Source organism: Ambystoma mexicanum, chromosome 1q (genome assembly GCF_040938575.1).
Source record: "Ambystoma mexicanum isolate Mex_15411 chromosome 1q, UKY_AmexF1_1, whole genome shotgun sequence".
Taxonomy (NCBI): domain Eukaryota; kingdom Metazoa; phylum Chordata; class Amphibia; order Caudata; family Ambystomatidae; genus Ambystoma; species Ambystoma mexicanum.
In genome coordinates this window covers 903,341,440-903,485,618 of record NC_090922.1, presented here as the reverse complement: position 1 = coordinate 903,485,618, position 144,179 = coordinate 903,341,440, and positions in this window count along the sequence as shown.

Here is a 144,179-nt window from a genome sequence, read left to right as displayed (position 1 = left end):
CTGTGTCGAGGTCCAGAAGAGACTTGGTGACAGTTCTGATTGTAGCGATTTCGTTATCCTGAAGGTCACACTGGCATTTTTCTGAATGTGTCCTGCAATATCTGGATCTCTCTGTAATAGCGACCATCGTTTGGCCAGAATTTTTTGAATGTCTTTAGCCCCATTGTTGTAAGTTGTGATGAAACGTATATTGTCGGATTTAGTTTCCAGTAGCTTCAATTAATTTTTCTCCTTATTTCTTCTGAAAATATCAGCTTGCATATATATATATATATATATATATATATATGTATATATATATATATATATATATATATATCTTTTTTTCTTCACACTGATGGAATCAGGTAAAACTGAGCAGCACTCTTCATTTAGCCCAAAATGTTAATCCGGACATCCAATTTCACAATTAAAAAGTCATCTTTATTGGTGCCTTGCAGGACGGCACAAACATATTAAAAAGCCATTAATATAAGGCTCCCCCAAAGTGCAAAAAAGAAGTGCGCGTTGGGAACGTTAACGCGTTTCGCCGGTTTCCCTGCTGCTTGGTCACATTATATAAATGGTTGTTGATTTAGCTTTGTGTGTCTCTCTTGAATCCTCTCGCTATCTTTTTCTCAATCTAGTTCTCTCTTTTCCATCTCTCTTTGTGTCTTTCACTATTGTCTCTTTTTCTCATGCATCCTCCCCTCTCTGCATGTCTCGCTTTTATTTGGGCAACTCTCTCTCTCTCTCTGTGTCTCGACCTCACTCCCACACTCTTTAGCAACTCTCTGTATGTATGTCTCTCTATGTATTCTGTGTGTCTTCCTTTGTCTTGCTAATTCTCTCTATTTGTTATCTCTCCGTGGGTTTCCTTGCTCTCTCTAGTACTCTCTGTGTATGTCTCTCTGTCTTACTCTCTCTCTCTCTCTCTCTCTTTGCATGTCTCTCTATCCCTCCATATATCTCTCCCTCTCTCTCTTTTTTCCTTTATCTATGCATCGCCCAAATCGCTCACACACTTACTGTGCCTCTCTCTATAATGTTGTATCACTTTTTATCTTTGTCATTTATCTATTTGTCAATCTCACACTATCGCCCCATCTTAATCTATTCTCTTTATGCCTCCCTCTATGGATCTCTCTCTCTCTCTCTCTCTCTCTCTCTCTCTCTCTCTCTCTCTCTCTCTCTCTATCTCTCCCTCTCCCTCTCCCTCTCTCTCTGTCACATATGTCTCTCTCCTACTCACTCTCCCACTTTCGGTATATGTCTCTCACTGACTCACTCTCTTTTTCCCACCGCCCTGTGTGTTTCGGTCTCTCAGTTTCTCCTTGTGTCTCTCTCTCTTCTTCTCATCTCTGTGTCCGTTTATCTCTCTCTTTTCAATCACTGTTTTGCAATTTTCTCTTTCATCCCTCTGTCTCTGTATCTCTTTTTCTCGCACTCTGTCTCTGACTCTCTCTTTGCCATCTATCTGTCTCTCACACACACTCTCTCCATGTATGTCTCTGTCTCTGTCTCTGTATCACCATCTCATCTCTCTTTGTGGCTGTGTCTCTCTTTCTCTGTCTGTCTCGCTTTTCTCAATTTCATCGCTCGGATTCTATCTCTGTCTGTCTCTCTCTCTCCCTTTCTTTGTATGTCTCTCACTGATTCACTCTTTGTTTTCCAATTTTCTCTGTTTGCGTCTATCGCTCTCCCTCACTCTCTTTCACACTTTCTCTGTATGTCTCTCTCCATGATTCTATCTCACTTTCTCTCTTTGGCATCTCTTTGTGTGTCGATCTTTCAGTTTCTCTCTGTATGTATCTCTCTGTATCAATCTATCTCCTTGTCATTTTTGTTTCTTTGTCTCATTCTGAATATGTCCATCTCAGTATCTCTCTCCCTCTGTGTTAGGCAGAAACCTGTGCAGTTCCCTCTGGGACCACTGCGAAAAGTTTAAGACTACAGGAGTTGGCGGTAAACCCAATTGGTAGCAGTCTGCACCACCCAGATTTACTTGGTAGCTGTGGCTGAGCAGTCAGACTTCTCTCAAGACGAGTTAGGCAGTATTTGGAGTATACAGAATAGGGCAATTCACACAGTAGAACAAGCAGACACGGATCAGAGCTTGGGTGTAAAGATATATAATTATTTATTTAAAAACACATCTATGAAAAACACACTGGCACTAATATGGCAAACAACCCCAATCACAATCACCATAAATATATATCAATCCCCAAACAATATTTCAACAAGTCTAGGTTCAAAAGACACCACTTATTTGCAGACAGAGGTGAGTGCTTTAACCTAGATGGCACTTTAATATTCGTTCGAAAGGGAGAGAAAAAAAGGCAGGGCATGAAACCAACTCAGTACCAACACTTTTACGAAACAATTGCAAGGCAAACAAGGCAGGGTCTGCTGTAGATCAAATTTCAGAGGCCAGGCCCACTCGGAGAGAGGCAAGGTGGTATGTCCCAAAGAATACCACAGTGGAAATGCACTTCAAGTCTTTGTAGCAAAATGTCATAGAAAGGTTGGACCAGTTTAGAACAAAAGTTAAGAAGGTCTGGAGGCGACCCAGTGGAAAGGTAAGGATTTAAGACACCTCACGCTAACCGTCACAAGGGAAGCCAGGCGGACACAGTACCTTGTAAGTGGAGAGACAGCTCTGGCAGGGGCAGTTGTTACTGGTGGTGGATGCAAGTCGGGGCTTTGCCAGAAGATGAGGTGATCTCGCCGTCGAGGAAAGTTGAAGTTCGTTGCACCACCAGGCAAGAGACCAGCCGCGGAGTGCTCAGTCACAAGGCACCACCTTTTGGTCGCGGTACAGTGATTAGTGGCTATCCGGTTCCCGGGGTGCTCAGCACAGGCAATTCGACCACTAGACATCCTGGAAGCGAAGAAAAAGCAAGGGACTGGTTGTTCCCACCAGTCAGGGAAAGAAGACTCTCCAGCAGGGAGATCTCCTCTGTCGTTGGGAAGTGGTGAGTTGGTTCAGCAGGGCTCCACCGGAAGTGTCGTCATTGCAGGTCGGCTCAGCTTTACCCTCGTCGGATTCTTAGGTCCTGTGGCAACTTCTGAAGTTCCAGTCCTAAAAGCCCTGCTTTTATGCAGAAAACCCCCATTCATTCAGCCTCGCTGTCAATCAAACACGCTAAGTGGTGAGCGGGGCGACTCACCACTTGGGCCAATCACACCAGAGTGTGACTTGAGTTGGCAAGGCAACTCAGTCCAGGGTGCCTAAACCCCCTCCCACACCCCCTGTGGTACCCAGACAGAATGGCACCACTCTGGAGGGCTTCTGTGCAGAAGCCTGCCAAAAGTGGAACAAAGGGCTCAACCTTTGGTTCGGAGTTACAGAGGCGAACACATACGCCATTTTAAAAACCGAGTTCTGCCAGAAAATACCAACCGGTGGATTTATTTAAGACAAATAAACCGGCGGTATGTTAGAGACAAATGTGAAAAAGTATTAGCCTCGAACAATGGGAAGAATCCCATAGGAATATATTTGCGGTCGAATAAAAAAAGTAGTTTCCACTGCCACCAGCCAAAACTCGGCGAGGGGGGACGGGACAGTGCCCCCTCGAACAACAGACCCAGGGGTAATCGAATTACCCCTACCAGTACGTCCACAATAGGATGGTTTATACTGGTTCTGTTAGTAAATTTAGGTCTAGTAAAGCCAAAGGTGACTTTACATGCCCTGGGAGACAGTAGTCAGTCCCAGGGTTTGGAGTCTATGGTGGGGGTCACCTAGGACACCCCAGTGTTACGGCACGGAGGATGCTGTGTAACACACATAGCAAAACACATGAGACCCTATGGAGTAAAAGACCCCATAGCCCATCAAACACATTGACATACAAAGAAATCTACCACAAATTATGTCCAAGAGTGGGAGAAAAGAGTCTCACTCTTGGCAGGATGAAAAAAACAAACTCCAGAAATCCAGCAAAGCTGCTGGGGGACTCACTAGGTTAGGAAATTCAGCCTAAAGAGAATTCTCCCTAACACTATGTAAATGTCTCTCTCGCTTTGTTTATCTCTCTGTATGTCGATCTCTCTCCCCCCTCTTTGTCTGTCTTATACTCTCTTTGACATCTCTTTTTCACCTTCTCTCTCTATCTTTCTATGTGCATATAATCTTTTCTGTCTTGCAACCTCAACCTAGATTCACATTGGAACTCATTACAAGTGTGGAGGTCCAGAAATAAGGGTGCTGGTAGCAACATATTGGCAGCCTTCTGGGACCGTCACACAACATGTCTGCCTGCAGGGGCCTTTGTGTCCGGCAGTTCTGACCTGCCAGGTGCAACCGTCCCGGTAGGCAGACTTGTCATGAAAGCACCGTCACTGTTAGTAACGGTGCTGGTGCTTCCATCTTCCCACTCACATGGAGTCCTGTGGGACACCACAGGAATGGGGAACAACATTTTCTGGTGCCTGACTTCCTGATCAGCCGGGACTTGTAATGTAATGGTGGCACTGGGATATCAGGTGCCGGAAAAGTGTTACGAGTCCAGCGGAAACCCGCCGGCAGCACCGGCAGGTTACCGCCAGATTCGTAATGATGCCCATTGTTTATGCTTATACTTAGTTTTCTTTATCGATACTCCACAGTTGGGCTGCCTTACACGACATATGTTTTGGCTGGACTTGAACTATTTCCTACTGTTCCCTCTTTTCAGTTCCACTCTAAACTGGGCAATTCTTGGCTCAAGTATTTGTGTGAAACCATCTCACTTTATTCAATATTCTGAACCCTGAACTGCATACCCTTTACCATACTGTGCTGCATGTATGCTTCTGCTCGTGCAATAAAATGTTTTCGAACAATTTTGTCAGATAGCTGCGTTGCTTTACTTTTTAAAGGTGAGGACCATGGTTCCATACATTCCATTACAGTATGTACTTATTCATTGCATTTATCAGGTGACTGGTACAATGTAAACATAACAAAAACAACATAATGGTACTAACATTCAGGAGAAGGCCATACCTGCTGATTGTGGTTCCATTTTGCTCTATCTCCTTGGCTGTACATTCTTAATTTAGTTCATCATCCTTACACAGGTGCCTCTGGTCAATCTATCAAGTAATAGTTTGTAAAAGTACAAAATGCATTAATAGTTAGTACAGTTTATAGATAAAAGAAAGCAAAACTTGAAAACCATTGTTATTTCAATACATTTTTGGTAAGATATTATATAATAACATTCTCATAAAACCTCTAAAATCATAAAACCATTATACATAACCATGGATATTTTTCAGCACTCGCGTACTACGCTTGTATATTGTGCATGTTCCTTCCGACACAGATAATCTGATTCCTGATATTCAAGGCACCTCTCAAAAAAACCTTTGACAGCCCATGAGGCCATCCAGGCATTATCAGAAAGAAGGAAAATGAAAGCAGATTGGTACTGTCTCAGTTGATTGAGCCAAAGAATTGGTAGCATTAATCACTTTCTCAATGTTTCATATTTTATGCAGTAAAATACTACATGGCATGCAGTTTCAGGGATGCTACAGCAGAAAGGTCAGTAAGAGGCCAATTCACTTACACTTTCTGGGCTCCATCTTGCATATGTAGTATTTCCCGGCAAGCAGTCAAACGTAAGTCTCGTAATTCGAAATCAATCGTAAAGTAGATTACTCTGAGCCAAATATGGTTGGATCCCTGTTGGCTGTGATATTGCCAAAATGACTTGATTCAGTGGTCAATTTAGTGCGATTTCGTCCCTGGTTAATTGCATTTGTAATGTTAACACATGGAGAATTAGTACTTTCTTACTATTCGTTAGGTTAATCGGTAAGGATTCTATTGTTGTTCCCTGCTGTTTGCATCTACATTTTTCAACTACAGTCTTCAAACAGGAAATCAAGGATGCTTTGTGCAATGTTAATAAATTATCCAGCAGCTTCTGGGACAAGTCTGCTTTCCTGTTCATTAAAACATTTAACAATAATGAGAGGGGAGCTAATGCTATATAAACCTCTACATGTGTTGACGGTTTTGTCCAAAATGACGGAATAAAAATACTGAATGCATGATTTGGATGATTTTCGACCATTCGTAAAATCCAATGGCCGAAATGTTCCACCAAATCACTCATTTGGTGCTGGGGGTTACGGTCGTGTCCCCCGCACCCTTGCTCACTATATTGTGAGCAGGGTTTGCGTGGGACACCCCTGCAGCTGTCCTAAAAATAAAACATTTTTAATAAAAGTAAAAGACCCTGCGGCACCGGTTCCCTATTGTTAGACGGAAACCTGTGCAGTTCCCTCTGGGACCACTGAAAAAGATTTAGGACTACAGGTGTTTGGCAGTAAACCCACTTGGTTGCAGTCTGTACCACACAGATTCACTTGGTAGCTGTGGCTGAGCAGTCAGACCTCTCTCAAGAAGAGTTAAGCAGTATGTGGAGTATACAATATAGGGCAATTCTTCACAGTAAGACAAGCAAACATGCAACGAGGCTTCAGTGTAAAGATATTAAGGTATTTATTTATAACGGAACATCTATAGAAAACACTATGGCACTATCACGGCAAACACTTCAATTACAATTACTCTACAAAGAAGAAACGATCAATCCCCCTAATAATATTTCGACAAGTCTAGGTTCTACCAGCATCACTTATTTTCAGACAGAGGTATATGCCTCAACCTTGATGGCACTCTAATGTTAGTTAGGATGGGAGAGAAAAATAAGGCAGGTTACGAAATCAACACAGTTCAATACTTCACGGGACAAATGCAAGGCAAGAAGGCAAGAACCACAATAGATTGTAAAGTTCAGAGGCCAGGCCCACTCGGAGAGAGGCAAGGCGATATGTCCCAAAAAGTCTCTAGTGGAAATGCGTTCGAGTCTTTGTAGCAAATTGTTATCGGCAGATTGAACCAGTTCAGAACAATACGCTAGAGAAAGCTTGGAGGCGACCCAACGGAAAGGTGAGGATTAAGACACCTCACTCGAACCGATCGAAAGGGAAGCCAGGCGGACACAGTACCTTGTTTGTGGAGAGACAGCTCCAGCGGGGGCAGTTGTTCCTGGTGGTGGATGCACGTCGGGTCTTTGCCAAGAGGAGAGATGATCTCGTCGTCGAAGAAAAGTGAAGTCCGGTGCACCACCAGGGAAGAGACCAGCCGTGGAGTGCTCCGTCACAAGGCACCACCTTTTGGTCACGGTACAGGGGTAGTGGCTATCCGGTTGCCGGGGTGCTCTGCACGGGCAATTCGACCACTGCGTCCTGAGGCGAAGAAAAAGCAAAGGGGACTGGTTGTTCCCACCAGTCAGGGGAAGAGACTCTCCGGCAGGGAGAGCTCCTCTGTCGTCGGGAAGTGGTGAGTCGGTTCAGCAGGGCTCTACCGGAGGTGTCATCGTTGCAGGTCGGCTCAGCGTTACCCTCGTCGGATTCTTAGGTCCTGTTGCGACTTCTGAAGATCCAGTCCCAAAAGCCCTGCTTTTATGCAGAAAACCCCCATTCATTCAGCCTAGCTGTCAATCAACACTTGCTAAGTGGTGAGCGGGACGCTCACCACTTGAGCCAATCACACCAGAGTGTGACCGGAGTTGGCAAGGCAACTCGGTCCAGGGTGCTTAAACCCCCTCCCAAACCCCTGTGGTAACCCAGACAGAATGGCACCACTTTGGAGGGTCTCTGTACAGAGGCCCGCCAAAAGTGGAACAAAGGGCTCGACCTTTGGTTTAGGAGTCACAGAGACGAACACAGACGCCATTTTAAAAACCAAGTTCTGGCAGAAAATACCATCCGATAAACTTATTTAAGATAAGTAGACCGGGGGTATGTTAGAGATTAACGAGAAAAAGTATCAATCTCCAACAATGGGACGAATCCCTTGGGGTTATGTTCGGGGTCGAACATAACAAGTAGTTTCCACTGCCACCAGCCAAAACTCGACGAGGGGGGACGGGACAGTGCCCCCTCGAGTAACAGACCCAGGAGTAATCGAATTACCCCTACTAGCATGTCCACAATAAGATGGTGTGTACTAGTTCTGTTAGTAAATTTAGGTCTAGTAAAGCCAATGGTGACTTTACATGCCCGGGGAGACAGTAGTCAGTCCCCGGGCTTGGAGTCTATGGTGGAGGTCCGCTAGGACGCCCCAGTGTTACGGCACGTAGGGTGCGGTGTAACACACATAGAAAAACATATGAGACCCTATGGAGTAAAAGACCCCATATCCCATAGAACACATTGATATTCAAAGGAATTACACATTCATGTCCAAGAGTGGGAGGAAAAGAGTCTCACTCTTGGCAGGATGGAAAAAACAAACTCCAGAAATCCAGCAAAGCTGCTGGGGGACTCACTAGGTTAGGAAATTCAGCCTAAACAAAGAGTTTCCGTAACACCTATCATGGAAGTGAAAGGGAACAGGCGTTGCAGGGACACCACGAGATGGAATGTAAGGTAAGTATATAGATTGGGGTGTGAGTCGGGGTTTGGGCAAGTCAGTAATGTTCAGTGGAGAAAAGACCAAAGATTATTTCGAAAAAATCATCTTCAGTCTTTTCTTCCTCGAACATTTCAAATTAGATCTTAAAACCCCAGACCTGTGTTAACCTTAATTCAGAATGTATTGCAAGTGTTGGAGCTGAGGGAGGGTGGCCTAGTCATTTTATACAAAATGTATTCTCAGTGGATTGCAGCTTTGTTGTTTTGCCAAAGCCCCAAACCTGTATACCTCATGATGCGACTAATGTTACCTTTGCTTGGTATACTATGTGATGCAGGGATTGTGTTTTATATTGGCCATGAAGCTACAGATGCCGACGATTGCTTGTGCCATTTTAATGGTATGCTTTTCCACATGTTTGTAGTTTTTTAAAGTGGGGGTATAACAGATACCTATATATATGGAATAAGGTAGACAAACATCTGCTGACAAAAACTTTTGTCATAACCAGCCCCCAAATCCTCAAGATGGCTGCAAGAGGTCAACCCTGGCGTTGGCCTTGTGCAAATACTTAAGAAACCGCATATGTTGCCCCCAGCTCAATTCAAAAGAATGTATTATTCTGCACATTGCATTACTCCCGGATGCTCATTGGTTAATGCTGCCTTGCATAACCCAACAGCCCTCAAAATAAAACAGGGATGTTGAGCCATTCTTGGAGATGCCTTCATAGATATTTACTTTGACCAGATGCTTTGGGATGGTGAAGGCAGAAATAAAAAAATAAAGATGACCAGCTTTTAAAAAGGTTGTGATGTAGTTGGCAGCCATTTTTGATTACTTGGGTGGCATTCTGATTTTGCTTAGTGTCTGCTCTGTACTGGCATTCATTTTGGGAACATGAATCAGGTGATGTAATGTTTGTGTGGTTGGGGAACACAAGGTCTGGGCCTCATCAACACAGATGTATTTGTGTAAAGCAACTAATTTGTAGAGTAGGAGCCAAGTACCTCTACCTGACGTTCCGCCCCTATTTTGCTTATACGTTGGCAGCTGGAAATTGTGACCTGTGGAATACCAGTGAGAATGCCAATAGCGCGAAATGTCCTTGAAACAAGGTGTCCATTGAGAAAACCCTATATGTATTAAAAAAGAAATGATGACCTTTTGAAGGAATTCCCAGAAGAAGTATGAAAATGGATGAAAGAAAGAACTGATGATGTCACATGAAGAAGAGATGACGCACACAGAAGAGATATAAGTGAAGTAAAAATATAGACCTTATAGAACCTGATAACGAAGTAGTGAAGTATGCAACATTTTGGAAGCAAAATGAAGATTGCACGTACGGAGAAGCACCAGAGAAAATGCAAAAGCATTTTACAATTATACAGACGCAGTAACACAAGTAGACGAAATAATCATAAGGCTGGGTACGTAGTGAATAGATTGCGGTGATGTGCCAATGTATATACATAGGAATATATAGAATCTGGATGTTCCCAACGCACTTTAGCAAACTCGGACCCCATGAATGGAAGAGTTGGAAGTGTGGCGCAGCAGAAAAATAACTGACGGCAAAGGAAGATTCGAGAAAGGCTTGCCTGGCCCTGTGTAAAGAGTCGGGGCCGCCAAGAGCCTTGCCATACACTCAAGAAGATACAAAAATGTGAGAAGCAAGCTCAGCTCCTGTTTGAGGTGTAATGAAAACCATTAAGGGTGCCAAGTTTCCTTCATTTAATGGTTTTAAAATACAACAAAGAGCTTGAAAACATGGTCTTCAGTCACATGGTCAGATGTGAATAAACTTTGAGGCGAGCTACACCGAGACCAGAAAATAAGACCATGCTTCATTCCCTTTTAGTTTCAGGTACAGTGAGCCTCTGCAAGGCCAGGTTCAAAAGTATTAATTGAATGGCAGAACATAGAAGTGATGATAGATTTTGGGCTAATTGGGTGGGAAGGCATGACCGGGCTAAATCCCCCCAGCACCTGGAGTCCCAGTTGCGTGCTGCTAGCGAGTGGAATATTCCAGAAGGGTACAAGTGTGCCAACCAATCATAGAGGGCCCACGTATTAAGCAGCCTTATAGTTTGAGAAGCCAATAGTATGTTGTTTATATTCATGACACAGAAGATGACTTGCATTTGGGATGGGCTTAGTTGCCCACCTGACCGTAGAGATCCAATCATGTCCCTGTAGCCCACAAAAAGTATAGGTGGATGTTCCCCGTTCACCAACCACAACCCCCGTAGGTGTTTCGTATTTGCCACGTAGTATGACGTCAATGATGATGAGTTTTTACTATAAATGTGTGTTTTTTATGAAATACGTTTAGAACTCGTTGAGCGAGCTGTGCGGCGCCCGTTGATGTCCGTTGTACTTCCTGTTTTAAGGACTTGTTATTAAAACATCTTTGACTTTTGACAACTTCTTGAGTCAGTTTGATTATTGAAGTTTGAGTAAGATCTGTATCCCCATCCATCTCAGATACTGTTACCTCGTCTTAAAGAATCAGTTGTCCGGATTCAACTTCATGGAGGGTCCTTCATGATGAGCCAAGGAAACTGAGCAGTTGGCCGATGATTGTTCTGTTACTCCTAAGCTAGTTGTCAACCATTGTGAACCAAGTTAGATTAAATGTTCCTACGTGTGAAAGATCTTCTGAGCACCCACTTGTAATATGTATAAATGGTTAGATGAAACGTATGTTAAATGAGTCTTTGTTTAGATGTGTGATTAAGTAAACCTCCCGCTCGGCCATTCTGCAATAAACCAGGGACCTTCCTTTGAACCACAGTTTTGGTCTCATATTATTTGTCTTCTTAAACAGATTTTCCCATACAATGGCCTTGCTTAAAAGTGGCCCTTTTCTCTTAAAGGACACAGAGACTTAATTTCACCAAAATGCCAGTGGTAGCGGAAGTGACATCACACAGCCCTTGATCGCTGATGACATCACAAGAAGTGTTATCATTTGACACCACGGTCAAGCGACATCACGGGAAGTAATGGCACACAACCTTTCACCCCCTTACAAAACAGGAAGTGGCATCACATAGCAATTTTCCAGTACACTAAGCCAAATTTGGTTAGAATATTACTGTAATATATATACATGTCAAACACAAATGATATATATAGCATTATTATCAGTGTGTATAGGGCCAGCAACCATAAGACAATAAGGAATTGTCAACTGGCTGGTGACAAACTGTTGCTGCTGGAATGGAAAACAGTATAAGAACAACCAATATAGTGATATGCACTGATATCAATAGCACCCCAGGACAGGCCCAGCTCGCACTCCAAGACAAAGCCACCTTGCACGCCAAAATAAATCCACTCCATGGCAAGGTAATCTCACACCCAAGGCCAAGCCCACCTCACACCCCAGGACAAACCTACCAAATTCACCCAAGTGAAGCCTACCTAATACACCCAAATAAAGCCTCCTTAATGCACCCAAGTGAAGCCTACCTAATGCATCCTAGTGAAGTCAACCCACTATCGCAGGACAAGCTTACCTAATACTCTAGGAGAAGCCTCCCTAATAACCCAGTACAGAACTCACATTTACATGAAAATGTCTGCCTCACAACTGCTTGAAAAGGCCACTTTGCACCTCCCTCCATAGCTGCCTCATACTGTCATGCCTGCGCCACGGGCGCACTCATTGTCAACCTTCATGGACTAATTGTTATTCATTCATCTTCATAATACTCTTTGAACAACCCCTATTCACACTTTGGCCCTTAATTCACATTTGCGCAACATTGGTACTTTCCTACTTAATTCAACTAACTACATGTACCATAATGCACCTTGCTACAGCTATTCATTCCTGGCCATTCCCATCTGTCATCATTGGATCCACAATCCCCAGAAGCCCTAGTGATCAGTGCTGCTTCCACCATCTCAGGACAAGAGAGGGAGGAGGCAGATTGTCTTCACGTGTGCTGCTCCAGGTGCTGCCAATTAGCCTGCCTCAGTAGAGGGCAGGGCTGTATTTAAGCAGCTGCCTGCAGGAGCTCAGTCTCTTGCATTAAGAGTTCTCCCAGCTCCTTTTTGCCTTGAGCCACGATATTGTATGCTGTTCCTGCTTTATCCTGCTTTTGATCCAGTGCCCTTTCCGGGCTCCCTGCCTTGCAGCCGATCACGCTCCGCTGCCTTCTACCTACAGCCCTTGTCCTCTGGGCTTCCTGCCTTGCAGCTTACTACAGTCCTCTGCAGCCCTCTACAGTCGGCGCCCTGCTCCTCTGGGCTCACTACTTGCTGCCCTGCTCTTCTGGGCTCCCTGCTTTGCAGCCGATCACGCTCCTCTGCCTTCTACCTAGAGCCCTTGTCCTCTGGGCTTCCTGCCTTGCAGCCTACTACACTCCTCTGCAGCCCTCTACAGTCAGTGGCCCTTCTCCTCTGGGCTCACTCCTTGCTGCCCTGCTCTTCTGGGCTCCTTGCCTTGCAGCCTGCTTCACTCCGCTGCCTACAGCCCTTGTCCTCTGGGCTCCCTGCCTTGCAGCCAGCTTCCCTCCGCTGCCTACAGTTCTTGTCCTCTGGGCTCCCTGCCTTGCAGTCTGCTTCACTCTGCTGCCAACAGCCCTTGTTCTCTGGGCTCCCTTCTTGCAGCCCTGCTCCTTTGGGCTCGCTCCTTGCTGCCCTGCTCCTCTGGGCTCTCTGTCTGCCGTCTACTACAGCTCTCTGCCCTGCTCCTCTGGGCTCTCTGCCTTGCAGCCTACTACAGTCCTCTGCAGTCCACAACAGTTTACCTGCACCTTGTGCCATCTGTTACTGCAGCCCTGCTTCCCTGTTTGCAGCCCCCTGTTTCCTCATACCTACCTCTGCTACTCTTGGCTACTTCTCCCCACCCATCCTTTGCTGTGCCTAGCAATCTTGCACTTCTATCGGCCAATTTTCTCTCCAATTTATGACATACTTAGTCTCAATCACCTATCCTTAGCTGTCTGAGCTATTTCATTTCTCTCTCTGCTGAACTCTTCCCAGCCTCCTTGAAATATGCAAATTTGTTGCCCCTGTTGAAGGAACCCCCTGCTGACACCAATGTCCCTTGCTCTTTTCCTTGTTTGCAACCCTCTGTTCTTGATCCCTTCTCTTCCTTGAGTCCTCTGTCCTTCCCTTAGGTTACCCATTTCAGTTATACTGCTTTTCCTTCATTTCCTTCTGCTAGATTGTTTATTGACTTCCTTTTCCCTAGATATTTCTGTTCTTGTCTTCTCTTGTATCGTATGTAGATCCCTTTGTACAGAGCTTGACTGTTGGTTTCCGGCAGGCAAACTCTGCCCCTTCCCTTGTTGCGTTTCAGTGTTACAGACACCCACAGCTGTTGTTCCCAGCCATGAGCATACAACGTGGGCCCCTGTAATGGCAATCTGTGCAGAAGGCTGAAGTTTCCTAAGGTCCGTGGAACACTCTTTCCCATTTCTGCATACACCCCAGGAGGGAATCCAGTTTGTTTGTACCTTTTTCTTTCCTGCTACACTTGCCTACTCTACGTTCTTGTTGAGCTTCCTTCTGTGTGTGTGCTTATCTGTCACCTTACTTCAGCATAGCCACCCAAACCTTACCTGGGTGCCCTGTGCCACTCTTGACAGAGTGCCATCCTTGACACATACCTCCATCCACAGCCAACTCACACTGCCCACCACAGCAACCTTTCACTCCCAGGCAGTACCAGTGCATGCTGTAAGAAAAGTCCATCATAAAGTGTATGACAAAGCAATTATTTCCTCAGAAAAAAACAGGGATCTAATACTGCAAGTAAAAGAAGATCAAACAGCCAAGGTAAGGCATCTGCATAGGTTCAAAAACACAGACTGCAGGACAGGAACATGTGGACATGAGAACATCACCAGTGACATGTTACAACCAAATCTGACACCAGATAAGATGATTAATTAGTACCTCACAACAGAACATTGCACATCTCAGAAAAAGCCCACCTTTTAAAGGGCAGGCCATTTTAGACTTACCAAGATCAGCACCAGCACACAAATAGCATTACACAATCACAGCTCAATCAAGCCCTAAAATGAACGCTTACATAAAAACCACACCATTATCTTTTTATCTTGTATTTTCCCCTCTGACACAAGCAATGAAATTATATGGGGTACAGCAATGAGACAATTGGCCATCACATGAGTCCAATGTGCAGAACAAAAAGTGAAGGCCTCTAGCGGGGTGGAAGGGAAATTTTCTCATGATAGAGCCCTGCCAAATATGCTTTACATTGTACATGCATGGTCCTAATTTTCGGGGGGACAATGGTGTTTGTACCCCAACTTTTGGGACACAACATTTTGTCCCCCTTGTTTGTCAGGGGCCTATTTCCTTTAAATGTCATGCCTCCCCAATTTTTTCAACAAGGTTACTCCACTGTGTACATTTCTGGCAGGTGGAGTAGCAGCATCATCATCCTACAGCTACCTTCATTTTAAAACAAGCAGGTTCCTAACGAGGCACCACAGCTGACTTTCAACTGATGCATCCCAGCTCAACCAGCCTATCCAAGGCACCATCCTTTCAAGAAATCACATCTCCACATTCACCACCTCCTTTGGTCCAAATCACATTTTCATGTATAACTTCAGTTGTGTTGATCCCACCAAAATCCCATTTGCACAGTCATAAGGAGTTTACTGTAATCTTTCCAAAAATCCTAGAATGACTGTGGTGCAATGAATATTGTCAATTTTACATGATAAAAATAATTTCTCCCATTGTACTCAATGTGCAGCCTCCTTACTCCTCTGCTTAGACCCCCACCTTTTTTTTAAGTATCACTCTTCTGTTCCAGCATATAATGCACACAGAGGGGTCTGTGTTTAGAATAGCCTACCCATTCCAAGGGCTAATGGCTAAGTTAATGGACTTTCTATTGAGGCTTGTGACCTAAGTTTACAAAGGCACACAATTTGCAAAATATTCATGTAAGCTTCTAAAACATTGTTCCTGAGGATGAGCTTATAATAGGCAGGAACCAAATTTACATTTTGATAATCTAGCGAACATTTTGCTCAGCATATTATTAAATGACATGAATTTGTTATTTTCACAGTAAATGTTCTGTTTCATTGCAACGGCTTGCAACACAATCTTGGCATTTTTCATTTAAGATTAGGTGCACTCCTGTTCCTGGAAATATCAGAGCAGTTGTCCAGGTGTGTTTGTGTTCCTTCATGAAAGGCAGTTCACATATTTTAGTATCTTCAGAAAGACACTTTCTCTCCTTTTTGCTTTGGTTCCACATGCCTTTTGTTGGACATTATTTCTGCACAGGTGTTTTATTTAGGGGCATGTCCTCCAATGACTCTGGCCTTTTTATTCATGGCGTGCAGGGATATTTCACCCCACAGGAGGAAACCCCCTCAAATATGGAAAAAATAAACTAAGATGAGTTTTTTCAATTTAATTGTTTTGGTAAAAGTGACATTGAAAAATCTGATGTCGGCAAAGGGACATAGAACCCTTTGCACTCCAGTGTTCTTCTTCTGTCCAGCATCAGCATTTGCTGCATACATATTTTGTGACTGCACAATATGACGTAAACGCTTTGAGGTAGCAGTGTAAGATGACTAAGGAAATTCATCACTTCAGTGAATGTTTCATATGGGATATCACAACAGATGTTTTTTGTGTGTTCAAATCTAGTGAAAATGCTAATAAATCAGGCATAATAGAAAAAAAGTATCTTACTGACTAAGAATGTAGGAAATGTTTTGCAATGATTTTACATGGGAAGAAAATCGAGCAAATGGGCTGTATCAGAATGTCTTCCAATTTCTCAGTTTAATAAAGCACTGGCTAATGAATTCCTATTCAACCAGTTTGCTGCAAATTGGATCTCAGGCAAAAATAGCTTCTTTTCTCAGATCTGAGTTTGAGGACTGTTGTATATTGTGTTTAAATGAATGTTCGAGTTCTTCTGGAAAGGATAGATTGAGGGGAAGTTGATCAACATAGGCTTCCGGTGTTATCCAAAACAAAAGTTTCCATGACTCCATAACTGCAGACCGGGTTACACAAATTGGGTGAGGTAAATTATATCGGCTTTTTGTTAATGTGCATTTCTGTGCTATTTTGCCCAAGAGGTGCAACACTGAACATTGGGGCTTATCAACAATTGTGTGCAAATGGCTCTTTGTGCTGTTTGCCTTGCATAGACACACACTGGCCTATGGAGGGGCCAAAAGACCTGTTCAGTTTGATTGAATGTGGGCATGCTTATTGGCACACTGCCTGCCCCATTAAAATGAGGAAACCCCTATTGCTAATGCATAATTTTAGTATGAGCAAGGCATGCACATGGGTATCAGACCATATAACTGAATGACACACAGCAGATGACCCACATGCAAAGTTGGGGGGGGGTGCCAAGGGCCATCTGCCTTCAAGAGGCATGGGAAATTACAGAGGGCTTCCCTTCCCATTGTGGGTGAGCTGGGCCCCCTTACAGATGAATGCCAGTGTACCCACGCTAAAACGTGCAGCATGACAAAAGCTGTCACTACCAAGAGAGATGCACAGTGGTGTATATTTGTCAGAGTAGCAGGCACCACTGACTCTGAGAAATCTGCGGTGCCATTTCCAAGTTATGTCATGTTATGTTATGCTATGCTATAGAGCATTTATACTGCAGCCAACCACCACAGTGGTGGTCTCGGAGCACACAGGCTTGTCTCGGGATTGGTCCATTGTGCCCCAGCAGAGTGTTCATGTCTGATCTGTGGAAGAAAGTGGGGATTTAAAGGGAGAGGAATAGCTGAGGGTCGGGAGTGAAGGATCCAGGTGTAGAGTGAAAATGTGCATTGGTAATTGTAATTTAGTCATTGTAATTGGTGTTCTCGAAGTGCTAAGACCTCGATTGTGCTCTTCTTCACCTCTTCCATTCAGTCTGGTTCCCCTGGACGTTCGGGGCCCTCAGTTGCTCTCTGGGGCTCTCTGTTACCCTCTGGGACCATCTGGCATTTCAGCAAAAGCAATTCAAGCAGCGGGCAAGAAGGCGGAGTCAGGTTCATCAGGTTTTATTTCATGCCAGGCTGACATAGACCAGAAACAGCATTGTTGTCAAGTACACAAACCCCTCTCCCAGCTAAAGACGGAGCTTCCTTTTATATCTGTCAAAGAAAGAGGATTCAAACCCCCACCTTTCCTAAACATGTCCAGGCAAACTCTTTGTTGAACATTCACGTACACGGCAATTATTCCTTATCTGTTTAAACCTTCAAAATGAAATACATTCTGGCATACATCCTAGGTTTTTCCCGGTCACTCTACTCCAAATATGGTCATGCAGCTGTTTCCCTTAGCTAAATTTTCAGACACAGCCCAATTAACTGTCTGGTTTCAGCGCTTAACTGGTTTTTCTCAGGCCACTGCGACCTTGAATTTTTCAACTCTGGGCTGACTATGCTGCCACTGTCTGTAGCAAGTCAAATATATTATTTTACTTGTATAAAGGCATTGTCAGTTAAAGGCATTGTTGGTTACATAAATGGCAAAGTTCCTACTCAATTTTTATGCTATGCATTCTGTACCTTGCCTACTTACTAAACCATGATCAAAGCATGTTCAACCTTATACACATAACACCTTTAAAATACTAATGCCTTTTAACCCCATGAGTTACATTTTCACACATTTACCATACTAAATCATTCCATACGAATTTCTCTGCCTGGCTTTAAGTGGAGGGGGGCTTCCCCCTACTGCATTCAGTTGTTGGTACCTTATCTTCATTTCGGCACCTCCATTACATTGGTTATTTATAACACACTTAGTACCTAGAGGTTTCTAAGTGTGGACCCGAGGATCAAACCTGTGTTTCCCTGCATCGCTTGCTTCCAAGGCGAGCGAGAGCATTGCCCCTGGTTCTGTCCTTTTCCGAATGTAAAATGTTGTAGCCTTATGACTGTGGTGGGTTGTAATTGTTAATAATAAGCACTAATGCGGATTATCGTAACTATTCCCTAGTAACCATGGTGCATTGTGTGTGTTTGGATCCCAGGATGTACTCAAGCAGACTGCTTAGGTAAGAAAGCCAAATTCGCCTGGATCTGTTTTAAATGTTCCAGAGGCCTAAACACCAGAATCTTAATCCGATGAGTTCCGAACCCTTGGAGCAGGGAGAGTCTAGTAAAGTCAGTATGTGTCAAAACTACAATGCATGGGAAGGAAAGGGAAGGGGGAGTAGAGAGACCATTGCTTTGTATCATTTGACGAGTGTTCAGGCATGGCGTGCTATGTCTGATAGCTGGACTGAATAATTTATGGGACTCAGCCATAATATATAGGGTGCACTGGAATTTGGGCTAGCATAACTAATCAATCAAGCCTAAGGTAAACTAGGCTATACTTTAATCGCAGAAGACATGCACAATGAATAACATGTAACCACATGCAAATTAACTACAGATTTGTCAGATATGGCAAAGATACGTTCAAGGCATGTCCACTTGTCAGGTATGTTTGATAATGACCAGACCTATATGGCATTCAAAGTCCAGATAATTAGCCTTAGCCATTTGTCCATACAATGCACATATTCAGAACAAGGCAATAAAACATGTTTTGAAGCTTCATACCAGGGTCTTTTCTTGCTTGTAAGCAGTTTCAAAGTGAATATTCAATGTATGATTCTCTGGAGGAATTACCACATCCAGTGAAAGCTGTAAAACCTGACGAAGGTTAGTGATCGTTGGGATACATGTATAGTTTTCAGTGTTTTGACCAGAAGAAAATGTAATCAAAAGAAGGGAAAAGCGCTCTACTCTTTGGCCAGCAGAACGTTCATGGAGGCATTACGAGTATGGATGGTGCTATTACGAGGGCTTCAATGATGAGGACAAGGCTTCAACCTGATTTGCAGAAGAAATTGTACGGTGGTGTTAAGGCAAATTGTGCTGAATATTTAAAAGAGAGTTAATATATTTGCAAAAAAGCAAAGGAAGACAGCGCTGCATTTTGCTATGCCACTTACCTTCCTGCTGTCTATGGGCGATCGAGAGCCTGGAAGTTAAACAAAACAAGCTTGCCCTAGGGGGAGGAATTCGACTCGCCAAGTAATGGAATTTAGTAATGGAATTTAGTAATGGAATTTACTTTAAGATATAAGCTTTGTTGGTCCTCTTTGGTATCACAGCACAACATATACAGTAGTACATTTGCACATACTGCCACCACATGCACCCCTCAGCATGTTAAATCACAAAAAAGTGAACATTCCAAAAGGTAGGCTTTTAAAGTGCCACCTGAGTGTACAAAGTATGGGCTTTAAACCTAAAGCTTGCCATCTCAAGAGCTATAGCGCTATCACAGTCACAGCTCATGGCCCTTCACCTGTGCTTAGGAAATGACAGGTACTCATGAGGCCCAAGGAATCTTCGCCTACCAGTTTAAAATACAAATGGTCGCGCCTGGTCATTGGCATTGTAGCCCATACATCATACATGTGTGCCAATTCAACATTAATAATATGCTGTCTAATGACTAGCAAATCCCATCCAGATTAATATTCCATAGGATGCAAAGCCCTGGCATGCCCCTGACGCAGCCAGCGGTGACCTGCACCTTGAATGCGTCACTTCCGCTTCCTTATAAGGAGAGTTTCACCTTTGAACTTGGAGGAGGACAGCCGTCAGAGTTATCCGTGACCACCTCATTCACCTGCGTATTTCAAGTCTGCGGACACCATTCTATTGCAATACATTGCAGAAGTATTTTTCTCTGTCTTGTCTTTGTCAATGCGCACCCGCTGCAGTGCACAGTGCCACTTTTCATGTCAAGGCCACATTCAGAAGAAATATGTAATTCATCTTCCGGGTGCGTTCTACAAAATACAAACTTTGCATCTAAGTGCATTTTGCAGAAAAAGGCGGAGAAACATATTCAATTCACAAATATGTTGTTTAAAGGCGCTTTGCGGCCACTAGGTCTTTGCGACCTCAAGTGAAATTGTGCTCACGCTCTCGAAATGTCCTAGACTTCAATTTAAATTTCTCACAGCGTGCACTTTGTACAGAGCTGCCTGGCCAGCGTGTTTCGTGTGAGGACGTGCCTGCCATACCGATTCCTCTCATCAATATTCGTGTCGACTCTCCCGCGGTAATTGAGCGTTTTGGACACCCGTGAAATGGAAGCAATTTAGACTTCCTTTCGTGCCGGAGTCTCACAGCGGTCAAATTAATTTTCATCTCCTGGAAAATAAACAACGTTCTGCTCTTAGTTGATCCCCATTCTTTCTTGCTGCTTCCTCTGCAGCCTTCCTATGAGTCGATCTCAGGCACTCATTAATATTGAGCTGCTGTATTCTGAAGGGAGAGGTACTCTGTACGCCATGTAACACCATTGCATATATGCTAAGCACCATATTTCCGATAGCCATCCAGTATTTAGATTTTTGTTGGAGAAAGGCCATAGCACTGAAATATGAATGGTTGACATGTCAGAAACCCACCTGGATGTTAATTGATTCCAACCTGTTTTCTGAACATTTTTTTTTTACAACAATAGGAGTGTTACATAGAATTGGCCAAGCAGTTATCCTATATCTCACACTATGGCGTTAACCACCCATTACAAGGCTGGAGCAGGTGATAACGATCCAGGGCCTGAGTTAAAGTCCTGAGCAAAGCGAGGGCTTTTAACGAGGGCCCCAGGACATTATCACTGTTTCAGCCCTTGGAACGGGTGGTCAACGCCATTAGCACCCATCGCACGGGCTGGGTTGGGGCTAATTTAACATTGTTTCCTTCCCTTGGACGGGTCGCCTTGCAGCATCACATCCACAGAACAAAAAAGACTGTTCAAAGATGGGCACAAAGGAAAGGGAAGGCAGGGCTTTGTATGGAGCCCCTGTCCCCTTTCCATGGTGTCCTCATGTTTAAAGAAGAGGAAGCAGCCGCTGCGAGTGTCGCTGCAGCAGTGAGGTAAGTGAGGAGGGGGCATTAGTTACAAAAGGAGTCCCGGGGAGCCTGCGTGCGGAAAGAAAAATGCACGCACCACATATTCATGGAATTCACAGCACAAAGTAACCGTATTCACAAGTCGTGACCGAACGCCCTTAAATACGCTCACACGCAAAACATAAAGTGCCAGAACAGCTATCTTTGCGCACTCCCCCGGACATGAATACATGCACTCTTCAAACAGTGTGTGGGGTCTCCCGGAAGTAGGCCTGCGACTCTGGGACCTTGCGCGGGGTCCCCCGTAACTGTATCCAGCACCCTGACAACATGCGTATAAAAAATCGTAACTCTGCAATAACTTGGGAAATATGCGTGCAAATCTCCTTAAAACGTTCCTGCATCCCACTACACTGCTTAAGATAATCCTACGCACAGGTGTACTTACGCCTGCCTTCATGTGGCGGATCATATGAAGGACTTGCCTGGCCATTTCCCGGCTGAGATATTGCACGATCGAATCTATGAATACATCTCGTGCCGCATAATAGTGGGCGTGCGAAGGACTGCCTGCAGGTCGTCCCTCGGAACACCCAGTTTTTTGCAAATTCGTCCCATTTTTGGTGTTCAGCCCCCTTAGCATCCCTCTGCACAAGCCACACCCAGTCTCTGCTTGGAGTCTCGTGCAAGGCCCTCAACGGCTTGCACAGATGTGCCAAGCCAGCTCGAACTCCACACAAGTCCAGGAAAAGTACAGAGCATTCGATTCCATGAATTGACAAAGGTGGATTTGCATGCACTTGCGCGTGCAAGTACCGTATTTTCAATGCAAATTATTCCATGTATCGGGCCCAAAGCATCAATGGCTACGACCTTGCTTTTGTACCTTAAATTTGCACTCTAAGGAGCTCATGTTCATGTGTGGCGTAACATGAATGACATGCGCAAAAGCCTTGAGTAAGGCTTTTATGCTTTTCATTCATGCCAAGGCACATTTTCATGCATTTGTATGGTGGAGAGGAGGGGTAGAACACACCTAGCGTTTCTCTCGCTTCCCTTCCTCTCCACCATACAAATTCTGCAGCATTTGCATCGGCATGGATTTTCATGCTGGTGCAAATGGTGGAGATCCTTATGGGGTCCGCCAGCAATATGTACCTGCATAAAGCAGGTGGGTCCCATATGGATCCATTGTAAATGCTGCCTATGCCTGCATGGCAAGCAGTGTTCACAAATGCAAAAAAAAAAAAACCTGTATGACATGCAAGCATGTCAGACAAAATTTAATTGTAATTATGAGCACTGCTTGGCATGCAAGCAAGCCGAGCGGCACCCGCAATTAAAAGTAATCACTGCCTGCCATGCAAGCATACCATGCAGCGTTTACTCACTTTGCATTGCGGGTAAAAGGCAGCATACACGCCTCTACACCACTTTTTGCCCTGCACTTTTGCACTCTGCCATGCAAATGATCAACATTTGGCAGGGGGGAGTTGCAGTGCTAATGAAACAGCTCCCCAAGTCAAATTACGATTAAGAGCAACATGAGCTCCTGGATTTAAAAAAAAAAAAAACGAGACCCTGTGTTTCCCCCCCCACTACCGTTTGTAGCATTCTTGTTACAAGTAGGTTTCTTCTTCCACACGTTGATGTTGCTTAAATGTTTAATTGTCAGCAACACTCTGAGACAGGAAAGAAGATTCACGCATTACACTTAAGATTTTGCAACCCTATTTCAGAAGGGAGCTCGAGGAGAAATTGAAAAAGCACATTTATATAATAAATTAGGCATGCCTCAAGACAATGATGAGCTGATTTTCTAAAAAGTGCACATTTCATGCAAGGACCACTAACCTTATCACTAATGGTCTGTTGGAGCCCCAGCCTGCATTTTCTTTTTTTGCTTTTCATAAATGCAGTTGTTTACTCTCCATTTTGGAAAAAATATATAAATCCCATCGGAAAATGAAACTTTGGAGACGTCAGTTACTTAATGCAGGTGGATATTATACAAATCTATCAATTTTACACCTGAATAAAAATCGCACGCAGGAGTAAAACCAGGAGGCATTTGAAGGAGAATAATGTAATTTATGGTGGAAATACTAATTCAGTTTTCTTTGGTTCTCATTACAACTCTGGCGGTAGCCGTGCCATTAAAAACGGCACAGCTGCCGCTGCAGTTGCATTTTTTCCGGCACCCGCGAATGGGCAAGAACCAGGTCATGACGAGCTCGGCGGACCCAGTAATTGCCCATTTGCGGGTGCCAGAATCAAGGGCCTCCCGATCCCCATTCTGCCCCATAGGGCTGAATGGGGATGGGGACGTCAGATGCACCGGCACATGCAGAGTTGTGCCGGTGCATCCGACATGCTCTGCTTGCGGTTGCCGTTACACCCGCCAGACAAAACCTGTTGGGTGAAACGGCACCCGCGAGCAGAGCACGTAGTATGGCGGTCCGGGAACTACGGTACCGGCATGCTTATCAGTACCGTTGTTCCCAGACCGCCATGCTTGTAATGAGGCCTTTTGTCTCTAGCTTAAACCTTGCTTTTAAGTTAAGGTTTCCCTTTTGCACGCCACCCCTTATACAATGACCCAGTACGTTCTAGGGGCAGAATGGATGAAGGGCATTAGTGCCTGAGGATTCTTCTCTGCCTTTGTGCTTATGGTGTGAAACAAATCTACTTACAATTGCAAAGGAGACACTTGTCCTGCAGCTTTAGTCAAGGACTGCTTGGAGGATCTCGCACCCCTGATCACCTCCTTTATCAATGCCTCCTTTTCCACCAACCTAGTCCCCTCTGTGCTCAAGGAAGCCTAGGAGCTCCCTCTCATTAAAAAACCCACACTAGACCCCTCGAAATACTCCAACTACCACCTTATTATGACTGTCGCGTTTTTACTAAAATCTTAAGGTAGCTTACCTGCAAATACAGAACTACCTGGAAGCTGTAACCGCTGGATCAATATTAGCCACGGATATTAGTCCACCAATACCAATATACATCAAAACGTTTCCACATGAACATTTCTCGGCCCTCCCATGTATACAATCCCACCCATTAGCAATATTCATGCATTACATGCATAGCAGGATGTGCCCAGGCATGCTCACAGTCTATATACTATGCAGATCGACATTTCCACATCGCACATGATGACATTACCATTCCTGTGGATAACTGTCACTATAGAAGTGGAAGATATACATTGCAAAGTGTGAAGTGGGATCTATGTTTGACATGTGGAAAGTGTTCCAAGGAACCTCAACACTAACATCCTGTTTCACCCACATGGGACCACAAAGACACACTTGAAGAGGAGGATAACAGTTATGGGCGCACCATCAATGATGGTATATCCATGGCGGGTGCAAACAATCCTAGCACATCGTGGATGAATATATGGATGTTCCACAAGACACATTCCCACAACCCACCAGATACATTGACATTCAGTCCCTAGCCAGCAAGAGATGATGGCTGTGTAGCCATGGTTACCAGGACACCTCTGCAATTATACACAAATGTTCACTGTGGCTGAACAGGAGATACAACCGCTGAGGGCTGGGGACATCGTGTTGGTAGAGGAGGACACCAACACTCCCATATTGCTCTTGCTTCCCGTGCCAGGTAGTGAACTTTCACAGACACAGGGATTGGCCCCTGACCAGGAACTTGCATTGACTGTTCTCCTTTAAGCCTCTCCATTCATACCTCAAGCCCCTGTAACTGACACTTTATTAGGCCTTATTTTGCTTTTCCAGAGGAACCTGTGGCCTACAAAATGAAGCCTGGAAGACACCTGGAGCACAGTGATTAGCCCCAGAGGGTCATGTGACAAACTGTTTCCCTTATTCAATCTCCCTTGAATGTCCATCTTGGTCAACCGGCAATGAAATGCCAAAAGCAGCAGAGGCGGGAACTTAATGTTTGGGCCTGGTAGGTCTAGAAAAGGCCTAGGACAGAACACCTGCTCATGCTAGGACATCACTGATCGCACCCTTTACCTGAGTCCAGCATCAATGCATAGGGGCCCTTCCACACATTGGCCCTCATTACAACTCAGGCGTTAAGGGTTAACGCCACCGTTAACCCTTAACGCCTGATTCTGATTTTAACGCCTGCTTTTAGCAGCCGTTAAAATCCATGGCGCTAATCCGCCATGATGATAATTACGCCACCGTAATTTACGGTGGCGTAATTAGCGCCTTCCCCACTCCCATTATGCCCTATGGGGCAAAAATGGGAATGGGGAAGGGAAAATGGGAAATGGGGATTTACCGCCCCACTCACCTTGGAATGGGGCGGTAAATCCGCCATCCACCATGGTGTAAACATGGTGGTAAAGTTGGTGTACTTAGCACCAAGGTTGTAATGACCTCCATTAACTATCCATTCACCACAGAGCTTCTTTTACCTCACAGGGCCAAGGACAATTGCTATTTTGGGAAATGTATCTGTGTTTTGGTTACTTGTAGCCATATTCTAGCCTAAGTCAGAACAAACACTGGCTTTTTTTCCACAACCATCCACCCTTTTTCTTTCCACTCACCCACCCACTTGCTCTTGGGTTGCACCCTTTCTTCATTGTCCTTACTAGCTTATTTCTTCTACCTTCCCTCATACACCTTCACTCCATTCTTCCTTCTACTCCCTCTTCCTCTTCCCTTTGCTCATAGCCTTCAGCCCCAACTTGGTATAACTTCTGCCCCACTCTCCAACCTCCCCATCTCTCTCATTCCCCCGCTGCGCCCACACGCCTTGAGCAAGAGGCTCTTGTTCTCCAGGATCTCCAACTTCATCTATCCCAACTGCAAAACACCTGCTCCTTTCCACTACCTGTTATCACTCTTTCAATGTGCGTCAGAAAATGCACAATCCATCTGCAACAAATATTCCTACATCATGGACCACTTCCACCCTCATCACCCTACAATTCCACTTCTTACTATCCCAGGAACCTGAATATCTGCTCATCACTCTGTTGCACAAGCAGCTCTCCACACTGACTCTGCCACCTTCTCCCACTCTCGCTGACCTGCTGGAAATAGTAGCAGTGTGGGGTTCCTTATCAATACATCTGTCAATCACTCTCCTCTCCCTGTGTGACACCACCTCTTACTCTTCTGAATATGCCACTATAAAATGTTCCTCTCCTACTCCTCCCACTGCTCTGGCTCTTTATCAACCCACTGGCTCTCTAAATTCCTGCTTTCCTGGTCTGAAGCTGCTCCTTGAGTCACTTCCTATAGACAGCCTCATACTCATGCTACTCCCTCACAACCATCCTACTTACTGTGGTCTGAACTCTTTTGACCTTTTATTTATGTATAACTCACTCTCCTCCTCTGATCCAGAAAATGACCCCTCACTCTATGATCACTTCATTGTTCACCCTCCTCCACCATATTCAGTGACTAAGAGATAATTCAGACAGGCCTCTCTTGCTCTTTACCTTTATGTGAGGACCTATCTCCTGGCTCTATTCCCTATTCATTCCTCTTCCATTCTTTTTTCTGATCTTCACTATGTGCTTCTGACTACATTTGAGCAACACTGTCCTGCCTGTGCATTCACACTTTCCCTTCCTGAATCACTTATAAAATTCTGACCCTCAAAACAAACATGTGCCATGAATGCTGGCACAAATTACAGACCTCTACCCTACTCCTAACCTATGAAACTTCACTTGCCGCCCTCACCTTTACTCTGCTCATCTCCTGCCTTTTAAATGACCCCCTCAAACTTTCATTGATTTTCAAGCTTTGATCACACCTCCCAAGTCAATATTCATCACCTCCTCCCTTTCTGATAATGAATTTCTCACTATCTTTCCTCAAATATCTCTAAAATTCATGAACTTCTCACAGCCCTCTATCTCTTTTCCAACCCTCTTTCTGTCCCCCACCTCTCATACCTACCTCTGCTACTCTTGGCTACTTCTCCCCACCATCCTTTGCAGTGCCTAGCAATCTTGCACTTCTATCAGCCCGTTTTCTCTCCAACTTATGACATACTTAGTCTCAATCACCTATCCTTAGCTGTCTGAGCTATTTCATTTCTCTCTCTGCTGAACTCTTCCCTGCCTCCTTGAAATATGCAAATTAATTGCCCCTGTTGAAGGAACCCTTTGCTGACACCAATGTCACAGCAAATTATTGACCAGTTTTCCCTCATTCCCTATAGTCCAAGGTCCTTGAGCGGGTGCTCTCCAGCTGGATCACCGTGTATCTTGAGTATAATGGCCCACTTTGATTTGGCTTCCATAGTTAACACTCTGCCGAGACTGCACTCATGCATGTCTGCAACTTTCTCTCTGATATTCAACATTCTAAAGTCTCTTATAAACTCTCCTTTTGGACCCCACTGCCGTTACCAGCACTTTTGTTCCCTCTTCTCTCCTTCTCATTCTCTATGACCTTGATTTTTGTAAAATCTGTTCTCGCCTGCATTGTTTGCTGCCTGGAAGGTCGATCATTTAAAATCTCCTGGAATACGCAAATCTCTGGCCTCATCTCTCTCCCTGATGGCTTCTGTCAAGGATCAGTCTATGAACCGCTGCCCTTCAACCTCTATGTCTGAGCCATCGGAACAGTTATCTTGTCCTTTGGCTTTCTCTATCACCTTTTTGCTGATGACACTCAGCATCCTTTTTCATTCCCCTCCTTCAACAAACCCATCTCAGATCGAATTACCAACTACTGTCTCACTGCAATTTGTCGCTGGATGGTTCTCTGCTGCCTCACGCTGAACTCTTCAAAAGTAGAACTAATCTTTCTCCCATATTCCCATGCCATGCCTACCCCCCTCTCTTGTATACTTCCCACCTGACATTCTTTCTCCCTCACCTAAGGCTACCAACTTCTGACTACAACAATTCATTGCTATCACTGCCTCTGCTGCTCATATTAACCCCCTCAACATTAAGAACATTTAATCTTTTCTTACTAACCAGAGCACAAACAATCTCATCTCAAACCTCATGCTAAGCACATTTTACTACTGGTCAAGGCTACTCTTTGGCCTTCCTCTGTACTCCTTCCTTCCTCTAGACAAAGACCTCAACTTTGCTACTCATACTCTCTACAGCCTAGCCAAATCCTTTCCTATTTCTACCTACGGACAACATGCTTGTTGGCTCTCCATGCACAACTGCTCACTTTTCAAGTTCTTTCTCCTTGTTGGGGGTATTTTGTGGATATTTGGGGCTTTGCGGTATTTTCTTACCGCCAAAATACCTTTAGCAATAATCACTCTCTGTATTCATATTGGATCACACATAACAATAATACATTGCATTATTTCAGAATTCAGACCTATTTAGATAATGTGCGCGATAATTTGCGTGGTTGGTTTATTTGTGGCCCCAATATCCAACATCCCTTGTTTTTTATCTAGATTGTTCTTGATCACTAGAGAGACCTCAGGTCTACATTTTAGGGATACCACATTTTCAGTGTTAGTGTTGTGTGCCACCATGGGCTATTGTGGTATTTTTGTGGTAAATTCCACTACCTTATATACGGTATGGAACTATGTCCAGAGAGTCTCTCTTCCCGTTGGCTCATGTACCTCCAACAAGCTATGCTACAAACAGTCACTCACAACTGTCCATACTGAATATAATCATGCACACATCTGTTTTAAAATGACAATTGCACTGTTTAAAAATCTACCCACGTTTAAACCTTTTCCCATGCAAAATGAAAGAGAGAAATAATACACACTAGCTATCTGTTTTCAGATATTTTTGTATTATAGAAATTTCCTTTAAACACAGTTTAACCCTTTTTTACAGAAATAAATGAAATGGTACAACATTAATTGTGATAAAATGAACAGAGAACTGCGAGAATATATTCAATTGGTAACATTAAATATGCTGATAAGGGACTGGGACTCCCTCGAATACACTGACTGAACAGTTTTGCACACTTTCGCACAGCTCCCACACTTCTGTAATTACCTTATCTGTTCAGCATGAGTTTTCTCCGGCTATTCTCTTTCTGAATTTGGCTCTCTTGAAGATTAACCCCAGTGAAAACAAGTGTCTGCCATTCTCAAACCGGGGTTATTGCCTGGAATTCTCAGCTTTTGCAGCAGGAATGCTTCAGCCAGGAAACAGGTCCTTCTCCCAGCTCTGCAAGATCTCAATTTGTCTCCCCCTCTCCTCAAGCTTCCCAAGCAAAACTCTAATCACAGCCTCTAGCATGATACTTGCTATGACGCTGCTCCAATCAGAATCAATCATGTCATCTCCTCCCTCACTACACAATGGCTCATTTCTACAGTAAAAATTGTAACAAACTGATTTCCTGTTCCTTCGAGCTCTTTGCTTCCTGTAGTTATGTGGACAGGGCAGCAGAGAAAAAAATGAATGTGCGTTTAAAAGTTCACTTTCAGAGTAGGCCTAATTCTGCAGTGGAGACACATTTTTATTAGTGGGTTATGTTAAATGAAGTTTTATTAGTCAGGTTAGCTATTAATAAGGTTAGTTATTAATTTTCAAATGTGTCTCTTGCAACATAGGCATTTCAGGTGAAAAATAGTGTGCATTTTTGAATGTGCACATGTGTGCTTTTAACTGTAAAATAGATTTGCATCTTATATGTAAAAATCGTTTTTGACTGAATAGTCTGTCTTTACTTATATGTCCATGTTACTCTGGCAACACATATAGCAATGCACCACACCCATGTGGCGGTGCTGCATCAAAAAAAAATTGCTACCTGTGCAGTAGTGCTGTACTCTGTGCTGTAACATGCCAAATATCCTTACATACCCTCCTTTTGTTTTTAGAACTTGGCTACGATCCAAGCCAATTCCTAAAAACAACTTGTTCTTTTTTTTCTTTTAAAATGCATGTGTATTGGGATATCTTTCTCTTCCTGACGTAGCTACTAAAATCAGTAACATTTTCATTTTTACTGATAGCACAATCAACCATCCACCCATGATTAGCACCAGGACAGCCAAACCCACTATTGAGCGTTCCCCCCAGGTTCCCCAATTAAATCTTTCCACTTCTATTATCCCCAGATTACTAATTGTAATATTGTTTTTTCACAAATTCATTTTTATAACATGTCTTTCTTTGTGATTCAATAAATATTCCACATCCGGATCTATTGGAAAAGTATCCCTTTGAAAAAAATCGATATTTTCCACTTGGCTTTCCCAAACATCATTTGTTACATGAAACAATGTTAACCCCCCAATTGACACAATTGTATCCTTTGGAACCTGTAAATAAAAAACATTATATTTCACCTGTTTAACCACGTATGTTCCATGGTTTAAATGTACTACCGTCATGTTGTTTAAACAGGTGCTGACCAACCATTTACCTCTGACCATCTTAGCCTGTGCCAGTTCTTCACTCCCCATATTGCTAATAATCACTTCACATCCTTCTGATATACTTGGGTCAGATTTCAAACCACAAATAGCATCTGTGGCATCAGGAACAAACGGTTTACCTGGACACATATAATTTTGTTCTTTAAATTTGACACATGTTTCCAGGTTTGGTATTAAATAAACTTCAGGTTCCCATGACTGAAATGCCACCACTTCTGGAGTCTTAATCTTAATAAATTTGTCCTCTTGCCAAAATCCCACGTTGTGTACCCACTTTGTTTGATAAATAAGTTCAGGGGCTACATATGGGATGCATAGCAAAAATCCGATCTCTAGTCTTTCCAAGTCCACATATAACGGCATTGCATTACCCATTTCGAATGCAATTTTTACCTGTATTATATCAATTTCCCTCCTGGTCAATCTTTCTATCATTTGACGAATAATATCCTGCGAAACAAAATACAAGGGGATATGTCCTTGAATCAATTGTGAAACTGCAGTTTGAACTTCTCTCATATAATTTGTTAATAGTCTATCAACAGGACTCATTATGTTCAATGTTTCATTTAAAGTTCTGTCATGCATAAGTATTATTTTAGTCGCCCGTTGCATTACATCTGCTTGTTCATTTAGAATGATTGCAGTTTCATTTATGAATCTTACTTGTTCATCCAGTCCCCCTCTAATTCCATCTAATGTTTTTTGTATTATTTCTAGGTCAATACTCAGTTAATTGGCTGTTGATATTGTGGTACCTATTATGGCTCCAACTATAGACATTACCAATGATATCGCGAGCATCACCGCACCTCTGTTTCCTCTCCTCTTCTTAATGTCTGCTGAATTCACAAATGTTTTTTCCAACTGCATTAATATATCTCTTATTGACTGCTTAGTGTCCTCTTTTCTTATTTCCAGCCACTCTTTAGTCTGTTCAATCTTAATTCCGGTATTGTTCAAATGTTTTTCAATCAAAATCTCAGGATTCAATGGTATGTATATATTTTGGAAAATCATCCTTCTATCACTCATGATGAATCCTGGTGCCTCTTCCACCGCGATACCAGATGCTGGTCCAGGTTCAATGACAACCTGTGCTTCTGAATTCTTGAAGATCCCTCCAAATATCATCATCATTAACCATATCATCGGTATCATCTTCAATGCTGATCGCTTTGCAGCCTTGGTCTTCACCCCTCTTTGGGGCTTTCCCGGAATCCGTCCACGTGGGCTCCAGGACTCCATCATCTCCCGGGGGCTCTGATCCCGGAACCTCCGACCAACTAATGTTAATTTTTTAAATCAAATAGAAAAGAAACAAATTAAGTACATAGCACAATACTAACTACACCCTTTTGCCAAAAATAAAACATGCTTGGTAAAAACATTTTGCTTTTTTTTTTTCTGAAATTAAACACAAGTTAAAAAGAAAACAAGCATATATAAAAAAAAGCATTTAATATTTAATACATTTTCTCTCTGCACATCAACCATGAGCTTCCATTATATATATATTTATTTATTTATTTACTTATTTTATATTATATATTTTTACATATATTATAGTGTTTATGTGCCATTATAACAATCAACTTTTTAACTTCTCTGTCACTGCCTCCTGATTGTACCCATTTATTTTCTCTTTTTGTGTTCAAGGGACTTTATCTGTTTCTACATGCTCAAGCTGCCTGATCTCATGTCTGGGATGGTATGGTTTGATTTGATTTACATGGACGAACTGCTCTATTGCCGTTTCACCTTCATTTTTCAAAATTTTATAAACTACAGGAGAGACCTTATCTATAATTCGAAATGGCCCCTGCCAGGCTGCTAGAAATTTAGAATTTTTCTGTTTACTTTTTCCAAAATGAAACTTGTACACCTGATCCCCTACACTGTATTCCTTTACTGATGTCTTCTTGTCATAATAAGACTTTGCACTGTCAGCAGCTCTTTCCAGATTTCTCTGCACAAAAGCAAATGAATGTTGCAAATGCCTCCTCAGTTCATCAATATATTCATGAACTGTGGATGCACTCACAAGTGTCTGCTCATGTGTTCTGTATAGTAGGTGTTGTGGTAACACCATTTTCCTACCTGTCAAGACCTCATGGGGGCTAACACCTGTTGATTTGGCAGGAGTTGATCTGATTGCCATCAAAACCAACGGTAAACGTAAATCCCAGCTGGAACCTGCTTCTGCCACAATTTTCTTTAAAATATCCACAACAGACCTATTGCTCCTTTCAACTGTACCTGAAGACGCTGCCCGATATGCGATATGTAGTTTCCTTTTCACACCTAGTATTTGCCATACCTTACTCATTAGAGTACTTGTGAAATGACTTCCTCTGTCTGACTCAATTCTTTGTGGCAACCCAAACCTTGAGAACACATGGTTCACCAGCAATGTGGCTGCTGTTTGCGCACTACAATCTGGTTCAGGAATGCATTCAATCCACTTCGACATCAAACATACCACACTTAAAATATAACGGTTTCCCCTGCTCAACCTTTTTAAAGGACCTACATAGTCTATTTGCAAATCTGACCATGGGAGAGTTAGGCCTCTTTTCATCAATGGTGCTCTATGCATTGGTGAAGCAGGTTTAAATTGGGCGCATACTAGACATCCTCTAGTATATAATTCCACATCTTGGGACATATGTGGCCAGTAAGCATAATCTTTTAGTATTTCTAATGTTTTTTGTGAACCTCTATGGCCTGCAGTTATGGCATCATGTGCATGGTGTAGCATTAGCCCTCTGAATGAAAGGGGTACTACCCACTGTATTTGTCATGTTATGGACTCTGTAATCATGAGTCCATCCTGTAATCTAATTCGTGTTTTGTTCTTTAATAGCACCCTCAACTCTTCTTTTCCCATGCAATCATTTTCTGTTAAAGAATTTTGTTCAGGATCTATCAAATGATTAAAATAGATTCCCAAAATTCGATCATTCTTTTGTGCCTCAATCAAATCTTGGTCTGGCGTGTCATGACTCCACTGCACCACCGGTTGATCTACCTCCTTTGGTGCTTTCGAACGTGTCACTGCATCAATTTGTATTTCACACATTAAATAATCAATAGGCAGCAATTCTCCCATCACTGCCCCAATCTTAGCCAGGTGGTCTGCCTTATCATTTCCCTCCTTATCCTCTCCTGGTGTTTTTAAATGCCCACGAATTTTTCTCCAGTATATTGTTAAATTATTCTCTGACACCAATTTGTCTATGGCTTGTATCATTTTTGCATGTTTAAGTGGCTTTTTGTTGTATGTAACCATGCCTCTTGCTTTCCAACCAGGCAAATACTCCACAAAGCTATTCCGTGCATAGTCAGAATCAGTCACCAGGACAATTTCACTGAACTTTTTATCAACTGCAGTAGCAATTGCTTTATAAATGGCTGCCAATTCCGCCACCTGACTGCTCCTATCTCCAATCCTCATCCCTATACTGGGGACGCCTTCACATTTCAACCAGACATTTCCTATTCCTGCCACTAATTGTTTATTACTGTCATTTTTAATGTGAAAAGCACAACCATCCACATATACAGTTGGCAAATCCTTGCATGTTTTTTCATCAAAAGCTTTGTGTGGTGATTGTTCAAATTCCTGCAAACTAGTTTCCACTTCCATTTCATTTGGTATTTGTTCAGCTGCGCAGTCATGTAAGTCAGCTACCCCTTGAGCAATTGGGTTCATTTTATTTTGTCCATATCTCACTTCTACGGGAAAACCTTGTAATGCCAGCGTCCATGAAGTGATTCTGGACTGCGCTAGATTACCTGATCTAATTCTTTTACTCTCTAAAAATTGCAAAGGTTGATGATTTGTTTCAATAATCACCTTTTCTCCCTGAACAATGGGGCGGAAATGTTGTAGCGCCCACACAGTGGTTAATAGGGCCTTTTCACATTCATTAAATTTGATTTCAACTTGGGAAAATGCCTTACTTGCATAGGCAATGGTTTTGCGAATCAAATCGTGTTTTTGTGATAACACTGCTGACATACAATGTTCAGAAAAACCTATTTCTATAAAGAAATCCCTGTCCTTTATGGGGTATGCTAAACATGGTGCCTTTACAAGACATTCCTTTAATTTAGCCACTGCATCAGACTGCTCTTTTTCCCATTTCCAGGGAGTATTCAGTTTAAGCAGTTTAGTCAATGGTTGAGTGATTTCTGCATAATTTTCAATGAACTTTCTGTTATAGCCTGTCATCCCTAATAAACTTTTTACTCCTTTCACATTTTTAGGATCTTTTAATCTTTGTATGGCCTCTATTTTCTTCTTTTGTGGATTTAGCCCATGTTCAGTCACTTCATGCCCTAGAAAGTTCACTTTTTTCTTGCACCATTGTGCTTTTTGCAAAGATACTTTGGCGCCTGCTTTCTGCAATTGGCCAAGCACATGTCTTATTTCATCAAAATGGCTTTTCAGGCTTTTTTATCAGGACATCATCCACATAAACTATGGTTCCTCTTTCCGCTGCATCTGGCATTGCCTTTCTCAAAAATATGCCAAATTCACTCCCACTATTGATGTACCCGAACGGTGTTCTAAGCCAGGCGTATTGAGTCCTGTCAAATGTAAAGGAAAATAAATTCTGTATCTCCTCTGCCAATGGCACGCACCAATATCCAGAGGTGAGATCTAATGTGGTAAATACATTTGAACCATGTACCTGAGCTAGGCCCTGATCAATGAATGGCAGTGGCCATCTAGATACTGGTACTCTTCTATTTAACTCTCTCAAGTCTGCACATAGCCGCCATTGACCATTTGGCTTTAACACACCTAAAATAGGTGTATTGGATGTGCTATGAATGGGCCTGATGATTCCCCGCGATTCCAAATTTTTAATAATCTCTGCCAATGATTCTAAACATGCCAGCGGTAGTCTATACTGGCGTACAAACACTGGATTTCTGCTACACCCTTCTGGTAGTGTGGCCACATGTAAATCAGTTAAACCACAATCATAAGCATCTTTTGCAAATACATCCTTAAACTCCATAAATATCTCCCTCAGATTGTCCCTTTTCTCATTGCTTTCACACGCATCCGCTAAGGAGATCTGCTCTTCTACCATTTTGGAAAATTCTGGAAAATCTTCTGGTAAGGGAATCTCGGCGCTTTCCTCTAACTGTGTGGCTGTGTCTTTTTGTAAAGCTGCCACTTTTAAATATTTTGGCATATCAGCTTCCACTTCAATGGGCTGATTTTCTGTTTCATATTCATTTAAATTAAATATTATGCAATCCTCTTGATGGCAGCACACTGTCTCATTTGAATCATAAGGATACACAGAATCAATTTTAAATATTCCTTTGGGCTGAGAGTCCAGGTGTTCTGGCAACTCACCCTTGGCATCTACATACTTTTCAGGGATATTTCCAATCACCATGTTATTTAAATCTGCCGTATAATGTGATTTTTGTATGGCCATTCCTAATGGGGAGTTTTCCTCTAAATGAATATCCTGACAACCTTTATTATTTACCATCATTTTTACAGATCCTTCACCAATGTCTACCAATGGAATGTATTCATAATACAGGCCTTGCTGTTTTATGGATTCATTCAGGCATACAAATGCATCAGAGCCTTTCATCTGCTGTCCATTTTTGCATTTCAGTGTTATTGCAAACTGTTTTGTAAATGCAGGAATAATAGTATCGTTCCTCATTTGTAATTCGATTGCATAAGGAACCAGTTGTGCACAATGATAAACCCTTCTTTTGTCTTCAAATTCAGGTGCCGGACCACCTGGGCGTGACCATATTTTTTGATTAAGGAAATCTAACACCATACACATTCTGTGCATGATGTCATTGCCCATGTAAAATTCATTTTGTGCTCCACTTACTATCCATACATTATGGTAAATTGTTTTCTGCCCAATTCTAATTTTAAGCATGCATCTGCCTGGAATTCGGTTTTCAAAGTCTGGACTGTCCAACCCAGAAACATATTGGTTTTTAATCCTAAATTTCGGGATTTCTTCCCTCTCCATTATTTTTTGCAACAATTTCTCATTAATGAAACTCCTTTCATGTCCAAGCGCTAAAGTGGCTTTTATTGTTTTAAAATAGTCATTTATACCAACATGAACCCATGGTTGCTCATCTTCCATGTGTATTTCTGCCAGAGTGGTAATGTGTTTTTCTGAATCTGTTTTAGGAGCAATATTCTGTTTGCATGTTTTCTCTTTTAAATAAAAACGTAATGTGTGCTCATCTATGGCAGTCTGCCAATTTTTCCTTGGGTCCAAGTATATTTGTACATGTAGTTTTTCATTGTCGCTCTGCATTTTGTCTTGACACATTAATATAACAGTGACACTAGGTATGCAGCTATTCTGGAGATATACCTCCACAGCATCATTTGTTTTGGCAACGGTGTGACATTCATTTATATTGCTGTTTTGTGATTTTAGTTTCTTAGGCCTCAATGGATTTTTGGTTAAGGACCACAGCACTCCATTCACCCCATCTATGAGAGGAGACAATCTTTTCAGGCAATCTGTCCCCATCAGAAATGGAATTTCACAAATAGATGTGATCAATACCTCTTATTTCATTCTGTGCTTTCCTATTTTTATGTCAACCTCAGTTACACCAATGATGGGCACCTCCTCCCCATTAAAGTTATGCACTGGACCTTGATTTTCCTTCACTGTGATCTGACTCTGTGGGGGTCTCCCTTCATTGATACTCTTTATCAGCTCCTTGGACATAATTGTGGCCTGTGCGCCAGTGTCAATCATAGCAAAGGTGTGGCATTTTTCTTCTACAGTGATGGGTGCATAATATCTGTCCTCAACTTCCTCTCATACACATAAGAAGTGTGAATTCTTACTGATTTCAGGGCTCACCTTTCTCAGGTCTTTTTCACTTTTGGCTAAGCACATTGGTAAATGGAAAGACATTTTTCCCTCCTTTTTACCCATTTCTGCGTGAGAGACTTTATTCATTTCTCCATGATCAGAAGTTTTTTGGAGTGTGGCCACTGTTCGCCCATCCATCTGGGTAACATCAGAGACCACATTACAACCTTCCAAATGAACATGTGTAACAACATCATTCAGCAATTTGTCATTTTTTAATTCTGTGCATTTGTGATCATTTAGTGTGATACCAGCCCTTTCAGCCTCTTCAAAAATATGTGGCTCAAAGAATTATTCAGGTGATTGACTTGTACCCTCCTTTTGAGTATTTCCTTTTTCTGTCTGTGTTTGGTCATTGTTTTGCTTGCCCAGGGAAGGAGCTATAGCATCCCCACTTACTCCCTGTTCACTGGTATTCCCCATGCATGAGTCATTTTTCTTAAATCTGTCCCTTTGTTCTTTTGGAATTCCTAATGTTTCTTTTTCATTTGTGCAAATCTTTACTGTTTTATTTAGCTCTAGGTTAAACCGTACCTCTTTTTTAGAAGTATTTGCACTTTCTGTCACAAGTTAATTTACTGGCACTTTCATTTTTAATCCATTAGGCATCTCAGAGTCGTTATGCAAAATTATGTCAGAGCAATCTGTCATTTTGGCACTGCAGTTATCATGAGTACTTAGTCACTTTTCGGAAGCCCCCCGGTCATTGCTATGGCCATCAGCCCCCTCTTTGGAAGGTTGTTTTTGCGCTGTATAGAGCTTTCCTATTTGCTCAGCTAACATTTTCACTTGGGCCTCAAGGCACTGGAACCTTTCCATCTCTCTAGGATCCTCTTTCTGTGGCCTAGGTCGATATTGGTTGTTTTCCCACTGATTGGATCTATTCTGATACTTCTCAGGTGATTGATGTCAGTTGGGATGGTTTCTGAACTCTTGATTCATTTGTGGAGGGGAGCGGGTTGCACCCATCCTTTGATTATAGTCCCCTGGTGGGGAATCATTGTACTGACATGGATTGTAGTTCACGTTTTGCCTCATGTCCTGTCTCTCAGATTGTGGGTACTGGCCCCTATGTTGATTTCCATTATCAGTAAATCGATCCACATATCGGGGTCTATCCTGATTACCATATATCATGGTGTTGGGATCAAATCTGCTCTGTGTCCCCAATGACTGGTAGGGACCATCATTTCTTTGATCTTGATTTTGTCTCTGGTTATTGTTCATACCTGCCATATCAGGCTGATATCCTACCCGGGGTCTGTCCCATAAATACCTAGGGCTGATGTAGCTCTCTATTACTAGGATCATGTGATTGGAACATTGGTACAGGAAATGGCGATCTTTGTTGATTACCCCTTTGTTCAGGTGTCACATTATTTTTACCTTGGCTTTGAGCAGACTCAAGGGACATTTTGGCTGACCTGATTTCCATTACTGTGGCTGAGGGTTCTTTAGATTTAGGTCTAGTATCTTTCATTTTATCATTTTCTCTACCCTGACAATAGAGTACCTCATATAGTTTTGTGCTTTGATGTACAATCCATTCAAGGGACTTGTCACGGTCAAATTCACGGACCAATTGGGATATGATGTCTTTCTGTAGCCCATAGAAGTATGCAGTTTTAAACTCATTGGAATTTGGGTCAAAAGATACATCAAAGCGAGAAAATGCTCTTTTTAAGTCTTGTAAAAATTGGCGCGGGGATGTATTAGGTCCAGCAGTAATTGTTTAAGCGACTTTCTTTGCCTCCTGCAATGACTGAAAAGGAGAAAAATGACGCCTAATTTCTTTTTCAAACTCCAACCAGGTCATATTCTGCTGTTCATTTAATCCCCTTATGATGCTGGCTGTCGGGGCATCTAAAGTTAAATGAAAATATTGTCTGTACTGTTCCTTAGGTATCTGGAGTGCTTTAAAAATGTCATGCACCGCTTCTAAGTGATCCTCAATGCAGCATTCACCTGCCTTTTTAAATGGTTTGATCAGGGCTTTAATGGATTTCATTATTTTTATGGGGCTACTTGTTGCAATGCATGGAATTGCACTATTTTGTGATTCAATCCTGTTTTCAGGTGTATGAGATTGGTGGCTGCCCCCAATGGGAGTATCAAATCCCCCAAGGGCGCTGCAACCAAGTTCAGTCACCGGCCCAGTCACTGGAGCACTAGCTCTTTGGGCAGAACTACAATTCACCTCCACTCCATTGAATGTGGTACCCTGCCGCCTCTCCTGGGACCTGGGAATGCACATTTGCTGTTCTAAGTCCTTACACTTTTTAAGAAGTCTGTTTGCTTCATTTTGCAAATAGTTGTTTTCATCACTCATCTTATTAATCACCTCCTGCATGTCGCACATTTGCATTTGGCATTCATTGAACTCTTTATTTCTCTTGTCTCTTTCTTGAATCATTTTAATCATTTCTTGTTCTGCACTCTGGAGATCACATTCTTTTTCACAATGTTCTTTTTGTAAAATCTGCATTTCTGAAACAACCTCATCTTTATCCTGTCTAATGTGGTCCACTAAGGCTTTTAAGTGTACCAATTCTTGCTCACTATCCTCAAATTGTTTCTTGCTTTTGGATAACTGAGCATCAAAGTCTCTGCATTTTAATTGCATGTCTTTTTGGCATACATCCAATTCTGCTCTTAACATTTCCTGATTTTTACTTGCCCCATCTAATTCAGTCTTTAACCTGTTAATTAGCTGGGTATCATTCTCCTGCATTCGCAGGGACTTATTCAAAATAAACCATATTTTGCTGTATAGCCGTATTAAACAGTCTTTCTCTGCACTTTTATCGGCTGCATTCAATAATCTTGTAAGGCAGACCTGAATTATGCTGCCTTCTGCAAAAATATTGTCTAGTTTTTCTTTCTGCACCTCTCCCTGAATGCGGTCACGCCATTCTAAGGTGCTGTTTGACAACCACGTCCCATGTGCAAACAACTTTGCCTCTAAATATTGCACTAGGTCTGAAAATGTGGTTTCCCTTTGTGACATTCTGAAATTCGTTTTTAGTGGCACACTGCTATTATAAAATGGGTTACCCTTTAATGTGCAAATGGCAGTGTGAGACACGCTTGCCACGCCCAGTAGGTACTCTATGATCACTTTCCCGGCCTGCAACGCACCATAAATATGTTGAGTATTTTGTGGATATTTGGGGCTTTGCAGTATTTTCTTACCGCCAAAATACCTTTAGCAATAATCACTCTCTGTATTCATATTGGATCACACATAACAATAATACATTGCATTATTTCAGAATTCAGACCTATTTAGATGATGTGCGCGATAATTTGCGTGGTTGGTTTATTTGTGGCCCCAATATCCAACATCCCTTGTTTTTTATCTAGATTGTTCTTGATCACTAGAGAGACCTCAGGCCTACATTTTAGGGATACCACATTTTCAGTGTTAGTGTTGTATGCCACCATGGGCTATTGTGGTATTTTTGTGGTAATTTCCACTACCTTATATACGGTATGGAACTTTGTCCAGAGAGTCTCTCTTCCCGTTGGCTCATGTACCTCCAACAAGCTATGCTACAAACAGTCACTCACAACTGTCCATACTGAATATAATCATGCACACATCTGTTTTAAAATGACAATTGCACTGTTTAAAAATCTACCCACGTTTAAACCTTTTCCCATGCAAAATGAAAGAGAGAAATAATACACACTAGCTATCTGTTTTCAGATATTTTTGTATTATAGAAATTTCCTTTAAACACAGTTTAACCCTTTTTTACATAAATAAATGAAATGGTACAACATTATTTGTGATAAAATGAACAGAGAACTGCGAGAATATATTCAATTGGTAACATTAAATATGCTGATAAGGGACTGGGACTCACTCGAATACACTGACTGAACAGTTTCGCATACTTTTGCACAGCTCCCACACTTCTGTAATTACCTTATCCGTTCAGCATGAGTTTTCTCCGGCTATTCTCTTTCTGAATTTGGCTCCCTTGAAGATTAACCCCAGTGAAAACAAGAGTCTGCCGTTCTCAAACCGGGGTTATTGCCTGGAATTCTCAGCTTTTGCAGCAGGAATGCTTCAGCCAGGAAACAGGTCCTTCTCCCAGCTCTGCAAGATCTCAATTGTTCTCCCCCTCTCCTCAAGCTTCCCCAGCAAAACTCTAATCACAGCCTCTAGCATGATACTTGCTATGACGCTGCTCCAATCAGAATCAATCATGTCATCTCCTCCCTCACTACACAATGGCTCATTTCTACAGTAAAAATTGTAACAAACTGATTTCCTGTTCCTTCGAGCTCTTTGCTTCCTGTAGTTATGTGGACAGGGCAGCAGAGAAAAAAATGAATGTGCGTTTAAAAGTTCACTTTCAGAGTAGGCCTAATTCTGCAGTGGAAACACATTTTTATTAGTGGGTTATGTTAAATGAAGTTTTATTAGTCAGGTTAGCTATTAATAAGGTTAGTTATTAATTTTCAAATGTGTCTCTTGCAACATAGGCATTTCAGGTGAAAAATAGTGTGCATTTTTGAATGTGCACATGTGTGCTTTTAACTGTAAAAATAGATTTGCATCTTATATGTAAAAATCGTTTTTGACTGAATAGCCTGTCTTTACTTATATGTCCATGTTACTCTGGCAACACATATAGCAATGCACCACACTCATGTGGTGGTGCTGCATCAAAAAACAATTGCTACCTGCGCAGTAGTGCTGTACTCTGTGCTGTAACACGCCAAATATCCTTACATCCTCAAAGCTATCAACAGACTTGCTCCTCAGTACTAGTCTGATTGTATCTCTGTTTACTTACCATCTTGCTCCCTCCAATTCTCTGATGCACTCAACTGCACAGTCACATGCCCTCCTGTTCCTCCTTTCGCTTTTGATTTTTCTCCCCACTTGTCCCACCCACATCCACTGAAATCCATTGCCCAATACAAGCAAAGCTAGCTGAGCTGTGGATCTATTCAAAGCTTGGCTTAAACTCACTTGCTATAGGGGGAGCTCCCCCTGCCCTCGCTCCAGCATCTTCCCTACCTGAACCCACCCCTCCATTTAGTGATGGTTAAAAAAGTTATTTTGTATATTTATATAGTGCTTCACTTTAGCTTAAAGCTCTTCCCCCTTATGTTAATGTTGCCTTGAACGTTAGCTGTTTTCTTATATATATATATATATATATATATATATATATATATATATATATATATTTGTTCTGCTCATTTTGTTCTCCTCCTGGTATACCCCATTTTGCACCCTCATAAACTATTCAGCACTTGTTCAGATCATTTTGTTGTAGTACAGACATCATTCGTGGGGATGCCACCATCATCTGAACATGTGTTATTTTAAGTAAATTCTCATCGAAATAGACATCCCTGTTCTTACAGTAAATACAAATACAAATATAAATAGTAAGATCGTAAGAAGAGTGTGCCATGGATGATGCCCAAGAATTAGATGAGGAGAATATGTTGGGCAATGGTGGATGCCAGGTCCTCGATTTGATCAATCATGGCTGATGGCATCCTGTATCTGGAGAAGAGCCAAGAGTTGGATGCAGCCAAACAGCTCTGAGCAAAATTGCTAGCGGAGTTGTGGGCAGCTAGGCTAGAGGACAGGGAGTATGCATGGCTTTCCTGGGAGAGGCTGCAGATGCATCATCGGAGACCTGTACTCAGGCTAGGGAGGATGATAGCTTGGACTGGGAGCAGAACAGCAGGCACAACTATGCCACTTGCCATTCTGTCCATAACTCCTCTACTATGGTCCACTGATTGGCTTGCAACAATTCCACCCTCTGTTACCGGATAATGGAGTCCAGTTTGTTCAATTCACATTCACAGGTAGCATTGACTAGGCTTCTGAGCTACACATATACTCCTATCCACATGCAGGAGTATATGTGGAGAAAAACAACACAATTCATTCCCCTACCTTCCGTTCCTCTGCTCCATCATCAGTACAACAGTCCTCTGACCACCTTAGAAACCCCTGCTGCTCCCGCCATCAGTAGATTGGGCACCCACAAACACTGACCGAAGACACCCCACTGCCCACACACCATCAATGAGTCAGAACTCTTCTTTGAGAAAATAAGACGGACCCAGCATCATCATCTCTGTTTCACATGGGTTCCAGTGGAGGCCATTAACTGTTGTCCATATTGAATCACTCTAAGACATTCATCTAGTGAAAACATATTCTCTAAGTACAAACCACTTTAACATAAATCTGCATATCATCTGCATATGAGTGAAATTTGAGATGAAAAGTGTGGAGGATACTCATGAGTGGATGAAGACAAATATGAAATACCAGAGGAGATAGAGGTGAACTCAATTGATCCGAGCTGGATTAGATACATGGGGTCCCATCTTTACCAAATGGACTCTCTCTTAAGAAAACTCTTGAACAATGCTAATATTGAACCTGTTGCCCGAACTAAGCTCTTTAGGTGGGATAAAAGCAGAGCATGACGCACTTTATTGAATGCGGCTGAAAGATCAAGCATGACCAACAACAACATTTGTCCGGCATCGGCTGTGGACAAGATGTCATCCCACACAATGACTAATGCTGACACTGTGCCATGCGGCGTCGGAAACCCAATTGAAATACATCCACACTACTTTTTTGCTCAATGAATTCTTGAAGTTGAATCATCACCAATTATTTCAGCACTTTGGCTAACCAGGGTCCATAAGCATCAGGCTAAAGTTAGACATGAGAGAGAAATCAAGATTGTTTTTGTCAGTAGACTTGAGGAGGAATTTGCACTTAGCCACCTTGATTGAACAGGCACACTCACACACAAGAATCAAAGGCAGTTAGCATTAGTGGCAGTCTGACATAACACATCACTTGCATGATGTTAGAGGTATTTGCAATGAACCAGCTGTAATGAACGGGCAGACTCACACAACAACACAAGCAGCTGAATTGTTGTGGGGGTGCAAAAATACACTCATAGTGCTAGACATTTTATCATTGTATTAATTTATTTATAAAAATAACAAAGAAAGCAATGCATTTTTGGGATAAAAATGCTTACAGAATTGACCATTGCTAATAGAGCAGAGCACATGGGTCCTTTACAATGAGGTGAGATAATATGACTTGAAAACCAGATGTTGAAGGGGAAGGTGGAAACATAAACCAGGGACAAGGACAGGATCGAATGACAGATGAACAGGATGGTGGAGGAAGTGCTGAATTAAGGATGGAGAGATGATGGAACACTGTTGTAGGGTTGTTCAGGTAAGTAGGAAAACAGGGTGATGCAGTAGTTTAGAGTGCTAGGAAACAGGTTCTTAAGAAAGAGGAGAGCTTTGAGATTGGATTTAAATAGTGGTAGAGCTGGAGTAGTGCAGAGGAAGAGCATTCCAGAGTAGGGGTGCAAGGAGAGAGAGCAGAAATGAGAGGGAGCACAGGGTGCTCAAGTGGTAGCAAGGAGGAGAGCTGAGGATGATCTTAACGAGCAAGGAGGAGAGTAGGGAGCGAGAAGAGCAGATAGGCAGGGTGGGACTAGAACATGGATAGTTTTGAAGTTGACGAGTAAAAGCTTATATTTAGACATGTGTTTCATAGATAGCCAGCCAATCTGACAACGGGCAGAGGAGGTAGAGGAAAAGCGAGAAAAGGTTGAAAAATGCGTGGATCATAAAGTTGAGGGCTTTATCCAGAGGTGAAAACATTTAGTTGGGAAGGTTATAGAGGGGATTGCAAAGTAGTCAGATCTTGAAAGTACCAAGGAGTAGACTACAATGTTTAGCAATATTGAAAGGAAGATGATCACAGATTTTTCTGATATTGAAGAGGTTGAGTCTAGCTGCAATGGCATGTGTGGATATAAAGAGCGACAAGCTGTGTGATGGGTCGAAGATGACACCAACGTTATGAGCGGAATTAAAGTAAGGAACCTAGTAGGGAGAGAAGAGAATTAGAGGGGGAGAGAAAGGAATAGCTTGTTTGACTAGGAAGTAGAGAACTTCAGTGTTAGTGGAGTTGAGCATGAGCGAGTGAGACACGATCCAATATTTGATAGCAGAGAGACAGTTTGACATTTTTGACAACAGCCCATTGAATAGGGAGTAAAAGGAGAAGAAGATGTCAGTGGAGATTTGTAGGACAACCCATAAGAATAGACCAGGGCGCCAAGAGCTGAAGTATAGAGAGTGAAGAGAAGAGGACCAAGGAAATACCCTTGTAGAACTCCAACAGGAAGGAGAGTGAGTGGGGAGGTAATGCTGTTCCAGGACACCTGAAAGTGTCTTGGGGCAAGGTAAGAAGCAAACGAAGCAAGGGCCTTGTCCCTGAGGCCAGGGAGAGATAATGTGGATAGGTCAGAATGGTTGACAGTATCGAAGGGAAGAAAGGTCGAGAAGAATACGTATAGATTAAAGGTTTGCATTCCACGCAGAAGAGATGATGTTTCTGACATTGAGGAGAGCTGTCTCAGTATAATGCAGAGGTAGGAAGCCAGATTGAAGGGGGTGTCACGCGCCAGGTCAGCTGGCACCTTTTGAATCAATGGAGGACTCACCTCCATTGAACTTTGCCTTCATGTTTCTTACGCTTGTCTTTGAGTGGTCTAGTGTTTGTTTGTTCAATATGGCTGCTACCCGGGAGGTTCTTACCCCACCCCTCCAGACGGTCAGCGCATTGCAACCCAGTGGTTTCTTGGTTTTATGGCCCGATGCAAGTTTTTCCCTTCACCGTTCCACACCGGAGCCTTCTGCCTCTCCTGCCTTGCCTCCATGCCGGCTTTGTAGCCCCGCCTCTCCCATGCGGCACGCTTCCACCGGTCACAGCTTTCTGCCTTTCTTCCTCATGGCTGTATCCCACAGGCTGCTGAACTGGAGACTTCCAGCCCTTTAAGATGAGCATCAATACCCTTGAGATGGATGGGGATGCAGATTTTAATCAAACATCAATAATTTAGACGGCACAAATAGCTTGGCATAAAGTTTGTCTGTTTTAATGTAGGTAAGTAAAACAGGGAGTACAACGAAGATCAGCAATCCCTCGATACTCAACTCTCAACTCTTTGAAGAAAAAACAATTTTTTTATAGACTAAATGTGTCACTACTGACATGCAGACCTGCGTCATTACCAACATCATCCTATGTGGCAAACGTTTGGCTCTAAGTGAACAACTAAGCATAGGTGTAATAGCGTAACAGAGAGAAATATTTGGATAATCAACAACAGGTGGGGCAACTAAGCCCTCCCTTCAAAATGGCCACTATGAACATCACTAAATGTACGACGTCCCACTGGATACACAAACTATAGGACCCCAACTACGTGGTCCTCTACAATTGGTTGGCTTCTAACCCCGTCAATAACTTTCCACCTATGTGAGCAGCATGCAGACTGAACAACCAAGTGCAGGTGAGCTTGTCTTGCTACCAGCTTACCACCAATTAAAATGGACACTCCATCATCACCTCAACGGTTCAGTGTCAATTAGTGTTTAAAGATGGCCTTGAGTCTGTGCTGTTCTCTGGTATTTTTTAAGGAGTATGGGTACTGTCTGGCTTCCATGCGTAGGTGTGATCTCCTCATGCATCAACCTTTCTTCCATCACGTGACTGGACACCATGAATTGAGCCTTTTCTTGTATTTGATTTTTTTCCCCAATAGTCCTCTGACATCTGTTGTTTTCACTTGACCTTCTTAAACAGGAGCTTCTGTTCTTTCACATTAATTGTATCTAATGTCAGCCAATTTTAGTTTTGAGAAGACCTTGGCTCTTTGGCTCATCCAACTCCTTAGCTGAAATATATTCTGTTTAATTCACTTGCTTTTATAACTGTGACACTAAAATTGAGGCCTTCCTATTTGTTCAGGACTGCTATATACATAGTGGAACCTTCATTCATTCAATTCAATCCATATGTATTTATGAGGTATATATGTATATGTTGGTGCTTAGTTTAGTTTAGTTTAGTTTATTATTTGTATGACGCGCTATACCCTGGAGTATCAGGGCGCAAACAGAAAAGGATATGCTCAACTTAGTTACAGATACATAGAAATCAGATGAAGGTACAGAGATGCGCTGAGCTTGGTTACAGATATGCTCGGCTAATTGCAAGTACAAGGAAACGGCAGGACGTGTAGACATAGACATCAGCAATATTACAGTAAGCAGATTTGAACAGGGAGAGATCAAGGACAGGGGAGCAAGGAGCATGCTCCTGCATGGTCCTGTTCACGTAATATATAGTTATATACAGTTATGTACAATGTGACAAGTGGAATAGTTAGCTGTCATTGGCTCTCGGCCACCTAGTGAGGTTTTGTCTAAATTTTGCAAAAGGCTGAGGTTCTCTGACGTCATGGGGGAGGGAGTTCAATAACTGCACAGCCTTGACCGGGAAGCTATTTCCTCCTATAGTGGCAAGTTTGAAACGTGGAACTTGGAGGCAGTTTGCGTTGGCTATTCTGGTAGGTCTGGAAGAAGTCCTTTTGCGTAATCTATCCATGAGGTAAGGTGGAGCTTTATTATTGATACATTTGTGGGTGAGGGAAGCGATTTTGAGATGAATTTTGTCTATGGTGGAGAGCCATTTGTATTCTCTTCTTGTAGAGGATATATGCTCATTTCTATTAATCTTGAGTGCTGCTCTCAAGGCATTGTTCTGGAGCACTTGAATTTTGTGGATGGTCTGTTTATTTGCTCCAATGTAAAGTACATTACAATAGTCTAATTTGGATAGTATCAAGGCTCTGGCAAGTTTAATGCAACTATCTGTGGAGAGGAATTGTTTGCTCGCTCTGATAAGTTTGCATGTGTATGCTGTGGCAGAAGCTAGAGAGTTAACTTGTTTGGTAAAGTTCATGGTGGCGTCTAGGTAAAATCCTAAGGTTTTTACTTTGTGAGCTACTTTTATATTGTTCCCATCGATAATGAAATTGTCGTAATCAGGGCTGAGTTTGGATATATAGGTAGTGGTGCCCAGGATGATAAGGTCAGTTTTATCATCGTTCAGGCATAAGCCGTGTGTGGCCATCCATGCCTGAACGATGCTATAGATCCTGTTCACTAGAGCCAGGTCCTTGGCGTAGTCTCCTGAGAGCGGGAGGAGGATCTGGGTATCGTCTGCGTAGTTGGTGTAGGCGATACCCAGATGATCCATCTCATCAAAGAGAGGCTTCGTGAAGACATTGTAGAGTGTGGGTGACACCAAGACCCTTGTGGCACTCTGCATGTTATGGGAATTGGATCTGCTGAGGCTGATGGAGCGAAGACTCTCATGGTCCGATTACTCAGGAATGACTTGATCCAAATTATGGCCTCGTTTGAGAAGTAGGCTGCCGAGTCGAGGTGACTACAGAGGACTGTGTGGTCCACTAAGTCGAATGCCGCCAATAGGTCTAGGAGGAGAAATAGGGCCGCTTGGCCATTGTCTCTGCAATCATCTATTTGGGCCTTATGGTCTATTAACGCTGTCTCGGTCCAATGTTGCGGGCGGAATCCTGATTGACGGGTTCCAAGTAGGTGGTTAGACTCTAGGAAGTTTTGAATTTGCAGGTAAGCTCCTTTGTCTACAATTTTTAGAAGAAAGGGCACAGTCGTGATGGGCCTGAACTTAGTCGGAATGGCAGGGTCAAGGGTTTGCTTCTTTAGTAGTGGCAGTACCCAGGACTCTTTTAGGTTGATCGGTATTGAACCTGAGGTAAAGGAGGAGTTGATTAGTTTGGTCATAAATGGCGATAGTTCTCTCGCAGCATCATTGATGAGTTGTGCTGGGCATTGGTCGCCTTTGCAATTGGACGGTTTACGTCCCAGGATGACTTTTTCTACGCTGAGCGCTGAGCTCTGAGGGATGTGTGGTGTTAGCGATGCCTTCTTGATGGCAATTTTGGTTTGTAGATTTGCTACTTTGTTTGTTAAAGCAAGTTGTATGCTAGAGCACCATTTTTTATCCTTGGTACAGTTTTCTTGGGGTACAATGGGTGTTTCTAATTCTTTCAGAATGCTGAACAGTTCTTTGACACTAGATTTTGAGTTTGATATTCTAGTATTGTAGGTTTCTTGTATGACTAATAGTATTTCTTTCTTGTATTGGGAGGAGGCTTTGGAGAGGTTGAGTTTATTTTTGACTGATGGGGAAAGTCTCCAAATAGTTTCAAGTTTTCTTTTGTCCAGCCTGAGGTTTTCTAGATGCGGCGTGAACCAAGAATTGAGGTGTTTTTCTGGTTTGCTGTTTCTTAGTTTGAGCGAGGCTATGTGATCCAGGGCTGAGGTCATGGCTGCATTATAATGTTCAACTAACAGATTAGGGTCCATGCTGTCAGGTAGTGAGTTCAATTTAGGTATTATAACGGGCATCAGATTTTCTGCTGTCATTAGTTTTTTATTTCTCGTTGGCAGAGGTGGGGCGGGTGAGGACGGGGCAGTGGCCCGGTTGGTTGTCACTGTGAATAATAGCAGGTGGTGGTCAGTCCAGATCTGCGGTACAGAATCCGTAATATTTACTTCGCAATTATGTTCTGTAATCCAATCAAGGATGCGACCTTTGTTTTGGGTGGGTAATTCATATTTTTGGGAGAATCCCAGCTCTTTCAAGGTCAGGGCAATCGCTGTCGATTGGGTGTCCTTATTGTCATTATAGCCTAGATTAAAGTCTCCTAGCACTATTGTTTGGGATGTACTTTTTAGGTTATTGGACAGTGATGTCGAGATGTCCTCAGCGAAGGTTCCGATAGGACCTGGTGGTCTGTAGATGAGGATGATGTTTAGGGTTTGGGAGTTGGCGATGGCTATTTTGACTGTGAGGCATTCACAGGATTGCATATTGGTAGTAGTGATGATCCTCATGCCCAGGCTTGTTTTAGCTATGATTGCTAGACCTCCACCTCGGGAGGTAAGTCTGTCCGCACGTAGGATTGTATAGTTGTCTGGGACTGCTAGTGATAAGGCTGGGCCAGCCGCATCATGTAGCCAGGATTCTGAGATGGCCAAAAAGTCTAGGTTGTCTGTGGCAATGATATCTGAGATCCCTGTGGCGTGTGCGACTTGCGACCTGGCGTTTATAAGTGTACCTTTGAGATATGGTTTGTGGTCTGCTAAGTTAGGGCAGGTGGTGTTATGATTACCTTTGGATGTCTGTTTGGAGTTGTTTATTCTGGGTCTGTTGGGCTTGGGCTGTTTCCTGGTGGGTTCTGCAATACCCTTCAAAGGTAACTGTATTTTATTTTGGAATGTTAGTAGTTCAGCTTTCTTGGCTGGTAGCTCATGCAGTTTGGACAGGCGAGCACGTAGTCTTAGGTTTCTGTCTGTAGTGTTGCATGGCCTTTGTAGAGTGGTGCTATCTGGATAGTGGGTCATTTTAAGTCCAGTATTGGGTGTGTTGTGTGTTGAGCATGATAGGGCAGGTGCGATGGGTGGAATAGGACATGGTGCGAAGACTCAGAGTGTTAACTTTGGTGCTTATTTTAAGTGGTTGTATTCCTAATGTGATGAGGAGGGCGATATACAATGGTAGCCAGGGTGACCTGTTGGCAAGACCCAGGGAGTACATGCTAAGTGGCTGAGTAATAGTCAGTTAGGTGTAGTTTCAATGGCAATTGAGGTGGCTAAGACTAGGCAGGCTAGATGCAACTAACATGCTAGATACAATTCCAGTAGCAATTTGAAGTGGCCAAGAACAGGCAGGCTAGATGCAGCTGTCATGCTAGGTACAGTGCCAAGGCACAAGGGCACAATGCAAGTCAAGTGTGGTCTATTAGCGGCCATAGGGCCCAGTACAGAGCAAGTGTGGTCTATTAGCAACCATGGGGCACAATGCAGATCAAATGTGGTCTATTAGCGACCATGGGGCACAATGCAGATCAAATGTGGTCTATTAGCGACCATAGGGCACAATACAAGTCAAGTGTGGTCTATTAGCGACCATAGGCCACAGTACAGAGCAAGTGTGGTCTATTAGCGACCATGGGGCACAATGCAGATCAAATATGGTCTATTAGCGACCATAGGGCACAATGCAAGTCAAATGTGATCTATTAGCGACCATAGGGCACAATGCAAGTCAAATGTGGTCTATTGGCGACCATAGGGCACAATGCAAGTCAAATGTGGTCTATTAGCGACCATAGGGCGCAATGCAAGTCAAATGCGGTCTATTAGCGACCATAGGGCACAATGCAAGTCAAATGTGGTCTATTAGTGACCATAGGGCACAATGCAAGTCAAATGTGGTCTATTAGCGACCATTGTATAGGTGTGAACCCAGTAGTAGTGTGTCAGAGAGCGGGTCTGTAGTGCACGAGCCGGCAAGTTGAGGTACATGTACTGTTTCTACATGTGGCAGTGGTAAACAGGCTGGATGCTGTATGCTAGAGAGGGCCCATATGGGTGCCCAAGCACTCTAGGAAAGAGGAAAAAAACAGGCAAGTGGCTGGAAACTGGAGTACAACTAGGGGAGGCATATGGCCTACCTTGCGTCTGGCAGGGCTCGTAGCCAATGATTCTGAAACCTGCTACTCCTGCAATGGATGGCGGGATCTCCTACTCCTCTGACCTTTGGTTGAGATGTTGGCATAGAAAGCATACTGCAAGTATGCGCATGGGCAGAGTAGCGCGCTCCAGCGTGCAAACAGGGGGCAAACAGGGGCCTTATGAGGGCCTTATCTGGGCCGCCGGCGTATCCGCCTGCCGGCGGATGTGTTCAAGATTTAAAAGCGCTAGTTTCCTAGCAACGATGCGGCAGCCTCGCTTTGGTGCCGCGCTGCACCCGGCATCAAGGGGTCAGGCAAGGCAGGTCAGGCACAGCTTTCCGTGCTTCATTCTGAAGAAATGCAGCTATTTTCAAGACGCTGCAGACCAACCTGTGTGGTACGGCCTCTTTCAGTGCTGTGAGTGCTCTTCTCCGCACTGCTGGGCCTCGGGATACTCTGTCGCTGCACGAGGGGCAGGCAGGGCCGCGTGTGGGGCCACATGTGTGTCGGCGAGCGGCGTCGGTGAGGAAGGGCTCCTGCCCTCTCCTCCGTGTGGCTGCTGCCGCTATATATTCACTATAAGCATTTGGCTAGCTTCATGATTACTTTGCTTCTTGCGTTTCATGCATCTGTACACGTTTAAACTACCTAAGTATCTTCATCATGCTTATGGCATAAATCTCTTTATCTTGATCTCAAAATGTCATTTATCCTTAGTACTTCTTCACTCTTCATAAATCGTCTGCCTCTCTGGTCTTGTTATCTTCTATAAATGGAATTGATTTGGTTTCGTATGATGTCACCATTCATCCTTGTCATTCAGTTTCTTTATTTCATCAGGAATTGCATTCAAGTGGCCATCATATTGTTTTGGATGTAGGTATGGCTTCCTTAATGGGTACTTTACTTCCCATATTCTCTTAGGTATAGGTATTCTTATGGGTACTGCACAGAGTTGTTGCTCTTCTTCTTGCCTTCTCATGTGTGTAGTATATGTCACATACTTTGGTTCATACTTCTCAGGTAATGTAGGCGGGTAGGTGGAGTACGGGTACTTGGCTTCTCCTCTACACTCCCCCCTCTGGGCGATTTATCAACCACTCTCACTTCTTTTTCATATCTAGACATCCAAGTCTGAAGAAATGCCTCTAAGGGATCCATATTTTCATGACTCCTTTCAATCATCCTGCTGTTTTCACATGCTCATCCTTGTTCCATGTCATGAGCATGCACTGTCTCGTTGGACTGCAGTAGATCCATCTTCCCACATATTTCCTGTGGTCCTTTGGATACAGGAACTTCGTTCCCTCGAGTGCATAGACAAAGTCTCTGATCTCTTCATCAGTCAAGTCTTTAGGTTTCCATCCTGGTTCAGTATCGATCATGATCTTCATCCCTATGGATTTCTTTGCCTTCTTCTTACACTGCGAGATTATTATCTTGATCACACAGAATCCAATCATCACTAATAATAGCTACACTCCAAGAAATTTGAACATATCTGCCATCCATTGTGGAACCCATGAAAAGAGATTTTCAAACCACCTGTCATCAGCAATATCTTCTACTTCTTCTATCATTTCTCCATGAAGTTTTGCATCATGTTTATGGCCACTGTCAAAGTTCCATTTTCGTCATCAAGAGAAGGTACAAATGTGTAAGATGATTCTCCAATTTTGGCACAACCACCTCAATCCATGGCTGTAATCATATCAAGAACATATCTGTTCTGGAGAGCCATTAGTCCTACACCTCTCAGTTCTTCTCTGATTGCATTGAATCCTTTTATCGTTGTGTTAATTGTCCGTAGCAATTCCCATCTGGTAATTTGTAACCACTTGGTATTTGCTCCAACTTGTATTCTTGGCATAAAGATCATTGTGAACACTGATGAGGACTGGCTGAACAGCCTGTGTTCATACAGGATGGCATCAAAGGCTTCTATTGATTTAGCAGATCATTAATTCTCTCTCTTTGTTCGACTTTTTCATTTCCACAGATCTCCTCTTCCTTAGATCAGCATCTGCTTTTGGAAAACTGTCAATGTTCAGGTCACCTGTGGAATCACCAATGCAGGAACATGCACATTCACTATTGTGCAAATTCCTCTGCAGTCTTTAGGTAGTCTGATGTAGGCTTTTGATCCACAAGCTCAATAATGATCCATGATTACTGCTGTTCCATGCATCATCCTGGTGCATCGAATATTCATTCAAGGTTCTAATTTTCTCCTTTTTCTTGTACCATTGTTCCGGAAGCAAAACTTAGAACTTTCTAATGGTACTATCTGTAAAGGTGCTCCCCTGTCTTTGACCCATGTCAGTAGTTTAGCAAGTCTTGTCCATAATGGCTTGCATAACATGTGTGCATTCTCAATTGTTTCTTTATGTTATCCAATGATCATCCATGCTCTGCAGATCACCACTCGTTTTTCCCATCAGTTTGGTGATAATACTGTTTCTCAAATTTGCAATTGTCCTCTGTTCTTCCATTTGCAAGCTTTTTCTGCAGTTTTTCCCAGGACCTCAAGTTTTTTGTTCATTTCTCTTCTGATTTCTGCTCCTTTTACTCCAGATTTCTCATATCTCATCGCGATACTCCCTGTTTTTGCATTGTTTCTTGTCTTTATATCTTGTATGTAGTCATCTTCACCGGGATCTGTCTTTTCAGTTGCCCATTTAAGAGAAGCATTGCTTCCCATACATTGACCTCTTGCTTCATAAAGTGCTATGTGCGATAGGCAATGTGCTGTCTGGACATCAATTTCAATTGCTATGAAGATTTTTGACTTCCCCATGCTGTATGGCAGGAGTGCACATACGAAGCAGTGTTCTTCTTACGTCCTTCTTCCAACTTCTTTCATGTGTTGGTACCATATGTTGTTTCCCAAGTGTGCTGTGCAGTCCAGATAATCATTTAGTTAATAATTGTCTTCTTGGGTGCTTCTTTTAATTCTCAAAGTTTTTTGTAGTTTGCTATAACCACATCTCTGAATACATCAGTATAACTTCTTCTGGCTGGTTGATTTGCAGGAACATCCATCCGGGTTCCCTGAGTAGAAGACAGTTCACCAAGTCTTTCTTTATCCCTCTGTCTCTTTCTTGTAATTGCTATGAAAGGCCATATCGATTCTGCTATCATCTCTGCATGTGATTGTCTTGTGGAACTTGTACTTGGGCTTCTTGTCACTGGATCAACCTTTGTCAATCCCTTATTTTGCTTGGTTTTCCAACCCTGCATCTGGCGTTCAAAAGTAGTGTTTGAACCAAGTGCTATGTGTGATGTATTGCTACTAACATCCATTTCAATCTCAGGTATCTGTTCATTTTTTCTAGGACGGGAATTACTACAAATTGACTGGGTTATTTTGTAGTTAGCACATTTACCTTTTCCTTCTGCTCAGACACGTGCTAAGGAACCTTTGCATCATGTGCTCCTATATAGAAAGCAGCTCTTACTGTCAGTGAAATAAGTATTAGTATGAATACAATACATGTATAAACAATGCAATGGTAGGTGAGCCGGCAGCACCTGCTTTGAGGGTAGTATGAGAGTCTGTCCTCTTGGGGCAGCATGAAATTGCTGCTCTGGTTTCCCATCTCTATCATTTGATGCTATGGACGGAAAAATGTCTTTAATGGCACTGTATTTTTAGATTTGTTTCTGGAAACTTGTCGTTTTTTTGCAGCATTGATCCTAGATTAACTTTATCGTGTAAAAAGATTATTTCTGTGAGCTGCGATGAACTCTGCTTCATTAACTAGTTCCCAATCCATACCTCAAATCTGCTTAAGAGCAGATGACATTATAGCTTACCTGTCAGCATGAACAAAGTTTTAGGTTTTTACACTTCCTCGATCTTTCCCTTGGAGGAAAAGTTTCTATACAGCTTGTGGTTTCTTTCAGAATAGATTGTCATCTGGATTATGATGCCCTCCAGGATCAAATTCAAATGTATAGTATTTCTTGGGTCCCTTAGGAATGACACCACATCTGTGTGTCTTCCAATGAGATGCGGGTAGTCTTCAATTAGATGAAAGAACACCACAATGATTAGTCTATGTGATGCGTCAGGTAATAGGGGCATTTGTGTTTTCTTCTCTGAACTCAGGTAATTTCAAAAACTCTTCAGTGATGATTATGAGCAGTCTTCTAACAATTTTTTCATTGTCAGTATTGGCAAGAAAATCTGGAATGAGACAAGTTCTCCCCACCAGTTGCGGATACGTACGCAATACCAACTCAAAGTACATAAGTATGTCCCTAGAAAGGCCATCACTGGGTAACACCATGGGAAACTCCGAATAAGATCTCTGTGTGGAAAGAATCTTGATACTGTATCCTTTTCCAATTGCTGTGTCCACGATCAAAGTTTGGCATATCCTTATTCTTATCAAGGCTTAAGTGTGCCTCAGTCCAAAGTTAATAACCTTTTTCACTTTTTCTTATCAAGACTTTAAACATGCATCAGTCCAAAGTTAATAACCTACTGTGGCTTCCCTTAACCCTGAAACTAAGATGCACAGAGTGTTTGAATGTGTTCTTTTACCCTTTTATTTGTAGCTAAAAAGGGAGTGTCCAAGTTAAGGCACAGTCCACTAAAGAGTTCTTCACGCTTTCCACTTGACAAGTTATGCGTCCTTCATTCTTATCATGGATCGAGTCTGCACGTGCTGTGGTTCTTCCCCGATGATTGTAGCTTCACAGTGGGGTGCAAGCGGAGATGTTTCTCCGGTGCAGATCTTTATGTCACCCAGGAAGATCCAAGCCTGCCTTCCCTGCACTTTGACAGCAGATGGCGTGACGTCCTCAACAATGAAAGGACTGTGAATGCAGGGTTTGTCCCACTTTTTCCATGTGTGTTTACAAATCAGAATCTTGTCACCTGGGTACATTCTTGGACGTATACATTCGGGAGTTTGTATTGTTGAAGCATCTCTTTCTGTGTTATGTACTGCTGTACACCCTGGTCTCTGCAACTGTCCGGAAATCACAGAAAAACTAGATGTTAAACAGTTCAAGTAGTTTTGCAATCAACACTTCTGATGTTGGGTATTCTCATTCTCCTGCCAGTCACAATCTCGTGCGGCATATGATGGTGGTCAGAACCTGGTTGGTTCTTTAATGCATACAATGCCAGTGGTAGGCAGGGCAACTACCCTTTTTTCAAAGTAAGCTTCAATTTAGCTATTCTCTCTTTTAACAGGCTGTTGAGTTTTTCGCAGATACCATTTCCTTGTGGATGATAAACCAAAGAAAATGTCTGTTTTATTACGAGCAGCGAAGTGATCTGCTCGAAAACTGCATTAACAAAGTGAGGTCCATTATCCAATCGCATTACCTCACACACACATCTGGGAAACACTTCCCGCACCAAAAACTTGGCTGCACAGGTAGAGTCTGGGTGTGTACATGGACCTGCCACTATCCATCTGGAGAAAGGACATACTACAACTAAAAGGTATCTGTATCCATTACAAACTTGTATCATGTCGACATAGTCAATATGCAAGTGCTGAAAAGGGCCATTCGGTCTTGGGATCACCCCCTAACTATGCGTAGTGTATGCCCAGCTGTGAACCGCTGGCTAATAATACAATTTACCATAAAAAATACGACATGTTTCATTAAGTTTGGTTCAAACCAATCCTCAGCAATGGTTACAGCAAGATTCTCCCTAGTTGTATGTGCTGGATAGCGTAGTTGCGCTAGCGCTATCTGTAATAAGGCTATAGGCATTACTGGTTTACCAGTGCTGTCTTGTCGCCACAATGCTTCAGAGGGGTTTAAAGAACACCCTCTTTGCTTCCATAAGTTCTTTTCTTCTTGCGGTGCCTCCCCTTGGAGCTCGACTATCTGTGTTTTAGTCATATGACTAAATCCTTTGTCTATATTTAATATCACAGTAATTTTTTCATTTATATCAATAGTTTGAACATTCATCATTTCTATATCTGTATTGGCTACGCTCTTGGACTAAGCATCTGCTGCTTGATTTCCATGCACGATAAAATCTGTTCCTTTCGTGTGAGCTGCGCATTTAACAATGGCTATGCCCACTGGGAGTTGTAGTGCCTTAATGAGCCTATCCAATAAGGCTATGTCCTGCAATGGCGTGCCGTCTGCTTAGAGGTAGACCCTCCTTTTCCAGCGCGCTAATCCTGCATGTACCGATGATGTCACATAGGCGGAGTCACTGTACACTGTCACTTCCTGGTCTGTGTGATTCTCGACTGCGAGTATCAATGTCAATAATTCTGCAGCATATGCTGAATAATGAGATGTAATTGAGTAGTCACAAGCACTCGAAATTCTCCATTTGTCAAATGTTTCAAAACCACAGGGCCTTTATATCTTTGCCAGTCATTTTGATCGATTCTTGAAGAACTGTGAATGAAGACAATCTCTCCCCCTCAAAGTGCATTCTCTTTTACTCTAGGGAGCTCATCACAGAAATCTTCATATTTGGTGCAATCATGTATAGGCTCTCCTTCTGTGATCGGATCATCTATTAACATAGCTGGATTCACTATTTTACATCAGACTATTTCAATCCCTGGAGTCGATATGATTACCTCATAGTTAGAAGCCCTTTGAGTAGTCAACATGCCTTTTGGTTTTTCTAAAATTGCGAATAATGCATGTTCAATAAATAACATCATGGAGCATCCCATCACTATGTTTGTTGCCTTCTCTATGGTAAATGCAGCGGCTGCTAAACTTTGTTCACATGGAAAGTGACCTCTTATTACTGGGTCTAAAATGCCACTGTAATATAAAAGGGGTTTGTACCCCAATGTAGTTCTCTGTGTAAGCACTGCTGTCATAAAAATACCATCTGTGTGCGAGAATAAAAATAATTCCTCTGCATAATTGGGAATCCCTAAAACTGGAGCCGTGCAAGTCTTTTTTCAGTTTGTCAAACCCTTCTTCCATTGCCTCAGTTTACATGGTTTTCTCTTTCGCAGCCTGTGCCTTCTGTAAGGCCTGCAAAAGCGGCCTAGTGTACGAACTGTAGTCAAAGACCCATGCTTTGACATAATTGCATAATCCAAGAAAACTCTGCATTTGTTTTATTGTGTGTGGCTTGGCTGTTTTTAGAAAAGCCCCAGCTCTTTGAGTAGTAACTTTCTTTCATTTCACGTGAAATCAATTGGCCTACGTACAACACATCTGGCTGACAATATTGTAACGTTTCGTTGTCAACCTTATATCCTTTGTCAGCAAGTATAATCATTAGCTGAAAAGAATCTCGCCTGCACTCTTCCTCTGTGATGCTGCAAACTAAATTGTTATCTACGTATTGCAGCACAATGCTTTCTAAAGCAATATTGCTCAAGTCCATCTGGAGGACTCTGTTAAAAATCGATGGGGACTCACAGTACCCCTGGGGCAGCCTCATGCTTTTTAATCGCACTTGTCTAAAAGTGAACAATGTCAAATCTCGTGAGTCTTTGTGCAATGGGATTGAGAAAAATGCATTTTTCAAGTCATTAACCTTGAAGTATCGAGCATCAACAGGCAGTGCCTTAAGTGGCACTACAAAATGAGCCGGGGCTCATCAAGGGGGCGTTGCCTAAGGGCGGGGGTCCTGCTGGCCCCTTAGGCCATGCCCCCCCCCGAGGAGCCCCGGCTGCACCCCTACCAGGCAGCCTTTTGTAGAGATCAACACCCTCTCCCCATCGGGGAGAGAGTGCTGATCTCTGCATTTATTTTCTTTAGGCTTGCCTGGCAGGGGACAGCGCCTCACCTATTAAGCCTTAATGGTGGCGCTGCCCCTCGCCAGCTGGGTAGGAGCAGTGTCACCATTAAGGCTGAAAGGGTGAGTATGCTGGAAGCTGAGGCTGTTTTCCTTTCCAGTCTTCAGGAAAACGGCCTCAGCTTCCAGCGGCCTCACGTTTTCTCCATAATGGTGGCGCCAGCCCACGGGCATCTCTTGCTTAAAAGGATGCCTTGCAGGTGCGGCGCCACCATTATGGCTGAAAGGCATTTTTTCTGAAGCCTGAAGCTTTCGCACACGAGCAAGAGTTTCAGGTGTCAGAAAAAAATCCTTTTCGTGTAGTGGCCGGGGCTGCCAGGGCAGATTAGGGGGCCCCAGCAGGGCCTTGCCTCAAAATGAAATTTCGAAGCCTGCCGGGGCAAGTCCCGGCAGCTCGGCCCACTTAAAGCCCTGTCAACAGGTATATTACATAGAATCTTGGAAGGGTTAGGAACTAGAGGGAACTTGGCCTCTACAATCTTGTTTATTGGTCGTAAATCTTGTATTAAACACCACAAACGCCACTTAGATCTTTTAGTAGGATAAACTGACGTATTACATGGTGACTCTGACGTCACTAAGATGCCTTGGCCATCATGGCGGAAATTGTCTTGAAAATTCCAACATCTGCCTCTCGAAACATGGGCTATTGCCATACTCGAGGTAAAATTGCTCCTGGTTTCAATTTAATCTTTACATCCCCAACTCCTTTCAGTAATAGAGGCCTGTAGTCCACAATGAGATCAGCACTTTTGCCATGTCTTCCTCAAAATATTCAGCATCATTCTCTGTGGGACCTCTCTTTTAACCCCTTTGACCCAATAAGTAATGCACATTTCAAATATCACAAAATCATCAGTGTTGTCATCTCCAAACAAATCTTCATCAGTGACGTTAGTCACTCTGCGGCCTTCCTTAATGGCAATTACTGTGCACCATCACTACCTTTGTCATCAGTTGCATCAAGCAAAGCCCCATTTCTTCAGACTATAGCTGCTTCTATGTCTAAGGGGAACATGTGCCCCTCCTCTTCATCCACGGGTATCTGTGGTCTAAATAGAAACTCATCTGGTATTCTCATGGTTCTGCCTATTAGACCTGTCAGCCATGTTAACAGCTCACATATCCCATAATGGAACACTTCAGGTTCAAGCGGTATGGCTCTAGGCACTATGTGTCCTACATATGCCCTGATCATTTCGAACACGTTCCGGTGTTGAGCATACTATGCCATCATCTGTGAATGAAATAGTCATATTCATTTTTGTCATAAATCCCATCCTACTATGTTGACAGGTTTTTGCCTTAAAGCAGGGGCACATTCATATCACACTCTCCTATAGAGACTGGTAATTCTTCTGTAAGAGGAACATAACATGTAGCTCCTGTAAAGCCCTGAGTATTCATCGCATTGCTAGACATAAAAAATGTGCCCTCACGTATACACAAGTGTGTTGCACCTGTGTCTACTAAGAAGGATTAAGCTTTGCTGCCTATAACTACATCTATCCTCGGCTCCTCACGAGGATTTGGCGTAATAGATAGGACTGAACACATCAGGTCCCTCAGTGAGCTGTCCTATTGTGGGTACAGCCTCACTCCATCACTCATGAATGGATTTCCTCCATCAACCATGACACCTCCTATTCTATGCGTCATAGGCTGCTCTGTGTTTATGTTTTGCTGAAGTTGCACAGGAGATTGCTGCGATTGTCCTTCTGGTTGATTACCTGTCACTTGCTGTGTTTGCAAGCCTTGCTGCACTCTCAGCGTTTGCTGCTGCGCTGTTTGATCTAGCACAACGCCATTTCTGCTCTGCTGTGAATTTGCAGGTGGATTTGGCATTCAATGTCTTGAAAACCGAGCATTCTGTACATACGAGCTATGTGCCCTGTCATTCCACACGTCCAACATACAAGCGGTTGTCTTCCCATCTGCCCATTTTGCATGTTTTGATTACCATTTTGAAAACTCTGAAACCCTTGCTGGTTATTCTGAAAACGTCCTCAATTATTATTAGTAAGGGTAACCTGCTCGCATTCATATGTCATCAGCTCTTTCACCAAGTATGGCAATTAGAAGACCTTTAATATCCCTTATAGCTAATGTATTCCCTCCCGTCATTTTTTCGAACTCATGTATGCATTTTCCTGTGCCATAAGTTACATTTGGGAGTTAACATTTTAAGTTTTTCCCTGTCCATTTGGGGCCATGGTATGTACTGTGGCCTCGCTCCTCCTTTTTCTAAAAAGGGGATCTGCGATGCTGCAAACTCATTCTCTTCTCTCATCATTTGTCTATCTATGCTGGAGTAATATTCCCACATCGCCGTCTACCTGGTTGCCCCTTATGTCCTTCTGACTGTGTCAGTGGCTCTGATGCCTTAGAGATAGGTAATCTTAATTCCGACCATCTAACTTCTTTATCTAAAGGTGGATGTTCTTCTAGCTCACATATAAGGCTCCTAACTTCCCTCGAGTAGGCTTCCCTTTCTTCATCTGATACTGTTTGTGCCCAACTCATGCATCTCCTCTCATCATCATCTGTATTTAATGTTAACCTATCTAAAAACAGCTCCTTCTGTCTCGAACTAGAGGAGGCTTCCTCCGTGTCATACAACTGCGTACTCTTAAGACACTAATTTTTTCCCTTCCTTTGTGCTTCTTTCTGAGTTTGAATTTCATGATATACTTTATCAATCGTTTCCCCAATGCTTTGCGAATCAAATTCATCTTCCAGATTTACTCCAGACGTACTTGGGTACTTCAGAGCTCAGTCTCGGGAAAGAATTCCTCTATGTCTTCCCAGTCTACCCATGGACTGGGACCCCTTACTTCCCTTTCCAAATACTCAAGATCGCATGCTCTGTCTCCTTTTGCGTTCCATGTCATCATTGACTTCTCTGTGCTTTCTCACCTCTTCTCTTATTTTATCTTCCTCTTTCTTTTTCATATCCCTTCATTCTTTTGCCCTTTGCTTTTTCTCATCTTTTCACCTTTGAATTCTTCTCTCTCTTATCCTTTCCTGTTCATCGGCTTCTATTCTTTTCTCCTTTAGTCTTTCTTTTTCCTCAGCTGTTCTTCTTTTATTATCACGCTGTCTTTGTTCTTCTGCTCTCTCTTGCATTTGAACTTTCTCATATCGATATAACTATTCTTATCTTTGTCTATCTTTTCTTCTCGCTCCTTCGTCTCTCGATCGTTCCTCCCTTTCTTTGTCTTTTCTGTCCTGCTCTCCCCTTTGTCTTACCTCTTCGATGCCTTTACCATTGCGTTTAGGTAAAATCTGACCTCCCAACCACTTGTTCTGTACGAGTTCTATCTCATCAGTTTTATCCTTATCTCCTTTCCATCTCTTTATCTCTCTCCTTTTGTCTAGAGATGTGCTTGCTTGATAACTTCTCTCCTTATTGCGTCTCTCCTTGTCCCTCAGGACTTTGGAGGTCATATCTTTCTCTGTGTCTTTCTCTGTGCCCTCGTCACTACTTTACGTCGGTGACTCGTATGATGGATTGCTATATCCAGTCACTGCTTTAAGTTCTCCTAATGGGTATAACTCTTCGTCTTTCTTCATCTCGTCTTTCACTTTAGATGGGGTGGGCGGAGCAGAAGGGTCTTCCCCCCCTTTTTGCATATGTTGAGTATCCAATCTAAAAGAGGCTCCTCCTCCTTCTTGTGTTCATACATCTTCCAAAGCTCTATATTTGCTAGGCGCTTTTCTAACTTTTTTCCTGTGTATGCAGCATGTAAATATGTCATCATATGCTGTAGAACTGTTCTCGATAATGACCCACCATGGGGCCACGGCATGAACATTTTATCTGCGGTCCCTTTAACCCATTCTGCACTGTACTGTTTAAGTTTAAGCGCATGCCCTGGTAGCTGTTTGCAAAGATGCACTAATGGCATAACTTCTTCCATTGCTAACCTTTACTTCTCTTTTTATTACCACTTGGCTTATGCTCTAGTTTACAGTTTTTAATTTTATATTTCAATCAACATACACTTATGAGCAAGCACCAATCGTCGCAAGCTCCAATCCAGTTATAATGCATTTTTTTACTTTAATCTTGCTAAAAAACAACCATCAAAGGTTAATCTTAAAATAATCACTTTTTGCGCCTTAACTTCGATGTTTCTTTATCACTTAAAACATTTATTTTTCTCAACAGTGAAGTTACCACACTTTTCAACTACATAAAACAAAACAGACAGACTTGACCGGTCACATATACATACACCTCACAATCCTTTCCTTAGGACTCATTTTACCCTCTACAATTCTTGTTCCGAACTTAAGCCAATTCCCTTAAGAAAGTCTTTAAACTTATCTCATCTCCGATATGTCCCTCATAAAAAGGGGGTTCTGATTTAAGGCTTCTGCTAGCATTCTTTAAAATCTTGGAACAGGGCATATCCTTATAGCGTGGCTACACCTCATGACTATTTTCCTCATATATTACTTGGCAACACTCAAGTCAATATCTTTCCCATATACATATATTTTACTCTCTAATTCTTGCATTATATTTTATCCTACCTCCCTCCATTACTCTCCGTTATTTACTACACATGCATCCCTTTTGCCACTCTCTTTGGTCTTATTCACTCACCGTTCACATGTTTTCAAATTCGGACCCTCGGGATCACCGCCTTCGTTACCGCCTCGTCGAGCTGATTTTCCATACGCTTCAGGTAAATGTGGGAGGGGTTCCTATTTCAAAATGGGGGTCCCGTCACACCCGACTTGCAAGATTTGGGTTCTATTTTTACCACGATCTACAGGGAGCTTCATGTCCTGTCAGGTGAATGTTAAAGGTTGTGTGATATTGCCGAGACCCGAAAGTTTATTTATGCGACGGCCGATGGTATCTTATCTAACCATCAATCTCTGCTACCAAGTGCACTGGAGACCACCAGCCCTTTAAAATAAGTAGCAATACCCTTGAGATGGATGGGGATGCAGATTTTAATCAAACATCAATAATTTAGATGACACAAATAGCCTGGGAAAAAGTTTGTCTGTTTTAATGTAAGTAAAACAGGAGTACAATGAACATCAGCAATTGCTTGATACGCAACTCTCAACTCTTTTAAGAAAAAACAACATTTTTATAGACCAAATGTGTCACTACTGACGTGTAGACTTGCGTCATTACCAACGTCATCCTACGTGGCAAACTTCTAAAACCTATCTGGAAGCGGAATTGGCTCTAAGTGAACTACTAAGCATAGGTGTAATATCTCTATAGAGTAACACAGAGAAATAATTGGATAGTCAAGAACAGGTGGGGCAACTAAGCCCTCCCTTCAAAATGGCCATTATGAATGTCACTAAATGTACAACGTCCCATTGGCTACACAAACTATAGGACCCCAACTATGTGGTCCTCTACAATTGGTTAGCTTCTAACCCCGGAAAATAACTGTCCACCTATGCGAGCTGCATGCAGACTGAACAACCAGGCGCGTTTGAGCTTGTCTTGCTTGTCTTGCTGCCAGCTTCCCACCAATTAAAACGGACACTCCATCATCACTTCAACAGTTCAGTGTCAATTAGTGTTTGATTTTGGCCTCAAGTCTGTACTGTTCTCTGGGATTTTTACTATAAGCATTTGGCTAGCTTCATGATTACTTTGCTTCTTGCGTTTCATGCATCTGTACACGTTTAAACTAAAAGTGTCTTCATCATGCTTATGGCATAAATCTCTTTATCTTGATCTCGAAATGTCATTTATCCTTAGTACTTTTATCACTCTTCATAAATCGTCTGCCTTTCTGGTCTTGTTATGTTTTATAAATGGAATCGATTTGGTTTTGCATGACGTCACCATTCATCCTGGTGTTTCAGTTTCTTTCTTTCATGAGTAATCGCATTTAAATGGCCATCATATTGTCTTGGATGTAGGTATGGTTTCCTTAATGGATACTTTACTTCCCATATTCTCTTAGGTATAGGTATTCTTATGGGTAATGCACAGAGTCGTTGCTCTTCTTCTTGCCTTCTGATTGGTGTAGTATATGTCACATACTTTGGTTCATACTTCTCAGGTAATGTAGGTGGGGTAGGTGGAGTAGGGGTACTTGGCTCCTCCTCTAAACTGCGCTTCTCGCTCAGCTCCGCTGGTTACTGGATTGTCTCTTTCTCCTCCCTTGTACTCACCTTTCATTGGCTTCTCTCTCGCCAGCATTTGCAGTCTCTCTCTACTTTCTTACTCGGTTCTCTGTTCTCTGGCCGTTTGCCTGCCTGTTGCCGTGGCAACCTTTGCTTATCTCTCTCCGCTTGGGATGTTTTCCTTGGCTCTCATACTCACTATTGTGGACTCTTCCCTACTTTTCTTTGACTTCTCAAGCCTCCTTCTGCCCACTCAGACCAGAGTCTACCTTTCTCATTGGAGTGACATTCCCTTTAACAGACTTTGCTGGGTCTACTTCAAATTAAACAACAGGCTTTCCAATATCCGGATTTCGTTTTTTTTTTCATGCCTTCAGTAGCTTTTTCCGTTTTTGTTGGCTGCCCCGGGAGAGGGGTCACAGCCTGCTAGCCTAACCAGCGGTCAGTGTGGCTTCCTTTCGGGGGAGAATGAGGGAAAAGTGGCATTGTCAAGAGGTGTTAAAGAGGGAAATAATATGTGGAGCTGCACTGGGAACTGTGTGCTTCGCAATGTGTGGGGACAGTGGATAAGTGGGGCACAGAACGAGTTAGCCTTGATGAGTAGGACAATAATCACATCAGGATTGGTGTCGGTGAAGGAAGACATAATAGTGGGTTAGGAGGGTAGGAGAGGTGTAGAAAAGCGGGCAGGGGGAGAGGATAGCAGGTAATTATCAAGGATATTGAATATGGTAGACATTTTAGAAGGAAAGTGAGGAGCAAGATCATTAGCAGAAAGTGCAGAGGAGATGGATGTGGTTTTAGGAGATAACTGAGTTGAAATATTTTTGGAGGCATCTATGCTGGGACGATTGTGGCGTAATAAGAGAGAAATAGAAGTCACGTTTGGCAGAGTCAAGAGTAGAGAACTAGTTATGAAGAGCACTGAGATGGACTTGGAGATCAGAGGAGTGTCTTGGCCTTTGCCAAGTGCAAAGCTTTTTCTACATTGCTGTTTTCAGAGTGCAGATGAAAGTTGTATTCCAGGGCCATGGAGGGGGGGATTTAGGAGTGTGTAGTAAGATTGTACCATGAGGAGAAGAGAGCATAATTAGCAGTGTTAATGTTAGTGAAGGCTTCTTCAGTGAATGGAAAGGTGAGTTTGGCATAGGAGAAGAGAGAGTGGTGGTCAGAGAGGTAGTTATGGAGTGTGGAGAAGGAAAATATGTGCTTCGTAATAGTTGAAGTAGATGGAGAGAGTGGGGAATAAGCAGGCATGGAGAATGAGGCAAAGATAATTGAGTGATTGGAGGGAGAAGGCATGTTGAAGATATTAGAGGCAGAGAGTTGAGAGGAGATGAGAATAAGGCCAAGGGAGCTTTCATTTGAATGGGTGGGCAGGGAGTGGACAGAAGGGAGTGCATGTTTAAGTAGAAGAATGTTAAAGTCAGTGGATAGAGCAGCAGAGAGATAGAGACTGTTGAAGTCACCAATTACAAAGATGGGTTGATTGGGAGGGAGAGAGGCAATTAGTTGGGAGATATGGTCAAAGAAATCACCTATCAGACTAGGTGGCCGGTTGAAATAGATAATATGCATGCCATAGGGGGCAGTGATTGTAGAGATAGTTCATTTGAATGAGGGAGAATTAGCGGCAGATAGGGTAGAAGGTGAGATGGGAAGTTTGGAGAATGAAAACAATAAAGGGGCATGAAATGTGGCAAGAGTTGCAGTGTCAGATGGAGAGATCCAGGTTTCAGTAAGGATAATTAGGTCAAGAGAAGAAGAATGAGAAAGGAAGAAGTTGGCGGTAAAGGAGGTTTCTTTGCTGACAGATTGTGCATTCCAAAGAGCAATAGAAAGAGCATGAGATGTAGAAGCATAGCAATGATGAATATGAGAAATATAGAGGCACTGTAGGTAGATGTGACAATAGGAAGTGGAGTGAAAGTTTGGGTTGGAGATGGTTTTGTGAATAAAAATCTAGTGGAGCAAGAAGAGATGTGGTGTCGAGGAAAAGTGATGAAAGGGATGGAAAGAGAGTTGAGATGGTTTTGATTTGAGTAGAGTGTAGTGAGAAGTAGGGGGAAGGAAGAGATAGCATGAGACTAGCATAGTGAGGGTGAATTTGAGAAGAAGAAATAAAGGTCACTTACAGACAAGCAGCAGAACACAGAAAAGCAATGGCTCAAAGGCTAAGTGGCAAAGAGCCTGGTCAATGGCTGCTCTTCACACTTCACAGTTCTGCTCTTAACGTAGGATGGTGGAGGCATGCCTGAATTTACTCACAACATAAGCATTTCAATGAATTTGGGGCATTAGAAAAATGTGGGCATGCTGGAAAAGTTGTGTGGATTACAGGAGGAAGGCATTAGGCCAAGGTGGATTACATGTGTGACACAATTTACCTCGAGCTTAAGCGGTAGGGCAGAGAAGGGCATTCTGATGAGTCAGCTTGATTGAAACGGTGCACTCACACACAACACAGGCAGTCAAATTGCCTTGGGTAACAGAAGAATAAATTATGGTTGGAGGAATAATTGTTGGAGCCGGTGATCACATGTGGCGGGTTCAAGAGTTTAGCAAGGAAAGTCACTAGAGCAGTTGCATGCTTTCTACTAGCAAGCCACTTTATGCATGCAAGTGTTTGGTGGAAGGAGCCACAGACCAACAGACATCTGGGAACATATGGAAAACGTTGCAACAGGGTGGCTAACTCCCTGGCAATTAGCATAGAGCTTTGTGGCAGCCTAAGATATCATTGCTGCACTAAGGCTATACCAGGCTTCAAACATGTTCTCTATCTTGTGGTGACACATTTTTTTGTTTGGTGATTCAGATGATATGCTTTGTGTGACATACGAGAACTGTTCTAATTTCAACCAGTGATACAACGAAAAATACATTTTGAGTGTGTTGCAAGTGCAGCGCAAACTCCCACACCACCAGCTAAAAATCCCTTTTCCAACATGCTGGAATACAACATTGCATATATTTGACCAGCTGTGTAATCAAAGCAATGCTCTCAGTGACAACAGCTACAATCACAATCGACCAGTGTATGAGGTCTTCTTCACACTGACTCAGTGGCAGATCATGTGGAATATCTGTTGTTTGGTATGACGCTTTGAGGCAGTCACACATCATTTGAACCAAAACTCTGCATTACTGAGTGCGGTACACCCATTGGTCGGTTGCCAGACATTTGGTCGAAAAAAATTGGTCGACCAGACAAATGGTCGAACCAATTTGGTCGAAAACCAAATGGTCGAATTTTTTTTTTTTTTTATTTTAACCCTTTTTTTATTTTTTTGGGGGGTCCCCCCCAACCCCCTTTTTTTCTCTAAAAACCCCTTTTTTTACTAAACGAAAACCCAAAAAATAAATATATAAATAAAAAAAAATATTCGACCATTTGGTTTTCGACCAAATTGCGTCGATCAAATTGCAGTCGACCAGTTTTTTTTCGACGAATTGACTGGACACCCCATTGGTCTACTTTCTTGAAGAGAACCTGTCCAAAAGAGCAACAGAACATGATAGCACGGGTGAGTCAGACATTGCACAGCTGTTCAGAGCACTGCTGGCAATCTTTGCGAATGACTCACCTAAACAAATGCATGAAAGAAAAACTTAAGTGTCTTTTGGTGGTATCCGTTGACCATCATTTTAAGGTTAAAGCGGCCGCATTCCAGACTGTGGGCAGTAGGATGACACATACATATTTGAAATGTGCAACAGTGGAGCCAGGAGACATTTGCATGATCACTTGCTTGCAGAGCAGAGATTTTTGTTTATTAGATTTCTAGAGTGAGTTCGCCAAGGCGCTTTACAAAATGAATGAATTGGTACAATACTTGCAATGATGCCACTGATCACAGAGAGAAAAGAACAAAAGAAATGAGACATAAGAAAAACCAACAAGGAAGAAATGGTAATAGTAAACCAAAGTCCAGAAATGAAGGTCCAAACAACATAGTATGAAACAGTTGATGGACAAGCAAGCCACCGCATCAATGTGTAAGAAAACGAATAGTCTTGCAGTGAAGCAGAGTCTTGAAGGACAGGCAACAACAACTGAGCATCCCCAGCTGCCTCAACAAGGGTCATCTACACTGCAACTGCGTTAAGTGGAGAGGCAGCCCATGCAGAGTCGCTCTTGCAGGGTATTGGGTATGTAACATGCACACGTACTCACATTCTTCAACGTGTCTGGGCTTGCCTGGGGGAGCAACAGGTAGCTGTAGTGGGCCTACAGTTACACATATGGTGGATGCATATTTGAGTGACAGACAGCAACATTTGCACAAGTAGCCATTGACATCCTCAGCTGCCACCTAGCTAGTGTACAGTCATAGCTTGAACGTGCACTACTGATACTATTATCTCTGGCCACAGAAGTTTCTCTGTAGCTCATGTAGAACAAATTATGTTCATTAAATGATTGAGCACAATATCCCCTCCCTCATCTTCTCTCGTCTCTTCTATTGTTCTTCTCTCCTCTTCAGACTCCCTACTTCCCATCTTGCCCCCTTAAATCCCTCCACCACTCCGCTATCGTACCCTCTGCCTTCTCTCTCCTCAAGACTCCATCGCCAACTCACTCTCTTACCTTGGCTGGCTTCCCTTCCATTCCCAACCTAAATTTCACTTCCTCTGTCTTGTCTTTAAATCTCTTCATGACCTTGCCCCCATACCTCTCCTTTCTTCTTTCATTCTACACCCCCTACTGCTCACTCTGATCTGCCGATCTCTTCCTACTTTCTGTCCCCCCACCACCATGTCCCTCGTCTCATTTCCGCACCTTTGAGCTCCTTGCCCCCCCTACATTGGAACTCCCTACCTCTTTCTATCCGCTCCATCCCCACCTCTTCCTCCTTCCGCGCCTCCTTGAAATCACTCCTTCTCCATTCCCCACCCTGACACTCTTATCCCCTCTTCCCCTTGCTCTCTCCTCCCTCTAGTACCCCCTTCATACTTCCCTTTCCCTGCCCCTTTCTCTCCTACGTCCTCCCCTCCTCTTGCTTCCTCACTCTATTCCCCTTCTCTCTCCTTCATTTCCTTCCCCTCCTCCTTTTTACCTCATAGGCTAATTGTTCCACCTGCTGTTTTACTGGTTTGATTCATTTTTTGTAAATTGCTTCTACTCTTATCATGTTCTATGTATTCATGTTGTTAACTGTAAAGCGCTTTGGAGTAAAGCGCTATATAAGAATAATAAATATAAATACAAATACAAAGACAAATATCTCAGTATAACCATGCGTCCACTGACAGAGCAACAGGATGCATACATTCAGCAGCAAATCATAGTTTAGTCAGAGGATGGTCTGAATAGAGCAGTCTGGTGCTGAGTGAGTACTGTGATTTCCACTTAGACAGCTAACTCAGGCACTGGGGATACAATTGTATTGTAGTGGTGATGCTCTCATGGTGATGATGATTCAGGTGATGGCGAACAACACTTCCGATGACAAACTCAGCCAGAGTGTGAAATAACAAAGGTGCTGCATTTTGTCTGTCTATTATCACAGCATAAGACAGGTGTACATAATCAATTTATCGTAGATGTTTCAATTATCTAGTCATTCATTATCACACTTAAATTGAACATCACTTGTCTCTCGCAGGAGTAGGAGAACACACTGAATGTTTTGCCTTCCCTGTCTCACAACAGTGGGGGGGCACACATTCAAATTGTACATCTCTCATGTCTTGCATGGGTATGGTACACCATGAATTTTTATTTTCAGGGATGGACGCAAACACAGAATTTCTACATCGCTCTTGTTTCACAGGGCAAAACCAGCACAGTGAATTTATGTTTCTCTTGTCTAACAGGGTGGGTGAACACGCTTAATTATTTACATCTCTCGTTTCTCTCAGGTGTGGACGTTCAAAATGAAATTCAATGTCTCTCCTCTCTTGCAGGGTTGGGCACAAACACTGGATTTGTACATGTCTCCCCAATTGCAGGAGCAGGGCACAAACTGATTTTTTACATCTCTCATTTCTCGGATGGGTGGGGCAGGAACTGAATTGTTATGCCTCTCCTCTCTAGTAGGAGCGGGTGCACACACTGAATGTTTACATCTCTCCTCTCACAGAGGTGGGAGCACTCAATGGAAATGTCCATTTTCCCTGTCTTGCAGGGGTGCACACACACACACTAAATGTGTATGTCTTTCTCTTGCAGCGGAATGTTAGCTTCTTTCATCTCCCACAGGGGTGGGCGCACACATTTAATTTTTACATCTTTCTCTGAAGAAATGAGCCTGAGTAGGGAGAGGTTGCTCAAAGAACCATTCTCATGTCTGGGCTAAAACCATTGTGTGGTGAGACTCAATGCAAAACATCATTACCAAATCTCAGCAAAGCATATTACATTTTTGCCACCAGATACACTCACTAAGATCCTTTCTTACTGGTCTTGTTGTGTTAGGAAAGATTAATGTCCCTATTTACTTGCTCTCTCTCTAGACACGTGAATGATATTCATCTATCTAAAAGAGGATAGAGAGACTATACAAAGTCTTGGTGTCATATGATTCCATTCCAATGCAAAATTATTTCCTTCTGATTCTTGAAGTAGTACACCTGTTTACCAAATTCCTAGGTAATTGTTTATTCTTCAACACCCAAACCTTGTACCGTTTGCGTGAATTATTGTAGCTGTTTCATTTTTATCTAATTTAGTTTCAATTGTTTTCTGTGAAGGAAGGAGAAAACAAAACAAAAATAAATACCCCCTGCAAAATAAAACAACCATTATTTACACAGTTAGCCCACTGTCACAGAAAAACACATCATTTTCAAATGGCCTTGGGGTGGTGCTGCTCAGAATGATTCTGTGCACTGGCATTAATGCCTCATATACAAATTCTGTCCAGGTGACGTTTTGCCTGCACACTAGGCACTATACCCCAGTTTGCTGGGGTATGGTAACTGTGATGCTGCCGTCCAGGACACTGACCATGACTCCCACACACCTTTCAGAACGTGCAGAGGGACAACCATGGTAGGCCTGAGAAGTGCCAAGCTGATGTAAAGGGACAAGCACGCAGAATACAGCAGGAGCATAAGAAGGAAGAGCAAACACGTTAAACATTAACAACGGAACAGGGTGAAAACGCAGAAATCATAGTGAACAGAAAAGGATGGGAGCCATATACTGGACAATGTTCAATCCCACTAGGGCTATACACAGATCAAAATTGCGACTGACCACAGAAGTAAGGGAAGTTCAATCCCTCTGTGCGAGTTCCTCTTAGAGATGCTTCTCCTGAAAGCCTTGGAAGAGAGGCAGCAAGAGCAGCATCTGCGTCTGGAATCTGAAGCACAAACAAGAATTGTACTTAAACGAGACAAGCCTATATGGGATCAACAGCCGAAACATATAGAGCTGGAGGATAGCCCAGGGATAAAATGCTTGTCCTAGCAACAAGATAATGGATGGCAGTTGTAGGCCATCATCACTTTGGAAATTGTGGGGTCTGCAGGTTCAACAGCAAAACCACTTATTTTACACATGGTAACTTCACATGGCAGTTGCAGAAATTGACAACGTGCAACACAAAAAAATGCAATCTATATCATTGTGTGTCCATTGCAAACTACTGTATGTTGGCATGAACACCCAGAAGATTGCAGTGTGCATTGGAGAGCACTGCAGCAGAATCAGGACAGGCAACAAGGATGCTGCTCGAGTGTCACACTTTATATAACATAAACATGGCCATGATGACATTAAATGGTTTGTCATTGACTATGTACAAGCTGACATGTTTGGCTTTTGTATTTTGCCTATATAAGCTACAGCAAGTCTGGATTCACAGTCTGGACACCAATCATTCAGGAATCAATGATGAAATACACTGGCCAACTTTATTGGCCTATTGCTGTGTAGAGGAGGTCCCAATCACGACCCACACTCCAAACGTTCATTTTGAAGTACCAGGAACATTCACGCCGAAATATGTGACGTATGATGAGCAAATAAACCAACAGAGAGCCGCAGTGGGGCTCTGTCCAGTACCTATCAAAAGAACAGCACCTACTGAAGCACCTACAGCTAAGAAAACCTGGACAGTAAGGTACCCATTGAAAAAGCCATATCGACAAATGAAACAAAATGAAGAATATCAGAGCACAGTCCCTGAAGAAGCTAACACGATATTAAAGGAAGACGAATGGTGATTTCACAAGAACCTGGACTGACTCACATATAGAAGATATGACAGCCTGCGAATGACGAAAAGAGACGAAACACCATGGATAAGGGACATCATGAACCTAAATGTGAAATAACGATGTCAAAATGTTAGAAGCTTATGCCATGAGCACGATGAAGATATTCTGTTAGTTTACACATGTACATATGCATGGAACTGCAACAAGCTAAGAAAATTGTGAGGCTTGCTTATGCTTAATAGCAAATAGATTGTGGCAAGCGCCACCTATACATATCTACCACAAAAGGAGCACTTTATATAAGTATACTTCCACTATGCACAAGAGCAGAATCAACCAAAGGTTACTAACGGTCTCAGGAGAGGAGCCCCTTAGCAAGCAATTCGAAAACTAAAGACAGAAAGAAACTCAGACGCATGCAAATCGTGCCAAGAAGCCAAGGTCATATTGCCTGAAATAGACCAACAGTAGATACAATTAATGAAGCGAAGAACAGAGTGTCCTATTCTGGAAGGTCAAGATAAGCCACAGAAGGCAGATGGTTGGCAAAACTAAATCAAGTACACAAATTGCATGAAGAATAAGACAACTTTGTGGTGTCTGAATCACATGACCAGCCAAGCAAGAAGGGATGAAACTTTCACACCTATGCGTGGCCTTGTGCCGTGCCATTCACAGATATCTGAACTTTTCCAGACAGAGATGCAGTCTCAAGGCAAACCACAAATAAATAATTGACACATGACCACTGAAATGATGATTGATTGTTGCAATAATTGGAGGGAGGCTGGGGGAGCAATCTAACTCCCTGCACCTGGCCGCTATTATGCACGTTGCTAGGCTAGTAGAAAAGTATGAGTGGGGTTGGTGCCAACCCAATCATAATGTACCAAGTAATCTAGGGTCCTATAGTAGTAGAACCAATGAGACGTTGTACTTTTAGTGATGTCTGCAGTAGCCATTTTTAGGGTAGGGCTTAGATGCCCCACCTAACAGTGTTTGTCCAATCCCCTCACTCTGTTACCATATACAGATATAGTACCTATATTAAAGTTACCTTCCTATGACCAATATAATTGCATGCAACATTTTAAGCATTACACGTCAGTGATGACGAGTTTTTAGTATAAAAGATGTGTTTTTTATGAAGTTCCTTGAGTTGTTGAAGCGAGAAGGAAGATCGAGTGATTGCTGATGTTCATGAACTCCCCGTTTATTGTGCTTGTCATTAAACGGACTCCCTTTGCCAAACTATTGTGTTGTCATTATTGATTTGATGCTAGAGTTATAATCTGCATCCCCATCCATCTCACAGGTGCTGCTGCTCATCTTAAAGTGCTATTGGGCAACCCCCAGCTTTATGGGCGCGGTTGGTGTCCTAGTGCACAGCTGTATAACCCCTTCCTTTGTTTTATCCTTGTTGAATTTCAACATCATTTTATAATGTTAGGAGTTAGATTACAAAAACTAGAGGTGCCAGATAGGAGTGTGTGGTTTTTGTTTACCAATGCTAGCCCACAGAGTGACCACTATTTATGAGCTAGAAGGCCATAACTTGCTCAGACAATACTTTGACCTTAGGCTAGATGAACATGAGTAATTCATATTAAGAGGCAGGGCAGAGAAAACTCATAACCTAGATTTGTTTATCGTGTAACGTGTAGTTTTGACATGCACCTTGACCAGGTCAAGATGGCTGTGCGCATTCAGATCAGTTATTACAGTCCAAAATGGCCACCAAGTTCCTTAATAAGCCCAGGCTAATTTAAACGCTAGCCTGGGATGTGCACATTAGTTTCAGCTGTACGAGTCCTCAGCGTGTCCGAAAGCGAGATTCAGTAGTCCTGTGTCAGAATCAATCTCTCTCTCTCTCTCTCTCTCTCTCTCTCTCTCTCTCTCTCTCTCTCTCTCTCTCTCTCACACGCATTCTCTCTCTCTCACTCATAGAGTGGCGGTATCCAGCTGGGTGAGCACCCAGTGCGCCCGTAAATGAAATTCAGGAGTCGCTATATCAGAATCAGGAGAGATAGAGAGAGGGCTGGGGGTGAGTAGATGTACCTTGCGGCCGAAAGACAGGAGGATTAATTGCCTCATGTCCTTTGCAGATCCTGTGGGTATCTGTAGTTACATTATTCAGATATTTATGTATAATTTGCTTCGTGTTGTTTTATCCACAGAACTAGGAATGGTGCATGCCAGCCAGTGATTTCTACAAAGTTTGGGAGTCAATACTAGTCGGTAGCCAAGTGCAGCTTCGACCATACAGTGAGTTTAACAATGCTTATAAGACTTAACATGTGGTGAAGCGTTTACCTTTGGGGAACCAATGGTACCTAAATATGTGTGTGTGTGCATTCTGTGCAGTCACACACTGTGATGAATTGTTACTGGGGATCGATGGGTCTTTCCTTGATTGGCATTGTAGAGGTGCTGTGTTCTCTATTTCTTTTCTTTTCTTTTCCTTTTTTGGTTTCCTTTCTCTTTGATTGTGGCACTTTGGTGAGCAAGATTTATTTTGTTCTTAATTGTAGGCAACTAATCAAGAGGGTTTTTCTTGGTGGTTGGGATTGGGCATGGGAGCTCAACAAAATCAACCAAGAAACAGGAGCTAGAGGCTACAGGGACATAACACAAAGGAACAGGAAAATAAACTGGCAGCAGGCAGTAGGGGAAGATCTGAGCCTGCAGGACAAGGCTATATAAATTGGACCAAGGCTGCACAGGAGCAGAGATAAGTCAGAGGCAAAGCACAAGGCAGAATGGTCAGCAAAGGCGAGAGATATTCCAAATAGGTTCCAGCTGCATGAGATTCAGTGTTCAATGCATCTACAGGGAGCTTCGGTGCATGGCAGCATATAAGCAGTGCTAGCTGGGAGGAAGACGAGGGTGGATATGATTATGTTGCCAACATGTAATTGCAGGTGTGTATGGTTTAAAACTCTGACATAAACTTTGGGAGTGGGGAGAGTGTTGGCAAACTCCAGGAGTTTTTGTATAGAAACACACAAATATTCATATCAATTGCCATGGCATTTTGAGTGTTGCAGTCCATTGAACAGCACTTTCCTGCTTCCTTTCCTGATGCAACCTGCATGTGTGAGCAAATCTGAGCCAAGACAGTTTCTGGATTAGGCTGCTTGGTTTTAAAGATACCTCACAAGTTCATTATGGGAATGGTATCCTCTGTTTCAGGAAATACAGATTTGTAGGTACTAGACCTTTACTGCATTGGCAAGACTCACTGCCTGCACAAACAAAAGTGGACTTACTATGGCATCACTGCTCCCCTCGGCCATCCTAGAAGATGTCTAATGCCATATCACCATCATCAATAATATGGGCTTGAGGTGGTTAGAACTTGTCGTGCCACTAGTGGTTAAGGAGGGTTCAGGTATCCAGTGAATATGTAGCAGAGATCTTCCTCTCCTAATAATCTTTCACAAGGTGAGCCCCGTGGGTCCATCCTCTGCAACTGAAACCCTATCAGGTAACTTAAACTAATTGCAGGCCTGAGATGATGATGGCAAAGGAGGAGCAGTTCTCCTGTCCTCTCTGTGCTTTCAGAGAAACTCATGGCCTTTTCTTGAAAATTCACTGGGTGGTGTGCCCCCCTCTTACCTCTGGGGCATTGGCTACCCCCCACCTGATCCATGCAGTACTGTCTCTTCTTCTGAAACCCATGGTACTTGATGTGCCACTGTCTCCGTCCCATCCACCACATCAGTTTCACCACAATTCTCACCATCACTCCCAGCACCATCATCACCACCAATTCCACTAACAACTTCTGCAGCAGTTTATCTGATGGATGAAGCTGTGTGCCTCAGCCCAAGAATGCTAATGAACTCTGCCTCCCCCTATTCAGATTCCAAGAGGGAGAAGACGAGATCCACTTCCTCCTTTGTGGGCAGCTCACCGTACTCCTCCAGAATTGACCACAACACATCAGATTTCTCCCCCTGCATCACTTCCATTGTCCCCAACAAAAAGTGAGGTTCTCCTAAATAAAATAATTTTTCTAAAAGAAGAACAACATTAAGGTTTCTACAACTTAAATAAGAAAGGTTTAAAATTAAAATCACAACACAAAAGGAAATGATTTCCTAGCAAAAAAGTGTCATTCCCAGCAATCTGCTTGAGTGCTGCCTCCCTAGGAAAGAAAACTATATAAAGGTTTCTCTGCTTAAACCAAACAGCTTTAAAATTCCACATAGCACACAATGGGCCTCATTACGACTGTGGAGGTAAACATGCCTGTCTCCAAAACCGTGTCTGGGTCCGGGTTCCCTGAATGGAGGCCCTGGTAATTCCTCCCTCAGGGAACCCGTGCCCGGACCTTCCCCATTCCCATTGGAGCCTCCACAGGGCTCAATGGGAATGGGCACGGGAGCTAACAACGGGCCGATTACGACCGGCCCGTTGTTAGCTCCCTGGTCCCCTCGTGGGACCCGGTAAGGACGTCTGGTAAAACCAGACGTCCACATCGGGTCCCGCGAGGGAACCTCGTAATATTTCGGAATGGGTTTAACGTGTCCGCCACCATTAGCCGCACCCGTTAACCCATTCTGAAATTCTTATAATGAGGCCCAATGTCACCAGGGGAAAATAAATACTACCTAACCCCTTAAAAATGTCTTTCTCCAAATCTGGGTTCAGATCAGTCCTGCCTCACCTTTCTTCAGCCAACCCCAACCCACACATGAAACCGGGAGTTGCTGGTTCTTCATATAGGCACACAACTCATCGTCTGACTAAGAACTCATCCAAAACCACTCTAGAAATCCCAAATCTGACATCACTATATTGCTCACAATTGAATGTTGCATGATTCCTGAATCCATGTGCATGCTTCGCGATCTCCTCCAACCTCACAAAAGAATTCAGATGTCACAATTCTTCCACAGACTCCCACAGATTCACTCTGGTAATTGAGCCTGCTGGGATTAGACAGGGGATTTGGGTGATTTGCCCAGGCTTACCTCCAAACCTGATGGGGAAGCAGCATGCTTCACCACCCTTCCCTCTGCAAAAATATTGAATTTGTTACTTGTTGTCATCAGTTGGTATGTGTAATTTATAAAGAGGAAGGAAGGGTCAGGTAGAGTGCCATGGTATTATGCACTGAACTCTACCAGAATATGTTTTTATAACTTCCTCCCACAGAACTAGGCCATTGATATATTACCCTGTTGCTACTGAGGCTCTGTTGCTGCCAAGACATTAGTGCCTCCTTGTAATGGCCATGACCACCATCATCAGAATTTTGGTCATCCTCATTTTCATATGGCATGGGCACATTGCATCGGATGGCAATATTGTGCAACATGCAAATCATGGCCATGGTGAGGTACACCTTCCCAAGCTGATATATGCAGTGCAGGCACTAAAATCAGTTCTTAAGAACCCCAAATGGCCACTCAATGGGGTTCCGGGTGCAGGTGTGAACATAAATGTAACACTGCTGTTTGGGGCACACAGGAATTTACAGTGGTGTCATAATTCATTGACTCATGGGATATCTGTCATCATCTGTGTAGTAGATGGTACGGCAATGAGGGTCTTTCTGTGAATTGACAGGGTGTAATCCATGCCTGCTGGGCCTAGAGACCCAAGCCACTCCTCATTGATGAGTACCAACTAGGTCTGCGGTTGCTTGTGGTCTTATATAGAAGGATGTGACCAAGCAGTTTGGGCTGGACTTCCTCTTTTGGGGTGGGACCAAGCCTGATTTGCATATGGTCTTTTCCCTCCCTGTAACCTCTTTGCAGGTGAAGAACGATGGTCTGGAGGGTTGCCAACAACGATGCCAGAGGTAAGATTAATTCTAAACCATTCCAGTCATCATCTCTTTTGTTTTGTTATAGTCACCCCGACAGGGACAGGTATGCCCAGTCATAAATCCTGTGTCTGGTGGGCTTAGAGACCTAAGCCACTCCTCACTAATGAGGCCAACACATGTTTGGGGATGCTTGAGATCTTGTACAGACGGGATGTGACCAAACAGTTTGGGCTGGACGGCCCCTTTTGGCGTGGGACCAAGCCTGATTTGGATATGGTCTTTACCCTCTCTGTAATGGCTTGGCAGGCAAAGAACGAAGGTTTGGAGGGTTGGCTAGGGCAGTATCAGAGGTTAAGATTAATTCTAAACCTTCCAGCCATCAACTCTTCTGTTTGCTATTGACAGTGTTCAATGCCAGTAACACTTTTATGTGGAAATGTGCATAGAAATTGATTTTCAATGGTTGTGAACATGTGCCATGCAAGGGTCCATGGTCTGCAGTAGTTGAAGAAGTACAGTTGAGACTCATGTCTGTGTGTGAGAGTTGGGCAGGATCTCCATGTGCATGCCACACATACACAAATGGAGATTGTGGTGAGAGATCATTTGTGGCATGACCAAATGTCCTGTCTCTGAGCTATCCATTGACATTCAAACCTTTTTTATTGTCTTTTTAATTTAATGTTTGGTTTATTTCAAACCTTCCATATTTAGCTATACATTACATTTCATCAAATCCATTGAAATGATTTCCTAACTAACTACATCTTCTACATTTTATAACTACCAAACCAATACAACTAGAAGAAAATAAACATTAAAAAAAAATCACAGTCTACCCAGGAGTGAGTCAGTTTCAGCTAGAACATCGAAAATCATAAAAGGATTTCTTGTAGAAAGGTCATCACTGCACATATCATCGTAAAATAATCCCCCACTATAAACATATTCCACCAGTCTTCCACTGATAAACTTTTAAAGTTTTTACTGATGGTATCTAGACGACGGGATCTTACGGATGTTAAGCCTTTACATTCTACCACCAGATGTTTCACAGACTTATTCAGCTCCCACTTACTACAAAATCTTCAATAGGATTCTGTCCTAGTTTCCTACACACAGAAGCACCTCTCTGGTAAGCAGTAGATTTAAGCAGAGTCACATTAACACATTTCGAAAATGGGGACAGGGAGACTTGGTTAGATATAGAGGCAGTTGCTTAATTACTCGTCTTTCCTGTATTAAGTCTAAAGAAAATCTATATGTCTATCTTTTGTCCTGCGTGTTCATCCAGTCCTGTCTCTGTCTCTTTTTCTTTATTTTATCAGCATTGGTTATTAGTAGTTCATCAGAGGAGTTTATGCTCGATAACCAGTGAGTGCATGCTGTTTTCCAAGTGTCTATGAACCATTCACATTTATTGTTATTCCAATTTCTTAGAATTTTGAATGGGGGGGAGATTATCTTTCATAATACATTTACGGAACAGAGCCAAGGATTTCCATAAGATGATTGAGTGCAGTGATTACAAACCAAGTTCATACCTAACAGCAACCATCGGTAGACTGTTAGGAAGGCGGAGTGCGCTTCTCCAGAAAACCCTCTAAAGAATTTCCAAGATTTGCCAAGACATGTTCAAGGCTGCCTCTGCTCCATAAGTCGAGATCGAAAATCACCTTTTGTCTGTAGAATGTTACCACTGGGCTCATTGTAAATTTCACATACTTATTGTGTAACACCAAGCCTTGTGCTGCCAGGTTCTTGCATTTGGATCTTACTATCAGCACCCATTCTTTATCGTTTAGGCTACAATTGATGCAGATGCCCAAATATGTGATTGAATCTACCTGAGACAGGTTCTCTTTGCCCACATACCAAATGAATGTGGGTCTGTGTTTCTCCTGCAGCGTACTTAAAATCAGTACTTTTGCTTTTTTAACATTGATTCTGAGATCATTCTTTTTGATATACCGATCGAGTTGGGTAAGCCTCCGCTGGAGTCCTATGGGCATTTGGTCATCATGACCACATCATCAGCATATAGGATCCACGGCAGGGCACGACCATACATTTTAGGGAGAAAGGCCATCCGCCCTTCTGGCTATCCACTATATCTGATAAATACAGATTAAAGAATGCAGGTGCCAGGCGACAAACCGGCTTCAGACCTCTAAATATTTGAATCTGTTTCGAAAATACCCCATCCATTGATAGTCTCACTTGGATGGAGTTTAGAGTATACAATGCTTTTATGCCTCAACCAACTCCACAGGACACTTCCAAGTTAACAGTTTGCCCCAGAGCCTTTCCCTGCTGATCTTATCACAGCCTGCTCCAGATCTATAAATGTGAGATACATTTTAGTTTCGGTCTTAATCGCTTTTCATTTCAGCAGATTCAGCAGGAAAAGGTTGAGATTTGTGCCAACTCCTTTGGGGAAACCAGCCTGTCTAGGATCCAGCCACCCTGTATCAGTTGCCCAGGTCGCTATCAGGTAATAAAATTGCGGCAAAAATGCTGTGGTTTGGCCCTGTAAAGGTGTACCCCATTATACCATTTAAGGGGAGCAGGGGTTCTGGGGGTGTCCCCCACTCCCTTTAACTGGTATAATGGATCCGGGGGTTGCAGAGGTGTCCCCCGCATCCTTTACATGATTGTGGCGCAAAGAACCACAGCATTTTTGCCACAATATTTTGTATTCACTGCCATTTTTGCTGCAATTTTAAGACATGGAACCCCCAGGTCATCAAGTGGTGAAGCAATATTGCTGCAAAGATCTTCCCCAGTATCTCCAGAAGGGCGCTTGGGTGATAGTTTTTGGGATCTTCTCTATTGTCCTTCTTAAATACAGGGATGATGAAGGCAGTCTTCAATGAAATAGGCATTGCCATGGCTGAAAGGACTTGGTCAAACAATAGCACACAAAGCTCTGCCCGCATAGCCAGATTTTATTTAAGCATGGAGTTAGTGAGTCCATCAGGTCTCTGGGGTCACAGGCAGTTTAGTTTTTGTATAAGATCCTCGATAGTCGTTATTTTCAAAGCCAACCCACAATTTCTCTTCAGGATGGCCCTCTGTTACCGTTCCTCTGAATTCAGGATGGGCAAATAAAACTGTGAAGTGGGCAATCCATCTATATTCCGGAACTGAGGTGGAGAGGAGTGCTGGCTGCATTGATTCTTCATTGTTAAGCAATGACCTTAAATTGCACGCCTTACTATTGCAGATGATTTTTAGCATTTGTTCTCTGTCTGCTTGCCATCTTTGGGCTTTGGATGAAAGCACCCAATTTTTGTATTGCTGTCTTCTTTTCTTTCATATTTGTCTCACCCTCTTTGGTAATTGTTCTAGTTTCCTTAAATCAGCTCAGTAGATCTTGCTTTAGGTGTATAATCCTTTAAATTCCAATTTTGGACCATACCAGGGTTATTACTCGAAGTCCAATAGTACCCTGGAGTATTTTAGGCCCAAGTTCAATGAGGAGAGATGTTTTGCATATTTACATGTGATATGCGATGCATCCCACAATCTTATTCTTAGTCTGTTACTCCTCTGGGAGATCTGTAAGATCTTTTCCATTCGCAACATGTGTCAGTTTTGTTATTGTTTCCATCTTACAACTAAGAGATGCTGGTCACAACTTTCCATGGGAGTTATTAGGAGTGACTCAATCAAGTTACTCATGTTTCTAGATATGAAGTAGTAATGTAGGTACGCGTCTGATCACCCCGGGTCCAAGTTGGTCTGCCTGGGATGCCTCCCTTTGTTTAACCTTTTAGCATAATGAATCCCTGCTCTTTCAGTTCTCTGAGCCATAAAGCAGTTTTTTTCTTTTTGCATAGAGAATTTAGAAATGATTTCCTCCCGATCATCTAAACATTTTATGTTGAGGCCCCCACAGATTATACTATGTGGATCATTTAGTTTAAGGGATGAAGCCTCAATTATTGAAGTTACACTGTCAACAAAGCACTCTTCCCTGATCTGTGCACGGTTCTAATACAAATTAAGTATTACTTATGGCTTTACATCAACCCTGATTCTCTTCTCTCCAGTGAGAACCACCATCTGTACAAATGGATTGGGGTTGGTTTGTTTGCTCACCGATAGCCCTTGACCAGCTTTCACCAATGTTGTCCATTGTCCAAGTCCATGATTTCCTTATTCAATGGATGGATACATCTTTGAGTGTTCTAGGAGCCAATTTGCAAGGAATTACCTTCCCTTTTCATCTGATGTTAATTGCCACTAGGTGCCTCCAAGAACTGGCCAGCCACAACCAGTCTTGATTTATGTTAATTGTTTCTCCTCTGTTTTGTAGCTCCACCACTTTCCTTTCTTGACGATTGGCACAATGGAATGTTTCGTTTATCTGAGCCAGCGATTGTTCATAGCTGATTTCCTGCAAGTGCCAGTCGTTCTATCCATGGTGCTCAGGATTTGATCACATCCTGGCCTCCGTTTGTTGTCTTCCAGGGGCTGGGGTATTGCAGCCATTTGTGGCAATTGTTTGGATTTCCGGCAGGATTCTTTAAGTTTGTCGGGCTCTCTTTGCTCATTTCAAAACCCAGTGGAAGCAGGTCTTCAGCTGCGTCTAGCAGTAGTGATCTCACTAGCATTGAGTGTAAATGCAGAATCACACAATTTAGAGGACTTTCGTGCACAAGTTGTACTATGTGTATGATGTCCGAGTTAATATACCTAATTTTGGGGACATACTGCAATAGTTTTAGAGCATTAGCACAATTCAGAATCAGGCTATCTTTTGGATGACTACCACTGGGGATCTTTGGTGGTTTGCTTTTTCAATATCGAGTGATGTTATTTCCTTTGAGACTTTCCTTGTCACCAGTGCCACTTTTGTTGGATTTGGAGCCTGCCACTTTTCTTCTAAAACTTTGAGTTATTGATCCCTGGAGCAAGTGGTTTCCCAGACCCCTCTTGGCTAAATAACGCTGGGTACGGCTCCCCAGAATTTTCCTGACATTGCTGGACATTGACTTCAATATCATGCTCAGAGATTTCAGAGAGGCCTACCCATTCCATTTGTTCAAATTCAGGGTCATCTGAGTATGTTGTAAGGTCCAGTAAAGCTGCCAAACCTTTGCTTTGTTCATCTTGACGGTTACTTGTTTGGGTTTTGAATTCATTTGCCTGGGGTGCTTTTTTAGCAATAAAGGTTTACACTTGTTTGGTCTTTTGTTGCAAAGACTGCTCTATTTTTTTAAGCGGAAGTGTCTTCAAGTTCCGTAGAATACTCTAGATCCATTGGATTTGGGTTTATTCCTCAGCTGCATATTCATATTTTTTTTGTTGTTTGCCCCTTGCCTCTGAAGGGGTTGTTTTGGTTTGTTTGAATTCTCAAATATGGAAAATAGCTTTCTTATTGGGCCATCTCTAGATGATTCTTTCTGTTTTAACGCTGACGTCCCCACCCTCTCATTCTCTGAGAGCACAGTGGAGTTAGCATTCCCTAGCGCTTACTCAATCTGCTGTGCTTGTCTTTGTAATGACCCTGTTTTTTTGGCCATTTGGACTGAATGAACACCACTCAAGCTGGCTAGGCCGATCGGATCTGTCACCTCCTGCGGTTGGGAATTATCGTTCCTTGATTTGGAAATGGTCGCTCCATTTGAGAGTTTAGAATTTAGGGGCTTCTGAGTTTCCATCAAGGTTGCTCGTTGTTGGTCTGACATCTCAATGTTACTCACGCTGGGTATGTTGCCCAGAGCACCTTTGTCATGTAGAGTCCTAAACCACTTCATGGCTTCTAAGATAGTTGTAACGCTCACCTGATTCCCGTAGAGGCGCCGGTCTTGACTGAGCGTATACCGTATCTTCAAAGGTGATGTGTAACACACGGCTGGCTCTTTGGGCTGGACCTCTGTGCACTGTATGTTTGACTCGAAGGGTAAGATGTCTGCAGATAGAAAATATGGGATTAAGGAACTGGGTTATTGAATGTCTCTCTCTTCTTCCCTTTCTCTTCTCCTGTAGAACCCCAAAGGTTAACGCCCTCACCTTAGGTAAGTGAACGCCGTGCTCTCCATCTGCCTCGGGGCAGGGTGCTGTAACCAGTTTCTTCACTGGATAAGGGGAGCAGGCCTCTTGACTTCAGAGGACTGCTGTCCGTCGTTTACTGCACGAACGGTAAGTTTCGAGTAATTGTAATGTCTTTAAAGTCTTTAGTAATGATGTTTCTTGTTTTGCAGGGTTCCGGCGATGGCGGATGACGGGCTGAAGTGAGTTGAAGATGGAGCCTGTGTGATGAATAGAAGCGCCTGGAAGCACGTAAGTAAGCGCTTGTTGCCTGCTTCACGATGCGCTCTAACTGTCTTTTTATTTTGCAGGTACAAGTTCGGAGCGGCTGCAGGGTGCCGGAATACCCACTGGGTTAGATGTGGAAAAGAGTAATGGCACGTGAGTATTAAAGTTCCCCAATGTCTTTAAACGCACCTTGTTTTGTCTTTCAGATGCGGGATGCAGCGCCGAAGGCCTCCGGAGCGTGCGAAGAGTTGGGAAGCTTTTGTCTTTCAGATGCCGGAATGCAGCGCGAGGCGTTGGTGACAGCCGATGGACCAGGTAAGTGAAGAGCTGTCACTGAAGACCGTAATGCTAACCTGTTCTTTCTTGTCTTTATAGGTGTTGCTGAAGACTGGATTCAGGATGGTAAGCCTTTTTCCTTAGGCCCAGGATCAGATGCAGAAGACACGATGAGCGTTCTGCTGCAGAGGATGCAGAATAACGCAAAGCAAGATTCATCCATCGGGTGTGGTTTAAATAGCCTCCTGTAGTGCTTAGGTGTCTCCTTTCACAGCCACGCCTAGGTAAGAAAAGAGTTCCTGCTTTCCAGAAGAGTTCCAGTGTTCTGAATCTAGGGAGTGGCTCCTGCCCCACCCAACAGGAAAAGTAGTTCCAAACAGAAGAGGATCAGAGGCTCAACTGGCAGGCAAGTAAGCAGCATGGTCTGCTGCAGGTAAGTCCACCCAAGCATTATGAGCCCGGCGCTTCCAGCGCTGGGACTGGGCATATTTATGAGCCTGGTGCCACTGGCGCCAGGACTGGGTCCAAAAGGTCCCAATTGGGACTGGTTGGCACTCGGAACCTGGGTTATGGATCTGCTTCCAAGGGAGTTGGGAAAACCCTGACCTTTTGGAAGCAGAGATCATGACAGTACCCCCCCCTCAAGGCCCCTCCCAAACCGGGCTTCTCCGGGGGTTTTGGCTTGTCAGGAAATGTTCGGTGAAATCTTTTGATTAGGCGAGGAGCGTGGACATATTCAGCAGGTTCCCAGGATCTCTCTTGGGGGCCGTAGCCTTTCCAGTCAATTAGGTAAAAAAGTTTATATTTGGAGATCTTGGAGTCCAGAATGCTTTTGACTTCAAACTCGAGTTCTCCATCAACTAGGATAGGTTTTGGAGATTTAGTTAGTCGGGTTTGAGGTTGCACAGGTTTTAATAGAGAGACGTGGAAGACCGGATGTATGTTCATGTGCGGGGGCAAGTCCAACTTGACCGCTACTGGGTTTACTATGGTAGTGATGGAATAGGGACCAAGGTATCTTGGGTTGAATGTGCGTGGCCCTTTTAGAGGTAGATATTTGGTGGATAACCAGACTTGATCCCCTACTTGATATTGAGGGGCTTCCTTCCGATGTTGATCTGCTCCTTTCTTGTATTGTTCTTTAGCCCTTTGAAGGTGAGAAACAGCTTCCTTAAAGGCTTGGGTGATTGTAGAATGCAGGTAGTCTACTGCTGGTGTTTCAAGATCTTGGAGGGGATCCAACTCCGAGGTTCGAGGGTGACTGCCGTACAAAAGAAAAAACAGGGTTTTCCCAGTTCCCGAATGGACAGAGTTATTGTAGGCATATTCGGCTATCCAAAGGATGTCTTTCCAAGTTTTTTCAGTTTGTTGCAGCATGCAGCGTAAATACTGTTCCAGAGTTTCATTGGTCCTCTCGGTTTGTCCGTCGGTCTGAGGGTGGTGACTAGTCGATAGTCTCACATCAATTTGAGCTGACCGACAGCAACTTCGCCAAAAATGAGAAATAAATTGACTACCTCGATCCGAAATTAGAACCGAAGGAAAACCGTGCAGTCGGACGATGTTTTCGAGAAATTCTCGGGCCAGAGTTGCTGCTGTTGGCAAGCCGTTGAGCAGAATGAAATGCGCTATCTTGGAGAATAAGTCCACGATTACTAGAATCGTATTGTATCTGGAGCATGGAGGTAGATCGGTGATGAAGTCCATAGAAAGCGTATGCCAAGGGCGAGGCGGGATGTCAATAGGGCGTAAGAGGCCTGCTGGTCTTTCCTTTTGACTCTTGTTTTGGGCGCATACTCCACAGGACATTATAAAGTCTCTGATATCTTTTTTCCAAGACGGCCACCAGAAGTAGCGCTTGATCTTTTCTGAGGTCTTGGCCATACCGGGATGTCCTTCCATTAAAGAATCGTGATAACAAGAGATTACTTTTTTCTGTAAATCTGTGCTGGGTAGGTATAATCGTTCTTGGAAATACAATAAGTTGTCCTTTACTGCAAAGTCCTTTCCCTGCAGAGGCCAATTCTGTATGTCTGCTGGAGTTACAAGTTGCCTGGCTTTATCCTTAACTTCCTCTATGGATTCTGTGGCGATTACACCCAGAATTCTTTGTTCGGGAATGATTGGTACAGGTTTAGGGTTGATCAAGTGTTCTTCCACTCCCATCCAGGAAAGGGCATCAGCTTTACCGTTCTTTGTACCAGGTCGATAGGTAATTATGAAGTCAAACTCGGCAAAGAATAATGCCCAACCGAGTTGTCTAGAGGATTGGGCTTTTGCGGTTTTCAAATATTGCAGGTTTCGGTGATCCGTAATCACAGTAACAGTGTGTCGGGCCCCCAGCAGATAATGCCGCCAAGCCTTAAAGGCAGACTTGATAGCCATAAGTTCCTTGTCAGTAATCGTGTAATTGATTTCAGGAGGCGAGAATTTGCGGGACCAAAATGCCACGGGATGCAACTGATTGGTTACCGGGTCCTTTTGTGATAGAACTGCCCCCATGGCAAGGCTTGAAGCATCAGTTTCCACGATGTAGGGGAGTTCGGGGCGAGGGTGTTTTAAGATTGGTGCAGAGATAAATTTAGTCTTCAAATCCTGGAAAGCTTGTTCCGCCTCGGTAGACCATTCAAAACGTTTGTTTTTCTTTAACAAGGCAGTGATGGGCTGGACTATTCAAGAGAATTCGGGGATAAACCTGCGGTAAAAGTTAGCGAAGCCTAACATGCTTTGCACACCTTTTACGGAGGATGGTGATGGCCATTTGAGAACTGCATTGACCTTCTTTGAATCCATACGCACTCCGCCAGGTGATAATATGAATCCCAAGAATTCAACTTCAATCACGTTGAAAACACATTTTTCCAACTTAGCGAAAAGTTTGTGTTGACGCAATCTTTCGAGGAGCATTTTCACGTGTTTCCGATGTTCAGATTCCAATGAAGAATAAACGAGGATGTCGTCAATGTAAACAACAACACACACATCTATGAGCTCTCTGAGGACATCGTTCATAAAATATTGAAAGGCGGCCGGGGCATTGCAAAGTCCGAAGGGCATGACCTGATATTCAAATAGCCCATACTTGGTGCGGAAGGCCGTCTTCCATTCATCGCCCTCTTTTACTCGTACCAAGTGGTAAGCTCCTCTAAGATCCAGCTTTGTATATATGCATGCTTTTCTGACTTGGTCCAGGAGTTCAGGGATCAAAGGTAACGGATATCTATTCTTAACGGTGATCTGGTTCAGGGAGCGATAATCTATACAAGTTCTAAGGTCTCCTTCCTTTTTTGGAACGAAGAACAAAGCTGAAGAAGCAGGGGACTTGGAAGGACGAATAAACCCATTTGCCAGGTATTGATCCAGGTATTGTCGAAGGTGAAGGTTCTCAGGCTCGGTGAGGGCATAAATTCTACTACAAGGAGGAGTAGATCCAGGTATCAGGTCTATCTGGCAGTCATAAGACCTATGAGGAGGTAGAGAGTTAGCCTGATCCTTCCGGAAAACATCTTGGTATTCTAGGTATTCGGGAGGTAACTGGGGAGTCTCTCAAGAAATTGCTGCCAGTGCAACACCAGGTGGAGGGTGACAAGTAGAGACACATTCTGGAAACTGGACCGTTCTTGCTCGCCAATCGATCAGAGGATTGTGTTTCTCTAACCAAGGTATTCCTAGAATAGTCTGAAACTGAGGGGCCTTGATCACATCGAACACGATCTTCTCATGGTGTCCATCTTGACTTACTAGCGTCACCTCTTGAGTGGTATGCGTTACTGGCCCGGAGGCTATCTCCGTACCATCCACCGTAGTAATGACGTCCTTTACAGCCTTGGGACAAAGAGTTAGATTCATCCTCAAAACCATTTCATGATCCACATAATTGCCGATGGCACCGCTGTCGACGTAAGCTTCAATTGCATGTAATCGATCCGGATTATCAGGGCTAATGAGGACCATAGGTATCACGAAATGCGAGGTCACGGAACTGGTTTTCACGCTCGGCAAGAGGACCTCTATTCTTGTCGGGCGAGGTCGTTTCCCTGCTCAGAGTTTGTAACTTTGGTAACTGCAGCTCCTACTGCCTTCTTGGCAGGTTTCACCGGACAGTCTCGAAGAAAGTGCCCTGAGTTTCCGCAATAGAGGCATAATTGCAACTGTTTTCTCCTTTCCCGCTCCTTTTGTGTTAGAGGACCTTTCAGACCCCCTATTTGCATGGGTTCCCAGGAGTCTACTCCTTTGGAAGGAGTTGGCGGTTTGGAAAATACTCGAGCATCAAACTTGGAACGATCGGCCTTCCTGTTCTGCAGTCTGTGATCTATTTGAACGACTAAGTCTATATAGTCCGAACAATCTTGTGGGGGATTCACTACTTGGGCTAGCACATCTTTGAGCTCTCCACGTAGACCTCTATAAAACAGCGTAATCCTTTTGTCCTCAGGCCATTGAGTTTCCACTATCAGTCTGTTGAAAGACGCAATATAAGCCAAAAGGTCTTGATTACCTTGTCGCAACGAAAGAAGCTCATTGTCCAAGGCCTGCCCCTGTGAATGTCTTGCGAACAGTTTTTCCATACTGAGCTGAAAAGCTTGAAAATCATGGAGGACCGGATCATCTTGATTTACTAGAGGGATCGACCAGTCTGCCGCATTGCCACTAAGGTACGAAAGCACGAAAGCTACTTTAGCTTGATCAGTTGGAAAGGCTGCTGGCCGGCATAAGAAATGCAACCGGCACTGATTGATAAATACTGCAAACCTCTTTGGGTCACCAGAAAATCGTTCGGGCGGAGCCAGAGGTACATTCCCAGGTAGGTTGATCTGCACTGGATTCATAGAGGATGTTGAAGGAAGATTTCCCCCAGATGCGGGTAACGGGGTCTGTCCGGCTTGTGACTGTAGCAATTGTCTAGCAAGAACATCTGTTCGCTCCTTGGAAATAATCAGTTCCCTTCTTAGAGCGTTCGTTTCCTGATGGGCTGCATGCACTTCTGCCCTTAGTTCCCCAAGTAACTGGGCTAGCTGGTCGGTATCCGAGGTTTCCATAGCGCCTGGACGGGAGTTTTGTGGTAGGCTTTGCGTTCTGTAACGCTCACCTGATTCCCGTAGAGGCGCCGGTCTTGACTGGGCGTATACCGTATCTTCAAAGGTGATGTGTAACACACGGCTGGCTCTTTGGGCTGGACCTCTGTGCACTGTATGTTTGACTCGAAGGGTAAGATGTCTGCAGATAGAAAATATGGGATTAAGGAACTGGGTTATTGAATGTCTCTCTCTTCTTCCCTTTCTCTTCTCCTGTAGAACCCCAAAGGTTAACGCTCTCACCTTAGGTAAGTGAACGCCGTGCTCTCCATCTGCCTCGGGGCAGGGTGCTGTAACCAGTTTCTTCACTGGATAAGGGGAGCAGGCCTCTTGACTTCAGAGGACTGCTGTCCGTCGTTTACTGCACGAACGGTAAGTTTCGAGTAATTCTAATGTCTTTAAAGTCTTTAGTAATGATGTTTCTTGTTTTGCAGGGTTCCGGCGATGGCGGATGACGGGCTGAAGTGAGTTGAAGATGGAGCCCGTGTGATGAATAGAAGCACCTGGAAGCACGTAAGTAAGCGCTTGTTGCCTGCTTCACGATGCGCTCTAACTGTCTTTTTATTTTGCAGGTACAAGTTCGGAGCGGCTGCAGGGTGCCGGAATACCCACTGGGTTAGATGTGGAAAAGAGTAATGGCACGTGAGTATTAAAGTTCCCCAATGTCTTTAAACGCACCTTGTTTTGTCTTTCAGATGCGGGATGCAGCGCCGAAGGCCTCCGGAGCGTGCGAAGAGTTGGTAAGATTTTGTCTTTCAGATGCCGGAATGCAGCGCGAGGCGTTGGGGACAGCCAATGGACCAGGTAAGTGAAGAGCTGTCACTGAAGACCGTAATGCTAACCTGTTCTTTCTTGTCTTTATAGGTGTTGCTGAAGACTGGATTCAGGATGGTAAGCCTTTTTCCTTAGGCCCAGGATCAGATGCAGAAGACACGATGAGCGTTCTGCTGCAGAGGATGCAGAATAACGCAAAGCAAGATTCATCCATCGGGTGTGGTTTGAATAGCCTCCTGTAGTGCTTAGGTGTCTCCTTCCACAGCCACACCTAGGTAAGAAAAGAGTTCCTGCTTTCCAGAAGAGTTCCAGTGTTCTGAATCTAGGGAGTGGCTCCTGCCCCACCCAACAGGAAAAGTAGTTCCAAACAGAAGAGGATCAGAGGCTCAACTGGCAGGCAAGTAAGCAGCATGGTCTGCTGCAGGTAAGTCCACCCAAGCATTATGAGCCCGGCGCTTCCAGCGCTGGGACTGGGCATATTTATGAGCCTGGTGCCACTGGCGCCAGGACTGGGTCCAAAAGGTCCCAATTGGGACTGGTTGGCACTCGGAACCTGGGTTATGGATCTGCTTCCAAGGGAGTTGGGAAAACCCTGACCTTTTGGAAGCAGAGATCATGACAATAGTGCCCATGATGTTTTTATCTGCCTTCTCTCGCTAAGTCATATAGTCTCACTTGCCATTGTGAATAGTTCTGCTTCTCTATCCAGTCTTGTTTGAATAGATGTCGCAAACAATTTAAAAAATATTAGTTTTGAGTGGATCATGGCCAATAGAGCCACCTGATCATTAGTCGCATCATTCATTGATTCATATTACATTGTGAATGGAGCTAGGGCAATAGTTATGATTGACATCATATTGTTCTGTGGTTGAGCAGTAGCTGCAGCAGCAAAGCAGGACTCATGGAGATTTCTATTTGTTTTGAAGACCTGTCTATCCTGTGAGGCTTCAGAAGAAGAGGAAGAAGAACTTTGAGTAGTTTACAAAGTTCCCTGCAATTGTAGGGTCGGTTCTACTAGGGGGTTGTTATGCGAAGAATTTTGAGTGATCCTTGCTACTAGTATTGAAAGATCTGCATTGGTCCCCTCTCGTAAACTACTTTTGGGCACAAGCTTAGTATCAGACTTTAAGGGCAATTCATCATTCTCCGTCCTTTCAGGAGTGGAAGGTTTGCCATTGCTTAGCCTCCTTTACCATTTAATTGTGTTTTTTATTTCGGTTATATCGCGGGGTGCTGCTAAAATGGAATGTTGCCCCTCCAAATCTTTAGTACCCGGAACATAATCAAGGAAAGTTCTCGATTGATTTGAAGTTTGCACAGGCTTAAATGTTCAGTCAGAGCCGGTGGAATCTAATGAAGCAAACATTCCTTGATGCCTTCAAAGAAGGCGCAATCTTCCTCAAAGTACAGGTTTTCAAGTTGTGTCACAATCATCGTCTCTTAAAATGTTCCTAAGAGGTTCCCTGCAGAGTTCTGTAGAGTCCGTAGAGTCGGGAGGATTTCTCATAGTTGCTTGGCAGGGCCAAGGCTTCAATGTACCCTTGCCCGGGCAATGGGTTTTCCCCATTCATAGTTTTACACCATTCATGGGTCATTTGGACTGTCAGTGATGTTTCCACCACGTTAAGCGAGCACAGGAGATTTAATTGTATTGTCCCTCCTATGGTCATCAAAATTTCTGGTGTTTGAGGCAGCTGGCCCTCCTCAGCCTCGTCCCTTCCCCAAGCACGTATGTCAGCTCCTTCCATCAAAATCAAGTGACTTTGTAGGGGGGCAGTGTCTATAGATATCACCCAGGTGGTGAAGGGGCCTGGGTCGGAGGGGAGCCCCAACTCTGATAGGCTCACAGGAGCTGGCACTACAGCTGTCTCTGCCAGGAGTTCCATGGCAGTGTCGAGATACTCATCTCAAGTTAGTCCAAACTCTGACCCGACTCCAGCCAACTCACGCGCCAGTGCCCGGCGTCTCCTTTTATAGCAGGTCGCAGATCACAGGGGAAGCATTGTTAAAGGGGCCACAGGGTAGCAGGCTCACACACTGACACTCAGACTCAACTCCAACCAACTCACATGCCGGCGCTACGCACCTGGCGTCTCCTTTTATAGCAAATCACAGATCACAGGTGAAGCATTGTTAAAGGAGCCACAGAGTAGCAGGCTCACACGCCAATACTCCGACTCAGCTCCACGCAACTCACGTACCGGCGCTATGCTCCTGGTGTCTTGTTTTATAGCCGGTCACAGATCACAGGTTAAGTATTGTTGAAGTTGCCACAGGCTAGCAGGCTCACACACCGATATTAAAAATGTCACCCCAGCCAACTCACGCCAGTGAAATGAAGTTGCATGTTTACTTTGCAAACTCTGTTCTTTCATAGAGACTTTGTAATGGCAAAGCGGTAGGATTAGTCAAAAGGGGAGCTCAATTGTCCCCGGATTGAATTGCCTATATGTACATGGCATGTGTCACATGAGAGAGACATGACTTCACAGGACTGATGAGCAGTGACAACCTATTTGGAATCACACAGTCTACATCATCTAGAAATGAGTTTGCCAAGGTGCTCCCTACCACTAATGTTTCAGACAACATTCTCAGCCTATTCATTTTGTAGTTGGTTGCCATTGCAGGCAGTGTGGCATCAGGATCAGCTAGCCAGGTCATGTGCCATCTATATTCACTCTGTTCCCTGACTTACTGGGCCTAGGCATCAAAAGAATATGGAGCTGGGCAAAGGTGAATGTGTTCCTATGATATCCTTATAGGTTCAACGTCCTCCCTCTTTGGCCATGCCCTCCCAAAAGGTTATCATTTGTGCCCTACTGCATTGTGTATTTATAGATTCAGTGCATATGATGTAGCTTATTGACCTGCACACATGGTAATGTCTGTGTCCCACTCAGTTCTCCTCCAAGTATTCAGCATCTTAATTCTTTTGCTATCATTTGGCCATCCACTCAAATGCTTTGTTTCATTGCAACTCTGTTCCATTACACTCTCTACTTGCCACTCACAATTCTCCTCTGTTCAGCCTCTTAACTGCTCACTGCATCATTTTGAGTTTTCCTCCAATGCATATTTCAATCCCCTGTATGTTCTTGGTTGTCTTCACCGTGGCATTCACACACTACATATTATTTATTTATTATTTTATTTTTTTACATTTGTATAGCGCGCAGGCAGCCCAGGGGCATTTTGGCGCTGTTACTTGCAGACAGCTTAGTTACATTATGCATAGGTTACATCATTTGGCATTGACATTTAGGTGTAACAGATATTATGCATGGAGGCGTACAAAAGATCAGGTAGACATGTGGCGAGTGTAGGTGATAGACGGTAGGGAATCAAGCAAACAGGGTGGTTTTCAAGGTTTTGCGGAAGGTGGTCAGGGAAGGTTCAGCTCGCAGGGCAGTGGGAAGGGCATTCCAGTGTAGAGCCGCAAGGTAGGGGAAGCTAGAACCCCCTGCTCTATTGACCTACCCCCATGATTGTCCATCTCTTATCTTCCTTCCATGTCCTCCATGTCCTCCTCCTCTGCCATTCACCCCACCAGCATATTGTCTTCAGGCCAACCAAGTCTCTGAACTCTTTTCTCTTCACCGTGCCTTCCTGAACAGTCTGAATACATCAGACAGCCTTGACCATCACTGGAAGCATGTTCTCCCATTTTGACCACACTAGTAGTGCTAGATTATACTTAAACTCTGATGCCTTCTCTCACTCCTCACACTGATCAGGATGTGGATTTGGCATGTGTCTGGTGATCAACGAGGGCCACCCATCATGTCCCCTTACTTTGTCTGACACACTTTCATACCTGGGATACCTGGCACCCTGTATCTCTCCTTCAGCCCCTTCTCCTGCCATGTGAAATGTTGTGAGATAGTTCCTCTTATCTTTCCTCATCAATGATTCTTTTTTATAAGGAAGACCGAATGGACAGCAATGATGAGTCAGCCTCCCCAAGATCTATTGCACCTTTCAGGGCTGGAATCTGGGTGGATATCTATGTTCATCCATCCATTATTTCTACTCCAGCCAACCTATCCCATGCAGAAATGACTTCCATCACTCTGTTACTCCCATAACTACATCCTGCTGAGCCACATGTGCACAATCTCAATTCCTCCATGATGCATGGTAGATCACTTTGAGCCAGGATCATGGAATCATGGGTGAAGCCTAGAAATCTGACACGCATTTGGCTAAAGAGCACCATCTGCACATTTATGGACTGTTGAATGCATCTGTTTTTGAAGAGCTGCCTTCTTTCCCTGGGGTTTGTAATGGACACTAGTGCCCAGCCACAGTGGGGAAGCCTGCTGAGACAGATTACTTGGCTTTCTTGCAGTGTATGGCACTGGGTCTGAGGGAAATGAAATAATTTGGTAATGAATATGTCTCATCATGACAGAAAACACCTGTCAGAGGATACTGGAGAAGCATGGCTTGTTGATGCCATTTGCCATTGCAAGTGTGCTGAAAAGTTCTGTGGCACAGGAAAGAAGTACTGTAAACACCTTCAATCAAGGGAAACGTATTTTAGTCTGCTGTTTTGGCTCAATGTAGTAGTACATTTCTGGCAGGAGGCTTTAGTAGGTTGGTAGGTACAGGTGGTAGGTGGACCGTAGATGCTGGTCTATGAAGTTATGTTAGGACAACCTGGTCCTGTACACCCTTGGTGAGTGATATGACAGGGTCTCCTGCTCCACCTCCTGTACTGATGATGCCCTAGGGTGGCCTTGGGTGAAGACTGATGGGCTGCCTGCAGGTTGATAAGCTTCACACATGGGTGTCTAAGGCTTTGGGCAGTGGGCCGCTTAAAGGAGGTACTGGAATGCAGACTGATGGACTGCTTGTAGGGTGCCTAGAGTGCTAGCTGATGAGCTTCTTGCTGAGATACTGCTGTGCTGAATGATGGGCTCCGGGCAGGGTGTCCTGAGCTACTTGCTGTTGGGCTGCCTGTGGTGGTATCTGGGGTGCTGGCTGATCGGCTCTGTTAGTTGATGGGCTACCTGTTTGAGAGTCTGGGATGCAGACTGAATTTCTCCCTGCAGAGGTCTGAGGTGCTGGCTGATGGGCTGTCTGTAGGGGAAACTAGGGTGTAGGGAACTAGGCTATGGTGAGTTGACTGAAGAGGGGCTGGGGTGCTGGTTGATGTAATACCCGCAGAGGGTAGTTACAGACTGGGGGGCACTGAGATAACAGTGTACAGGGTAATGCCCTAACAGGTACGTATTTTATCACAAAAAGGAAGGCAAAAGGCAACTGTTTGTAATTATTCTATGGCGCAGTAAATCTTCCATATACCAAGAAACCAAAAGGTGGCCTGGGACTTACAAAGTCGTTGTTGAAGACAGAAGGATATATCGATTTTCTCAGTATCCCTACCTAATCGCAAAATAATCACAAAATAATACTCGAATGCGCTGATGAGCCGCTTATCCCCCATGGACAGGAAAGAAGGTAAAGAGAAATCGTTTTTAAATAAACTGACAATCTTTTGATTGGTACAACCTTGTCTGTCCCAGGTCACTGGCACCCAGATGGGTGAAGGCATGGAAAAAAGTGTTCAAAAAGGACATCCACAGGCTCAAAACTTGCTGATCCAGTCTTGGATGTCCAGTGCATACTTGAAACTCAACCTCTCCAACACCAAATTCCAACTCCTCACCAACACACAGGCAACACCGAACACCCAAACATACAGGTCTGGCTGTCAACCATGAACCTGAGGGCTTCATACCTGAGCTCACCCCCTGGAGTACATCTTGAGCTATAGCTGTGTGTCGTTGGTGTATTTGTGGATCTGGATGTTGTGTGCGGCTAGGAGGGCTCCCAGTGGCTACATGTATATATTGAAGATCCCCGGTGATAGGTAGCATTTGCAGTCTGCGGTTGGTGAGCTAGGACTTGAACCAGCATTGGACAAGGTCACTGACCCCCATGCGTTGATGTCGGGTGTCTGTGAGCGCTTGGTGGTCTACTGTGTTGAAAGTGCCTGAGAGGTCCAGTAGAACCAGGAGGCAGTGGTGGCTGTCATCAAGGATTCTGAGGGCATCATCAACCACCTAAATGGTTGCCGTCTCTGTGCTGCATATGTTTCTGAACACGGATTGGTAAGTTTGGAGGAGATTGTTGGTGTTGATGTGTTGTTGCAGTTGTGTGACTACTGCTTTCTCAATGATCTTACCTAGGAAGGGAAGATGGGTGATGGGGCGATAGCTACCTAGGTTGTCGGGATCCATAGGGGGTTACTTTATTAGAGGGAGGATTTGTCCTGTCTTCATGGGCAATGAGAAGGTGCCTTCAGTTAGGGAGTTGTTGATGATCTCCAGGTAGGGAAAGAGAGCTACTGCAGGGAGTGTCTTGAGGATGGATCCTGGGAGGATGTCATCTGCATATGATGTGTCTTTGATGGCGGCCACAGTGTCTATCAGGTCCTTTGTAGAGAGTGTCTTGAATATTGTCCAGAGTGTGGAGATTTTGCAGGGAGGGACATGAAGTGGGTCTGTGGATATAGAGCTGGTATCTATTTGCTGGCAAATCTTGCTGATTTCGGTGATGAAGAAGGTGTTTATGGCGGTGGATTTTTTTGATGGATTGTGGTATGGCAGGTTCAGGCATCAGGTTGATGCAGTGCTTGACCGCTTTGAAGAGGGCTCAGCTTTTGTTGTCATCTTCTGCTATGGGGTTCTGATAGTAGGAGGTCTTGCTGTTTTGGCTTCCCTGGTTCCACCCTCAATTCCATGACCCTGCAGAACTGCACACTGTCTACATACATGGAGAGACGCAGAGGGCAACAGGCGTAGATATTGGGTGAGTACAAGAGCCATCACACAAAGTCATGTTGAAGCACTAGAGAAATGTTATGTGAAGGGGGTGGGGCATCACTAAAACTGAACAATTCATGCTATGTCAAGGCCCTGTACATGAACGACCTGTCCTCTCACCACACACATGACAGCCTACAACCCCATGATAGACAATGCTGTAGTACATCACCAATGCACATTGTTCCAACAGGCTAGCAACACACACACATGACTACAGGAACTAAAATGCAACAATATACATCTGTAATTAATGGAACAACAAAGTTCAACACTGCACTATAGGAATGCAACACTGGAAGTAGTAATTCCATGTACTCAGGTAACCATTTATATGAAGCCATCATGGAATAGATCCAAACAACACAAACCTGAAGGTCTATGACTAACCAACCATCAGGGCACATGCATGAAAGCAACGCAGGGGCCCAACACAGGCACCATGGCATCCTGCCATGACAATCACAGACTCTGAAAGTGACAAGTGCTGGCTGCTAGCTGTGTGCATGGTGTCACACTACAAAGCAAATAGTGAATGACTCCATATCAAACTTCTGTGATTGTAAAACATGTTGCGCAACAATACTCGTAACATGCATGCACAGAGTCTCTATCAACATACCATAGTAAAAAGCCACACATCCACAATGCTCTTTGAAACCTTTGACCTTTGCCCATGCAGGTGACTCTGGATACCCCCAGCTACCATGGCTAATGATCATCCTCAATCTCCGCCATGTGGAGGATGGAGCAGCCTTTCTCCCACCACTGGGTCAGGACAAGGGGGTCCATGGTCCTGCCTGCTCTGGCTGATGACTCCCACCAGTCTTTGGACAGGAGGCTGTGCACCCTGCCATTAAGATCATTACAACACTTCTTACAGTTCTCATGCTGTGACCTTCTCACTGATGCCCAACCAGATGGCTGCCTTGCGTTGCCAGATGTTTTACAGTGACGGGAGCCATAGAGTTCCTCAGTATGGTGCACCACTTCGTCAGTGAGGACCTATAGCTCAGCCTCACTGAATGTTTTCTTGCTTTCTCAGCCTCTGGTCTGACACCTTCCCCTTTGATTTTTTCTGGGACATGGTGTGCCTGCCATGTTGGTCTGGATGGCTACAGGAAGTGATGGATTCAGAGCGGATTCAGTTTTTCAAAATGGTCACTGCTGTGCTTCCCATTTAGCGATGATGCTATTTCTGCATGCAGAATTACTGTCATGGACTCAGGTGCGTGCTCCTGCCAAGTTGTAATATGGCAGTAATTTCGCCTGACGCCATGGCAGTAACGATACTGCCGCTGAGGAGGAATTACTGCTGTATAACTGCCCAACTCATAATGAGCCTCTATGTCGTGGCAGACTAAGAGAAAGGACTAGATGTTGTCTGTACTGGTATATAGAAAATAATTATGATAGCAAAGAGTGGTGTAACATAAACTGTGTGGGTCCTGCTGCGAGCCATGCTGAGGGCCCGAGGCAAGCTCAGCAAGAAAGCCAGGCCATGTCACACTCTGGGAAGGCCTGGACCTGCTGCTGAGGTATGCCATGCACTGCACTAAGTGAAAGTTGTCTGCATAGAAACAAGGTTGAACTGGGAAACCCCAGTCCTTTAAGACGAGGTAGCAATACCCTTGAGATGGATGGGGATGCAGAAGTTACTCAAACATCAATAATCAAAATGAGTCAGGTAGTTGGCAAAAGGATAACTGTTTTAATATCAATTATCCAAAACAGGGAGTACAGCGGTCATCAACAGATGTCTCAGCTCATGGTCTCTCAATGCATCTTAAAAAAAAACCTTTCTTTTATAGCAAATAATCGTCATTCATGACGTCAACCTACGTATTTTCTAACGTCATCCTACGTGGCAAACTACAAAAATCTAGTGGCTATTGTGATTGGGTGTACAGGAGCATCTAAGTATACAATCCATACTAGTCTGAGAAAGTAAAAGAAAATTATAGGTTCCTTAACATCACGTGGGGCAACCAAGCCCTCCCCTTTAAACAGGTCACTATGAACATAACTAAATACATGACGTCCCATGGGTTACACAAACTATAGAACCCTTAATCACGCGGCCCCCTACAATTGGTTGGTACTATAACTTACGTCAGTACTATTCCACCTACGTTGGCAGCACGCAGGCTGGTCTTCCAGGTGCTGGTGAGCTAATGTTTAACCATAGCTTCCCATCAATTAGCATATTCATCCATCATCACCTGCTGTCAATTAGGACTTTGAACTTGTCTTTGGGAGTGTTCTTTGCTCTGGAGAATTCTGGGGAGTGAAGGCACGCTCTACCTTCATGCGTAGGTGTGGTCGTCATGTTCGTCCAACTTCATCCTTCCACGTGACTGAAGACCAAAAAATCGAGTTTCTGGTGCACTTAAAATACTATTTTCTAATAGAACTCTGACGTCTTCCTTCTTTTTGTCCATGTCTTCTAAACAGGAGTATCGTTCTCTCACAAGATTTGTATCCAATATCTGCTCATCCCAGCCTGATGTGGCCTTGGCTTCTTGGGGCTCGTCCAGCCTTGCCTTTCTGAGATTCATTTTATAATTTAATTGTTTTTAACAACGACACACTGAAAAATAGGCCTTCCTTTTTTAGTCCAGCTCTGCTATTGTACGTAGTGGAAACATCCATTCTTTACTCACCCCAAAATACAAATATGTTGGTGCATGCCGCAATCTATTCACTATAAAGCTAGCCTCAAGAATACTTCATCTGCTTACGTTTCTTTGCATCTGTACACATGTAAAATAACTTAATATCTTTATCAGTTCTGTAGCATAAATTTCTTCATCTTGATCCCAAGATGTCACTTATCTTTGATACTTTGTTGATGCCTTATAGAATATTGTCATTCTCTTGTTTCTGCATTTCTTCTATGCACGTCATTCTTGCTTCATGTGACGGTGACGTCACCATCCTTCTCTTCCATTCATTTTCTCTGCTTCTTCTGGGATTTCATTCAAATGGCCATCATACTGTCTTGTTTGCAGGTATGGCTTTCTCAATGGGAACCTTGCCTCCAGGATTCTCCTAGGTATCAGTATTTTCACTGGTACCATACGTGTCTCACACTCTGGTTTCCAGCATATAGGCAATATGGGCGAGCCGGCTGAGGTGTGGGTACTTGGCTCCTTCTCTACAAGGTGGCTGTGCTTGTGTCTGCTGAGTCCTGACACCCAAATGTACTAGCCAATTCTGTGTATGGTCAGTAACATTACACACAGTAATGAAACCATAGGAAAACATGGTCATGCTGGCTCTACCACGACATGCCAATATCCCATTTACAAAGCTTGTCTTTTTGGCTGCGCCCTTAATGCGGTACAAAATTTCCTGAGACAGGAAGAAAACATATTATTGATGCAGTGCAAATGTTTGCACAGGCAGCCCTTAGGCATCGATGTGCTGTTACATAGGAACTTAGTTACAATACAGGAAAGTTTAGTTACATTTGTAAATCGGTGAGCAGATAGGGTGCATGGTTATGTGTTACATAAGGGTGATACAGCGACACATGTTACATCATGTGAGGCTAATCGCATAATGTTACAACAGTTGTTATAATATGTATACACATAGTAGTTATGGAATTCGGACAGTGCTGCTTTTAGGAGAATAGCCTAGTTTTGAAGGCTTTGCGGATTCCAAGGTGAGAATGTTCCAGTCTGAGGGAAAGTTCCATTGCCTGGCTGTGATAAAGGGGAAGCTGATACCACCCCCTTTGGCACGCTTGACTCTAGGTACAGTCAGCAGGTTGGCGTAAGGTGTTATAGTGGGTCTGGGGGGGTATGTTGACTCTCGTCAAGAGGTAGGGAGAAGCAGTGTGATGGATGCACTTGTGGGTGAGGGCAAGTCTCTTGAAGAGGACACATTTGCGGACAGGCAGCCAGTGGGCTTGTCGCCTAGAAGCAGTGATGTGTTCCATTGTGGGGATGCCTATGGCAGTACGTAGGGCATTCATTTGCACGGTTTGGAGTTTGTCCAAGTTTTTGGCAGAGTTGCCTGTGAAGAGGACATTACAGTAGTCCAATCTGGACCCGACTAAGGCTCTAGCGATGGTCAGGAAGTTAGCGGTGGTGGGGAAAGGACTAGCAACATTGAGAAGTTTAGTATAGTAGGCTGTAGATGAGGCGATGGCACTAACTTGTCTGGACATTGATAGGCTGGAGTCTTAGTAGATTCCCAGTGTTTTTACTGCCTGGGAGACTGGGATAGCTGTGTTATCAATGTTAAAGTAGCGATAGCATGTGTCAACTTTTTTGAGAGTGTCCGTGGATCCTAGTAGAAGAAGCTCAGTCTTCTCACCATTGAGTCATAGCCAGTTTTCGGCCATCCAGGTGTGAATGGTGGTGTAAGTGGTGTCAAGGGCCCTGGCATCCTCTTCATAATCGCCGGACAGAGGGAGGAGGACTTGAGTATCGTCGGCATAGTTGGTGTACATGATGCCGAGCGACCCAGTGTGCTGAAGAGAGGCCTGGTGAAAAAGTTATATAATGTAGGGGAGATGCAGGAGCCTTGTGGTACTCTGCATTAGATGATGGCGGGTTTCGCAGACGCTTGGTCGGAAAAGACACGCATGGCTCTACCTTGGAGGAAGGAAGAGATCCAAGCGATGACAGTGGCAGAGAACTGCGCTGAGGATGCGAGGTAGAGTAGCTTATGGTCTAGCAGGTCAAATGCGGCTGATAGGTCAAGGAGGAGGAGCAGGGAAGGCTTGCCTCTGTCTCTGATGTCATCGATTTGGTTCTTAAGGTCAAGCAGGGCAGTTTTGTTTCCGTGACCAGAGCGGAAGCCGGATTGTCGAGAGCCTAGGACTTTGTTAGATTCTATGAAGTGTTGGACTTGTAACTAAGCTGCTTTGTCCAAGATTTTATATAGGAAGGGCACAGTGGTTATAGGTCTGTAGTTATTGGGGATGTTCGGGTCGAGGGATGTTTTCTTTAGGATGGGACAAACCCACGCTTCTTTAAGACAGGGTTGGACAGAACCTGAGGCGAAGGAGGCGTTAATGAAGGCATTGAGGAAGGATGCAAGTGTGTCGGCGCAACCTTTGATAAAGGTGGCCGGGCAAACGTCACCTTTACATATGAAGGGTTTGATATTCTTCATGAGCGAAAGGACTTCTGATTCATTGATGTCCCTGAACGAGAAGAGTGGTGTGGGGGCCTCCAGGTTAGGAGTGGGTGTGTTAGGTGATTTGGGAGGGTTGGGGTGGTGTTGATTGGCAAGCATTGTAGTGTGGAGCGTGCCCAGCTTGTTCAGCATCACTGTTTGAATTCCTGAGCAGCAGGCTTCTTCTCTGGAGATGGCCTGAGGAGGGGGGGTAGGGGTTTCAAGTTCCCTGAAAATGGTGAATATTTCTTTGGTGTCAGAATTGGCGTTGGTAATTCTCATATTGATGGAATTGGCTTTGGCCTGCATGATCGCTTTTTTGTATTCCTTGGAGAGTTGATTGAACACCTGTTTGGCAGACTCCAAATGGTTAGATTGCCACATGGCTAAGGCTGCCTGATTCTTGGTGGGTATCTTCAGCAGTTCCAGGGAGAACAAAGTGATGGGGTGTTTGGTGGGTTTGGCTTTCCGTGCAGCTATGGGAGTGATGTCATCCACTGCTTTAGTTAAAATAGAGTTGAACGTGAGGGTCAGTATGTTAGGGTCATTAGAGAACGGGGGGCATAGGGACTCAAAGATGTGGGATGAGTCTGTTCTGTTTTTGGTGAGTAGGCGTGCGCTTCTGGCAAGAGAGGGGGCAGAGGCATGGCGGGCTGTTTCTGATGATTGGTGGGGGGAAAGAGTAATCTGAATAAGGTGGTGGTCAGTCGAGGGTAGGGGAGTGTTAGCAATGATGACTGGCGGGTAGTTGTGGTGGGCTAGCCAGTCTAGGATCTGGCCTTTGATGTGTGTAGGTTGCGAGATAGAGTGTTTGAATCCTAAAGTTTACAGAGCCTTTGCTAGGGATTTGGATGGGGTGTCTTTGGGGTCATGAAGCCCTAGGTTCTAATCACCTGCCAAGAGGATTTTGGAGGAGGTCTTTAGGTTGTCGGAGACTCTTTGACCTTTCCGATGGAGATGGACTCCTTGGCAATGAGTGCTACACTGCCACCTTTAGATAGCGGCCGATCTTGTGGAAAGATTGTGTAGCCAGTGGGGAGAGCAATCGCTAGAGTGGGTCCAGAAGCTTTGTGCAGCCAGGTCTCCGTGATAGCAAAGGTAAGGAGCATGCATTAATGAGTGCACAGCTGAGTGCACAGCTGAATGTGGTTAGATGGGGGAGGGAGAGAGGTTTTTGAGGTGTGTGGTGGCTTTATGGCTGTGGTGGATGGTGCCTGGAGGCTTAATTGTGGCATCTGCAGCACTGAGGCAGTGGGGTATACATCAGCAATAGCATCCTTGCAAGCAGGCAGGGTGGCAGCAAAGGGCAACATAGTGGCAACGGGGAGTCCATCAGTTGTCACATTGGTGGGCATAAGCGTGGTTAGCATCATGCGACATGGTGGTAGAGTGGCGTGCATTAATAAGTACATCATTAGATAAAGGCATAGTAATAGCAGAAGGTAGCGTGGAACATACATTACTAGTCACAACACATGTGGGGAGGGTAGCCGCACAACTCAGCTTGGAGCTAGTAGGGAATACATTCGTAGTCACATTGTTAGGTACGTGCATGATAGCATGAACGAGTGATAAAGATGTGGTGGAGCATACATTATTAGTCCCACTACAGATGGACAGAGTGGCACCAGTGGGCCGCGAGGTGCTGTTAGGGCATACATTGATGGCGTTATCGTTCCCAGTGAGCATGGCGGTAGGGCTAGGCGCCAAGGTTGTTGTGGGAGGAACAGTGGTGTCAATACCTTGTATGTTAAAGGTGGTGGCAGTGGGCATCGAGGGGCAGGTGTTGCAGGTAATAATCCTGGCGGTGTAGTGCTTGTGCCAGGAGATGGCAGTAGTGGCCTGCGCATTGAGGATTGGAGTCATAGGCAGGTTGCGGGTAGGGGAGTTGGTTGTGCGGAGGGAGGTGGTACTAGCAGGTGTTGCCAGGGCTGTAGATGATGGGGGTGAGCCAGGGCTCAGTGTTGGTTGAGCTTCTGATGGGATTGTTGGTTTCCAGTGGTGTGTGGCTTTAGGTGCCATAGTGACAAGCTGGGTTCTGTTACCTAGCCTGTGGTTACGGCTGGTAACAATATTCGTCAGCGAGTGGTGAGATGATGGGCAGGTGCGTGCGCGCAGGTGCGTAATCCTAAGGAGGAGTTTGGGCCTGGGATTAGGCATTGTTGGGCTAGAGGGGGGAATACAGTGGTAGGTCCCAGGTCACCGGTAAGTCTGGCGTGCAGGGCTCTGGCAGTGGAGCCGAGGTTTTACCAGTGCTACGTGCAAGGGCTAGGGGCGATGTGAGGCGGTGCAGGCCTAATCAGCTCTGTTGCTGCACTGTTCCATTAGCGGGCAATTCAGAAGAGGTTCAAATAGCCACTAGGCTTACCTCATGGCTGCGTGGCTTTAGGGTGCCCTGCGAAGTAAGGTCTTCTACTCCTGGATTAGATGCGGAATTGAGGAATATAACTTACAACACTACAGTAAGGAACTATTTCCTTGTGTGGCTGCACAAAGGCATCCACCCACAATTTAAGAAACTTTATCATGTTAACTTTGTCCTCCAAACCAGTAAAATATGTAAGGCCGCAGTAAGAAAGCATTCACTTGCTGACTGCACAAGGGCCCCACCCTCCCCATTTAAGAAAACACATTATAACGGCCTTGCCCCTTATGTGAGTACAAAATGCCATGAATGGAAATGCCCAGTCTACCTGTTCCATTGTGCTATAAACCCCCCCACCCTAAACCTTCCTCCATATAATAACATTCATCAAGTTGGCTTTGCCTAAAAATAGCAGTACAACATGTAGGAAAATACCCATCTCCAATGTCCCTTTCCTGGGCACAGCCCTACACGCACACATTCATACCCATTCACCCAACATCCACTCACTCAGTGGTGGCTGGTACATTTTTGTATTGGATTGGTTTGAACATTTCCCACACATATGCCAAACTGACCTGAATAATGGGTTAATATTGCACATTATACAGCACACTTTCTGTGAAAAATTAGGTCAAAAGCCAGAGAGGTTGTAATTGATTTTATAGAGTTATTCCAATCCAAAAATCCCATAGATGAAATTCACCAACAGCGCACAGGAGCATTTCCCAAAGAAGTGTCATGATGCCCACAATATGCCTGTATGAAAACATTGTCACACTGGCTGCCATGAATAACAGGAAAGCATTGTTGAAAATTGCTAGGCCAGTCTAGACATGTAATAACACATATCATGTTTGCTTTACCCTTGATGCCCAATCACACGTACCATGCCACAGCAAGAATAAGTAAAACTTGCTGCACCATAATGCCAGTATAGCCATGTACTAACACTTATCCTGTTACTTTATCATATATTCCAAGAATAAAATGTCATCCCTCAGTAAGTAATAGCTAGAGAGGAACACCAAAATCCCAGTGTAACCACAAAATAACACGTATCAAGCTTGCTATATCATAGATTCCTAATGAAAGAAAATTCCATACCACAGTTAGAAATGGCTTGACTTGCAGCAACAAAATGCCAGTCCACCCACGTAATAACACTTATCATGCTTGCTTTATCATGGAGGGATACCCTTTTAAAATGTCATGCCACAGTAAGAAATTGCTGGACTGACTGCACCAAAATGTCTGTCTAGCCCCGTAATACATTGGATAATGATTCAGGGAAGGTGACTCACGCTCCAACCACTTAATGAATATAGATCATTAGCACGCAGAAACCAGATCGAACCCACACACTTTGATTGTGCATAGCCCCATAATAACACGTATAATGCATGCTTTATTATAAATGTCCAGTGAAAAATGTCACCCCAGGCACTCTGATTTCAGAAAGAAATACTCTAATTTAAGAAATGAATCACCCTTAGAAACTAGTGAGGCAGCACGCACTCCCCCACACCGGAGGTGCTGTCGGGGTCCCTGCAACACCAGTGAAAACAAATAATCTGGTCTATATCGGATATATAGTGCATTCTACGACACACCACCTTCAGAATTAAGACGCATAAGTAGATATTGTATTTTTGACATCTAATACACAGAAATACAATGGAAAACAAACTGCTAAGGCTTTCCTTTGACAACTATCTGTAGGAAAATCAAGCAACTATAGTGGCATTGGTGGGCCAATGAGGAAATATATGTTTCAACAACAGGACACTGATAAATACTCTGCACATGGACATAGAAATCTCTCTTCCAATGAAATGTCCATGCATCCTTTCACTTTCACTTTCACTTCACTCAACGGTATATCAGCATTCTTTCTTCAGGGGAAGAGAGGGAAAGGAATTCTCTGCGTACTTCACCTGTCGTGGCAACTTTATGGTAAACAATCAGGTACATTCCTGGCATAGAGGCCACCAGGATTACTGGAAGGGAAAATGGTAAACATGCATCAACTGATAGAAGATGACAATGGGATAGAGGCATTCCAAGTCCCTCACTTTGAAATGAGTTTGCCATCCAACTTTCTTCATAGGATACCTAAGACAGTGTGCAAGAATGCCCCGTGGCATAGGGCAGGAGACACATGATGATGACATTGAGCAAACTAATAATGTCTCCAATGCTTTTGAATAGAAGACTCGTTCAGGAAGACTAGGGTGCGTTCCTTTTTAAACTAATGGGCAGACCCACATTCATGTGCATTTTTTAAAAAAAATGAAATAATAGATGCCGATAAAACAGGCCTTGCTCATACAATTGCTCACCCTGACTTTACAGCTGTAGGGGACATGTGCATTGTGCGACCCACACGCACATGGGATTTCAGCATAATCAGATCGCGCAACCCTTTACGGCAGGTTGAACTATAGTGTAAAAAAGAAACCTGGACGTGCTTCTTATGGCAGGTCTAGAACCTCACAGGGCACTGTCATTTCATGGGAATACGACCTTGCAGGGCCATTATTTATACCGCACCAGAACTTCAAGTGCTTCAAGTGACCTTTCTCAATTGCTCAAGCAGACCACCGTCCACTGAAATAAAGCAAATGGTGAGAACAGATAGAGCCACTGAGTAAATTGAACCAGCAAGAGCAACACAAACAAAAACACACACAAACGTGACTGCACTAGCCGAGAAGGCCAGATTTCACAATGCCAGAGGATATCCCGCCATTCTGGATGCATGCCAGTTAAAAGGCTAGTCACATGGCCCTGTAGACAGCCGAGGTGTACATGCTGGCGGGCAGCAACAACATTAAATTTGTGCAGGAAGGAACTATCGCCTTCAGTGCAACTAAAGAAATATCAGTCACTAACACTGTGCAGCATAGACAAAAAAGCAAGCCATATCCCTAGTGAAAGGGTCTAATACAAAAGGAAAACGCATCTTGTGCTGTCACATAGTCTTTGAAGAAGCATTGACACGTATCTATCGCCCAACACACAGCTTCACACCATAAATCATATTTGATACAATTGACATTTAATGAAGTTCGACACTATATTTGAGCATGATGAAGGGCGACATAATGGGCCTCATTACGACCCAGGCGGTAAGTTACCGCCTGGGCCGTGACTTTACCACCCTGGCGTAAACTACGTTTACGCCATGGTGGTTGGCGGACTTACCGCCCCATTCCGACCTTGGCGGGGCGGTAAGTCCCCAATCCCCATTTACCCTTCCCCATTCCCATTTTTGCCCCATAGGGCATAATGGGAGTGGGGAAGGCGTTAATTACGCCACCGTAAATTACGGTGGCGTAATTAACTCCATGGTCCCTTAGCGCCATGGATTTTAACACCTGCTAAAAGCAGGTGTTAAAAGCGCCATGGCGCTAAGGGACCTCGTACTCAGGCGGTAAGGGTCGGCGCTGTTAACGCTGCCGTAAACCCCTTACCGCCTGGGTCTTAATGAGGCCAAATGTTACGTAATTTAATGCACGCATTGGAAAGGACCAGGTATTGTGTTTAACAGAGCCTGACTTTAGTACACAATATATTGATAGTTATGATTATGGACACCATGGCTAAGTACAGAGGACCCGATTCTCAACTGGTGTTAAGTACCGAAAAGGTCGTTAAAACCATTAACGACCTTTTCTATACTTAACACATATTCTGAAGATGGCTCATTCTTCCGAAGTCGGTAGCAATGCGCCACTTTCGGAATACATGTAGCGGTTGTTAGGATGGGTTGGAAACCAACCTATCAACCGCTACATTCATTGACTGACACTTTAGACAGGTATTCTTGTGGCACTCCTCAACTTTTAAATGCGCGCAAGTGGCGCACATTTACGGTACCATTTTGGTGCCGGTATTGTGGAGGAGTGTCACAAGAAGCTGCAGTGCAGGGTGTATATGAACACTTTCATGTACACTAAAGTAAGCAGCTTCAACGTTGTATACTGCATGGTGCATGATGCTGGAGCTAAATCCCCCACTCCAGGGCCAAACCCGTAGAATGGTGGAATGGGAAAAGCGTAGGTAGTTCCTGCACCACCATACTTTTACTGAGGCCCATGTTGACCGATTTCCCAACTTTGATAGATTTACCAGTATGTAAGTGTCCCAGGTTTAGAAGTTACAAGGGTGTGATTTGTGAATATATAAAAAACCCACAAAGAGAAATGAACTAATATATTAGAAATTACAATTGATGCTGTATTATTTCTAGCTTGACCATATCATCCGACAAATGTAAACTAGGGTTCTGCATTTTTTACTGGTGTAAATTTGCTGCTATAGGAAGTTGCAAAGTTTGCTGTTTTGTTCCCTGTGTGCTTCATCTGCAACACTGTACTCACTATTTATTTAGTGGATGAAATGTCTCGCCAGTTCTTTTGGTGGCTAAAAATAATTACATATGTTTACATGCATGAAGTAGTCCTAGAGTTTTTTTTTAACAAGTAGATACAACTGTAATCTTTTTACATTGTACATTTTGTCTTCTTTTCTTTTAATTGAGGGCTTAAATCAATCAGTAATGTAACATACGAGAAAATCAATATTATATGTTAACAGTTGATAAGTCATTTCTTTTTTTTTAAACAATTTTTTATTAATTTTAAAAACAAGCAAACAACATAATAATAAACCCAACAGTGCATGTCATGTAAATTCAGGCATCATTTGCAGTATCACAAAGTGCCCACTGTCTCCCCATTACATCTTGGAACATTCTAAAATGAAATATATAGTGATCTGTGGAGACTTGAACGCTCTATGCACACTGCCAATTATGAAGAAAATAAAGAAAGAACACAACTCTGCGGTGTGTAAGAGAGGAAAATAGTGGGCAAAAACCTTGAAGTTTTGCGACATGCATCAGTTAACAGCTAAAGACCAGTCATCCTGTAAAATGACTGCGACGTGGGAAAGAGGGGATCAGTCGGCAGATTTATATTACATCTTTGTTTTGAGGGAGCTGCTACTGATTACTACAAATTTTAACATACTAAGAACAGCAGATAGTGACCACAATCTCTTATATACAATGTGGTCTGGTGAACTAAAAACTATGGCAGAACTCTGGTATAAAGAACTGGAGGTGAACAGTGCGGGTAATGTCCTGAAGATCAAATCTAACAATATAATTGCAATTACGAAGAAATGCAAGGACGATAAGAAAGGAGATGATGAACCATCTGACCGAGTGGGGCATACTCCACTGCTTGATCAGTATAAGAGACAGAATTCTCTTAAATCGCATCCTAAAAAACCATATAATCATGAATATGATGAAATATTGGTGAAGAAAAGACAACAAATGAGAAGAATAAAAAAAAGCGACTGTCGACTGAAAAGAGTGTAAAAGAGCAAGCAGAGAGAGCAGCTAAAGAATATAAATCATGAATCATTGCAAGAAGGCACTTTATGATCCAACATGACTCAGAGGCCATGCTGAAGGCATTAAGTGGAAGAGGCACTACCAACTTCTGGTCATTGATCAAACAAACACCAGCTACTATAAATGACACTCAATTAAATCACCTGAGTGAGTCAGCATCGTCTTCGCACTTCTCAGAGTTGTACCGAGGACTCCATATTCCAACAGAAACTTCAGAGTCAGTACAACAGAGACAGGTTTGGCCATTCAATTATGAAGTGGATGGAATTTTGGAAAAAATCGCTAAGCTCAATCCATCAAGTGCACTGGGCCTGATGGCCTTACCAACTGTATATTGAGAGAGAATCCCGAAGAATGGGCGGTTTTCATACAGACTGTCTTGAAGGATGCGTCAAACCAATTCACAATTCTGGACTGATGGAAATCAGCAATAATTGACCCCATTTTTAAAAAGGGGCTGACAGATGATCCACGAAATTATAGACCCATCGCATTGTTGGATGTGGTGGTCAAGATTTTGGTTTATTTCTGCTGTAGAAGTTCCTTGAGTGGACTAAGGTCTCTAACTCTATTGATCCTTTACAGATGGGTTTTGTTAAAACAGTAGGCACAATCCCAAACATCTTCATCCTTACCATCTTGAAAGACAAAGCACATCATGGTAACAGAAAGATCTTCCTTGCATTTGTAGAGCTTGTGAAAGCTTTGGACCGTGTAGACTACGTATGGTCAAAATTAAGGAAAAGGAACTGTCCAGAAGAAATACTAGAGCCTTTGACAGCCCTCCATTCAGACACTAACATCAAGGTCTGTTTAAATCGAGCAGGTCTTTTGTCGACCTTGATTCCTACTGCTCATCAAGTTAAGCAGGGCTCCCCTCTGGCCCTGGCGATTTATAACTTTTTCATTTCTGACATCCAAGGGTTTGAACCGCAGTTGAGAGCATTTCCGCCCACTATTGGCAAGGGAAAAGTGCCCAGATTACTATACGCGGACAACCTGGTACTTATTGACCAGACCAAAATCGGACGTCAAAGACAGCTCGAGAGTCTGCAGAGATATTGAACAACAAACCGCCTAAAGAATAATCAGGAAAAAAAACAAGATAATGTCGTTTCGACCTGGACATCAGAAGAAAGAATCATTCAGATGGTCACTCTGCACCAGTAAAATTGAAAAGGTCGAGTCATTCAAATATCTTGGAGTCATAATTAACAACAGCAAAGTGGAGACTCCTCTTCAGGGGGCCTTGATTTCGAAAGCTAAAATGTTAGCATTCCAGGCAGAAATAATGGACAAAACATATGGGAGATTCTCCCTCATGGCAGCCATCAAATTTTACAAAGGTAAGGTGATGCCTACTCACTCAGATTCCAAAAAAGTTATGGCCAAAACTTGAAGGAATAATTTGGAAGAAGATCTTGAACCTCCCACCTTCAACGCCAATTTCAATAATCAGAAGAGAATTGGGCCTTCTTTCTTTGGTGGCAGCAGTAAAATAGAAAGAGCTTGCACTGTTTCGGAAAATCTTGCTCCCCAATGGTCCAGCTATTTTGATGTTATTAAGCCAGGTAATGAAGAAAGCTGTCTCACCTCTGTTGAGAACTTGGACTAACAGACTGAAAGGGAAATTAGAAGAACTAGGTTGTACTGAAGAGACTTTGTTGACAAACCAATGCAAGTCAAAAAGAAACTAACGAAATTTGACTGGATACATACTGAAGAGAACACAGGGGCTTGTACGCTCGTCACAGATTTACCGACAGACCAGAGGAAATTAAACCATCTACCTGCTTACCTCCAGAAGTTCCCTGACAGACTTTTCAGAGACTTCTTTATGCAAATACATTTTAACCCAATCCTAACTAATGAAATTAAAGACATTCAAGAACTTAGTTTGTCTAAGACATTTAGATTCTGTTGAAACTCAGAAGAAGATGAAGTGGAGTCAATTAAACATTTAATCATGGACTGTATTGGTTTGACAAGGCAGCGTGATCTTCTGTTGAAACCACCGACGAAAAACTATCCTACAATGAATGATGCAAATCGTTGGTCAGCCTTGATCAATGGTGATAAGACATCATGGACAATTGCAGTGGTATCTTTTATACGGAAAGTTTTAATATTGAAAATCTAATCAAATTGAACTTGGATGACGTTTAGGAAATGAACTGTTCTGATTTGAGCTTTTTTCTTTGTAAAAATTGCTGTGCAATTAAATCAAATAAAAAAAATAAAAATAAAAGCATTTTAAATCATGCCCAATATGTCTAAATTCTAAGGAGCTCATTTTATAAGAACTGGTAATTTGACTGCAAGAAGCCGTTATGTTCACTCTCTGCAAGCGGCTCCCCGCCACCACATTTTTGTCATTTGCCCTGGCAGGTGCATATGTAAAGGGCAAACACTCATTAACAAAGCTCTTCACTGGTTGCGCCACATAAAAGCTTGTCTTGCATATAGTACTTTCAGATATTATGCAAGCAAATCATCTTCCGGATAAAGCTAACCCCCATTGAAATGCCATAAAGATAAGTTTAAGTCATCGTGATTTAATAGATGGACTTTTATCTATTGAGTTGAGGCCCCTCCCACCAAGAGGATCTATTATTCAGATCCAAAAATGTCCCTGTACCCTTATTCCTGATTTACCAAAGTCTGTCCTGCTAGTACCCAATAATGTGCTATACCATTGCTATCAAATTTCCCAAAACCTAATTCTACTAATCATAAAGCTCAGTAAATACCTTTTGACTGATGGGACTCCCCCCTTTGTCACCCGCACCCGGCTCCTGAGGTTGGTAATAATAGCAAAGTTAAGATGTTCCAGGAGATAAAATCTATATCCTAGAATGTGCGTGGCCTAGGAAATAAATTGGACGAACCAGGCTGGCATGATGTCATAGACGAATTGCAAATTATCTGTGTGCAGGAAACATGGAAATTGGACTTAGTCCACAAAGTAGGATATAAATCCTACTCCCCAGGGGACAGCTGAAGGGGGATCTCCTAATTTGGATACATCCTTCGTTGGGGGCATAAATGTGAAATTGTTGAGTTCTTTGCTAAAGATATATTAGTGATATATGTGCCATTGAAGGGAGGATTGAACATGTACCTACTAACTGTCTATTTTAGACAAGACCTGACAGCCACCCTCGATGTTGCTAATAGCGGCTGATTACGAGAGCGCGAGCACGCGCGAACCTCCATGCCGGTAATGGCTGCACTGCCATGCCGCTAAATACCCCCCAACCCCTGATAGCAGCATTATGGAACCGGCTGATACCGCCTCCGCACAGGAGCAACCCCTTAACAATGGACCCAAAAATACCATCATGCAAATACCGGGTTCGTAATACCGGACCCGGAAGTAACGTCACTGCGCCGGAACGGGAAATGCGGCGGCGGCCATCTTCAAAAACACAATCCATTGCAATCCTCCGAACACAGCACTGGTACAGTGTGGCGAGCAGGCCCAATCAATCAATAATGTCCAAAGCTACTGTAACGCTCACCTGATTCCCACGGAGGCGCGGGTCTTGGCAGGAAACTGTCTGTGACTCGAAAAGTGATGTGCAGGACTCGATTGGCTTCTGGGGTCGAACCTCTTCGCACTGTGTGTCGGACTCGAAGAGTGAGGTTTCTGCAGGTGAAAGAATATGGGGGTTAATGGTCTGGGTTGTTGAATGTCCCTCTCTCTCTCTCTCTCTTCCCAGCTTTTTCGTAGAGCCCCCAGGTCAACGTGCTCACCTTATATAGGTGAATGCTGGGCTCTCCATCTGCGTCTGGTGCAGGGTGCCGTTGCCAGTTCCTTCACTGGTGAAACACAGGCCTCTTGAATTCAGAGGATGGTTACCGTCGTTATCTGCACGAGCGGTGAGTTTCTGGACACCTTTTGTCTTTATAGTCTTTACATGCGTGGCACGTTTATATGCAGACTCTGTATAATGCTTTTCCCTTATGTATTGCAGGGCTCTTGAGATGAAAGATGAAGTGAAGCGCCTGGAAGTTCGTAAGTATGGCAAGCGCTCTAACTGTCTCTTTCCTTGCAGCTTAGTTTGTGTTAAAGATACGCCGGAGTATTCGCAGGCGTTTTATTGCGACGAGCGTGATGGACGTAAGTAAATACCTGCTTAATGTCTTTTCTTTTGCCTTTCAGATGTTGGGTTGCAGGGCCGGAGTCTGCGGAATGCCAGTAAGTTGTTAACGATACTTTGTCTTCACAGGCGGCGATGCAGAACGAAGAAATCCGGAATTCACAGCGTGCCGGTAAGTATGGCAATGCTTTTGTTTTTGCAGGTGGAGATGCGGCGTGAAGAAACGGCCGCAGCCGATGGATCAGGTAAGTAAGCACTGCGTGTAAAGTTCGCGTTGCTAACCTGTTGTTTCTGTTCTTTGCAGGTGCTGATGATGTCTGGATACTGAAATGGTAAGTAGGATTCTTGCAGGTCCAGGATCGGAAGAAGAAAGGCCGGAGCAGACTCGGTGAGCGTTCTGCTGCAGATGCAGAATAACGCGAAGCACGCTTCATCTATCGGGTGTGGTTTAAATAGCCTTGGAGTGATGAGGCGTCTTCTTCCACTGCCCCGCCTAGGTAAGAAAAGAGTTCCAGTTTCCAGAAGAGTTCCAGTGCTGTATCCAGGGAGTGGAGCTGCCCCACCCAGGTAAGAAAGTAGTTCCTGTTCTCAGATGGCTTCTAAGTGGCTGGTAAGTAAGCAGCATGGTCTGCTGCAGGTAAGTCTACCCAAGCATCTTCACACCTATTATGAGCCCGGCGATTCCAGTGCCGGGACCAATGGTTTTGATGAGCCTGGTGCCACCGGCGCCAGGACAAGGTCCAAAAGGTCCCAGTGGGGACCGGCTGGTGCTTAGGATTAGGGTTAGGGGCCTGCTTCCAAGGACGTTGGGCTGGTCCTGGCTCCTTGGAAGCAGTGATCATGACAGCTACTCAGAAGTCCACCACCCACATGCGCAAGAAGCGCTTTTCGTACGAGGAGCTGAATATTCTAGCAGACACGCAGGTAGCCCATGCCGATGAGGTCTTTGCCAATGACCTAAAGCGCGCAGCCCAACTGCACAAAAAAGAAATATGGTAGGAGGTGGCAAGGATGGTGACTGCGGTTGGCACCACCACCTGCACGGTGAAGGTGGGATGATCTACATCTCTGGGTTCGCAACATACTGTCTGCCAATCGCAGGCAGGCCATCGCAACAGGCAGTGGGAACCACTCACCCACCAAACTTTCATGATGGGAGGAGACATGTAGCACCATGATCAATATGGAATCTATCAAGGGCTTCGGAGACATGGAGACGGGTGTGCCATCATCGGCAGATGGAGGTGTGTGTCCCCCCAAACCACAGAGAACCAAAGCATGACGTAGCACAGCAGATGTGAAAGTGAACCAAGTCAATGCATGGCCCATCACACATATACAGATCCATGTCCAGATGGTGGCCCAAACCATATCACAATGATATGCATGCTGCGTGCCAATCCCATTATCAACAGACACCCAATACACAGGAAGAAATCACATGTCACACATCACGCAAACTGCAGTACAATGGTATGCCACATAGAACACATCAGTCCAGAAAGTCCAGAAAGGAGAGACCACGATGTATGCCAATATGGCCCCCCCCCAATTGCAAGTACCGTGTGCATCACACCTACAAGAATGCAATGCGTGAAACGTGAACTACTGAACAGCACCAAATCATGTATCTTGCAAGTACCACCATCACTGATGCCCTGCATGTCTTGTTTCCCCACAGGCACAGATGCTGAAAGTGAAGGCCAAGAGCCTGCCCCAAAGGCCACGACATCCTCGACATCCTCAATGGGATCCAGGGCCGGTCAAGAAGGCACTGGACCTTCTACCTCCAGGGCACCACCAATGCCCAGACTGCAACATAGGCCAGCACAAGCAGTACAGGGCAGGCCAGCAGAGAAGGAAACAACATGTGAGACACAAGCTGACAACACAGCAACAATGGAGTTGTCAACTATTGCAGAGGCAGAGTGGGATGGCACGCAGTCTGCTGCCACCAGTTCCATAGGGGAGGTATCTGCCACTGCTCCCCTCAGCAATGTGGGGGGCCACGCTGAAGAATTTCCAGACATGGACAACAACCTCCATGTGGTATGTCCTCATACCCCGAGCACCCAGCCCACCTCCCTGCACTCCACACAGGGCACACCAATCAGCCCCATGCAAGAACGTGCCATGGTACTCAGGAGTCCACATCTGTCGTCCACATCAGAGGGCAGTCCAGCATTGGCCCACCCTGCTACTGCACCGTCCACCTCCACAGCCACCACTAACATGGAGGCCCACTTAGCGAGGGATGAGGCCTGCCAGGACAGCATGATCGAGCTGGTCCGGGCAATATGTGGCGGAGGGGGAACTGACCCGCCGTGAGATACGCAAAGCAAATGCATCTACCATCATAGCCATGAACACCAACACCATGGTCATCCGCGACAGTTTATCTGCAGTAACACAGGTCCTTGGCAGGATTGCTGAACATTTGCAGCAGCAACAACCTGCACCGATGGTCGCACAGGCCTCCACCTCCACCCCATCCACCACACCTGGCAGCTGGACTCCCGCAAGCCCTGTGTGCATGACCAGGTGCAGCGCATGCCACACGGACATGCTGCCCCATACGCAAAGAGAGGCCGTAAATAGCAGGTCCACCCTGCATGTGCTAAATGCCACCTGTGCAAAATCATGATTGGCACATCATGTGTGGGAGGAAAATGGGTGAGGGGGAAGGTGGTGTTGGGAGTGTTGAGGGGAGGTTGAGGTGGTGTTGGGGGTGTTCGGGGAGGGGGGCTGGGGTTGGGGATGTTGGGGGGAGGGGGGAGGTGGTGTTGGGGGTGTTGGGGGAAGGGGGAGGGTGTGCGTGAGGTGGTGGGCTCATGCACAATAATGTTGAATATCCAATACACCAGTTGTGTTCAAAATCATATCATGACTGGACATTGTTCATTTTGTGTGTGTTTATTCAATTCATGACAGCGCACAGTGTCCAACTCCCCACACAACACGCCCTGTGTCCATATGCACACGATCCCAGTGCCTACTGTAGTACTAATACAGAACCATCAGCATCCCTGTGGTTCAGAGGAAATCGTCAATCAGTGCATCTTGAACTGGCAGGGGTGCTGCATCTCCTCCATCATCCTCACCCGGTGCATGCAGGTCAATGTCAGGTGGCAGTGGTACATTTCGTCGTATGCACATGTTGTGCAGCATGGCACAGACCATGGTGATCTTTCCCACCTTCTCAGGCCCGTAAAGGAGTGCTCCACCAGACCTGCTGAGGCAGCGGAACCGTGCCTTCAACAGGCCAAAGGTCTGCTTAATCACAACACGGGTACCGGTATGAACCCGATTGTACTCCTCTTTGTGCCTGTTCTGTGGGTTCCGTACAGAGGTAAGTAGCTACGGCTTCAAGGGATAGCCAGCATCACCTGTTGGGAGCACAATGAGGTATGTGTAAGTCAATATCTGACCTGACACCTTTAGAAATCACTGCCATGGCTGCAGCTATTTTGTGTTGACATGCACATGTCCCTGGATGTATGCACACAGGTTCATTTGACGCAATGTTTGCTGTACTATGGTCTGCTGGTGTGGATTGCGTTGTCCAGATGATGCAGGGTGTTTACTTGCATGCTGACGCAGATGTACTGTGAATGTGGAACAATGTTTTTCCACCCATATTTGCAATGTATAGTACTCTGTATGTATTCCCACTAGTGGCATTGCCACAGGTGTAATCATGTTTTGTCATCCATCGCTTGACATTCCCATGGTGGCCTGCTTGTACGTCTGGCATATTGTCATTGCTGTGCAGCATTGGTCTTATGTATGGCATTGATGTGTCATGTTCAGGTTGGGATGTTCAGGGCAACAGTGTTTAACTGTTTGTGCATTGTCCACTCACCACCCAATCTTACCCAGATGGAGTATGCATCCCCCATCTCACCCAGGTGGAGAATGCATCCCCCGATCTCACCCAGGCGGAGTATGGATCCCCCTGATCTCATGCAGGTGGAGTATGCATCCCCCCTGATCTCACCCAGGTGGAGTATGCATCCCCCCGAACTCACCCACGTGGAGTATGCATCCCCCGATCTCACCCAGGTGGAGTATGCATCCTCCCCAATCTCACCTCCCCACTGCACTGACATGGGCCTGTCAGGCAATTTACTGAGCAGCCAGGCACGTCATCCGGCATGTCACTCCATGTAGCGGGGTAGCGTGGAGTTCCGAATCACCATGGCGTCATGTGTGGATCCGGGATATTGGGCACAACAATGTGTGATGATCTTGCTGGGGTCACATACCATCTCCACATTGATGGAGTGGTATTGCTTACGATTGCGGTACACCACCTCTATGGCATGAGGGACCACCAATTCTACATGGGTGCAGTCAAGGCCACCGATGCAATTGGGCATGCCTGCCAGTGCATGGAAGCCAACTTTAGTGTCAGCGAGCTCCTGGTGAGTCTGTGGTAGGGATATGTGGATGCTTGTGTGCTTCAGGAGGGCATCCAGCACTTGGGTCAGCATGCGTGAAAAGAGTGGTTGTGATATGCCATGCAGCTGCCCCACTGTGTACTGGTAAGTGCCTGTGGCCAGGAAGTGGAGCCCATACACTACTTTCAGTAGAGGGGGGATGGCAGTGCAGATTTCTATCAGGGTGCAATGTTGTCGTGTATCATGTCCACTATGGTGGTGATGGTGTCCCGGTCCAACCGGTACACGGTGTGGATCTGCACAGGGGTTATGTTGAATGGACTGGATCTGATGCGAGGGATTGGTGGTGCCTGCGTGGTAACACTGGCTGCACTGGTGGGACTTTCTGGGCCTGTCTCATCCTCCTTCTCCTCCTGCGTCTCCTCAGTGCTGCCTGTTGTTGTTGTAGTTGTTGTTGTTGCTGGTGTAGCAGTACAGGCATGTCCTCCAGCCCCAGGATTGCCAGTGCAAGTGGGATCATTTTGGTGTATGAAGGGGTGTGTTGTGTGGGTGTGCTCCTTTTTGCTGGGACAAGCTCCATTGCCTCCACCTGTGGTGATTGTGTGCACCTGTGGCAGTTGGCTACACTGCAGATTGCTATTTACGGGTGATCTGTGATGCCTGTAATATCACCATCCTGCAGGCCCTATTTACCGCCTTCGGGATGCCGGTAAGTGCATGCCACGTGACTTGTGATGTCCTCCTGTTAGCAGCATCCCGGTATTGCCACCACGATGGGACGCCTGTACGCGCACATGCCGGTAAGAAGGGGCACGGTACAGGCGGTGGCGGTATTACCGGGTTGTTGGCTCGTAATGGGCCGGACCAGTAATTGATGCTGGTATTACCATTCTGCCTTCCTTTTGTCCTTACCTCCATGCTCGTAATGAGGCCCATGGTCTGTTTTAAGCTCGTTTATGGTCCATCCGAGGCCAGAGAGTGATCACTGTCCACTATTTTTGACCATTCAGATACCGATTTCCCTACAATTTGGGCTGACCAAACAGCAGAGGTCGAATGGCCGATTATGTACATGAAAATAGTCTACACTAAAAAGTGATTTGTTACTTTCTAGCCCTTTATGAAAAGGTTGATGCCACTATTGGTGAATTGTGTACACGATATCCGTCTTGTATCTGCTGTGGGCGTTTACAATAAACTGGTTGCAATTTCAAAACCTTAATTATCTTAAACTGCAGCCAGTCGGCCCATGTTAACAGTAATTAGTCCCATCTGGTATGATAAACAGTGCAGATTAGCTATGTAAGCTTTGCTAAGTGAATTGAAAAACTCTATACCCAAAGATCAGTCTCAGGTTGCACTATTGAGAGCACACTACAAAGAAATACTGGGGAAAAAGGAACTTTATCATCTAAATCAATAGAAGAAGTAAAAAATGCGTTCATAGCAAGAAACCAGAAAGAGATCTGGACAATAGTCGCGGGGGGAAATCGTCCAAAAAAACATTCACTGTCTATGGCAAAAGTGATGTGGTTCAACCACTTTAAATCGATCTATCAAGAAGGTGCACCAGAATTCCTCCAAATGGACAATGTCTGCTGGGACCAGGTTGTAACGCATCAATCGAGTGGAATAGTGGTAACTCCATTTTCTTCTACCTCGATGTTCAACATAAATTAGATTAGGGGTGCCCTGAACCAGAGAAATTTAACAAAGCGCCAAGTCTGTATTTCATGCCCATCGATATGTTTAAAGATGAAGTTGAGGTATGGGCACTCATTTTAACTAAAATGTTTAATGAGTTAACATCCTTAAATGTAACCCAGAGAACTTGGCAAGGAGCAATATTAGTTCAAATGTACAAAGAAGGAAATCACTACGATCCTTAAAATGATTCACCCCACTTCACTTTTGGATTTGTTATCCAAGCATTATACAAGGGCCCTCCTAGTAAATTGGAACTATGGAGCGAGTCAAAGCAAATTTTTAGCTTCAATCCAGGTATGGCTTTTGGAAATCTGTATCCACCATAGACCAAATATTTAGTCTAATTATGTTCATTAGTAAATATGTCTTTATAAAGATGATGCCTCTATTTGTGGCATTTATAGATTTCCAAATGGCCTTTGATTCGGTGCTGAGAAGCCAACTTTGGGCACTTTTAAAAGAGCTAGGTGTTCCTATTTGGATAATCGATGCAATCTATTTGCTTTTATCTGATAACTTTGCAGTGGGGGAGCCCACATAGAATCCATGGTGCAATTTGTTATCACCAGAGGAGTTAGGCAGGGGTGCGTATTGCCTCCCCTGCTAATACATTAATGAACTTTTAATAAAAATGAATTTGGTGATTAGAGATCCTCCAAAACCTGGGAATAAACTTGGGCCAAACTTGGCCCATTACTGATCTTTGCAGATGACGCAATCTTAATTTCCAAAACCCATCAGGGGTTACAGCGGCTACTTGATAGCCTTGCGCTAAGATGCGAAGACAGGGGATTGAATGTTAACATCTCAAAAACAAAAATAATGGCACTATCTGAAAAACCTCTTTCTATATGCTTTCGTAAGACTTATACTATGAATAATATTGACATCAAAGATGTTGACAGGCATGTCTACCTGTTAATTGCCATATGCAAAACTGGCAAATGGGTTGCTCAGAAAGATAAAAGTGCTATGTGCTAAGAAGGGGAAATGCAGTAACTCGTTTTTTTAACCAATTTGGAGATATACAAAATGCAGGAATTGACTGCTGCATCCTATGGTAGTGAACTTTGGGCCCATTTCAATGTAACAACACTAGAGAAAAAAAATCTTGAAAAAACTAATTGGACTACCTTGTAACCACCCTCCTACAGTAGCCACAATACATGAGCTATGTTTCCATGGCATTACATGTGTGGTACAACTGACACCAGTGTTGTGCTGGTTACAGTTGTGGAATGTTTGTGAGGTAAAGCTATATCTGGAAGCAATCAGTGTGGTGCTAGCATTGCAAGGAACTCCACAACTCCTGTGGTTTGCTTATATAAAGGGAACTCTAGACACGATGGGCCTGCCAAACCAATGGGACATCCTCTGTAGATAAAGAACGCACCATAAATCTGTGGTAAAAGAGGCATTTGAGAGGTGTTTTCTTCGGGAAATATGGGCCTCTCGAAAATAAAATTCTGTCGACAGAATATGTCATTTTAAATCCTATTCGGAATTCCAAAATGTACCTGGGTGCACTATACCAAAAGACAACCAAAACATTGATGACACAGATACGTTTTGGTACCCTAGCACTGAGTAAATATGTTGCTAAATATAATGAGGATGTATGGAAAAAGTGTGAATTGTGTCTGGAAAGAGGATCTTTTACATTGTTTACTTCTATGTCCACATAACTCCTTCAAAAAGATTTATCTTAAGCCAATTTATTAATAAGGATAATATAAGATTTCAAATGCCGCATTTCATCCCTTAAAAACAATGCGAAATGAGGATGAATTGCAATTAATTATTTCTGGGAAAAGCCTAGTATTTGTGAATAAAATGTCTAAGAGTTGAACAGGGAATAGACAATCCAAATTTATAAAATACTATATAAAATCTTTTTTAATATTGTGATTTTTGGATGAATTCGTTTCTCTATTTAAATGCTGCAGTATGTTTTGTATTTTAAAATGTATGTGTATTTTGTGAAGTAATGACATTTTATATTTTTTTTATTACTTGAACAAGGTTATGGTTCATCTTGTCTTTGTATTGCTATTTAGTGCATTGAATGACTCTACTTTTTCTTTTATGGCTTGTAGCCGAAAGAAACCTATCAAGTAAGTAAGTAAAGAGCAAAATATGCAGCATTTGCACTCCACAAGCGCACCTTGTAAGCAGTGTCCCCAATTGAAATGAAACCCTCCCTGACATGAGTTTAATTTCAATTGTACATGTGCATGGCAGAGAGTGTGTATTATGGATCCCTCTGGAGCCTGCTTGCTTTATGCTGCTGCACAAAGCAGGCGAACCCCATAGGGATCTCCAACATCTGTACCAGCATGAAAATCCATGCTGGTGCAGATGCTGGAAAATGTTTATGGGGGAGATGAAGGAGGTGGCGGAAATGCAAGTGGTCTTCTGCCCTTCTTCTCTGCCTGATCCGTGGCATGATTGGAAGGCATTTACGCCATACTCAAGGCTCTGACACCTTTCAATCATGCTACGGCTCTGATGAACATGAGCCCCTAACTGTTGAAACGCTAAACACTCTACATTGTAAACATTCTTAATTTGAAACAACTTGTAAACTGTAAACTAACTGTGAACTTTGTCCTAAGCTAAATTTTATCATAAAGACTAGTTACACCTCTTTCCTTTCCTTAGAAGGAAGCCATAACTTGCAGTTTGTGACTTCCAATGGTGCATGGAAGTTACTGCACCCAAAAAAGTTTGCTTGGTTGTGAAAACTGTACCTTGGGAAGACACAGCTGCCCGCAGTGACTTCCACCCAAGTGTTATCGACACCAACCCAACATTAGACCCACCACAGCCATCAGTTACCCTTTCATAGAATAAATGTGAATTTCCAGGAAATCCTCAACCAGCTGAACCATTTCGAGGCCATTATTTGGTGTTACTGTAGGACTGGCCTTTTATAATTTTAATTTCCCTTGTTCCATTTTTGCCTTTTTTATGTATTGTAATGGTTATTTGTAGTTGTTAATGGATGGTGAGGCACTCTTTTTGCCTTTCATTTTACTTTTTGTGTTGCTGCTGTGAAGTAACAGCCCCTTGAAACATTTGCCTTCTTATGTTGCTTAGATCACTGGAGCCACTAAACCAATGTGAACACGTCAAGGCAGGTGGTGAAGGAGGTATGAGTAAGGTAGGGCGTAATGCACTCATGCCAGTGGCATTGTACTGGTAAGGGTTGACCTTTTCTTCTATAGCTCTTAAAGGATATTTCCAATATAATACTATCATTATTGCTGACAAGGAATCCAAAAGTCAATTATTTTAAACCATCAGAAAACCATGTCTTTGAATAGTACGAGCATGTTTGCTGCTGCCTTTGACTTCTCCATTGCAAACATTGGAAGAGTTGCTTGCTGGTGATTTTTGTGTGGAATGACAGTTGAGATAGAGTGGCTGGTGACCAGTGTATAGTTGCTTAAAAGAAGTCCAATGTGCGTTACTAATTCAATGGTCCACATGTCAGATCAATTGTCAGCAGGTCAGACCCTAGCAGTGCTTTTACGATTTTCGTGAAAAGTGGTCTGTGAAAGCTTCGCAACTGTTTAAAAAAATGTGCAACTGGGTGTGGCTTTAATACATTTCCAGAATACTTCAGTGTCCACTAAATATTTGGCAATAGCTGACCCGCCAACCTGTGGGCAAGCTTTCCATTGTACATATGCACTCAGGAAGGCTTTCTAGATTTAGTGAAATCAGTCCTAATGCTGGATTGTTTAAATGTGTGCTGCCAGACTTGTCAGCCTCACTAATTGATGACTATGAATGATGAGGGGACACATGGCACTACTGCCTGGTAGACGCACAGGGGGCATGTGATGTGATGCCATGCTTGCATCTCAAGGCCTTACAACAGCTCCTTCATCAGCATCTTCTTCAACAACCATAATCATTGTCAGTTCAGGAAAAGTTCCCACAGACTCCACAGTCAGTAACGGCTGCATCCCGATTCTTACACTTGCAAGGATGTGGACGTGCTGAATACAATGCCAGCTTTGAAAGTAAAAGGGGAAGGGGAAGTATACACTTCCAAGCCTTCTTCATATGCACAGTGCATAGCATGCGTGTCTATACCATCCTTTTGGCCTGGAAGTAAACGATTTGTGAGAACCAATTTCAGCAAACAGGGTTTTGTAAAAATGTTTCTCCACACCTACTTTCTTTGCTTGGAAGGTAGTAATTTTAGCAGAGTGTGTTCTTTGCTTACAGCTGTTTGCAGAGCGGAAAATACACAAGAACTTCACAGCACATTTTATGAAGCTAATAATTGAATATGCAAGTTTAGGAGCTTGCAAAACCAAATGTGTGAGCATTGCTGGTGTTGACAGAAAAATTTGCAATTGTGTGAAGTTTTCAACATGTTCTAGCAACCATAACAAAGTGTATACTGGACGAGTCCCGTAAATTCCCACAGCGCTATTGTAATGTGAAGTATTGTTATGATCCGAAAAATCTAGAAAGGTTGGATGATAAGACATCCAATGTAACAAATGTTTTTTTTTTATGTAGGCTATCAAGCATAAATATGAAATATAGTGACAGAGGACTTCTCTAGTAAATAATTGCCATATGCTGTTGGAGGCTGCCCGTTCCTGCCTAAGCCTTCACTGCTTTCACCTCCCTGACATTTTATTGCTTCCATTACGAGTTCCATGTTTGACCATAGAGTAAGTTCACAATAGGAACACATCACGTTGTAATCGTTCTGCTTGCACTACCATGGATTTTCACCATTGGCTATAATTCGGAGATCCTGGGAATATTACAGCCTTGCCCTTGTTGACCTCTCCCATTTGCATTGGCCCCTTGTCATATTCTATCGCAGCCACTTAACACTGTGCCCCGTACCCTGCTGTACACACCTTCATGAGTACAGGAGTAAACTAATAGGTCTAGAATCAAGAAATTAACTAGTTTCTTAAGACAATCACATATAGCTAATGGAAATATGTATCACTCTCTCCTCTGCCCTTTCCATTGTGTTACCTGTCCATCAGGAATATTACGTTTGTACCACAAAGGAGGTTCTGCTATTGGAAGAGGACTCACAGTTGTGTTTAAAGAATCAGTTGCCTTGACACAGCTCTCCCTCAATCCTCTATAAGACTGTTTTGTGAGATGTCTCTATGTTAACTCTACTTCACTTTGTGCAAAACACTAGAGGTTGGCTTCTGCTTTTAGATTATCAAGAAGGAAATATACTCAGACCTATACATTACTTGTCACCATCGCTATATTAGTGGTCCTAAAATTCCGGGTTAATCATCCTTGTTAATTTCAAAGTGTGGATTGAATACTTGAGTATTAGCCTAGACTTGAATCTTGACAAAATCATCACAAGCCTCCAATTATCTGGAATCTTATCAATAAAATAATTTCACCCCAAATTAATTCCAAAATCGACCAGCTTGTCCTCCTTTCTGATTATCAGTACAGCTTCCGCTCCTAATGCTGCACTGACTCTGTGAACATCACGTGCTGAATGATGCACTGCAAATCATTGACACAGAGGCCTCCTGCCTTATACTCCTCTTACAACTCTCGGTTGCCTTCAAAACAGTTAACCACCTAATTCTCCTCTTCCTCCATGCTGAAAGGACAGGCTTCTCTGGACCTGCCCTTAAATGGTTTGCATTCTACCAATCCAGTAGACACCAGGCTGTAAAGATGGGTGCATTCAGAGCCAACCATCTCAAAGTCACATATACGGTCACTCAATGATCCATTCTCTCCCCAATCATCTTCAATCTATATATGGAACCCTTTGTAACTCTCCTAGGTGATCCCAACATAGCCATCCATCAGTAAACTGATGGCACTCATCTGTACCTTAAGGTCAGTGAGCTCCAAGACATTCCTCGCCTCCTCTAATGCCTGCCTTTCACACAAATATGGCTATCAATGCCTTCCTCAACTAAATCCAGACAAGACCCATTAGTCATATGCTAAAAGTCTACTCATGCAACAATCGCTTGGATATATGTGTTTAAATTCAGCCCGTAGCTTGAAACTCAGCTAAATACTTGGCTTTATTGTTGACAGTAGCCTTTCCTTTGAAAATCACATAGAAAAGGGGTGCAACCCTCGTGGTTACAGATCTTCACAGATCTCCACACTATGAAATACCAAACTCTTTATCCCCTCACATGATTTTGCATGTTGTTTCAAAATCCTTGCAATCTCACATGATGGGAAACACACGCCTCACTGGGCTTCAAGCTATGCACCTGACCCTCCTCAAAGCAGCCCACCAACAAACAGTCAGTTCATTACAGGTGCCCACAAATTCAAACATGGTATATCACCCTTGCACAGATGTTTAGGATGAGGATCTGCTACTAAAATTGGGATATGTCCGCTAAGAATTCCGCTATGTTGGTGAGATTGTGGATGCGCTTGAGGCCCCCCTTAAGCTATACCCACATCAATTCTTTGAGATTTAACTCAGGTGAGTCCAAGGGAGTTCCAGACTAAGTGAGCCCCTATTCTGCCATTATGGCAGCTGTAGAAGAATGCTTGGGGCATGTGTCCGTCGCAATGCCTAATTTGTGGGTACCCTCTGTGTACTTCTCTGTCACATATAACCGCATCTCCTTCATAATTATGATCTCTTTAAAGAAAGATGTGTACATTCTGCCCTCAAAATAAATCAGGGGTCATTCGCCCTTCATGGAGATACTGCCTGAACATGTACGGATCAAATGCTTTGTAGAAGGCATTCTTAAAAAATGTCCTATTCTCCTGACTTCCATTCTGTTGACACTTTCAAGGGCCACTTTATTTATATCTGTAAGTGGGATATCCTCGAATTCTTCCATCTTTACCATCCCTTCCTTCCTGTGAGACACCAGCTATTCCTTGTTGATGTCACAGATCATAGGACACTGCCTATGGAGCATGAACAATGCATATACTAAAAAGAAATTAGGGAGATTGAGTGAGCGGGGAGAAGAGCTGTGGGGCGAGGCAAGGTGAGTGGCTTAGTGAGGTAAAGAAGGGTGGGGTGAGTCAGAGCGGACACAGAATATGTGGATTAATTGGGTAAGCAAGTGTATGGTGACAAAAAGTGAGGTGAGGTGAGGTAAAGTGGGGTGAGGTAGAGTGGGTATGTGGAGTGTGGATTAATGGGGTGAGGTAGTATGGGTATGTGAGGTAAGATATAGTGGGTGAGTGGGGTGAGCAAGAGTGGGTGAGTCTGAAGAGGAAGAGTGGGCTGGGAGAGCAGTTTGAGGTGCAGTTGCTAAGTAGAGTGAGAAATGGTTGGGTGGAATTGAGTGTGTGAGTGGGGTAAAGTATAGTGGGTTAAGGTAGAGGGCATCTGTGTGGTGAGCAAGAGTGGGGTGAGATAGTATTGGCAAATTATGTGAGGAAGTGTGAGTTAGTGGGCTTCGCTAGAGTCAGGTGAGGTAGAGTGGGTGACAGTGAGAAAATGTTAGGTGGGAATGGGCAGGAGGAGATAGAGTCGATGAAAAGGGTCAGGAAGAGTAGGGTGATGTAGAGCAAGTGGGTTTATGAGAGTGGGAGGTTAGAGTAAGTCTGGTGAGGAAAAGTTGTGTGAGGTATATTATGGTGAGGTAAAGTAGGGTGAGGGAGAATGGGGTTAGTGGGGCAAGAGGAGTGTGTGGGTGGAGTGAGATAGAGTGTAGCAAGGTAGAGTGGGTGAGTGGGGTAAGGACAAATGGAGTGAGGTACAGTGAGTGATTGAGTTGACAAAGAGTAGGGTGGTATAGATTGGGTTGTGGTAGAATGGGTGAATGAGTTTAGGAGTAATGAGGTGAGGTTGACTGCGTGGATGGGTTGAGGAAGAGTGTGGGAGTTCAGTAACTGACCTTTCAGTATCAAATTCTAGACCAGAGCCCAATGAGCATGGTATGTGACTCATGCAGAAAATTATCCCTTGATTATGCAACATGATTGCCTTTAGCTGGCAAGCCATACTCTTGTCTTGTTGCAGCAAATTGTGAATGACAGCCAACAGCATATTACTTCATTGTCTGTTCCCCAACCCACTTTCCACCTGCCCACCTGCAGTGCCACCCGCTCCCCCTCCTCATGACCATTACGACTCTGGAAGAAATCCTAGGAAGGACTTAGATCATCCGCCCAGTGGCCCTTGTCTGTCTGCAGCTACCCGCACCGGACCACGTACCTAGCAGTGATGTTATCTATTTCACTTGTAATTTAGGGCCTCCTCTGGCTTGTTATTTTCTAATTTTTATGTTCCTTTTCTCTCTCTTCTTAGCCTCTCTTTCACACAAATTCTCATCCAACAATAACATGGTCTGAGTCTTTCTCTTGGCTCGTCCCCTTATCACATACGTCCTCAACCTCAACTCACTTTTGTTGCTGACATCCTGTGGTCTGTCTCCCCATTCTTATTTGCAGTTGATTTTCTGACTTCCTCTCTTCACTCTTTACCTTTATCGATTTACTGTCAGTGGTGCACTACCAATTAATTATTAATTTCATCATTCTACCTGTCAAACTATTACTTGTAATCTGATTTGCATTCCTGTTCCTCACTTTTCCCCTACTCATATTTCAGTAGCACTCTGAAACGCGATGTTCTGTTTGTAATAAAGCCCATTCTGATCTATTTATTTGACTTAATCTTCCATTTCTCTTCTTCAAGTGAAACTTGACTTACTCTTTCCTATTCTGTGGTTGTCACCACTCTTACTTCCTCTACTACCTGCTACTCTCATTCCCCCTGCGTTGTGCCAGAGCTGGCGGTGTTGGCATTCTTTATCACCTTTCCTGTTACTTTTTCCTTCTCTACCAAATCTTCCTTGATTACTTTTGTGATGTTTAAAAGCTGTCCTGTCCTGCTTGCCATCTATTTATGCAGATAAAATGTTAGTGCTTGGAACGGTTGACAGCTCAGGAGAATGTTGATGAGTGTTTGCTGGTGAGAGTACTGAGAATGTCAATAGGCAGCACAAGCTGGTATGCTTGAGGATGGCCGGTGGGTGGTCTGTCTCTATGTATATACTGTAAGAGTAACTGGAACTACTGAACTGAACATATATAAATAAAGCTTACCTGGTTCTTCATACTCAAGTGGCTTCCAGCTGGTCTGTAGTTGGATTATATCTGCCCATCAGGCTACAACAATTACTTCCATTGAATATCACTATTCTCTTTTCAGCAAACAACATGTTTGGCTTGACAGATTTGCAGCCCTCCTGGCCGTTAGCTCCTTTTGTGATTACCTTGATTAATTTCTATCACCTACACTTCCCTTTGAATTTCCACTCATTCTTCTTGCCAACGTCAGTCTCCATCTTACTACTACTCATGTCGCTATCCGTGCTCTTTCAATTTAAGATTCCTAGTTTCTTTCACATATTCCTACTTCACCTTTTCATATTCTGGCTGTTTTTTCCACTATTCCTCACTCTTCCGTTGTGTCTACTACTCCTTTATATTCTTCTGACTAATTGCAGCTCTCTATTTCTTTCTTTCTTTCTTTCTTTCTTTCTTTCTTTCTTTCTTTCTTTCTTTCTTTCTTTCTTTCTTTCTTTCTCTAGTTCTGCGTCAGTTAACTTTTACATTGCAGATACATTTCTTAGACTCTTCTTCTATCATAGATACTCCTTCTTCTCTCCCTTTGCCTGAACATTTTTCAACCCTTTCTTCCTATCTGCCGTTTCCTAATTTCCCTTTTTGCTGCACACTGATCATGATCTATTATGTCACTCTTCATAATTTTCTCTTTCCCAGAGACCTTCATTTGTCCCGTTGTTGTCTTTGTCAAGCCAAATGCCTCTGTAAGAAATCCCATTCTTTGAAGGATCTTAATAGATGTCCTTCTCTTTGTGGTTCTTATTACTGTATCTTGCTATATCCCTCCTAAATGTTGTAGTCTCTTTCAAGCACTTAGTCATATTTTCCTCCTCATAATCCCTCTCTTTTTTAACCTTTCTCTGCTATTTCACACTGAAGTGGCACATCTTTGTGTATCTATTTTCCCTAAATTATCTTCTGTTCCTTGTCTTCCCTTTCCCCCTTCCCCATTCACCCCTTTCTCCTCCCCTCTGAGACATATCTCACTGCATGCATATCTCAGCCTAACCCTACTGCTACCCCTTCAGACCGTCTAACATCTTTGCTGATTCCCAGGGTCTATCCATCTCTTCTTACCTAGCTGACAATTTTCCTCTCTATCTACAGCTGTTTCCTAAGTTTTAATCATGCTTCTATTCCCCTTATTATGAAAATTCCCTTTTGATCCTTCTTTGCCTTTTAAATTTCAACCTATTAATCTTCTTCCCTTCATCCCTAAACTGAGAAAAGATTACTTTACGTCAGTAACTCTCTTCTCTCTGTATGCTCACTATGCTAATCACTCCTCCCTAATTGTTCTCTTTGACCGGCATTCAGCTTATGACACTGTTCTTCTTTCTACCATTCTCACTTAGGTTTTTTAAATTATGTGCTTCATTTTGTTCCCACCTCTCTGACCATATTATTTTGTCACTTGGACTGGTAACAGCTCTTCTACCATTCCACTATAGTTTGGAGTAGCCCAAGACTCTGTCCTTCAAGCCCTTCTCTTTATTCTGTACAGTATTCCCCCTCTCTTCCTTCATTATGCCTCATTATAAATTTGCAGGTCCAGTAACTATGGTACCGGTAAGCTTGCTGGTGCCATAGTTACGGACTGACAAACTACGAGTTCTGTGGCATACCGGCACCTGCGAGCAGAGCATGTCAGTTGCAGCAGCACCATTCTGAATGGTGCCGGTGCATCCGACCTCCCCATTCCCATTGAGCCCTATGGGAATGGGGAGCATTTCATTACGGTGCTCGCGAATGGGCAATTACCAGGTCTGGCAGAGCCGTAATGACCCAGTAATTGCCCATTCACAGGTGCTGGATTAATTTGCTAGTTTGGCGGTAGCCTGCCGGTTTTACCAGCAAGGCTACCGGAAAACTTGTAATTAGGCCCATTGTTTCATTTTGTTTTTCTGATCATTTCTATGTGAACCACTGCCAAATTCTCTTCCAATTTTCAGTGGTTTCTGAACTTTTCCATTCATCTCTCTCTGACTGTATATTTGAATTTCAGTATTGGATGTCTGCAAACTACCTCCAACTTAAGCAATCCAGACAGAGGTTATATCATTCTCCTCATCAACTATCCCTTCTCCCCTTCCTTCTGCTTCCATCTCTTTTCCATCTTGTATGCTCCTTCTGTGACATTCTCTTTGCAACCTTGGTGTACCTTTCCATTCTTCGTTTTCCTATTCCCTTCACATTGCTTCTGTTGTCCGGAGTTTCCATTTACAACTTTTCAGTATCGGGCACTTTACACGCCACTAAACTTATTAACAGTGCTCTTGTCTTTCCTCACCTTGACTACTGTTCTGTGCTCCTTCTTGACCTTCCTGCTAATCACTTGGAGCCTCTAGTTTGTATCTATAATTGCACAATGTGCCTTCTATCTTGCATTCCTCCATGTGATTCCATTAATACTGTTCTCTCCTCTCTTCAATTGCTGTCCTTTGACTGCCCTCTCTATTCCTTCTTTTATGTATTATTTTCCCATGTCTTTATGGTCTGGTTCTTCCTTATATGTCTCTCCTGTGTTCCTTCTACTCTCAGTCTCATTCTCTTATATCACAATCTAACTTTTTCTTATCTTTCCCTCGCCCTAGACATGTTCAATCTCATTTTTGATTTTTTGCTCTTCTTGGACCTACATTCTGTAATAAGCTCCCATTTATGATCAGATCACTGTCACTCTTACTTAAAAGACCATCAGCTTTCAGTGTCTTTATTATTAATGTCATCGTGTTATCTGTTTCAATTATTATTGTATCGACTTGTCTATGTAAATCACTTTTTTCAAAAGCACTACAGAAATTAAATAAATGTATAAACAAACCTTACAAAGAGGAATGATAGAAAAATGATTGATAATATACATTACTGTTGCATAAGATTACCATCCACTTTTTATCAAGCAATTGTGGGACACTGTGTATCAATACTGACTATGCAAATGCAGTACTTCAGGAGTCTAAAAGGGGTGCTCACTACTCCTCAAATTATAAATATGCTTCCAGACATACAAATTCATATTTGTTTTCATTACAAATGATTAAACCATGCGGAAACGAATGAATACCCTGTAGCCAGAAACGCCATATAAATGAGTCAGAGGAAAATGTTGTTGCAGGGGCAATACAAGCTCAGAGTTGAAGAACAGAGCTGAAGTGGGGAGAGCCAGGAAAATGGGAAGCAGCACAGACATTGTACTTTGAAGTGGACGGGGGAGGGGGAGCTTGAGATGTTATGTGTGTGGCATTGCTAACATTAAAACCTAGATTTCTCTTCTGCAGACTTAGGGAATGGCCTAAAATCTGGACCCCCTTGAGAATCCTGACAAGGACTACCAGGCTTCCCAGTGTGAATTAGCTCCAACTTCTTGTTGAAAAGGAGAAAGAGCAATGTATAACTTAATGGGGGAGGGGGTACCGAATCCCGTATACATCCCGTATATCTCACTTTGCCTATCTCACTTTGCCTGCTCACTATACCACAATCAACCTGTGTTCTTCCATGGTTGTGCTTTGCCACTAATGTGGTAATAAATGACAATCCCAAGAGTGATGACTCATTGCTGGATTTTCGTAAAGGGACATCCAGAGATATCATTCTCCTGAGTTATGTGCTCAGCTTCAGGCTGATTCTTTAGAGAAAAAATATATATGTGGTTAAAGCTCACATCTGACATAGTACTTAGAAACAGGACACCCTGCCAACAACCCTGCCACGGTCCCTTTTTTAGGCCAGCATGGAAGAAGTAAGTGGCAGCACCGTTGGCAGAACCAACAGCAATCGCAGGTGGTCACTCGCAGCTGGAGACTAGGGCAAATCCCTCCCCTCATTGCTCCTTAATCATCAACCAGTCCAACCATATCCTGACAAAAAGCAGACAAGGAAATCCTTCAGAAAGGGTTATCGTTAATTCCCACTGCTAGATATGATCCCTTTCAAATCAGGGTTGAATGCACACAACTAATGAGAAAGATAGGTCTAAAACTGTTATTTGCTGAAAAATCCTATGAACAAGATGACGTGACAGGGTTGCATCCTCCTTCTCAGTTCCTTCCTCCGTCACAGTAGAATCGAGGGCATTTGAGCAAGCACTGCTGAAAAAAAGAGGTGAATATGAAAGAAACATACCATTCATCCATAATAATTGTACTCCAAAACAGTTGGCCGCACTTACTGATTTAGCAAATAACACGGCCATTACCATTAAGCCTGTCGATAAAGGCGGGCTATCGTGAAACAAGATACCACAGAATACAACACGATGGTACAAGTTTTGCTGAATGACCACACCAGTTATCTAGCCCTTGCCACTGACCTGACCCCGGGATTACAGCTTCTTATTGCATCCATTATTGAGGAAGCAGAATCTGAAGTGTATATCAGCTCGAAGGAAGCGGCTTTCCTTACACTAACACATCCACGAACACCAGTGATGTATGCTCTTCCCAAAATACATAAGGGCCTCACGCCCCCACCTGGCCACCCGATCGTGTCGGGTATCAAGTCTATTCATGAACCATTGTCGCAATACGTGGACTTCTTTATCAAAAATGAAATTCTCAAAATGCAATCTTACGTAAAGGATTCAACAGCCATGCTTATCCTTCTGAACGGTCTGGGGTCTGATTCAGAACAAGACTGGTTGCTAATGATGGACATTGAATCCCTATATATGAAGATTGCACAGCATGACACTCTGAATATGTTGCGCAATCTACTGTCCTCAGGCATAGAGCTTTATGGAGTTCCATCTCACTTCATAGCACACTTGGCTGAAATTGCACTGGCAAAAACTTTTTCCTGTTTAATCAATGTTTCTATCAGCAGGTCTCGGCTACAGCAATGGGGGCAACATTTGCTCCCATTCTAGCCAATCTATACGTAGATTTCTTCGAGCACTCCTACATCTACCCACATAAAAAACCCATTCCACAACAAAAACCAAACTCATTTTTTGGCTCTGTTTATTTCTGTATCCAATGGCGGCCTCATTTCAAAGGTTTATAAAAACTCACTATTCAGCTATTCCAGCTACCACCCCAGGGCTTTCATAGACAACAGAGGTTGTGCACCAACACCACGGATTACAAGTCTCCGGCCAAGGGTCTACAGAAACATCTCACCGAACGGGGTTACTCACACAAAAGGGCAACAAACATCCCCAGATCCGCCATTCTTGAGCAGCACAGAAAAGCTGAGGACGATACATGCATCACGGTCATTTTTAGCTATTCACCGCTGCTGAATAAAATCAAAAGAGAAATAAAAAAACATTGGCCTATTCTCAATACCGGTAAATCCGTTCTACCAGAACCCCGTGTTGCTCTTAAGAGACGACAGAATGTGAGGGAGAAATTGGTCAACAGTCTCCAGTCACAAGACCAACGCTCACATACGACTTTGTGGAATTCCAAACCACCGACAGGACACTGACCTTGTGGCCAATGCTCCATGTGCACACTAACCAGTAGATCCACCACCATCGAGATGGCTGGCACACGCCATGGGTGCAGAAGCTCTTCACCAACTGCAACACTAAGGGAGTCATATATATGATCACATGCCCATGTAGGCTAAGATGCATTGGGATGACAGCTTGAGCAGCAAGAATCAGGATGATTGAACATCGCTCCTGTATCAGGACAGGTAAGATAACAGCTCCCCTGGTCTCACATTTTTTAGCTGAGGCTCATACATCAGACAGCTTCAAATGGACCATCCTAGAAAAAGTGAAATTACCAACACGGCAGGCAATTTCCATGATATTTTGTTCAGGCTTGAATAGAAGTGGATTTTTAAATTGCATACCTGCCACAGAGGCTTAAATGAGTGTATGTAGTGGCAAGAACTTGCTGTTATATGATGATCACTCCCTGTATAATTGTTCCCCTGTGCAGTGCTGTTTTTCCACCTTTGTAGTACCCTTGCTACACGTTTTGAATATGGACTCAGAATTGCACCTCAGTCGGAAAGAGTTCCTTCTTTATTATTCATTTTTTATTTCCGTTTTAGTTACCTTCTGGGCATGTCCAGCCTATCCTTCCCCCCCTTTTTTTCCCTCTTTCTCCCCCGTGCTTCTTCCCCCTCACTATCCCCGTCTTCCCACCTGGCACCAGTCCGTCCCTTTCCATTAGCTCGCTGACGCTGCTAGGACCTGTTGGTGACCTCAGATTCAGTCAAAATCGCGTCACACACCGCACCGGGCTCTGATTGGCTCATGCGATTTAGCCACACCCCCGGGTCATGCAACCTCGAAGTGCCTTCCCTGGTGCATGCTCCTGCAGACGTGTTCCCTTCCATAGCGGATGGCTGCTTCTTGTGTCTGCGTCCAGCATCCCCGCAGGTAAGCAGAACATTTGAATGCCTCGAACACAAAATCTGTGTCTCGTTGGCACACTTATGCGAGCTTCAGAAATTTCGCAACACGCTAACACCCATTTTTGGGTTATTGTTGTTTGCTTCCAGCATAGACTCATGAGAACCACACAGGCTTTTCCTACGGCCTGTCCGGCCCCGTGATCACAAGTCCCTCAGGTGGGTCCTCTCTCCCCTGCTACTGCAGGTGGCTTGTGCACAGATGGTGCCCTTCCCTGTGTACCCTGTCCTCCTCTCCCCCACCCCCCACTTTGGAGTGGTTTGGTTGCATGCTATGCTACACAGCAATTAGCCCAGCCCATTTGATAGGCCCCCTCCCCTTGCTGATGTCTCGGCACCCTAGAATCCCCCCATGACACCCTTACAACCTACACACTTGTGGTGTTCTATTAAGGATTGACAATTGGGTAAACTGACACACTGCCATGTTGTATCTGTCTTTTGTCTCCCTTGCAGGAGACATAGCAGCTACTCCACCCTGTGTCCCTACACCTGGGCATGGCTGGAAGATAGACTTACCGCTACATTGACAAAACAGTCTTGAAGAAGATGATTGGAATTTGTAAGAGGATTCAATTCAACACTACAGCTAAGTCAAAGCCTAGTCTGGGATACTGAATGGAAACCCTTATTGATATATCTTTACGTCCAGTTCATGAGTTCTGGATGACTACCCCTATATAACACCCCTCTCTTGGAATCCCCCTGACCCCACTGAGCCAAGAAGTAGTTCTGTTTTGCAAGTTTAAAAGGTTTATTTGATGATTTAAACAATATATATATATATATATATATATATATATATATATATATATATATATATATATCACACTTTATAATAAATTAATAATTGAATATCACACTTAATCTGAGCAGTAATCAATAATGGATAGTTCGGCACTAGCACACTTCTTTATAATCAATGATGAGTGGTTATAGGATGGATAAGATAGTGACAATACTTTTATGGTTTCAAATGGATGCAATGTGGAATGAAATGCAGTACAGAAAATAACTTGATAGGATTTCAGCAAAAGACAATGTAACCACTTTCTTGGACAATTCACCCCCCCTTAATGCAATGTAAAGAGATGAATAGAATGGGACTCAGTTCTTAGTAATGCAATCAAATAGAATTCAGTTCAATTCCCCCCCAGCAGCTTATACAACAGATAGGAGTTTTGAAACACAGACCCAAGTGCTTTGAATATGGTGACAATGCAGTGAGAAATATGCTGAAAATGCTTTTAATTCCCTTCAGGAGGTTCAGGGTGAGTGGTATCTAGTTAATATTAGCCCAGGCTCACTCTAGCAATGATTCAGGGATGGTTCTTAAGAGGCAAACGAAATTTAGTAGTTCAGGCAAAAGCAGCTATCTTTTTACAAGTAAAGAAATCGGGCCAAATCGCAAATCGCGGCAAAATTCGCGGGTGCAAGAATCGTGATTACGGAGAAAGTATAAGGAGTAGGAAGTCGGTTCTAGGCTTGTTGAAAAGCTGAGATTCTAAGCTTTCAGAGGAAAGTTGAACGGTTACGGAGTTATGAACGATTTTGTGAAGGTTGTTTTTCGGATTTGAAATTTTAAAAGTTCAAAGCGACAGGTTACAGCTTGCAGCTAGAAAATGACAGGTGACAGCTTTGCAAATGACAGGTGACAGTAAGGAGGCAGTTCTGGTTAGATTAAAATAGATTGAATTATATTATTTTAACTAAGAGATTGGTTCTGCACAGTTCTGCTAGGTACTCACAATATATTTTTGAATTAGGCCTCGCCACGGATCTGGTCAGGTTTTAGACTGGACTCCGGTTCTGGTCTCGGCACTTCACAGTGATCTGGGTCAGCTCTCTGGTTCTGCTAACAGTGGTCTGGGTCAGCTCTGCTCTGCTGGTCTAGCCTCTCTCGATTCTGGATACTGCTCTGCTTTCTAGGTACTGCTACAGGTTCTGGAGATTGATGGATTTGAAGTCTGGATCCCTGGATGTGAAGTCGTTGATCAGCATGCTCCGCAGCAAATGGAATTGAATGTCCTCTCTAGCTTCCAGTGGCTCTTTTTATGTCTTTTGAAAGTGGGTGTGTGTGCAGCATCACTAGCCAGCCCCTCTTTCAACTTGTCATTGGCCCAATTCTCCCCTCTTTCATGATTGGGGAAGGAACTGTGAGTCAGAGTGAGTCAGAGTGATGCTGTAGGTTTTATGGGTCAGAGGATCTTCCCCTGGTCAGTTTGCCCACAAATCTATATTTGATCAAAATACACATTTCTCATTGCATGTACATATTACCTATCACATGAGGTAGTCTCTGTCCCAAATCTGCGCTTCCTGAGGGCTTGCATTCAGAAACGGCAACATTTTCGATTTTAGTGGGTTATGCAACCTTGGTTCTTCATTAAAAATTATACACATATACACGGCCTGTCCATACATACTCCAGTAAATTCCCATGTCTCTAGCTTAAACACAGAGTCTGTAGTATCCATAAATAGCGGGGTTTTGCCCCAGAACATCACACAAATTGGAGTTTGGGCTTGAATCGAAGGTACATTTTTTAAATGAAGGCTCTCAAAGTTATACATTCCTGTCATTTGATTACAAAGAGTTATCAGTGTTTCTGTAAAATATATATTTTGCTTTCAATTCATTCAGTTCTCAGAGTGTTGGAGTCCGCCTCCAAGACTTGGGTGGGTCAGTGATCACATGTGTCTTCTGGCAGGCAGGCCTTTGTTGACAGGAAACAGTCAAAATCAGCATATTCTATTCAATTGCAAGAGCCTATTGTGTGGTCTCCAGGAGGCTCCCAGCCAGTCTGCATTCTATCAATCAAGAGGTCATGTGAGATTCTAACTCCTGGTGTGAATCTCTGGAGATGAGAGGTTTCCCAGCCTTTGGCCTGTTAATTAAATCAGATTGTCTTCTGGGAACAGCATGTGGTTAAGATTTTAATTAACTCCCAGCCTTTGATGTAAAGGCCTCTCCTGCAACTCCTGACATGCAGTTTCCCTGTCAGAGTTTAGACCGCTAGCGCCGCCCTTAGTCAAAAGCGGGCACTGCATGCATTTTTGGGATCTTTCTTGGATTAATGCATTCCAAACAGGAATGGTTCTTACATGGTAGTAAATAATCCTCGCTTAACATTGTTTTGATGGGGCTCCTAACAGTAAAATGGTTATGTGGAACCCCACAAAAGGGTTGAATCTTTAAAGTGGTCCGATGAGCCACGATTTCAGCAACTTTTTGACATCGGTAACAGTGGATTTTGTTAACAAAGATCTTTCTTTACACTGGTGGGTGGCAAGTTAGGTAACCATTTTGGTGTGAGCACAAACTGCGTGGTTCTCCTGGATTCTGGTGCACATGTGGGCTTTTTGGTCATCTTGGATTTTCTAAGCCCACAGCACCAAATGTTGTAGCATGATACCTCAAATGTGGGTCAGGACACCCAACAAAGCCCCCCCACGCGACTGCACTTTGAATTTGAGTCGATGGGGAGTCGGGTGCACAGAAGGTGATGACCCACGCACTGGTATGTCCGCATAATCTTCTTCCAATAGATGGCACAGTTCAGCATCTTTTTCTCCATCTGGTCGGATCGATCGGTTCTCCTCGCCGGTCCTGATGGGAAGATTGGGCGATACCCCGGGCCCCTTGGGTCTTTTCTCCCGATCTCCGGATCATCCTCTCTGGCCAGTCTCAAGGTTTTCTTTCTCCTAGGACGACAAAGGAAGAGCGGCAATACCTATTCATAGACATTTTTCCCCCACCATTGATATAGTGGGGTGGCATATAAATTTATAGTCAAAACATATGAACATGCACATTTCTTTTTGCATTCAAAAACGAAAACACCCACATTGAGAAACTCAGAATTTGATAGGCGATATGTAGGATATTTTAAGTTAGAACTGAATTAATCTGAGACAGTACCCTCTAGGATTCCAGAGGATTCCTCCAGTTGTTGCAGAGTGTGCCTGGGATGGCAACACTTCAACTGGTTGATGTGGACCCACTTGTCTTCCCCCTCTGCCAAACCACCTTTGGGGATGCGGATCTTGTAGGCCACAGGGGAGATCTTGTCTATAATCTCAAACGGTCCCTTCCATGTAGGCAAAAATGTTCGCTGTTTTGCCTGGTTCCTTTGGAAGTTGTATAAATAGACCCGGTCCCCCACCTGATATTCCTTCCTGGAAGTTTTCAGGTCATAGTGGGTCTTCATGCTATCAGCTGATCTTTCTAGATTCCGCTGAGCATAAGCAAAAGCATGTTGAAGGTGTTTCCTTAAATTCTCCACATACTCGTGAGTTGTGGAGGCATTTATTAGTGTCTGCTCTTGGGTCCTGTAGAGCAAATGCTGAGGAAGCACCATCTTGCGTCCAGTCATCAACTCAAATGGTGACATTTTGGTTGCAGATGAAGGGGTAAATCTGATGGCCATTAGGACCAGAGGTAATCGGATATCCCAACTTGGCCCAGAATCTGCAACAAACTTTTTTAATATGCTCACAATGGTTCGGTTGTATCTCTCCACTGCTCCAGAAGAAGCTGGCCTGTAAGCAATGTGTAGCTTCCTTTTAACCCCCAGTATCTCCCACATCTTTGTCATTACTTCACTGGTGAAGTGGCTACCCCTGTGTGACTCAATCCTTTGAGGTAGACCGTAACGGGAAAAGATGTGGTTAATCATCAGGGCAGCTGCAGTTTCTGCCTTGCAATTTGGGGCTGGGAGACATTCCACCCACTTGGTAAACAAGCATGTAACGGTCAACATGTACTTGTTTCCTCTAGTCGAGCGAATCACAGGGCCTACAAAGTCGATTTGCAAATCTGACCATGGCAGTGTCATCCCCCTCTTTTGGAGAGGCGCACAGTGTGTGAGGGATGATGGCTGAAATTGTGCACACACAAGACACCCCTTCAAGTATTGGTCGAGGTCCTGCCCCATGTGTGGCCAGTATGCAACGTCTCTTAAGATTTCCAGTGTTGTGTGAAACCCCCTATGACCTGCGGTGGCCGCATCATGGGCGTGACTTAACATCAGGCTTCGGAATGAGGTAGGAACCACCCACTGATCGTGGGCAGCTTTGGATTTCCTTACCAGCAAACCGTCTTGGATCCGGAACATTTTTGGACATTTCATCAACACTCTTAGGTCCTCTTTCCCAATGTAATCGGTATCCGTCAGGGGAAAGTTCTCAGGGTCCTCAAGGTGCTGGTAAAACTTACCAATAATTGGATCCCCCTTCTGAGCTGTAATTAAATCAGCATCAGGGGTCTCCTTACTCCATTGTGCAATTGAAAGATCATTGTGAGCATTTGTCTGAGACCTAGTGATAGCAGTGACCTGGATTTCCCCCAACAGGGACTCAATCTCAATTAGATCCCCTTGGATGGCCCCGGTTTTGGCCAGCTGATCAGCTAAGTCATTTCCAGTTTTGTCTGGTCCCTCTACTTTGGAATGACCCTTGATCTTTTTCCAGTAAATGGTCATCTCATTCGAGGTGACCAGATCATCAATGTTTTGGATTAACTTCCCATGTTTCAGGGGTTTGTTATTAGCACATAACATGCCTCTGGTTTTCCAATTAACCAGGTGCTCCACGAACCCGTTCCGTACATAATCCGAATCGGTGATTATGACCAGTTCGTGGAGTTGATGTTGGGCAGCAGTGAGGATGGCCTGATGCACAGCCATCAATTCTGCCACCTGACTACTTCGGGGACCAATTTTTTATCCAGCGGAGGGTTCTGGGAACTCCTTTACCCATGCATTCCCTACGCCAGCCACCAGTTCTTTCTCCCCGTCGTTGTCAACATGGTAAGAGCATTCATCCACATAGACAGTGGGCATTCCCTCACACTTGTCCTCTTCAAAGACTTTGTGTGGGGAATTAAGGTATGCCTCCGTGTTGTCCTTGATTTTTAGACCTTCGTCCTCGAGACAGTTTTCTCTGGCACAATCATGCCAGTCAGCTAGATCTTGCGCGAGGGGACTCTTCTTGTTTTGGCCATATCGGACCTCCACAGGAAAGCTTTGCATTGACAGAATCCAGGAAGTAATTCGGGAATTACTCACATTTCCGGCCCGGATTCTGTCACTTTGGAGATATTGCAGAGGCTGGTGTGGAGTCTCCACTATGATGTGTTCCCCCTGGATAAACGGGCGGTAATTCTTCAATGCCCACACCGTTGCCAGGAGTGCCTTCTCACAATCGTTGAATTTTTCCTCCACGGAGGATAAAGTTTTGCTCGCATAGGATATTACTTTATTGACCTTGTCATGCTTTTGGTATAATACCGCCGTCAAGCACGTATTAGAGAACCCCGTCTCCAGGAAGAACTCCTTGTTTCTGACAGGGTAAGCTAGGCAAGGCGCTTGTGAGAGGCTTCTTTTGAGTTGTTTTACCGCCTTGGCTTGTTCTGGACCCCATTCCCACTTGACCACCCCCTTCAGGAGATGAATCAGGGGTCTGGTGATCTCTGC